Source organism: Patagioenas fasciata, chromosome 1 (assembly GCF_037038585.1).
Source record: "Patagioenas fasciata isolate bPatFas1 chromosome 1, bPatFas1.hap1, whole genome shotgun sequence".
In the NCBI taxonomy this organism is placed as follows: domain Eukaryota; kingdom Metazoa; phylum Chordata; class Aves; order Columbiformes; family Columbidae; genus Patagioenas; species Patagioenas fasciata.
The window spans coordinates 169,181,217-169,324,728 of NC_092520.1; the positions used below are offsets into that span (position 1 = coordinate 169,181,217).

The 143,512-nt window shown below is 42.7% G+C and overlaps 3 protein-coding genes and 1 long non-coding RNA gene across 7 annotated transcripts; 2 read left to right on the forward strand and 2 right to left on the reverse strand.

Moving 5' to 3' along the window:
- Positions 1–926: 926 nt before the first annotated feature.
- Positions 927–8,864, forward strand: MRPL42 (mitochondrial ribosomal protein L42). Its single transcript, XM_065837212.2, has 6 exons — positions 927–1,007; positions 2,896–3,065; positions 5,000–5,063; positions 6,051–6,135; positions 7,331–7,494; positions 8,748–8,864. Exons 2-6 carry the CDS (start codon positions 2,984–2,986, stop codon positions 8,791–8,793), a joined length of 441 nt encoding a protein of 146 aa, XP_065693284.1. The 5' UTR covers positions 927–1,007; positions 2,896–2,983; the 3' UTR covers positions 8,794–8,864.
- Positions 8,865–17,984: 9,120 nt separating this feature from the next.
- On the reverse strand, positions 17,985–26,749 carry LOC139825794 (uncharacterized). Its single transcript, XM_071800040.1, has 2 exons — positions 25,423–26,749; positions 17,985–21,798 (listed from the first exon to the last, which is right to left on the reverse strand). Exon 1 carries the CDS (start codon positions 26,372–26,374, stop codon positions 25,583–25,585), a length of 792 nt encoding a protein of 263 aa, XP_071656141.1. The 5' UTR covers positions 26,375–26,749; the 3' UTR covers positions 17,985–21,798; positions 25,423–25,582.
- On the forward strand, positions 25,823–118,342 carry SOCS2 (suppressor of cytokine signaling 2). 4 transcript variants are annotated; one of them, XM_065837224.2, is made up of 3 exons: positions 25,823–25,930; positions 27,414–27,687; positions 28,664–30,229. In XM_065837224.2, exons 2-3 carry the CDS (start codon positions 27,543–27,545, stop codon positions 29,110–29,112), a joined length of 594 nt encoding a protein of 197 aa, XP_065693296.1. In that variant the 5' UTR covers positions 25,823–25,930; positions 27,414–27,542; the 3' UTR covers positions 29,113–30,229. The 4 variants fall into 4 exon arrangements, with proteins under 4 accessions (XP_065693296.1, XP_065693328.1, XP_065693318.1 ...); XM_065837256.2 differs by lacking the exons at positions 25,823–25,930; positions 28,664–30,229 and adding exons at positions 44,591–44,896; positions 117,815–118,342 and having other exon boundaries at positions 27,401–27,687; XM_065837246.2 differs by lacking the exons at positions 25,823–25,930; positions 27,414–27,687; positions 28,664–30,229 and adding exons at positions 40,985–41,156; positions 44,591–44,896; positions 117,815–118,342.
- A 5,217-nt stretch (positions 118,343–123,559) lies between these two features.
- LOC139825800 (uncharacterized) lies at positions 123,560–125,435 on the reverse strand. The gene is made up of 3 exons (XR_011736000.1): positions 125,246–125,435; positions 124,631–125,056; positions 123,560–124,196 (listed from the first exon to the last, which is right to left on the reverse strand). It is a non-coding gene; the product is annotated as an uncharacterized lncRNA (long non-coding RNA).
- Positions 125,436–143,512: the final 18,077 nt, after the last annotated feature.

Consider the following 143,512-nt stretch of genomic DNA (forward strand, 5'->3'; position numbering starts at 1 on the left):
CTTCAAGGCTAATTTCTGTTCCCATGCCCTCCTTCAGGGAATCCAGGGACCCCCCGTAGTCCCCCACACAGAACTCTCCAAAAGAGCAATTCTGTGAAAGCAGCAGAGACACAGCTGGCTGATGTGACGCAGAGATGCTTCATGGGTGTGTGAAAACTCACAGTTTGGAGCCATTGCAGATGCTAGAACAGCAGGTGAGACAACTGATTTTTGTCTCTACTTATATTTTATCAATGTTGTGTAAATATAACGTTGTCTTTGAAACACTTTGTGACTTGGTCTCCAAAAGAAGGAAAGCAGGTAGCCCCAGAGCAGCAGCACACCTGGGGAATTCAGGTGAGTTTCTGTGTGCCTTAAATATTTGAGATCACAGAATCACAGAATGTTAGGGATTGGAAGGGACCTCAGAAGATCATCCAGTCCAATCCCCCTGCCAGAGCAGGAACACCTAGGTGAGGTTACACAGGAAGGCATCCAGGCGGGTTTTGAATGTCTCCAGAAAAGGAGATTCCACAACCTTCCTGGGCAGCTTGTTCCAGTGCTCTGTCACCTTCACTGAGAAAAAGCTTCTTCTCAAATTTAAATGGAACCTCCTGTGTTCCAGTTTATACCCGCTGCCCCTTGTCCTGTCATTGGTTGTCACCGAGAAGAGCCTGGCTCCATCCTCGTGATGTGCTGTTTCATGTACGTAAAACTCAGGCCTTGCTCATGAGAAGGTGTTACAGGTACTACAGAGGTTTCGCAGGCTGAACAGAGGGAGCTGATGTGTAATTTAACCTGGAAGGCAAGCAGGCGGTGCTCACCAGTTTATGAAATAACCGGTAACGTTAGAGATTTCCCTTCCAATTGTTGGCCCGCGACACGCCCCTCCCGCCGGCCCGCACAACTGCAACTCCCGGCGTGCCGCGGGGCGAGCCGCCCCGGAACCGGAAGGACACTTGGTGTCGTTTTTGGTGCTGTGACCGTTGGCGGGCTGCTGAGAGGACGCGACAGCGGCTGTCGCACAGGTACCTGCTGAGCCGCCGCGGCCGAAGGGAGGGAGGCCGGCGGGCGGTGGCGATTCTCCTCGGCTGCGGTTGCCGCGTTCGGCTGTTGCGCTTTGCTCCGGGAAGGTGGTCGTGTCGGCGGGCCGGCCCGCGGGGGCAGCGCTGCTTCGCCTGAGGGTCGCGCTGTGCAGCGTTTCTCCCCCTCATTTCCATAGTCACAGATCGGTTTGGGTTGGGAGGGACCTTCAAAGGTCATCTAATCCAACCCCTGCAATGAGCAGGGACATCTTCAACTGGATCAGGTTGCTCAGAGCCCCGTCCAGCCTGGCCTGGAATGTCTCCAGGGATGGGGCATCTACCACCTCTCTGGGCAACCTGGGCCAGTGTTTCACCACCCTCAGTGTAAAAAATTTTCTTCTTATATCTGTCCTGAATCTCCCCTTCTTTGGTTTAAAACCGTCACCCCTTGTCCTGTTGCAACAGGCCCTGCTAAAAAGTCTGTCCCCAGTTTTCTTATAGGCCCCTTTTAAATACCGAAAAGCCTCAATAAGGTCTCCTCAGAGCCTTCTCATTTTTGTAGTTAATGACAACGCATGTCCGGCTGATGCAGGGGAGCAGCAAGCTGAGCGTCCAAAGTGGGCCAATTCGTGTAGTTTCAGAGAGGTTAAATTGCTGCATTTAGTACGCATTTTGTTTTTTCTTTGTTTATTTGGGGTTTTTTTTGTGTTTTTGGTTTGTTGTTTGTTTTTTTTTTTAGGAGCCTGCAGATCCATTTTTATTAACAGTAGAAGTTGTCAGGTTTTGTATTGCTGCTTGTTGCTGTCAGACCTTTAAGGGTTTTCTGTGTGCAGCCTCAGGGATGGGAATGTCCCCAGCTAAACTGTAGTGGTCCTGGAGGCGAGGCCAAGAATGGGACAGTGCTTGGACCCTGTACTTTGGCAAGGCAGTCCGGATCTGCTGTGTTCCTCATGCCTTTTTTGTCAATGAGCTTTCAAAGGCAAATTATATATAAAAGCAGCTATTTTATAAATAGAATATAAATAAATATACATATAAAATATGTATGTTTTTTATATATATATAATAGCAAGTCTTTTACATGTATATAAAAGCAGCTCTGTACGAGCCATGTTAGTGTTCTCTGACTTCAGCAGCACTTGTCACAAGGAAATAAAATTATGAATAATTATGTGTTGAAATTGGAAAATGCACATCTCTGGTGATGTTCTGAAGTGCTAGATATGAAGTAGTTTTAAATAAGGTTTTTTTTTTTTATTTACAAGTATGATTTTAAACTGTCTCCAGTTATGATTTTTTTAAGCATCATTATAAGTTTCTCATCAAAACTTTTTTTTTTTTTTCTGTAAACAGTGAAAAATTAAGATCTTTATATGTATCTTTCTGGTTCTGTGAAATTTGGAGTTATATTTAAGATATAAATGGTGTTTTGTAGCTTTTAGGTGTATTGCTTTTGACATGGATGAAACCAACTGCATCTAGACAGTTTGTCAACTACAGCAAGTGTTATTTATAAGTACATCTATTATTGTACTGGGTGGTGATAGTTATATTGTGAACAAGAAAAACATTTTTCAGGAATAATTCTGTGGGGTGTGCAGAAGGAAGGATCCAAAACTTATGTGGGTGAGTACCAGCAGAAAAACTGTGAGAAGACCCAAGCTTAGAAACTTTTTTTAAAGTTAGTGATGTACCTCTCAGTAAATAAAGTCTTGTACCCCATTTGACTGTTTAGGGGGTAGGTGCCAGTATCTTAAATAATGAGGACTTCTAAACAACTGACAAATAATGAAGAATGCACTGCACAATCTTTATTTATCCTTAAGATATTCAAGAAGTGAAACTGTCAGTCTTTTGTACCCTGAGCAGTTATGAAACTGGTTTCTTTCAGAGGGTGTTCTGCAGAAAAAAAAAAAAAAGGATACAGTGTCTGTTCGAGTTCCATCCTGTCCAGGACTGGTTTCCACTCTGCGCTCACCATGGCAACATCACTGAGAACTGCGTGGTCCACCTTATTTTGGATGCGTTCAGCAGTAACCTGTAAGCAGGCCCCGCTGCAGAGTGAGTAGTGATGAAATTCTAAAAGTCCTATATTGAAATTTGTTCTCGAGAGCTTCTTTCCTCTTAATTGAACAGAATCAAGTCTGATATTCCATGTTCTCTGCTAATAATTAAAGGATATCTTGATTTGTTGTGGTTTTTTTTCTCTTTTAAAACTTCCGTGGTCCACATATGATGCTTAGCTTGTAAACACCACCCCTCTTACCGCTGTTTATATTTGAAGATTTGAATTTCTTTTTTCAGACTTACAAACAGTGGTGAGAAAAGGCTACAGTAAAATCTCATTACTTAACATAAACCAAGAACAAGTGAAAACAGGCAATATTATTTCTTAGAGTTTGTTGTGTTTTAGATGTTAATAGGAAGATGTAGAGGAGGTGGTAGAAAAGACAGAAACTGAGAAAATATAATGGACACGTGACATTTTAGAAGTTAGTGGGCAAGGAGGGGAAAAAAAATCTTAGGAAGAAATATGGACTATTTACATTAATATTTTACCAGAACTCAACTTCTTAATAACTAAGAATGGTTTAATTGGAACAACTGAAGCATGGAAGTGCCAACAGAAATTCTGTATTTAAGAATTCTATATCTAAAACATATATTTAAAAATTATAGTTGTATCTATATTTAAAGAATTTTACATCTAAAAATATTTCTGAGAGGAAAATAGTTGCATATATGTTTCCTCTTGGTTCTTTCAGCTTTTCCAATTTTGATACACTGAATGCACTCTCCGTCCATTATGAACAGCCAAGAAGAATCACATTTGTATTAAAACTAAAAATGGTCTAAATAAACTAACGTCAGAAAAAAGTTGAAACATTTATATGACTTATTTGAAAACAGAAGGCTCAGAACATGCTAAAACTTAGTTCTTGTGATTGTAATTCAGATCTTAAAGTGTAGTGGTAAAAGAAGCTTCACTGGACTCAGAAACTTATACGTGTATTTGTGTTAGGTTCTGCCAGTAAAGGAAGGGATTTGCCAGTAAAAAGAACTACAGGCACCTCCCAGGCCTGTTTTAGGCATGTGTACCTATGTGATTGTGGAAGGCAAGATGCCTATGGTATGATTCCTATATAAGGGACTGTTACTGTTTAACACCTTACGTTAGGCTTATGGTTGGGCTTGATTATCTTGAAGGTCTTTTCAACCTAAGTGATTCTATGAAATAATGAGAGTAGAATCAGGGGAAAGCTCAGTTGGAAGGGATTTTGGGTGGTCTGTGGTCCAAGCTCCTGCTCAAAGCAGGCTCAGCTCTGCAGTCACACCAGTTCGCTCAGGGCTTTGTCCAGCTGTGCCTTTGAAACCTCTGAGGACAGAGACTGCAAACCTGCCTGGGCCCCAGTCCCACTGGTTGGCTGCCCTCACGAGGAACATGTGTCTCTATGTATCTACTCAGAGCCTCTGGTTTCAAATTATGAACGTCTTTACTACTGCTTGCAATTCTTGTGGTTACTTTCCTTGGAGCAACAGGAATATGGGGAGAGGGGTAAAGTTCTCTAGTGTTACAGCAACCAAGATATTACAGTTTCGTGTTTTCTGTAGCTCATACAGCAAGGTACAAATTTGGTTTTCACTATGAAATTGTTACCTTCCCTATAAGTCATATGGTAAATGTTCTTTGCATGTATAAAAATTGTGATCTAATGTTGAAATCTCTAGGTAGTTTGTTCATACTGTGATTTTTCTTGGGATAACAATACAATTGGAAAGGTAAATGTAGGCCATAACTACCTAGATACTGTATTTTTGGTTGCACTAGTAATCTGTGTAGTCAAGTGAACTTCTATTCAGATATTATTTGGGCTTTGTTAATCTAAAACTGAGTATGATTATAATCCTTGATTAAGACTTAGAACAGAATGAAAATGTAGACATTCTTTAATGTTTGTTTTTACATTAGTGTTCTTTACTTTTTTTCTTTTCAGCTGGAGCTGTGTATCATGCTTGCCATAAATCCACATACTCAGTTCTCCCTGAAGATTACAATTGGTACTTAAATGTGCTTTGATGTGTAGTATTTTCATGTGATGTTTATTCCAGGGCTACTTTCTCTGTTGTGAAGTTGCCATATAATGATATCAAACACATCTTCTGTCAGTTTTGGATACAGGTAGTAATTTTTACTCAAGTACTGTTTCCAGTCACAACGATTGTGAAGTTAGTATTTCAAAAAATAAGTGTAATGAAAAATCATGCAGGACTCACTCTAAACATGGTGATGACCCCAGTACTCCTGCAGTTTTGTTTGTGGAAGAGCAAAAGCAGCTAAGAACAGTCATTTTCATTGATGCTTGTTGTTAAGACAAAGTCCAGGTGTTTTTGTGCTGCTGCATGGGAAACTTGCATAGAAACCAGAAAAAATGACACAGATATAGTGCGAAACACACTATCTGTGTCATACAAGGTTTTAGTAAGCTAACATGTCGTGGGAAGGGGTAGGAAGATGAGAAAAGTCATATTCCCTCAAGGAACCTCTCAGTAGGACTTCTTGTTCATCATGCTCATCTTTTACCAAATATAAAAGTTGGAACCTCACACAGAGCTTTGTTTCCTATTCTTTCTTTTGTAGATGCCACACTTCTTATGAAGGCATGTTATCCTACCTATCACTGATGATCATTATCCCTATGTGGTCTTACTGTTTTATGTGTAATTATTCAAAGTGTTAAATGTTTTTTCCCAACCTATATTTCCAGCTGTCTTTAATACTTTATTTTAGCCTTTTTTCTTTTCTCTTAAAAAACCCCAAACAAACAAACAAACAAAAACAAAACACAAAACCACCAACAACAAAAACTGGAGATGGCTGAGAGGAAAAAAAAGGCATTTTTGATTTGTGGCCTGTATTTTATAGAAGATTCTTAAGAATTCATAAATGCAGGGTCAGAACTGTTTTTCTGTGGGACTTGGGCTGTTCAGTTGCTCAGCATTTCTGAAAATGTTAAGCTATGTATTTATAAGTTTTTATTTTTATAGCAAAGTGGAACTTGCAGTCACATCGGATTTGAAGACAATTGTCTGCTACCATCCTTCACTTGAGATTCCATATGAGCACACAAAAGTATGTGCAAGTGTATACATTTCTATTTCTTATTCATGTAAAAGGATAAGTAATTAATAATTTTGGGTCTTTAGGGCATCTTTTTAAAATTTAAAATACTGAGGTACTTTTTATTACATGATGAGCATGTCCATGAAGTGAGTGAAGGATGACTGTAGATGCTGCCATGAAGATGACCGTATTCTTAGTTGAATTGAGGGAATGTTGCAGAGTAAAAAACGCTCAGATATCACAGAATATGGTAGCTCCAAAAGAATTATATGAGGCACTCAAATACTCGTGCACTACAGGGTGCTCCCCAGAGGATGTTTGGAATGCAGGTTATAGCTGACACATCCTGCTGTGTACAGATGTTGCAGCATGGGCAAGAGGAGTGCTGCTACTGAATGTTTTCAACTCAAGCTTTAAATTTCATTCAGCACTCTGAGTTCATAAACACCACAAACAACTTCAAATATTAAATTTTTATCTATCAGTAGTACTTTCAATGTGTTCTTAACACTGATGAAACCTAAGTCTAGATAAACTTGTCTAGTGTACACTTATTTCAATTTCCAGTACTCATGTGCTAGTAAAATACAGCAGATGGTAGTTATGTTGCTGAAGTACCCGATGTGAAAATCCTCCATTGAAAACTTAAAACATTTTAGCACTCCTTGCCTGCAAGTTACAGATCAGTACTTTTGAATTTATCAGTTCCATGTCTCAGGAAAAATGGGTGTAAGACTAAAACAAGGAAAAATATTTGTAATGGTGCTAGTAGTTAGGTTTCAGGTCTTACAAATGCACAATGAGGAAGTGACATTTTTCTCCAAGGTAAAAATCATCTAAAAGCTTTTCTAGCAATGATGATTGTAACTGAATAAATATCTAAATAAAAACAAATGCTTTTGTATTAGAACTGAAGCTTATGATTCAGCTAGTGAATTGTAAGGATGAGATCAACAATAATGATGACAGCAGTGCTGATTTTAGGGGTAGGTTGATCAGCTGTAGCACTTGGGGTAATTAGATGTTTCTAGACATCTGCTCTGGGGCAGGCAGTAAGCAGCCTTTGCAATTACAAGTATTCTGTATTTCTTCGGTTTCAGGTGTTAAGAGTAAATTGTAATGCTATCTATGTAGCTTGGCTTTATTTTTCTAAAAAAAAAAAAAAAGGCAGAAAAAAAAAATATATACACTACTGTTTTTACAGCCCATACCACGGCCAGATCCAGTGAATAATACAGAAGAAACCCTTGATCAAGTTTTGAAATCGAGATTGAATGAAAAAGAACTAAAGAACAGTAGAGGTCCTACAATTGAAGAGCTCAGCAAAATGTTTTACACAACAAAACATCGCTGGTATCCTGTGGGACAGTAAGTATTTTCTGTTCAATATTTGCTCCTTTTGGAGGTAAAGGGAAGTACAGGAATAATTTTATGACTAGATTGAACCTAGGATAAGTCATGTGAGACAAGATACTGTTAGCACATGGACTACTACTTCAAATCTTCAATGCAGTGTTGTGTAAATGGAATACTGTTTCATAAGGTTTTTTAAATGCTGCTCCTTTGGTAGCCTTTGCAACTTTTTCAGATATGTCACAGAGTAGAAGTTTCTCATACCATCTATGTTAGCTGCTGGTTAAAGTGATTTATTAAAGTTGCATAAGAGAATCTAGTATATAAAATAGCCTCAATGGACATAACCAAATACAGCTTGGAAACATGCATTGTCATTTCCTTAACAACTTTTCAGGAAAAACTTCATGGGATGATTCTCAGACTGAAGAACAGTAGAGGTTTTTCATTTGAAATGGTGAAAAGTGCACTGTGGTGTGCCTTGTACTCAGCGAGGAGGAGGAGGGGTGCAAAAATACGTGACTGAGCTTAAAGAAGAATTATATATGTTCAGATACGCTAAGAGAAAAAATGGTATTCTAGTTTGTGTTACTCCTTTCCAGTCTGTGTTACTACACCTTTTGGTAGCTGCTAATTTTATAGCTATGGAGACTTGATACAGGTAGATTTTTTTTTTTTTTTTTTTGGCCACAGAAAACTTTTTAATTGTGTTTTGGGAGTAGACAAATGAAATGGTAGAACTTTCTGTGGGTGGCCAAAGGGTAGCTGTCACTTTCACGAGCATCAAACAGGATCTTCCGTGGTTTAGGGTGGGTAATTAAGAGGAAAGTAGGGATCATTTTTGTTGTGAATAATTTGGGGTTTAGTTTGTCTGCAGAATATTACACTATTTAATGTACAGTCTGGCATAATTCCTTTGAACATAATGTCTCTTTGTTCTGTAGCAATATTCGAGCCATAGGAAAAGCCATCCATGTAATAAAATTAACGTCGCACAAAGGATTAAGAACAGTAGCCTCTGTACCTATTCAGCTGTAGAGCTGATTGGATTATTGTGTGCTTGTAGTAGATGCAGCAGTAGAAATGAGTAGTGTTATGTAACTACATGAACAACAGAGACAACATCTAATGAGTGGTGATGGGTTGTGCTCGTGTATCTTGTGTTTTGCTGACTTGTATAACCTCAGATAAGTCACGGGGCAGAAATATCCAGAAAATCAGAGACTGTCCAAAGCTTGCGTTCACTGCGACCTTCTTTTTTCTTCTAGGTATCATAGAAGACGCAAGAATCCTAATCCTCCTAAAGACCGATAATTAAGATAACTTCTTCTTCAGCAGCACTTTGCTATTAATCTTTATTGGAAATAAAAATTACAGAAAGTTGACATGTTTGGCAATTTTGTGTGAGTGCTATAATGAAAACATGCTTGACTATTCTACTTCAACTAGTTGACAGAAAAAACAACAAAACTGCAGTAATGCAACAAGGTTCAGTGAAGGGCATTGTACATGAACGGTCAGCAAATGTGCTAGTCTTAGAACTGGATGGAACAGGTGATAAAGTGCTCAGAGGCTTATCATTGGTAAAGAAAATGCATAGAAGTATTGTGTTAAAATGGGAAGTCTGGAACCGGACACATTGGAGTTTGGTGTTATTTTGAGGGACTGGAATGCAGGTGAGCTTGAATACAGAGATAGTAATGAAATACTATTGATGAAAAGTATATGAGGTCTCAAAATGGTGAAATAGTTTTGGTTCTTCTAATACATTTGGAAGATACCTGATTCCATGTTTAATTCTACATCAGCCAAGTGATTGTATTTAAGGCTATTGTCATGTACTGAAAACTGGCCAACTTGGTTAAATTTCATCTTCCAAGGCATCATAACTTGCTCTTCTAAATCACCCAGGATTCCTGAATATCTGAGATAACTTCTGTGTGTATTCGTGGTTCATAGGTTTGTTTTTTTTTTTTTAACCCTACCCCAGCTCCCATTCCGTGAGGATACCACGTTTGTGCATAGATCAGAATAGCCATAGCTCAGGAGAGGAGGAGTTCTCTGCTTCAGCAAGGTAACTGGTGAAGACTCCCAGCTCTTTTTAGCTTACCTACGGGGAAGGACTGGCCCTTTATCATATAAAATGCTTCAAATTAAGGAAATTTCAGTTGATTTTTACTTCATAGCTTTAGCATTTTGTAGTGCTTAAATGTTTCTGCTATTACATATTCTATGTCATCTAGCATTTTCTTTCTTGGGAAAATAAGATTCTTTACTCCAGTCAACAGTTTTAGGCATCAGCCTTCTGATAGAATGGTCTAGCTTGGGTGCCTCTGCAGAGATCCCAGTGACTTCGTTAACTCTTTGTAGCAGATCCTTATAAATAATCAGAAATTAATTATCCCATATATATGGGATAAATTGTACTTCCTTTCCAAACCAGCTTGGATGAGATAGGAAGGTTCTTCTTTCTTCTGTTAGTCTAGTGTAATTTTGCCAGCATGTGTTATCTACACATTTTGGTAGCAGTTGAGTACCATATAAAGTCTCTAATCCTGGTCATTTTTAGTATAAAGAACACTTTTCTAAAGTTAATACTAAAGAACTTTTTTTTTCCTTGAAATTTCTTTAATAATGAAAAAGGCAATGTTGGATGCCTCTGGAAAAATTTACATAAAGCTAGTCTAAGTATCTTGGTATTATTTTAAAAAGTTTTAAAATCTGAATACCAGTTAGCTGATAATGGTTTATCATGGCAGAGCATGAAAATCATTTTGTGTATTCTCCCTGTTACGCTTGCAAGGTATCTGAGTCCGTGTTTAAGCCCACTTCAGCCAAGTGATTTTTGGCTCCACATTCTATGATGTGTTGCTTGTGTGATAACAAACATGCTGTTACCATGAAGGAATGTCTGTTGTGCCTGTGAAAAGGGTCGCTGCGTATTCTGCAAGTTCAATTACATGAAAAGAATTTTTTTTTCTGCCTAGAGTGTAACTTTTTAAAATAGATTTTAGTAATTTGTAGTACAATAAATTTTAGTATTTTAATCAATTCATCGTGCCTGGTACTGACACACGTCCGTAAGTGAGAAGTTTACATCTCATGTTTAGTGTTTTGTTATGCTCCACTGCATAAAGCTGAGCTCCCTCTATATTTGGAAAGCTGAGACCTAATTTTTCACTTTTCCAGTGTAAGAAATTATATTATTGGATTAATTTAAACTTTCAATTATTTTCCTCCCTTCTCCTCCCCAATACTTTTGCTTATTGCTGCCTAATACTATTAAGACATTTTGCTTTACAGAAGCCATCTCACATTTGTCTGTTCCTGTCATTCCCCATTTATGACCAAGCATCCACAATCACTGAAGAAATGTTGGATTTTTCAATGTTGCCCAAACATTTTTGGATGCATTTCAGGCATTTTGAGGGCTAAAAAGCTATGGTGTGCTGGACTGCTGTCTTTAAAGTACTTCTGCTTCTGACCAGTTACTGGAAACTGAGTCTAAAACATGTTCACTACACATACTCTCTGCCATTTTATTATTGTGTTAATGCATAAAATCAGTATTCTAAAATCTCTCCCTGTGTTACAGTGCCACTCTCAATCTTTCTGTGTTCTCTTATACTAAATCTTTCTCCCAAGTCATCTAATTAGAATCTTATTCTCACCGTAATTTCAAGCTGTCCTGATTTCCTAAGTCTTGAACAACTACATAAAGCTCTTTATCTGTTTCTCTTTACTCAAAAACTCTGAAGTCCATCCATTTGATTCTTCTCCCACTTCTATGCAAAAGAATAATTCATCTGAAAGTTAGTTTGGGGTTTCTGTTTTCTGTTGCTCTTGTTCCTTGTAATCAAAAATTTTAGTTGCATAGAATTCACTGAATGTTAGGTCTGCTCTCGTGTTCTTGTATCCAATTCTAGGCATTTTGCCATTTGCTTTGTATCTAGTAGATTCTAGGTGTTTCAGACCTTATTAGGCTCATTGCTGTGGATAAGACACAGTTGGGTACCTCTTAGAGATGTCTTTTCTTTTCTAATGTCTCACTAAACGTCTTCTCAGGCTTTGTCTGCTAGCACACCATTAGAAAACTCTGTTTCAGTCAGATGTCAAGAAGTTTGTCCTCAATTCAGACCAGTTAAATTGCAGTTCAGTTTATCATGATGTCCTAGTGAAATGAAAGTTCTTTCACTTCTTCTAGGAAGCATGCTTTTACAACAGGTTTTTTGCCTTTTCTCCATGTAAAATATGTTGTTCTGAAGATTCTTGGTACTACCACCAGGAGGCAATCTTGCACAATAACACAACTGGATTTGCCTGAAACCAGAGCATTTAACTGTATCATCAAATTTAACACTATGAAAGAAATGCATTAGCTGCTATTTAATTAAATTTGTGAGAATTTAAGAAAAAGGAACTTCCTAGCAGGTGTACAAGTGACTGGATTCAAAGAGCCAGAGGTTTTTGCAGGACTTACCTGTTTGCTTTGAATGATTTGACTTTTGTAACGTGTAGTCAAGATCTACGTTCACACTTAAACAAAAAAAAGCCCTAGCTTCTCAGTTCTGGAAAAACCAGAGCCAACAGTGGAGCAATAAGGGGACTCAGCTGCCAAATACACCCACATCACAAGTGTCACGTCTTTGTGCTTCAGTTCCTCATGAAGATAATGGCGGGAGCAGTTATCCATCCACCCCTTCCCGCCCCTCTGGTTATTCAGTCCTATAGGAAACCTCCCTTCTTGTCCCTTTACTGTTGCAATAGGTCTGTATTTCAGCTACCATGTCTGAATTCTGCTGTACCAGAATAAATCACTGCTGCAGCTCTAAGTCATAGTAGTAATTGATGTTTAAAGCCAATGCTACACTTCTCAGTTATTCCAGTCTTTGTGAAATTTAGCATCTGCTCTGCTATAATTTCTCACATGCTCATTCCATCCTCAAAACCAGTACAAGGATAGATAATGAAGAGACCAAACATGTAGACTGCATTCCTCTTCTGCCATACAGGATGTGTATTTTGTTTTAATACTACAATAGGATAACATTTACTTAAAAACCACCAGTCACTAGAATAAATGTCAGACAAATTGTGTACCTACAATACGTAACAGTTGGATTCATCTCTAAGATTGACAGAGCTACTAATTAGACATCTAAGCCTGAGTTAATTTTTGTAGGCTCCATTTACAGTCAATTGATGCAAAAAAAGTACCTACACAAGGCAGTTATTGTTCTCTGGAGGTGCTTTCTCCTTCTCATCTAAGAAGGGAGGATGAAGGCTAGCTGAGATTCACATGCCTGTATCAGAGCAAATGAAAGCAGTCTCTTCTTTTTTTTTTTTTTTTCCCAGATCATGAGAGCATATATATAAAACACTAAAAATTAAGATAAAAACATTTTTGCTGTTTCTGCTACCCTTCAATAGCATGTGGTCCATATATAGATACTCTGTTTTCTGTATAGAGTAATTCACACACATTTAATTCATAATATCGGATAAATTGTGTATAGGATTTTAATCTCCTTATATTTAATCAACCCTCCAGTGCTAAATGACAATACTTAAGCTGTTATTTTATTGTTTCAGTCAGTGTGTAATCACAGGAGAAATAAAATAGTAACTAATTTTATGTATCTATATAACACTTCTAACGAGCTTATGATCCCCACTGTTACCTCTAGGTACTTCTAGAAAAATGAACACAATAAATGATAATTTACTGGGTAACTTGCACAGTTATCTGAAAATACAATTTACACAGAATGTTAGTTCTACTGTTTATAACTACAGCTGTTCAGACGCTGCACACCAGAAGGCAGGAGTTACGTGGAAGCTGCGTGAACCAAGCAGCACGTTTGGTCAGCAATTTTGCATTGTGTGTCTTCTGGAGAAGTAAAAGCTTTATGGCCTGGAGTACCACTTTATTAAGTGTCATGGTGTAGGTGAAAAATTATAATCGAAGTATCATGAAGTTTTTCGTCACCTAGAGGCACCACAAGAGGTTGGAATGGCAAACAGAAGCAAGAAACTTTGCCAACTAGTCTTTCTGAAAAAAAAAAAGTAATAAATGCAGAAAACAGTTGTGCTTATATTCAGCTTTACTGCTTGTCAAGATAAAAACCAGTCTTGGGTTAGACGCAGTTTACTGTTTTCAACAAGGTCAGTTTTGACTGCTACTGAAGTTTACAATTCCTCGGCAAAAGAACCTCCCTACCAGCAAAATATAGGATACCATAGGAAAAAAAAAAATCTGGAAGAGCTATTTTTTAGCATCTCTTCTGCCAAAACTAATAGAAGTTTAGCCATGCAAGTTCCACAGGAAATTCATGTGACCAGCGAAAAGTGACTGTTAAATTAGGCTACTGCATTAAGCCATTATTATTTAGAATTAAAATTAACTTAAATAAAAGATGAAACTATTAAAGCATGACCCTACTGTAGAAACATGTATTCCCTACTCACTAATGCTAATAAAACGGAGCTTTATAGTTTCACGTAAAGATTGGTATTTTGTTAAATAGCACTAGTCTTTCTCATTATTCAAATTTATGTTATATTGGTTTAAATAAATCATAAGCTAAGTAGCATTTTTCTGAAGTCACCATCTACCTGTAGGAGTTACAATTGATCAGAGCTGTGCTGCAGCAGTGATCTTCACCTTCTACTTTTACGACACACAGCGGACTTCAATTAAATAATAAAGTCAGGCCAGGAAAAAATGGTCCTTGATGCCTAATTATTTAACAATTAGTCAGTATACCGTGGCATAAAGGCTCACATCCCTTGTCATACTTTTTATTATTTTGTAGTTTTTAATCTTGACTGGTTTAAATACGTGTGTCGTGGTTTAACCCAAGCTAGCAATATAACGATAGCTGCTTGTCCACTCCCCTGTGTCCCCCGAATAGGGGAGAGACTTGAAAGGGAACAGAGAAACTTACAGATTGAGATAAACACAGTTTAATAAAGTAACAAAATAACACTAATATACTACTAATAATAATAATAAAGTGGAAATAGAATATAAAATAAAAAGATAATGCTATTCCTCACAAACTCTGTCTGCACCAAGCAGCCAGTCCCACAAAGCAGCACCTGGTCCTGAAAAGCCAGTCCCAGAGACAGAAGAGAGAAAAAGGCAGAAAGGCCCAAAGGCCTTTGCAAAGGGTGGGATGGCAAAAGGCTGAAATACAGGAAAGTCCCGAACAGAACTTCCCTGAACAGGTCTCTGTCCTGGCTCCAACACAGAACCAAGAGCCACACGGAAGACCCAGACTCTCCTTAAATATGAAGCATGATGCTAATGGGATGGAATACTCTTATTGATCAATCCAGATGTCAGTCAAGCTCTGCCCCATCCATGCCCACCTTCCTCACTGCCTCGCATCTGTGGGCAGAGCTTGTTATCTTCTTGTTCTTAAACTAAATTCAAACAACCACCATGCTAGCTATGAAAAAGAAAGGTTTCTAACTGCATGAAGAAAATGAACTCATTTTCAATCAAACCAGCACAATGGGTTTGCCTGTTTTTTTTTTCCAATAATACCTCATATCTTTATAAAACTCCATTTCCCCAACACTGTTTTTTCATACAGTTGAAATCCTGGCATTAATTATGGGGAAGCTTATTTTTTTGTTTAGCATTAGATTAAGAAAAAGGATTTCCTATCCGGATTAAAGGCACAGTGCAAACAAAATTCATGGTAAGTTCACCATAAGCAGATACAAGAAAAATGGCAGAGAATTCCCTTTCTAGAGCATATATTTGTATGTTCAAATCTATTAAAACAAGCATGATATACGTTGGCTGCATATGTTGCAGTTCATTGACTTTATGCAGCCATATTTGGTGAAAAGATTTGAAATGAGCCCAAAGATGCCACAGGTAAGACTGAAAGGTGACAAAGTGGCCTGTGAAGAGGAGTGGCAGTCCTGATGGAGAGCTGCTGTGGTTAGTACCTACACAGGGCTTAGCCAGTCCAAGGGCAAAACCTTGAGTCACTGGAACCAGGTGAGTGTTTTGCTTCAGTACGACCAAGATTTTCACTCATGACTTTGTGGCAGTGATACATAAGAAGCCTTATATTTCTTTTAAGAGTGAAGCATTTATCCTGCAGTCAAAATACCTTTGTCTACACTCTACCTCAGGCAGGTGGTCCCCCCAGCAGACTGATACTTGGGGTCCCTCTGAGCATGTCGTTACTGCTGCAGGCTGGGGAGCAAGCTCAAGCTCTGGCTGCTGATCCCCACACCTCTTCCGTTACTTCCCCCTGTTCCACCTTGCCCTCTGTGAAGCAACGGCTGCACACCCCTGCAGCGGGAGTTCACACCAAGCGCTGCTCCTAAGGTCACATCTTGTTTGACTTTATGTGCGCTGCTGAACTGCTTGAACTGGCTGTGCACCCCCAAACATTACCACATCACCTCACCTTCATGCTGGGAAAGCACCATTCTCACAGGCTGCAGTACAGTTCCACATAATTTCATATGCTTCAGACCGAAAGATACACAAAAAAATCAGAATTACTTGCTGGGTCCACAGGGGTGCCAGAAAGAGTCCAAGGAGTACTGCGGGATGTGAATATAGGAGTCTGCTCTCCAGGGAACTAGCCCCAGCTAGTGTGACTAAAAGCAAATCCTCTTGGTATCAGGGACTTTTTTTATTTAGAAATACAAGCATATCCTCTGAAATCAGGTAGTTGGGACTCACATCGTTTTTAGAGAACCAGAGCTCAGATTGTCTTTGTTCTGACTGCTAAGTCTGAATGGGTCTGGTACAGGCTTATCGAGACATGCAAAACCAGCAACTCACATGGATAATTACTGTTCTCTCTAAACAACTTGAGTCATAAAGATTGTCCAGCCCACTTCAGAGATGCCCCAGTTGAGACTCCTGTAAAAATAAAAGGATTTTTTTCTTCTGGATAAACAAAATGAAGTATGCAGACAAGAAAGTGTATTTCTGTAACTTCAAACAAAATCTGGATTTAGGAGGAAGCATCTTCTTCAATGGTCCACATTGGAGTAAATGTACCGTACCAAAGGTCACTAAATGTCAATGTTCTGTAATTCTCAGCCTTCAGGGGATCAAAGAAATCTAAAGAAACGGTTCAAGTTGAGGCATTTGGCAAAACAACAAGGTGAAAGGCTTTCAGAGTTTTCTGGAGAAAAAAATGGTAATTGGACATAATTCTTAAAATCTTCTATTAGGCATTACTAAATAAAAATGCTGTGTTTCCGTTTCAGGGCTAGTGAAATGTCAACAAAGGGAAATAGTGGTATAAAAACAAAAAGCTGTTTTTCAGTTATTCTCAGGACATAAGGGGTTTATTTATTTAAAAATCTGTGACACTGGTAAATAAGCTTTTCACTTTAAATAGCTTGCCAGGAGTTGTTTGGGGTTGTTGTTTTGTTGTTTTTTTTTTCCTTTTCAGCTGCACTCATATGATAAATTAATTTTGCTAGAAATACACTACCAGTTCAGCACAGATTTTAAACAATTAATGTCCTTACCTGGCATAGTCTTACCCCCTTAGAACAGCCAAAGGAACTGATTCTGAAAATGCCCAAGGAGATTAAAAGATCTGCTTCAATTGATTGTTGAAGTATAACTGTCAGAAGCGTAACCAATCAGTCTTGTCTGGGGAATTTCACTGTTGTTGCTGTATCAGCCAGTCCAAAGGGATTTCATTAGCATCTCACTAGTACCCCTGACTAAGTACGAATTTTTACTAGATTGTGAAAGCTTCTACAAATAATCTATTTTTAAGTGTTAAGTGTATAAATGCAAATTGAGTGGAAACAGCTGTTATTTATGTTCTCTGGACACAGGATTCCACTCCCTGACTGATAGAAAAAAACAAAATGTCACTGAAAGAACATGAAGAAATCAGAAAATATGGATCTAGTGAAAATATATGCAATGGACCACACTGTCGGGTGGCATAAATTGGTACAACTTCACAGGTTTGCCACCATAACAATATATAGACCACCTGCCCGGAGGACCTGAAGAGCTTCATGTATTTCTTGGAGAAAGGGGGTGGTTATGAAGGAATGAACATGCTGAAAACACAAGCATATGAACAAATTCATATTTCAGCCTTTTATGCAACAGCAAACAAAGAGACAGGGATTCTCAGAAATACTCTCACAGAACAAAGCCCCCATTCACAACAAGATTTTGCTATGGACTCCTGTTTGAAATTATGTTCTGCAAAAATTACAAAAGCTCCTGAAAAAATGCAAGTAGCATATTCTAGACCAACGTCGCCTGAAAGTGAAGGACCATGCTGGAGGGAAAAGAAAGCAGTGTGAAAGCTTACTCCTTCAATGAACCCAAGTTCTGCATTTTTATTAGCCTGGCAGAGGCCCTCCTGCATGTCCTCTGTACATGTCGCCCTTCACTTACTTGGAGGAGATCCCCACTGACACGTGTTCCACTGGAAAGCTCCTGCTCCCTGCTGCCATACCTGCTTCGATCTGCAACATCACCAGCAACCACCTAGAGTAAAATGAACAGTAATAGACTGGCCTCAGAGAAGATTAAGCATGTTTAAAAACGTACACAAAAAGTGGCTGCTAATTTCATTTCGACCAAACCCACTCAGTCAAACCAGTGGCAGGAACCTGGGCTGGGGATTGTTTTGCTGTGTTTTCCTTATAGAAGGGACAAAGAGTTGATACAAAGCAGCACAGCTAAAGCTCAAGCACCACTGAAATACTCAGTTCTTAGAGCCTGTAGAGTGATTCTCTCCAAGATTAGTTCTGTTTGACTTGAGATTGCTTTGTGCCTGCCAGCACAAAAAACCTGTCAGAACACAGACAAACGTGAGACAGAAGTTTCATTCTTATTCCATTTTAGATATAGACTCTCGCCTGCTGTTTTGTCTTATGCAAACAATGCATCCAATAGCTAAAAGCATCTTTCAGTTCCTTCCCAGAACAGACTGATCCACCGCAGCAGGTTTTGCAGCTTCCTTCCATCTAGCACGATGTGGCCTGAAATGCCGTGGAAAAATCTGCTGTGCTTCAGGCATCTTTCTGGATCAAATTTATTCCCAGAGGGATAATTTATCAGAGAAGTGAGCTCTGAAGAGAATGCTAAAAATAGTGTTAAAATTTTGAAATACAGGGCAATGGCACTGAAAGTCAGAAAAGATGTCTAGCCCAAACTCACACTTTATAAAGGCTTTGCATATTTTGTAATAATTATGGTTATTATTTCCCCTCCCCCATTCATTTAGAAAGAGAGAGAGATAATAATAAACTTCAGCAAATCTGAATTTAGTTACACAGGGCCATCTGTTAATTCTGGTATATGGCAGTAGAGGGCATCTAAGGACTTCAAGTCACATATGGTAAAGGATTAAAATCAGATGGCTGAAGGACTACTCTCATCCCCAACCATTCACCCCACCCCATGACAGAATTTGCCACCTCATGACCAAACAGCCCATGAAGCTGCTCCTGAATGACCACAGTTTTGAGCCACGCTGAAACTGGGGTTGATCTTAACACACCACACTGAAAGCTGAAGTTGTTCAGGAGATGTGTGAGCTCATTTCTCATCCCTGGTGCAGGCAGCACTCTGTCAGAGCCATGGGAAGAATGCGTCAGGTACAGTGTAAGGGGCGAGAGTAACTGCCTCAAGCAGTCTATCCAATTTTATCTACTACTGTTTGAGCTTATATTTCCACATACCTGGCAAAACTGCTTACAGGAGGGGCAAGCAATCCCGGGAATGGACAGGCAGCGCCAAAAGGCGAGCTGTGGACTAATGCCCTTTCCTTAACCAGGAAGAGTCGCCTTGTGTCTGTTTCCTCTGTTGAGCCTCAAAAAATGCCAGTCTGCCCATCTGGCCTGTATTTCAGGTTACGTCCTCCCAACATGCCAATCAGTTACAGGATGATGCCTTGAGCCTTCCTGACAAAACACAAGCACTAACCATGATAAATAAAGAGAGAGAAGGTAGTTGGCAGCTAGCACTGTTTTCTTGTCATCTGTTCAGGTTCGTCTGATGTTCCATGCTCAGCCTCTCTTTACACTGAAGCAGGGAAAGCGGCCATGCCTGTCTTGAGCCAAAAGAAGCTAACACGCCAGGGGCAGTTTAAGTTCATTACCTGACACTAACACTTAACGCACAAATCTGAAAAATGTATTTGATCTGAGCAGCATATACACATACCATAGCAGCATTTTTTCAATTAACTGTAAGAAGTTTAAAATTATGTAAACACATTAGCACATGATGATTTTCCTGTTATTCAAACTCCTAAATACGGCAACACATCAGGCCTTATGCTGAAGTCTATTATGGCCTTAGTCTGAAATTTAAAAGTGGATCATGCCCAGGAAAGGGTTCTACAACTCATTTAATGATTCACAGTACTCCTGAAATGATATTCATCCGTCTGCTCTCCATGGCAGCACTTTCAATCATAAACACTTAATTGTAGGAATCCATCCTCAAGGCCAAATAGCTCTGAGTGAATTAAGCCATCTTTAACATAAAAACTAGAGCAGTACTTTAAAATTAAACTTCTTCTGATAGGAGACTACTTATTCAGAGACATATAACCCAGTTTCTTCACCTTCATTTTACGTTGCACTCAAAACTTTCTCCTTTGGAAGTAGCTGCTGCATCACCTGTTTTAATTTTCTTTATTTGTTTCAGAACTGATTCTTTGCCAACAAAGGAACTTTAATTTACTTATGGATTGGCAGAGCACAGGAGAGCTGCCTGTATGCTGTCTGTCAGGAAAACTTTTTTCACAGACATTACTTGCTCTCTGAGAAGTAGGACTCGCAACTGGCAAGAAAACATCTCAAGCCTCAAGCATAAAAGGCTTGTTTTTTCTGGCAACTTCTGGATGAGAACGCAAGATTTCACAGTGCTTTCAGCTGTACTATCTCTAGGATTTTTCTAAAACAAAACGTGTACATTTCTCCAAAAATCCAGAACTTCAAAGACCATGGTTGTGAACATGTGTACATATAGATGTATGTGTATATATACACCTATACACTCTTTCTCAGACATATACACACTTTCTCAGCCAAAAAAAAAAAAAAAAAAGCTAAATAAATATTACAGTCACAGCATCTTATACTACGTATAATCTGAATATTGAAATCCACAGCAGATATTCTCCTACTAGTTGTTTAAAATGATTGCTATCAAAACAATTCTTGCCAGTAGTCTTTTTCTCTATTGTGTTCATTAAAAAAAAGTGATAGGGAAAAAAGACACTGTCAAAGCATGTATATTTACAAACTATCCTAAAGTAACTTTCAGCAATATTTAACTAGTTCTAGTCAGAGTGAAACTGAATAATTCACAAAAAAATAAAGTGACAGCCAGAATTCTGTTGTTTATAAAAAAGCCTAACACAGTACAAGGTAAAAACTGCTGAGTAAATTATCCTTTTTTTGTACTTAGTACCCTATATTACCACATTCCACTTTTCCTTAACAAGCCCAGCCAAATTATTTTTGTGTTATTTTGTTTTTACGTTAAATTGTGAATACTACATTAGAGAAAGTATAAAAGCACTACATTTAATGTTTTTAATTAGAGATCCTAAGTGTCTAGATAACCTCTTACTCAATGCAGTTGAGGCCTTTAGATGCTACTGTGAGTGATAAATAATATAAAGCACATGATGAGAAGAGAGGATTTCAATGCCAGTGCCACCTTTTTATGGTTGCCAATGATTATCCGTCTACCTGCCCACTGAACTGAAGGAAATGATCCTTCTTTTTCTTGACCATCTCTGAAAGAAAATAATCTGGATGTTATTTCAAAGTACTGCTCTCTTAGTGCTATTTCTCGATGGTTTGCTTTTAAATTACAAGTGCTGGTTTTCTTTCAGAACACCACTGATTCATAGAAATTATTAACTGTTTTTTTTTTTTATTATTCTCCTTTATCAAACGTATATTCTCAAGAAAGATAAAGCATTCACATCTGATGGCAGGAAATAAGGTGGCAGCTGGTTAAGAGTAAAATTGTTTGGTATACATCATAATTTATTTCATCAAAACATTCTGTTCCTCAGGCAGCTGGAAAGAGCAGAGAGATCCCATTTACAAAAATACTTGTTTTCCCTCTGCTGTATTTATTATGTTTTAGGAACTCTTTGTGAAATAATCAAACCTTCCTTCTGACTGCTGAGTGAGAAATCCTTCAAGGGCTCACATCACTGACCTTGTTCGCGGTGTGGAGCTACAATTAACTTGCTCTAATTTGCTTGAGGTAGAGGCTCAATATCCGTATTTCTCTGCTTGAGAACCAGACATGCTGTCTGACCACTGTAATCACAGGACAGGGGGGAACCATGGCAGTTATACACTCTTATTTAGATCAGTTCAGGTAAACAGTTGTCAAAATATGATCAATAAATAGACATATTTGATAAGCAGAGGCTAGCCTTTTAACTAAAGCAGATTTTATCTGATCAAATGGTACATCATGGATAATGGATATTCTGTGCTGCATCTTTGGGAAGTAAGGATGCAGAGACCTAGGAAAGCCCCCCACCTTGTATTCTTTCAGGTAGCTAGATAAATCTAGCTAAATAAATCAGTAAACCTTTTCAACAAATCAAAGCAAATTTAGCAGAATCAGCTGGACCAAAAATGTTATTACCCCCTCCTCCACTCACGCCATATTGTATAAATAAATCAGCATGCTAGCTCTCCAGTAATTTTGGCATACTTTTCAGGAACAAAGTGAAAATAATTTCTAGCAATACACACTTCACACTATTGAGAAAATGTTGTTGCCTCCTTCCTTGGTCATGAAAGGGATTTTTGCCTAAAGCAAAAATAAAAACTAAATCAAATAGCCCCGCCCCTTTCTCTTTTTGAGCACATATGCTTGAAAACAAGTCAGAAACATATGTATTGTGCTTATGATTTTCAAGAACTCTTAATGTTTTCACTATTAATATAAATCTCGATTAAAAATATCTACTATATGAATAATACACTGCCCAAACCAAAATGTTCATGCACAGTAGAAAGTACCTGGAATATAAATGAGATTCCTTAAGTTTGTGCCTTTCATCTCCAGTCAGATGATGCACCTCTAAAACTGGCTTAGAAGTGTTCATAACTATATATTAATACATACAGGCAATGGTTGTCCAAAAATTGTTACCCCAAAATATACACACCAAAAATAAAGCACTTTGTTTGAATTGTACTTGCAAATTTTAAATCCTCATTTGTATAAACTATTTTTCTCTTCACATTAGTGATTCTGTTTAGAAGAATTACTGTTTGTAACATAGGAAATGAAAAAAACTTATTTTGTTTACATGATGGAAAGCTAAGTTTTCAGAGTTTGATGTTTCTTGTCTCTTTCTCCATTTCACATCTTTGTCCTACTCCATTCTAATTTTTTTACATAAAGTACTTAAGGCAGACCAAGCATGTATTAAACATCATAACGCCAAAGAACCTAAAAAGTACCTTGAAGTAGTTTCATGCACCATACGTGGCCCATAATCCCAAAAGTAATTTAATTTAATCACCTTTTCTCACCCTTAATTTTTTTTCCCCCCTGTGATTGTGTGAAAGACCCACGCAGACAGAGGAGAAAACCAGCTAACTAATATTGTTGAAAGAAACAGTGAAATACTAACTTATTCCACCGAGCCTACAGTGCTTACGGAAGTCTCATACCAGAGAATAAAAGTAACTGTGAACCGAAATACTCTTATGAGGTGCCAAAAGTGCCATTTAAAGATCAATTTGCAGTTTTAAAGTTTGAATTTCATTACTCTTGTAAATTTATCAGATCTTTAATAATATTTTTAAAAGACATTAACTTCTCATGGAAAAAAAAAATCAACAGAACTCTGTTTAGGAAAGATCCTGCTGATATACTGCCTATTTAATTTTTATGCTACCTTTTTCATAACAATATCTGAAGTTTTAAGTAACAAATATTTATTACATTCTTCTGTTCTTGTTTCTTATTCACCACATAAATCATGGTCTTCCTCTCTCTGCCTTTACAGCAGCCAGCTGTGGTTTTAGAAACAAATTATTATGACTTCAAATGACGAATAAACAGCAGAAGCAAAGGAAGTCCTGAGATACTATCCACATAAAAATGCCATTAATAAATAACATAGGGAAAGAGAACTGCAGCAAAGCTGTAATAGAGCAGCTTTGCATCTAGACAAGATTCATTACATTTCTCTACGATAAATTAGTGAAGTTTAAAGGAACAGTCCTAATGTGAACACTCATATCAAAATAACAAATTTTCAAGCAAAAGTTCTGTGCCTATGTATGTGGAATTCTTTTAGTAATTAAAAAAAATCTCTATTCCTTTTTTGTTGTTGTTGTTCTTCTGAACATAGTGAAGACAGTGGAATTCTGGAAAAGTAAATTAGATTTTATGCAGGATCTCACATCACCGGTAGCAAAACTGGCAACTAAAATTCAAAGGACACACATATATTCTCCCCGCTCTTCTTATCTGTCCAATGAAAAGTTAGTGGGGATTCTGCAAGGGTCACTGGAAGCTGGATCTGAGGCTATCTGAACTGCACAGACGAAAACAGGAACACAAATGACCTTCAAGACCTAAATTGTTTTAGACCATTTCTGAGAATGCCTAAGTAAGAAAGCCCATGTTTGCTCCTCAGACCTCATTTTAAATCGGTGGTGCTGTCAGTGATTAAAACCATCTTCTTCAATAAACTGAATAAATTAAATTCAAAAGCACCCAGGCATTACAGATGAAACCACACTGACCAGTTCAGTTAACAAAGTAATTTTTTTTTCTTCAGATGAATCTGCTTAATCACTTAATATAGCACTAACTTTTAAAGAGAATTATTAATTCTAACGCTCTTCACTCATCCCCTGATGTTTAAAATTTATAAGTAACGCCTGTTACAAAAGACTTCATGAAGTGTCCTCCACAATCCCTTATCTTTCTTTTTTTTTTTTTAAAAAAAAAAAAAAGAAGAAACGTTTAATTTCAGGAGTTACTGGGGAGTCGGACCGCAGGCAGCCGTGTCCCTGTGGGAGTTTTCTGTGCGCAGCGCAGCTGGCGTACCGGTGCTGCCCCGCTCCCTCAGCCACACCGTCCAGCCTAATACATATTCATTTATCTCTTTGATAACAAAGGCTCCCTCCCCTCCGATTTTTAAATGTATTATTTTGTATTATTCTATATTATTTTTTTTTCCCGAGGACTTTAAAAAGACACCCTTTAAAGACACCCTTTAATCCTTCTCCCGAAAAATGCTCCCTCCCGAACACCCCTACACAATTCGCAGGGAGCCCTGGCTTGCGGGCAGGGGTGAGAGTAATACGGCTACTTTTGCTTTGTTTCCCCTCATTCCTTTCTTATTTCTTTCGCCTTTCAAAAGTCGGCTCGAGGCCGCCCGGGCACCGGCGGAAGATGGCCGGTTACCGAGGAGCACCCTCGGCACAATCAATCATCTTTGCGCCGAAAACCATCTTCGGGTTTATTTAAAAAAAAAAAAAAAAAATCGCAGAGGGGGAAAAAAGCAGCGGCGCGCGCATCGCGGGTAATGGCTGTTTGTAGCAACGAGGTATTTAGCGCCGGAGGGTGAAGGGGGGTGGAAACCAGGGTGGGGTGTCCCAGGAGCTTCGGCCGCCGCAAGTTCCTGGCACGGAGTTCCTGGCACCAGCCCCTGACGCGCTCCCGGCCCTGAGGGCGGGCCCCGCGGCCGCGCTCAGGTGCCCGCGGCTATCGGCGCCGGGCAGGCCGGGCGCCCCTCGCCCTCACCCCAACGCTCCCGCTCCGCCGTGGAGGGGCACAGGGGCGACCGCGCGACCGCGCTCGCCCGGTTACCTCAGGAGGTGCCGCGCGGCCCGCGCGCGGGCGGCCGTTGGAGCTCCAACGGCCGCCCTCGCGCCGGTACCTCAGCGGCCCCGGCCACTGACCTGCTCGCCGAGCGTCTCCCGCGGCTCCGCGGGCGGAGGCGGGGGGGGGGGGGGACGGGGGAGGGCTGGGAGACCGCTGCCCCGTCATGACAGGGGCGGCGGCTCGGTGCGTCGGACCCGGCTGGCTGCGATCGCGGTGGAGGCGCCGGAGCGGGTCCTGTCACATGATGCGGTTCCTGGAAAGTTCCTGGAAAGCAGCCTTTGTATGTAGCCATCCCGGGAAGGGGGAGCGGCGGGGGGAGGATGCCCTCGCCTCGCAATCAAAGGCGGACAGACCGCCCGCGCCGGGGAAAGGGGGGGAGCGGAGGGTGTTGTTTCCCCAGGAGCACCATCCTCCTTCGGCAGCGGCAGCCTGTCTGTCTGCCCGAGCGCAGCCCCGACGCTTCTCCCCGGCGGCGGGTGCTGTGCTTCCCCGCTCCCCCAAACGCCGCCGGGAGCGAGAACAACCTGACCGCCCCACCTCCAGGCGGCGGCAGCGGCCGCCCCAGCGCCGTCCCGCCGAGCCCGGGTGAGTCCCGTCGTCGTCCGCTCCCTGCGCCCGGTGCCCTGCCGCTTCTCCAGAGCGGGGACCCTGCCGGGACGAACTCCCGACAGGCGGGATGAAGGCTCCCCGAAGCCGGAGGCAGGCTGCTCCGGCGCTCTGCGTCCCTGCTGGGGTTCGCGCCGCTGCAGCTAGCTCGCAAACCCTCCATCCTCGCCAAGCTCCCGCGGGCGGCGGCACTTCGCAGCCAGGCGCTCCAGGCGCTTCCCCTTCGCAAGGGGTCGCGCCCGGGCACTGTCGGCAAGGCTGCTCCCACCTGCGCTCGGGGCTTTGCGGCCGGCGGCTCCGCAGCCGCTCCGGTGACAGGCGCACCTGTGCCCGGTTCCCGAGCCGGCGGCGGCAGGTCCTCCGCAGGGAAGATGCGGACGGGGATGGGCTTTGCCCCGGGGGTTGCCGTGTGTGTGCCTGCATATGTCGCGATAGAAACCCGGCAGAGTAACCTATCAGCTGCCACTAAAGTTTAATTTGGAAAAGTTTCTGAGCTCTGCCGCAGAAGCTGTGACGGGAGAAGCCTCCTCGGCAGAACCCCTCACCTGACGGCTGCTGCGCACCTGGAGGCAGAGACTGTGCCCCGTTCGCAAGCACCGGCGGGGGTCCCGGTCTTCCCCGTGACTCCCCCCCGCCCACGGCCAAGACGGCTAAGCTTCCCTCGCTTACGCTGCCCGGCCTCCTGTCGCTCCCGGAGTGACGGTGGGAGGGCGAGAGGCTCTTTTTGTTCCTGCTGTTCGCTTCAGCGGAGCGGAAAGATAATTTTTTAATAATATCAGCATTTAATGGAACGGGAAAAGCACATTTCCTGCCCCGCGCTAAATATATCGCGTCCTTCACCGTGCTACCACTTCCCGTACCCAAGCGGCAGGCGAGCCCCGGGTCCGACGCTGTCCGCGCAGCCGCCCCGCAACCCCTCGGTCATGCCGCTGCCCGTGAGAGGGTCGCTTCCACCCCGGGGACACGGCCCACGCCGGGTTCCCGTTCCTAGAGATACGACCTCGCGTACGACCTTACTGAGAGGCGTATCGTACCGTTCCTACGCATTGCAGCGTGCAACTCGGGCAGCGCCGGGTCTGGGACCTGTCCCGCTCACACCTTTACGTGCTCAACTCTCTCCCCGCAACCCCCCCCTTTCCCAAACCCCCTCCCAGTGCTGCCAGTCGGGCTCGCCTACCCAGGCCGAGGGAGCGGCGCGTCAACGGATTTGTCCTTGCAGTAAAGCGAGACCACCTTCGCGGGCCGCCGCCGCCTAGTCCCCGGCGGAGGGGATCCGGGGACAGGCTGGGCGACGGGGGGAGGAGATGTCCCTCCCCCGCTCCGCCGGGAGGTGATCTCTTGCCTTGGGTCCCTCCTCTGGATGCTGGGAAGTTCCGAAGCGGGAGAGTCAGAAGCGCACGGGCTGGGTCGGGAGCGCCTCTCGCGGGGCTCGCCGCTAACCACGCTCTCTGTCCGCTCGCAGGCGGGGACCGGGGCCATGCACCCGGCGCGACGCTGAGCACCGCGGCGGCGGCAGAGTGGAGCCCTCTACCGCGGGCAACCCCCAACCTGCGTGCGAGCGGGGCCGCGCCTGCCGCCGCCGCCGCCCCCCATGACCCTGCGTTCCGCCGGGTCCCTGGAGAGCGCGGAGGGCTCCCGGGCGCGCTGGGGACAGCCCGAAGCAGCTGTGCCTACTGCCGAGGAATCCTGTGAGGCGGCGCAGTTGGCCGTGGCTATGGAGGAGCTGCGGCGGGCAGGTAAGCCCGGACGGCGGGTCCCGAAAGTGGGAGCGCCCGGGGCGGCGGCGCTCGCCGGTGTGTCCGGCTTGCCGCCGCCCGCTGAGCCGCGGTGCCCGGGGAGGCGGAGCGCCGCGGCGGGGAGCACCGCGGCGGGGAGCACCGCCGGGCCTAGAGGAGAAGCGGGCGGTGGGGCGACGCTTGCCGCCGTCGCCACCTGGCTCTGCGGGGTCGCGGCCCCGCGGCGGCAAGGGGCGGTGGCGGTGGTGGCCGAAGCGAAAGCACCGCCCGCACCGGCAGCGCCGCGTCCCGGCGGCAGCCCAGGATCGAGGGCCGGGCGCTGCCGCCGGCCAGGGCGGCCGCGGCGTGGGGAGCGGGCGGCGGCGCCGCCGCATCCCCGCGGTCCGTGTACCTGCGTTGCGCTCGGCGGCGTGGCGGCGGCTCGCCCGGCCCCGCAGGACGCCGGGCTTGGCCGAGGGCAGAGGGAAGGGCTTTTGTCTTCATCGCCTTCCCGCTAGGACCGCAGCCGCACCGCCGAAGTTATATTCTTGCTCCTCTCAGCTTCCGACTGACAGACAAAGCTCATGTCAACAGCAGCCTACCTAGAGTTACCAAAAGCGGGATTTTTGCAGGCTGCCAGAGCGTGCCGCGCGGACGCAGCTCTCTCCCCGGAGTGTGCGCAGCGCAGGGCCGCCGGACGGGTCTCTGCTACCTTACGGGCGGCCCAGGCGTTAGCCTCGCAGGGCGCTGTGGAAAAGTTTGTGCATGTGTATGCACTGATAGGAAAATAAACAGTAACCTGGAAGGCTCTGTCAAAACGAGACGCATTGTAAAGCAAATAAATTTAAATAGCAAATAAAAATTTACAATGCCTGCGGGACTTTAGCTTTCAAGCAACAAAGGAAGTGGGTTATTACAAATATATCAGCCAAAAAGCAGCTTTTAAAACAAACAAACAGGAATAAACAAAACCCTTCTTTCTGTTTTCTTTTAACAGGGTGGTACTGGGGCAACATGACTGTTGCTGAAGCCAAAGAGAGATTACAGGATGCCTCCGAAGGGACCTTTTTGGTTAGGGATAGTTCCCATTCAGAGTATCTACTGACTATTTCAGTAAAAACATCAGCAGGACCGACCAATCTACGTATAGAATATCAAGATGGCAAGTTTAGACTGGACTCCATAACTTGTGTCAGATCTAGACTTAAACAGTTCAACAGTGTTGTACATTTGATTGAGTACTATGTTCTTATGTGCAAGGACAGAACTGAAACGCCTTCAAATGGAACTGTTCATCTTTACCTGAACAAACCTCTCTATACATCTGCACCATCTCTGCAACACCACTGCAGAATAACTATAAATAAGTGTACAAATCAGATCTGGGAGCTGCCATTACCAACAAGACTAAAAGAGTACTTGAAAGAGTACCAATACCAGGTATAAATGTATTTTCTGGATGCTTCTAATGTAGAATAACTTTTAAATGCAATTCTTAAAATCAGCCAAAGAACTGAGTAACCAGTTGTACAACTCAGCATGGAATTCACTATCAAAACAGTGGCAGTTCTGGGGGAAAGGTTTTTATTTCAGATACCACAAAGGGAGACTTTATGTAGACTAATCCTAGCTTGCATCCTTGGGGGTTCAGCAAGGTGGCATGCTATTCTCGTGAGGAGAGAGAAGCCAGGAATCTGTCCAGATTGTGTTGCTTTGTCAATGGCATAAAATACTGCACTGTCAAACACTAATTGAAGCAGTTGGGCTGGGAAAGACTGCAGAAGTGGTCAGAGGCGGATGAGAGTGCATAAGCATCTCAGTTGTCTGGTTCCAAGATTAATTTGGTGCTGGGGTTCGTATAATCCTGAAAGCTTAACTGGATCACACTGTGATAATCTTGGCAAAGTTATGCAACTAATCAAATCCAGTCATAAAAGTGATCATCTATTCAGTTTTTATTGAACTATCATTCTTGTGCTTTTCTGCAAGCAAAAGAGTACTGTAAGTAATCAGTTTAAAACATTGTTTTTCAAAATTCTCTAAAAGCTGACCTTAAGGAAAAATGCCACATCTTTCATTGGAACCCAGTATGTTGCTGATTATACCAGATTGGTATCCCAGAATCTTTGTTAACATGTTAACATCTTCCCAGTGGTGATATATCCATGTTATTACTATTAAGCCTCTTTTGGTTGAGGCTTTAGGACTGTATGCTGCAGACTTGCAGTAGCTGAGGTCCAATGTCAAAACATGGATATCAGCAGTTAGAGCTGTCTTCTACAGTGTAGAATGTTTTCTTCAGAGTGTTTCCCAAAATGTGGGGAAATGTGGATTTGGTCTTTTTTTTTTGAAGGGGTTGGGTTGTTTTTTTTTTTTTTCTTCCTTTTAATTCGCCATTGTAGGTATGAGACCATTACTTAATAAAGTAAATCAAATTGCACAACAATCTCCCAGTCTTTGTATGTATGAATTTGCTGCTGTTCAGGAAACAGTGATATTGTGAACCTGTATCATTTCCCAGCTAATCCTCAAATAAATGCACATGTATTCGTGAGGATGAATACCCCTGCTCTGCCTTTGTGGTGCTGCTCAAAAGTATAGCTGGATTACATCCAGATTAGTGGTTTAGAGGCTGCCTGCTGAATTCCCATAGTTAGGTATTAGCACAGAATGTTGCTTTTTGTGTTACAGCAGTCTTCCAGATGAGAAGGGACTAAGATCCTCAGTACCTATTCATCAGTCTATGTATTAAGTATTTAATAGAAGAAATATCCCAGATGAGAGTAATAGGAGAGCATTAAGCAGAGAAACAAGGACATAGATTTATTCTCAGTCTAGTCGCATAGTTTTAACTCTTTCTCTAGCTTACTTTTTAATTAAAGCAAATAGGCCTGTGTTTGAACAAGGAGGGTTGTCAAGACTTGCTGTAATCCAGCCCTGCCCAGGCTGAAATAGAAACAATATAAAATAATAATCTAGTTTTCCTTGTGTGTAAGTGCTCTGTGGTACTGTCAAGATGTTGCATCCCTTCTCATAAACTCTAGGGCACTGACCAGCTTATTTTGCTGCATCTGAACTCTCAGCATTACACACTCAGTTTTGTCATTAACATGCTGGCAGAAATGAGTAGCGTGGCTGTTGTGCCAAGGAAGACACCAAGAACCTGAGGCAGAGGAGATGGTCCTTTGGTATGGCAAATACTTGATATGTTGCTGTTCCCTCTGTGGAAAAAGTGGCTTTTCTCCCTTCTTATCCACAGCTTCAATTCTCTCTCCTCATTTTTTACGCACGCTTTAGTATAGAAATAGGGGGAGTTTTCTCCTGAAAACAAAACAAAAGCTTTTGTTATGTAATTTTTTTTCCGCCATGCCCTGCCAACATGTAGCAGATTGTTGGAAGTTTTTCACATAACATAGCAACCACCCTCCAGTTCACATCCCAGCAGAGCTCTTGTATCCCAGGTATGTGTTGTAATCACACGGTTCTTCTGTGCTTGTCATCTGCCTTGCTAGGATCTGCCACCCTCAAACTGAGGAGCTTTTCTTGTGGGTGGTGCCCGTTGAAAGAACTGTATTCCTGGGAACACTTTTAATTCTAATGAATTGTTTTTCTTACAGTTCTTGTCTAGCTCTACCTTGAGATGAGATAGTTGCTGTTTGGAGTAACATCTGTTACAGTTAGGAAACAATAATGTGCTGCTACATTGACCTCCTATTGCTGGGCTTTTTTAGCCACAGCTAAGTAGCTGTGATACACACAGGGGCCCAGTGGGAAACATTGTATTAAGGTCGTTTAAAATAAGTTCCCTCCAGGCTAGCCCCTGGCCTGGGGATTTAAAATAATAGATACCAAAGCTGGAACAATCAGACAGAGAAGAGTTTTGAGGTGCAAAGAGACAGCCGCATTGTACAAATAAGAAGTTATTTACGGCTCGTTGCTGGCAGCCTACTGTACGCAGTCACAGGCCAGGTATAACCCCTGGCAGAGCCAAGTTCTGAGGAATGACATGGGGCAGACGCAGGGCAGCTCGCTGGGCTTTTTGTTAGCGGTTCTCCAAAGCATCAGGGCAAATGGCAGGCTGAAGACAAGGAGTGCTAGCAAAGTGGAAAGGTGGTGATTTTTGGAAATAATTAGGACTAGTACTGTGATGTGGAATCTAGTCACCAAAACTGGAGCAAACTAATATTTCATATCATTTGTATTAGTTATTGTGAGGAAAAGTAGAGTCTGTAGCTATGGTGTGCTGGAAGCAGTGAACAATATTTTGAACAGACTGGAGGGGGAACTAGTCCTCTTTGTATGAAAGCATAGTTCTTGTCCTCATTAGGATGCCAGCCCCGGGGCTGATGCATTGCACTAGTAAAACTAAACCACACTGTAGCTTGCTGAAAGTTTGGCTTCTATTCTAAGGCAGCACAGAGGAATGACTTGTTCTGGTACAAAAAAAATCAAGGATAGCACATGATTAGATTATAGCAGTGCAAAAATCTTGCATGTAGACCCTGGGAATTTTCAAGCATGGCCATGTTGCCCAAACATTTTATTTTTTAAGTTCAGTGCCTTTTTCTTCTTCTTTTTTTTTTTTTTTTTTGTACTTTATGAATGTTGTTGTGGCTTGTTCACAGCACTGGCTTTTAAATTGCCGGCCATTCAGATTCCCAAAATTACCTCTAACTGATATATGTCATCTTGAATTGCTAGTACAGAGCGTTCAGTGAAGCCAGTTTCACAGGTTCAACACCCATGAGTCAACCAAAAATCATTATAAGGACTTTAATCCTATGCTTTTTTTTTTTCACCCCATGCATTGGTTTGGGTTTGGGTTTTCATTTTTTGAGTCTTGAGGTTTCAGATTATTCGGCAATGTTAGTTGCTGAAAACCTCTTCATTTTAATTAAAGGAAAACTGATACTCCCACAATCCTAAAAGGTGATGCTTGTAAAAAATAATGAAATATAACTGCAAGATGAATGATGAAAATGGAATTGGTGACTATATTTAGTTTAGCACTAAACCTAGCAGAAGTGTGACCTAGATCTCCCTTTAGTTGTATGGGTATTTCCCTGCTGCTAGTATCATCATCAGAGACAGAAAATGGTGCAAGTACAAGATGGGTGGGTAGAGCGGGAATGTAACCAAGCAGCTGCGCCCAGTGCATTAGAAATCATTTTATTTTAATCTGGTCTCATCAGTATTGTCCTAATTATGTTTTATGTAACCACATTCTAGATAAACAATATATATTTTATTAGTGAGAAGGAAAAAATGTTCACTAGAATATGGGGGCAGAGAGGTTTATTTTTATATCTTAAAACAATCCGGAACTTACTCCTCACTAAAAACTGTGGAGCTTCAGAGTCTGCGACTCTTATTAAGTCTCATCACCTTAAGAAAACAGAATCTACATACAATAGGAAGGACAGGGTTCTGTAGTTGCATGAATTCCTGTATCTTAGCCACCTCTTGTGTCTTAGCCAAGTGTTGCTGTAGGTAAATGACCTTGTTAAAGATAGTAGAAAATCTTTATTTACCTACAAGTTCTATTCAATAGCTTTTTATTGTACTCCTGATAAAATTCCTATGGATTTTTCCTTTGGCTCTAAGCTTAGGATCTAGTGGAAAGTAAGCCGAGTGGTGTCAGGGCTTTGTTCTTAAGCCAAAACACATGATGGAAATGGGAAGGGATATCTTCAGACAAGGGTGTCGTGTCTAACAGTCATTTAAAATAAAGGAAAATAAAACTTCCACTGACTTTTCCGTCATTAAAAAAAAAAAAAAATCTAAGTGTCATATTGACTGCTGGAGGAAATAGTGTCTTGAAGGATTCTAGAACTTGCAGTACTGATTCTCAATAATTAGAAGAAACTTTTCTGTTAAAAGAAGAAATTTTATTTAAAAAAAAATACAGAAAGAAATAAAACTTCAAGTACATAAACCATCAAATTTCCAAATAGAATAACTAGAAATTACTTGAAAGGTCTGAGCTGGTTAGTGTTGTGTATGCAAAGGAAGTGGAGATGACAAGCTACTTTGGTATCTCAGCCTAGCTCCTGAAAACCACTTCTTTATTAGTGTTAACTTCAGCAGGTCTCAGTATTTTGCTAAGACCTTAGCATGGCTGAAAACGCCTGGAAACAACATTCCACCAACACAGAACTTCAGATCACCAAGGTCTGAGCTCGCTTTACAACAACATTGCAGCTCGCCACAGTATTGCTGAAATTCGGTAATTTCTCCAACAGGCTGAAGATCAAAGAATTCTGGAGGCAGAGTTGGTGCTGCCAGGGGCTGTGAAGGGCATCGGTGCCAACCATCGCTGGTCCTTATCTGCTGGCTTAGACAGGGGACACACTGGAAGTGAAGTAAAAATACAGCTGCCCAGATGAGAAACTATTGTGGTTGCTGAGGATGGAATGATCTGTCTGGCTTTTGGTGTTTGAGAAGGGACTGAAGGGAAAGAACACAGAAAAACCAGCAGCTCCTAGGAGAGGTGCCACTTCTCACAAGGTGGATCAAATAACCGTTAGGACTAGCATGATGCTGAAAGGTGTTTTATTATGGTAAAGCTTTAAGGTCCTGGGAGTAACTAGTATCAGCACAGTCTGAAACCACATATAAACAAAGTCTGGCTAGAAAACTAAACTTCAGAAAAAAACCAAACTTACAGCAAATTCAGTCAGACTCCATGCCAGGGTTGCCATGAGGGGGGTAGGGATTAATTGTGTTTATCTAGAGGGCTTTGAAGTAGCCAGTGTCTCTGAGAAAGTCTAGGTAATAAAATATATCATCGCAATGATGGTGTTTAATCTCCCAGATAAACTGTGGATTTCATTCTACTTCAATCTCATTTAAAAAAAAAAAAAAAAAAAAGAAAAAAAAGGAGGCTTGCACCTGTGTTTTGTTTTGTTTTCTTCCAGAGTTGGAGCAATTAACTCTCCAGTAACTGAAATACCAAAATAATGAAATAATGTCATTACTTTATATGATATTAAGGAGTAAAAAAAAATGCAAGAGCAAAAGCCATTCACATTAACGTAAGAAACAAGCTGACATTTAATAGGAAAAAGTTCAAACTGATAATACCCAGGAGAAGTTCAGTGCTGAGTGCTGCGAAGAACGAAATACTTTTAAAAAAATCCCCAAATTCAATGTGCCTGCCTTAATTTTTTTTCTTTTATTGGCAAGCAGGGTTTATATAAGTTAATCCTTTTGTTTCCAGTCAAATTCTTCCATATAACTGATGTTTCATAGGTGAGGACTGCAATTTGGTGCAGTCAGTTAACAAATTGTAAATGCAGAAGTACATTAAAAGTGGGAAAAGATTCAAAGCCCAGTCCAAACTCTTTTGACTTCACTGAAGTTTTTTGGATCAGGCTTGATAATAAGAATTCTAGCAGAAACTGTTGTAAGACTGATACCTGAAGGCTGTAAAATGCCTTTTCAAAATGTTTGGTTACAATTTAGTTGTCTCTCTTCAGGTTGCAGCCCTGAAATGGGATCTGTTCAGCTGAATCTTTGTACCCATCCTCAATTTGTCTCAGGGGGAATCTCCAAATGTGAGGGGTTGCTCTGAACACCTATCTTACACATCATACATCTGCTTTTTTTCTTGCCTAGCATGCTGCTACTTGACACAGTCTGGAGGGCAGAGTAAGTTGTGGATTAACTGTTACTGTTTATGGGCATTTTAGCTGGTTCATTTTCTTTTAGGAAGAGCAATATCAAACAGGACTGAGCCTATACTGGCTGTGATTTACCCAGCCATAAAGTGGACAGTGGACTTAACATTTTGTAATTTATCAGTATGGGGTGAAAAGTCACTTATATTTCAATTAATATTGATAGGAACTTCAGAGGCCAGGATGGTAATACCTTTGGCTACATTGCTATAAAGAAGAAAATAAGTTAGGAAAGTGAGATTCTGGTCTAACTAGATTACAGTGGAAGTGGCATCACAGCTCCTTTGTGAGCTGAAGCACTTTGGAATAACTGCAATAACTGTTTTCTGGAAATTCACGTTTCTTTTAACTCCCTGGATGGAAGATGCAGTGCCCACTGTAACCAGGCATGGGACAGGCTTCATTTTGAAAGGGAGAAAAACAGAGCAAGGGGATTTTCAACAGAAGGGTATTTTTTGTTTGAAAACAAGACGTATGGAAAAAGTATAAGCAGTGGCAAATCTCTTGCTAGGCTACCTGTAAAAACTTTCCATGAATCATTACTAGCTCCTGAAAAGCTTAGCCTGAAAGTAAGAACCTTTAAAAACATAGGTATTGTATATGAGTTTGTCCAGTTCAAAGCCTGGGAAAGAAAGATCACAAAAAGCAGTAGTTATTCTCCTCCTAAATAAAACAAACCTTCCAGTCTTCTTTCGAAAATTCTAGACAACCATTTCTCAGGCTGCAATTTGCAAGCAAAAGAAGTTGGTTTTGTAAAAGGGTTTCAGACTTGAATCTGAAATTCCTTTTACTCGTTTGTCAATGTTTGATTTTCAGGCTAATTTGTGAATTTTCTTTGTTCTCACATTATTAAAATGGTTGCTTTACATTTAAAAAATAGTTCTGTAAGTCTGGAATAAATATTTAGAAGCTTGCACTATTTCAGCTGTCTCCTCAAAGCATCTTTACATTAAACTTCAAAAACAAACAGAGAACTACATTAATTCACATATTTAAAGAAAATTGACTATAAATTCTGAGAAATACCGAGTCACATTTTGCAAATATTAACTGCAGGTTTTTCATTACAATTCATTACTGAGATTTTTTTGTTGTTCTAGAATAAATACAGAAGTTTTGCATTTGATGCCTGCTTCTTTTGTTATAACTATTCTGCATTCAACTTTTGGCTAGAGATATTGTATCAAAGTAAACAGCAGTAAGAATTCTTTCATTGCACTACTGCTAATAAACACATTTTTATTATTGAAACAAAGGTAAATGTATAGACACTACAGGGTCACTTCAAACCCCATGGTTAAAGATGTTTTGAAACTTTCTGTGCTATATTTTACATACATGCTGGACATGCCTTTTAATAAAAAAATACTTTAAAGAAAGTTCATGATGTGTCACATTTGATATCTATTGCTCTCTTCAAACTGCATTTAATTTAAAGCCTTTATTATTTAGGTGAATGGGAAGTTATGAAGTATCAGAATAAACCAGGCTGCAGCCCAGGGGCTGATCCCCTTCAGCGATGCACTTCAGTCCTGCCCGTCATCTTTTCTCAGGAGCGACACAGAATCACTTTCAGAGTAGCAAATGCCACCCGAAGAGTGACACCCCCTTCTGATCTCCAGTCCTGTGTCCCCAAACCCTGCCAGCACCCAGCACAGCACAGGCTGAGCCTGCTCTACAAGCTGGGCAGCCTTTCCCTACCAAAACCTTGACCTTCCTTGGCATCAGCCATGTTTTGGGTCGCTGGCGCAGGAGACCTGGAGGTTGGCATCAGGGAGGGCCACGCTTGCCAAGGGGAGTGCAACAAGGGCCAGGGTGAGGAGGAAGAGGAGACGGAGAAAGGGATTATTTCCTGGGACAACAGTGGATGGCAATGGCTTGCAAGACTCTCATCTGGTCTTCAGGCCACCGAGTCTGGGCCATCTTGACATATTTTAACAGTGTGTTTGAGATGCATCGCATTCAGAAATGCTTTCTGTGCTCTTCTTTCTAAAAATGCCACGCAATCATATAATATATATTTCTTTTTTATTTTTTTTTCCCATCTTCATTTCAGAGGTTTTGTGAGAGATTTAACCAATTAGATGTTTTTAATAAACAAATCTAGAGGCTCATATTTCTTTTCTTTTGTCCTTGAAGTTGGAATGCTGTCCTACAGACAATTGAAAACAGCATAGTCCTAATAGATTAAATCTGCTTGCACTAGTTTTAAAAACACATTTTGGCTCTTGTTATCAGCAGAAACAAATTAGTCTGTAGAAAACAAAGAAAACACATACATGCAAGGATACAGCTTGACTCCAATTAGCGTAAAGGATCCTCTCAAAAACTTTTTTTTTTTTTTAAATCTCATTATACTTTGTACAGAGTTTCTAAAAAGATTTGTGACTTTTAAGTGAACTTTAAAAAAGTGTATGATAAATTCAAAAATCCGGTATTCTGACCTGGAATAAGCCACATGTAAGGAGAACAGCATTGTCAGAAGAGATGCTGCTCAGCTTGGTTTCCATGGATTTGGACTTGCTACCCTGAATTCAGCACTCCTCAAAAGCACAGCCTGATGACCACCAGTGATTCCTCAATCCACAGAACCAGAGAGAACAAGGTTACAAGTCTAAAAGTCCGATGATAAAGAGGTGTGGGATTGACTGTGGTACGCTGATGTACAAAGTCTAGGAAATACTTTTATAATCTACTTGGCCAGTTTTGAACAAAGTTAGTGGGGAGCTGAGCTGAACACAAACTGGCTCATTTATTTATTTATCTATCTATTTATTTATTTATTTTAAATGTCCCCTAAAACTGGAACAGAACCGATCCATCCTTGTGAAGTTTTGTTGAACTTGGACCAGAACTGGAAGAAATTTGGTCAGGGCTGAACCCAAACAGAAGTTAAAAGTTTAAGGGCTCCTCTCCTTGGACTTAAAGTATGACCTGTGTGCATCCTTATTCTGTAACTGCTGAGTATAATCAACACCTGGGACACACTGCTAAAGATGAACCCAAAACACCAGCAGTGCATTTACAGTTTCCACTAGTGAATCTGTGGCCCTAGTTATGAACTAGTGGAAGGAAAAGCAAACACCAGATTTTTCCTCTAATCAGACTTGGACCTCTGCTGTCATCCTCTTCCCTCCTTGGTTTATCTCTTTCCTTTCATTGCTTTCCTTCTTCGCATTTCTGTTTAGACTGCACGCAAAGACATGACTAAATGCTGGCTCTGCAACTGCTACCATTTACTGGAGCAGGATGCTGAGTTGCTCCGTGCACATCCATATGTTTTGCTAACTTCCTAAAATGACCTTGGACAGTATAAAATAAATAATCCTGATTGCCTCATCTGGCAAAAAGATACAGTAAATGCAAGTGATGTAACTGCTTGTCCTCATTTTCTATTTTAAAATATAGGCACATTATCCGCAATTAAATGCAGCTGTCAGGATTACAATGATGGGATATTTTAAGTCGCCAAGTTTGGTCACTCCAATTCCAGATACAATACAGTTCCTTAGATCATGACTGAAAAAAAGCTGGCAATCAGAAACAGGCTAAGAAAGGAAACTTTCAGTAGCTGTACAGTGCTGTGCTGAGGAATGATCGTATAGATGGTTTGCGGTGTTCTCTGCTCGCTGGTGCTGGTTTGTGTTGCTTACAAATGTATCTTCTCACAACCGGTATTACAAACTATGCATGACATGAAAATTTAAAACCACCTCAGCTGCACTTTGGCTACAACAGCAGCATGCTCCTTGTCTTAGAGTTACTGATGTCTTACTTGTGCGGTTTCCAGTGTTGTCAAGGTCATAGTAAATATGTTAATGCATCATTCTGAAACAACCCATAGGAGTATTTAAATTAAGTCTGTGTTCCTAGAAGACTAACATGTGTGCCTGAGACCAAAAAAAAAACCCCAAACATTTACCTTGGTTTAACAGATGTACTGGAATATTATCTATCAGTTACTTAAAAGCAATTCAAAATAAATTAAAATAAAGTTATTGTCTGGAAATAATCCTAGATAAAAGCATTACATAAATTAAAGCAAAATATTTATTTAAAATTGCCAAATAAGTAGCACCTCTGCAGAAGCTGGCCACATAATAAATGTATATAATTTTTTTAACATTTCTTAAATCCAGCAAAGAAACTTTGCGTTTAAGGCTGTGATTTACATCCCACGTCCACATAAATTCTCAACTTTGCTTTCAGCCACAGGAAAGTACAAGGATTTAAGATTTCTGAGCACGTCTAAGTGTGTAACTTTATGCAAAAGCTTGTAGATAAATATCATGTTAAGCATATGCACAGCATGTGAGCTCTACCAATAATACTTTCAGTTCCATTTTTCCATGGCAAATATTTCCTGGGTACGCTATCTAGGAAAGGCACGTAAAAATTTCCATAGCCATCTCCCACATGCCCGCAAACCTTCCGAATACCCTTAAACCTGTACGATTAGTCAAAACTGACGTACAAATGGGATTCACGCGGTGGCAACATTTCTAGCAGCAGCTGCACTGACCACCTTTCCCGCTTTTCCAGAGGGAAAGGCGAGCAGACCACAGCCAGCTCACTGTGGTTGCCTGCAGCTTCAAGGCAGTGCGTCCCAGCTCTGCAGGGTCCTTTTTTAGTATCGTTATTTTTTTCTTTCTTTCTTTCATGGCTATTGCGGTTCAAACACGAAGGAAAAGGGCTGACACTGCTCAAGCTCGTGTGACACCTGACACCTATGCGAAGATGGAAAAAAAGTTCTTCGATGAGATGCGATAGGAAATGACAGCGCCTCATTTTTATAGCTCTACGAACCACAGTTTTCCTTCTTCCATGGTACTTTCATTTCAAATATTGATATAAAATTATGCAAAAGAAATGTTTTCATATTCAGTAATTGATGAATAAAACTATGAGAACGTGCACAGCGCTTGAAATGTGGTAGATACAGGCTGGATCTTACTAAATGGTTTTCATCTATGAAAGTTTCTTCGTTTTTAGGCTGTTCAGATGAATGTAATGAAGCTAAAAATATACAGTATTCAATATAAACTTGCTGTTTGTTCGATATGATGATGCCAGCATCTGGATCAAGTTTGGCTTAGCACATACTTGCAAATAGGAACGAGTATCCTTAGAGATCAGCTGTTTCTAATGTCACGAAAACGCCATTTTTGTCATTTCTAATTTAATTTTAGATACAAATCCCCCACTTTCTAAAAATCACCCCACCGCTCCGAGACCGGGCGCGCAGCAGCTCCTCCGAGCTCCGCGGAAGGAACCTTCCCGCACGGTACCGGCAGCGACCCCGGGGCGCGGAGGGGACCCCGCCGTGGGGGGGGGCTGCGGCTCCGCGGCCGCTTCTCTCCCTCCGCCGTTCCCCAGCTCCGCGCCTGCCGGCAGCCCCGCCCGGGGCTGTTTCCCCTCGCTGGGCAAAGCTCGCCACAGCCGGGCGCTCCAGCCCGCCCCGCCGCCGACGGGGGCCGGCTCCCCACTTCCCCAAACCACAGCCCCACAGCAGATGTGCCCCCCGCCACCCCACGCGTCCCCCGCCCCGAGGCCCACCTTCCCGGCCGGGAGGCGGGCGGGACGCAGCCGTGCGTCCCGGGGCTCCCCTACCCCGCTGCCCACAGCTGACATGGCGGCCGCGGCACCCCCACTCCCGCCCTCAGCAGGGCCGGCAGCGGCGGCCCTTCCTCGGCCGGCCCGCGGCAGGGCGGCGGCTTCCGGCGAAGCTCTCTTGCCTTCAACAAAGATGGTGCTCCCCGCGCAGGCTCCGCGGGCGCCGAGGCGCCCTGTGTAGTTTCCCACTTCCCTGCTGTAAGTACGGGGCGAGGGCGGAGGGGGCTGCCCCCTCATAGCGCTCGCCGCCCCGCCCGCTCTCCCGCCCTCTCCGCGGTGCGGTGCCGGCGGCCCCGCTCGGCCCGGCCCGGCTCCCCACTCCGGGCGCGGCCGAGGGGAAGGCGGGAGCAAAGGCGGCGGCGCTGCCGAAGGCCCGTTCGGCGCCGGCCGCCCCCCGGCGCTGCGGGGCCAGGGCGGGGGACGGGCTTCCGCGGGGCGGGCCAGGAGCCGTGACCGGAGGGAGGGCGGAGGGGAGGGAGGGAGGCTGGGGTGCTGCTGCCTGCCGGGCTGGAGCCGCGGCGAGAGGCTCGGGGTTAGGGTGCTGCAGGCCCGCCCCTGACTGCGGCTGGAGCAACAGCTCCCAGACCTCGCATACAGGGAGCAAAACTTCACTTTTTTTTTTTTTTTTTTTTCCTTTGGGGTGGGGTGCGGGGGGGAGATTTTTAACCTTTAGGTATGCTGTGAATAGCCAAAATCACGCATGGAATAGGCAGGGTAGACCTGGTTCTTAGCTAAGCAGGCACATGGGAACGTACTCAGAGTCATAAGCAGCCCGCTGCAGTTGGTGTTTGGTAAAATGCGAAAGTGTTTCTAGCCAAGAACTAAGCAAATGTTCCTTTTAGGATCAGAAGGGGTCTTTTTGGGGTCAAGGCTTTCAAAAATTTTATCCCCATTCTTGGACAGATTCTGTGTCAGATACAGAAAAATGCAAACCTGCCTGCGTTGATGTGGTGATGAGTCAAGGACTGTTCTCATTCAGCAGGACATGGCGTGTATTTCTTAAAATTTGAGTCTCCAGTGGAAAAGGTGCATTTTTAGAAGTATCTGGGGAAGCTTTGACCCACGTCATCTTTTGGGTAAAGAGACGTCTCATCTTCTTCCTTTCCCTTTAGCACCAATGTAACTAGAGAAAATTGATTTTAGAGCTTACTATGGATCTCTAGATATAGTCTGTGATTAAAATTAATTTAGAGTAATTTTATGTTGCACTAAGCTGACCGCACACTGTTACGCACGACAATCCTGATACCATTTCCATATCAGACTGCCTAGTTCCTGACTCAGATGTTTCCTTCTCACAGTAAACACACACAAAGAAGTACTTAATCTTTAAAAAGACCTTAAAAATCAATGTGCCCCTTCCTGGAAGTTTACTGGGCCAGTGACCTTGGTGTTAAGGGCGCTATAGCCTCAATCGTGCTCACTCTGCAGTCAGGAAGCCAAAGGCCTTTTTCAGCAGAAATTCCTCCTTCAGATTCATGCCTCGATAAGCATTTTTCAGTGCGCAAAGGTGCAAACCGAGCTGGTTTGAAAAGGCCTTATTTTTCAAAAGTGTTGACCAATTTGGTCGTGAAGAAGTGGAACTCATCAAGTGCTCTTCAGTGACTGGAGAAGTCCACGTTCCTCATCTGGCATGTGGACAAGGGCGCTCCTGGACAGGGACTCGCAGTGGCCTGTGCAGAATGTGAAGCACAAGAGCTTTGTAGTATCTGAAACAGTTTTCTGCGTGGGTTGAGCTAACACCCTCAGAGCTGCTGCTAAGTGCTTGCCATGAACTTTGCAAGCGCTACATGAGCTCAGGCGCTGTCAGGGAATTCGGGAAGGGAGAAATGTCGGGGATCTGCTGCCTGAATTTTATCTGGTTTTGCTTTAGTCCCGTGATCGCTCCCAGTAGTGTAAAGGTAGTGCCTGTCAGCTTCACCTGTCCAAAATTAGTGTCCTTAACATCAGCTGGGGAAATCCGATTCTCTTTCTTGCCTGCTCCTTTTCCATCTCCTTGCTTGCACTATCATCTCACTCCATGATGGAGTTTGATGATTGAGCTATGCTTAGCAAGCTAGCATTTTTTAAGGATATGTACCAGGATAGCTGTTGTTTGATTCCCAGGTGACCCCCAGACAGAAGGTAGGCACCTCAAAATTCACCTCAGTATATGAGAAACTTACTGGGTAACCCAGGAAAGATGGAGTCCTCCTGGGAAGGTACCATCCAGCAATGCTTTCAGCACTCGGGGGAAGCATTTTCAGAAAGTGGCTTTATCAGAGAGTATCACAGACAGGATTTTTCAGTCTCTCTCACGGTCCTAAGCTCTTGCACTCTGTCCAAGATGCCATTTTATATGTCTATATGTTCTGTTGATTGCCTGCCCTAGATTTTAACAACCAGGCCAACCAACCAGCCTTTACTGGGGCCTCGGAAGTCAGCAGGCACGTCTGATGATATAAAGACTTTAGCAGGTTCCTTACAACAGCTTTGAAAATCTTTCCCTCTGCTTATATCCTCAAACTGAATAACGCACAATTTCCGCAAGGTCCAGCTGTTAGAACAGGAGCTTCTAGTTTAATTATCAGAAAATTGCTTGGTAATCACACTCAACACCTGCTGCAGGTTTGTTGTATTTTTTTTTTTTACTTCATTATTTAGTCTATTTGGTCATGAGAAAATATTTAATTGTCACTGTCATTTTCCTTTTCAAGTGACATTAATGGGCATAGAGATATGTTTGTCATTAAGGACTAGACATCTTGATTTGTTTCATAGATCTGGCATGGACTCCCAGTATGATCTTGGACGAGCTGTTTGGTTTCTCTGGACTTTGATTTTTCTTCTGTAGTGTGGCTATAAAATGCATCTTTTCCAGCTTTTGTCTAGTCAGAGTGCTAGTCAAGTGAAATGGAAGCTAGCAAAGGGAATCGGATAGCTTCCTGTGAACACGTTAGAAGGGTAAATACCAGGGAAGGAGAACAGCTACTGAGCTAAAGAACAGTTTTGGCAGAACAAATGCCTGTAAATAGAAGGTGGAAAAAAATGATATGGAAATTGGGTGGAAGTTTCTCATCATCACATCAGCTGAGTTCCATAGCAGCCTTCCAGGATGAGTCAGAGGCATGCGTAAGGTGCATTTCTACCCCTCCTAAAATTAACGTGGATCATGTAGGCCAGAGCTACCTGCTGAATCTGTCCCTGCTGCCTGGTGCATCTGCACTACTACAACAGCAACAGTAGCAGTGGCATTTGTAACAGGTGTCAGGTGGGACATCTCTCCAAGTTTTTGGGGGTAGAGTCTCTTAAGGACTGGCAAATGCTCTAGCTGCCTTTAGCATGGACCTTGACCAGTTAGTGAGCAGGTTTATTTGGCGTGGTTTTTATTCCAGCAAAGGACTCGTCTTCACAATGCCAAAGGTTCTCTTCCTGTCTAATATTTCCCAGAAATGGCTGCATTTTAGCTCATGAGACAGTGAAATCTGTGCCGAAAGATGTTGGGGATCATTAATAGTTTTCCCAGGTTGGTGATTCTAAAGATTGCCAGGTATCAAACATCACTTCTGGATGTTCAGAAATAATTTCTGGATGTTAAAGGTTGAAGTGTTATAATATTCATGCATTTCCCTACTCCTTTTCTCATGCTCTAGGTTGCCAGATGGATGCCAGAGACAAGCAGCTTTTACGCTCCCTGCGCCTGGAGCTCTGCACAGAGGTGCTGGTGGATGGAATTGTTATTCAGTATCTCTACCAAGAAGGGATCCTCACAGACAGTCATGTTCAAGAAATAAAAGCCCAAACCACCAGTCAGAGGAAAACCATGATGCTCCTTGATATTCTCCCCACCAGAGGACCCAGGGCTTTTGATGTGTTCTTGGATTCCTTACAGGAGTTCCCATGGGTTAAAGACAAGCTGATGGTGAAGCGTAAGGAAATGACAGTACAAGATCCTGCAGGTAAGGCCAGGATTGTTGTTGCTGATATTTTGAAGCTTGTTCTCAAGCTGTAATTTTGAAAGTATTGGATGTACAAGTAATTTCAGGTTATGCGTCATGTAGATATGGAACATGATACCAGCAAAAGGGGACAGCCTGAATTTCCTGGAAGCCAGCAAATGCCAGGAAGTATTGCGAAGTTTGGGGAGTGAGCAGGGGTGAGTTTCAGAAGACCGGGAGACAGCAGGAGAGACCAGGATGTAGGAGGACCTAGACTCCATTACCTCAAAGGGAACGGACTACAAAAATTAGTTTTGACTAACTGGAGAACAGTCTCTTCACCATCCATACCTGATTGTTGTTTTGTTTATGTGTGTTTTACAGTGGTTTGTTTCTGGACTGTTCACAATGACAGAATTTTTATTTACTTACTTTTATTATGATTTTAATGTCATTTTGATTTAGTACTGTGTGCTGATTTAGATTTATTTAGTTTATAATGTTTACTGGAGTGCAAATGTCTGGGATCATTACTTCCAAAATTACTAGCCATTGATTAGTTTTAAAACAAATTTAGGAGCTAACCTATTTAATGGAAGTTATATAATCTTATTTAGTCAAATCTCTGTCTTTCTGACATTTAAGTGTACTTCTAAAAACTAGTTTTCTGAACTTGATGTTTGTTCAGAAGTGATTTCTTTACCAATCCATGCATGCAATTGTTGAGCCGTTTTGAAGTCAAGACCACTGCTTAAAATGCACATTTTTTGCCCTAGATTCTGTCAGCATGCGCTGGCTGCTAATGTCATGTTACCAGTGAGACAGTGAAGTAGTCCTCACTTGGGAGTATCATAGAATCATAGAATAGTTTGCGTTGGAAGGGACCTTCAAAGGTCATCTAATCCAACCCCCTGCAATGAGCAGGGACATCTTCAACTGGATCAGGTTGCTCAGAGCCCCAGTCCAGCCTGGCCCTGAATGTCTCCAGGGATGGGGCATCTACCACCTCTCTGGGCAACCTGGGCCAGTGTTTCACACCCTCACTGTAAAAAATTTTCTTCTTATGTCTGTCCTGAATCTCCCCTCCTTTAGTTTAAAACCATTACCCCTTGTCCTATTGCAAGAGGCCTTACTAAAAAGTCTGTCCCCATTTTTGTTATAGGCCCCTTTTAAGTACTGAAAGGCTGCAATAAGGTCTCCCTGGAGCCTTCCTTTCTCCAGGTTGAACAACCCCAACTCTCAACACCATTTCCAAGCAGTCAGATTAAATTAACCTTTCTCCAAGCCCCTCATCCCACCCCCTTACCTCGTTTGAGTTTGGTCATATGTATTTTGGTGCATGTGATGTGTGATTTTTCCAGTGTCAGTGTGCTTTGTGTGAGACTGAAAGCCTGTGAAGATGGGTGACTAAGACCCGTTGACAGTCATGTGCACCTGCATCCCAGTCAGCTGCACATTTAAGAACGTTTTGTCAAGATCTGCTGGACAAATCTGACATTATCTTACCTTAGGACATTTTAAATGGAATATTGCGACAGTTTGTTTTTCTATTGGGTCTCTGTGGAGGTTGCTTTATGCTTGCTCGGAAATGGGTAAATAATTTTCAGAATTTGGGAAATAAATATCCTGTGCTGCCCATAGGGGAAAACACCGTAAGTTCTCAGCACAGTGCAAACTTGCGGCACTGGGTATGTTGGAAAAAACCTTGCTCACTGTTATGACAGATCCTGTCATGCTAATGCTCTTTATTTGCCTTACAAATCAGCCAGGGTTTTTTGCTAATTGCTGGTTAAGCAGTTGAATAATCCTTCCAGTTCCAGAAACACCCATGCAGCCATCAAGTACGGTCAGGATCACATAGTTTGTTACTAGAAAAATTGTTTCCGATTTTTTTTTTCTTTTGATTGTTTTGTGTATTGCTTGTTCCTGTTCCTGATCACTTGTGACTAATGCTGCGTTTATGCATATCAGGTTCTCTGGTTTCGAGTGGGCTGACTGTACTTGATAAGACTATTGCCAAATTTTGTGTGCAAGTTAGAAAAGGCTTCCAGATTAGATCAAAGGTTACTGATATTTTTACTGTGGCAATATAGACTATAAGAACAGGATGAGAGGCAGGTAGCCAAGCTTGTTTTAATATTTCAACGTGTTCTTTAGAAGCCAAAGAAAGAGAGCCCCATCTGTGCCCTAATAAATGCCAAGTGCACCCTGGAATGAATTGGAAACTATAGCAGCATCATCAGTGCTGGTTATATGCAAGAAAATGTGGTTTGGGATGAAAAGGCTTGTTTTGCATTCTCAACAACAAACTTGTAAGCTTTTGTCTCGGCAGAGTACTTGAGCATATGCTTGGCCTTAAGCATGAAAAAAAGCCATTGGCTTTAATAAAACTATAAGGATACTTAAAATTAAATGTGTTCTTTAGTACCATGCTAGATAACTTCTGCAATTGTGGCAATTTCTTTTAAATAATCCATTTGTAGTGAAAAACGCTTGCCGCAAATATACTACCTTCCTTTAGGCCCTGAAACTTTTAAAATTGATGTTATGACCCCAGATTTTAAAATCTTTTTGTCCTTTGAGTCATGCATACTTACGGAAATTGCATGCCTGCTGTTCACTTGCTTATACTCAGTTAATATTCTGTTTAATCAAGCAAAATATCCTCAGTTTTTGCAGATCTTTTGCAGGACTAAGGGCTGTGGGCAAGTTGTTCCTTGAAGAAAAGTTTTATTTTATAGTCTTCCACTTTTCACTGAATACATGTAGGATTTTAAAAGTCAGTAGAAGTAGACTATTAGGTTTTCCCTATCTGAATGTAAAAATGTGGCATATGCACAGTGATTTTGCTTTGTAGGCCTTTGGATTCTGCATTTTGTTCAAAGTGATCAGCCTTTCTATCTTTGCTTTGGCTAAGAAATATAGTTTGTTGTTTCCCTTTTAAAATAAATCACACCTGTAATTGTTAAGAAGCTTTTAATTTATTTTCTTTCCTAGTAAACAAAACAAAACAAACAAACAAAACCCAGAAAACCTAAAACCAGCTGAACCAAGTAAACAGGAATTTCAGAAGGACAGAAATAAAAACATCTTTGGTGATGTACTGTAAATATGAGCTGGTGGACCAAGCGGCTACAATAAGGAAGCCAAAGTCTGAGACCTAAACAAGACACTGACAGTGACTCATCAGGAGCCTTTGGGGAAATTCTTCCAAGGCAATGCATTTATTGCTTCCCAAGTTGTGTAACTTGGTGTCATGTTCATGGGGCGGCATAGAGTAAATTGGCTCAGGATTCAGTATGCTGTTTGGCTGCTTGCAAATAAATGAACTTTAAAACCTGTGATATCCTGAGTTTTATTGCTGAAAATCAGTTTGACTTAAAAATAATAGTTCTGTATACTCTTATCTACTGTAGTTCCAAGGAACATAGAAGACTCTAATCCCGCAGAGCATGAGGAATAGTTTTTCCATGGGAATCAGGAGAGTGACATACAGCAGGTAGGGCCACTTGCATCTGTGTAATTGCAGCAAAGAGACCCAAGATTCCTTCCCCTATCTTGTTTACTTTATGCACAGGACAGACAGCCTTTTGCCCAGGGGCACTTCTCTCCTCTCTTGTATGGATCTGTCAGATGGGCACAGCTTTGGGGAAACCTTTTATTAAGGTGGGGAAAGCATTGTCGTAAAACCCCAGACTGTCAAGAAGAAAATTTAGTCATGTGCTTTTGGAGGTAAATACAAATGACTTTAATTGATTTCAAGATGATAGGGTGTGTTTCCTGCTTGTGTAAGAACCTGTAATAAAACAGTTCACCCTGTGCGGAGTGGCGCTGCAAGACTTAGTCATTATAAACATCAACCGCAGCATGAGTTTCTGGTTTTGAAGATCAAAACTTCTGCCGTAGTAAGAGTTAACGAAAATAATGTGAGTTTGTTTCATCGGGAAAAGGTTATTCTTGTTTTTTTGCCCTAGTTTGGATAACTTTGTGCCTTTGTCGGGGACATAAATCTTCTAATACAGTATTATAATTCGTACAAAAAGCTACAGCTGTTGGCAACAGAATTCCATTCTTTCTAGGAACAGCAGTTACCTAATATTTTTTGCACTAAGTAAAAAAAGTATAAGCTTTGACAGCATACGTTTATCAAAACGTTTTTCTAATCCCTCTCTGCTCGGGAATTTCTCTGCCCAAGTATTTTATTTCCCTCTATGCTATATGTTTTTATAAAGTTATTTACTTCTGAAAGTGTTAGTACTGCACTTCTTTGTAGTACAGATGATTTCTCTGCTTCACAGGAAATCGCAGCGTATTGAGAAAGAGAAAAGTCTGAAGTCCAGTGTTTGCCAAAGGAATCCTGCAGCAGCCGTTGCTATCTGGCAAACGTTAGTGGATTTAGGGCATGGAATTACACAGAGTCGTCCTGGGAAAGCTGCTCTCTCGCAGCTAAGCAAGAAGTATTTTCTAATGCATGATTTTGTTGTGGTTGTGGTGGTAACTCGTCAGCAGCACACATTCAGGTCCTGTTAGGCTTGGGTGAGGTTTTTTGATTGGAACAGATTTTGGTGTGGTTGGGGTTTTTCCCTGGATGTGTGGGGAGCGTGTGTTCTCGTGTCGCTATATAAAGCTTCATGTTGTGTAACACTTTGGATGAAGCATGCAAATACAAAACATGGCAAAAACACGTACTTCTGCTGAGAAAGCTGTCCTTCCCTCCCACCCCAGCTTTCCCAAAGTCCTTTTTCCACAGCTGGGTTGTAGGTTTCTACGAATTCAGATTCAAATGCAACAGCATTAGGACATGGGGAAGTTCAGCATCTCTTCTTACCTTTTGCTGGCTGCTTCCTGCCTTCTTCCTATCCTGCTTCCTCTCATGTCTAATGCAGGGAAGAAACAGCCTGGTCTGTGCCTTTTCCATTTGGATGTCGGATAGGAGAGCAGCTGATGAATTCCTTTTCTCTCTCTAAAATGGTGGACAGAAGAGGGTGGTGTATTTTGGGTTTTTTTCCCTTCTCTTTCCCTCCCCTCTCTTGTATAGTCCAGTGACAGAAGGAGGAGTTTCCTCCCATGTATGTCTGAAGCAAAGGGATAGGCTTAGCAGTCTTGGCTACACTGGGTTGACCTGGAGATGAAGAAATGCCCTCGTGCCACATCCCAATGCCTGGAGGCTGTAGAAAATGTTCCCTGGAGAGATTCAAATGCATACTCATAGGAGAATTTCCTAAACTCTCTTCCACATTCCCATCTCTCCTGAAAATCGGGTGTTACATTTTATGGCTTTGGCTTTGTTCCTGACCGCAGCAAGATCTGTGAAGTCTGGCATTAAAGGTCTGTGCACACACTCAATATTAACAGCATGCATCATGATATGGACAAGTAATCAGCTTCCCTGGTTCTGCAGAGCATTCTGTATATGTATTTTGGTTTTAATGTGCATATGAACATAAGTTTTTTTTTTTTTTAACAGTTTAAGCAATATTTGCTTTGTTGCTTTTTTGCCATGTGAATAAGCAGCTGTGTGCATGCTGCTTACATCTATTTTTTTCACTTTGAGAAGGCATCACTACTCAGAACTATAGTGTTTCCTGTCCAGTCTCAGTTTCTTTCAGTGAAGTTAATGGAAAGATATTACCATACTTGGTGTTGTCCTCCGTAACACAAATATGTGAGGGTAATAATACAGGTTTAATAAAACATGTAGTCCCTGGAAATGGGAGAGGTGGAGTGAGTTCTGGCAAGAGAGGTGTTTGGGCCAGCTGTGCCTGATCAACTACTCATAAGGAGTGCCACTGAGAGGAAGCGATGGGTAACGGGGACTGAAGACTCCCTGATGCAGGGAATGGAGACATCCATCTGCTGACCAGACCTGATGATTTCCAAGGTTTTCTGCTTCCCTGGGGCCTAGATCCAGGACATCACAGAGGCTGGTAAGGCCTGGCCAGTCATCAGCCTTTGCTTCTCTTTCATGTGGACACTAGTAATACTTCAGCAGATTAAGGATGACTACAGGGCTCAGTGATCCCATGTGAAGGGATGGAGCTCAAGCAGAGTTCTCGATCCTGCCATTCAAGGGGGAAAATCTGGGCAGGGGTGGCTGCATCCCACGCACCTGTCCGTGCACCTTGTATGATGGCAGCACTTTGGACTCTGTGACCACAGGGCCCTTTTCAAGAAATGGGGGCTGCTAGGGACAGATGGGATCAATGTCACAGTGTGGGGCAAAAGTGTCTTTACCAGCAGGTGTGCTGGGAGGATGTGGAAGTCCGCACAGCTGCAGGACTGTGGTGTCACTGGGTTTGCAGAGAGGTGGTGGGATGGCAGAAGGAAGGGCAAAGTCCTGCACCTGGGATACAAAATTTCCACAAAATAACACAAAATGGGCACTGAGCAGCTGAATGCAGCTCTGCAGAAAAGAAGCTGGATGTCTTACTAGACAGCAAGTATGATGATGAAGACTAACCACGCACAGGACTGCACCAGCAAAAGCAAAGCCAGTGGGCCGAGGGAAGAGATTATTACCCTCTGCTTTGTAGTAAGAGGCTGTACTTAAAATACTGTGTCTAGCTTCATGCCACCAGTACCAGAGAGGTATTAACAAACTGGGGAGTCCTGGGAAGCCCCACTAAGGTGGTTCATTTAGCATGACACAAGTCCAGGGAAAGACTAAGACAAGTGAGTTTGTACTCAGAAAAGGCTAAGTTAGACTCAGAAAATGTGGAGTCAGGCTCTTCCTACAGGTACTCAGCCAAAGGAAAAGAAGTGGCTGCCACAAGTTGTAGCAAGTGAAATTCTGATTGAGAGAAAGAAAAAAAATTCACAAGACATGTTAAGCAGTGGCTGCTGGGGCTTGCAGCCAAAGCAGGGCTGCCCAAAGAGTCTGTGGAACTGGAATCTCCAACGTTGGAGACAGTCAACACTCAACAGTAGAAAACACTGAGCAACCTGATCAGACTTTGAAGCTGGCTTTGCTTTGAGCAGGGGGTTAGACTAGATGACCTCTAAAGGTCCCTTCCAACCTATTTTTTTCTGTGCTTCTGTAAGCTTGGCATCGCACTCTGTGTACTCAATATGTGGGATTTTAATCTGACATAGGACACTTTGCATATATATATGCATGACTTCTAGGTCAGACTAGGAATGCATTTTTAAAGTGAATTGGAGTGTTTTCATTAGATTTCTTTCAGGTGAATCTAAACAGGAAAATGTGCTCTGGGTGCTCACAGAGTCCATAGGACCAGACTAGAGCCAGTTAGAAGTGAAACTTTCCAGCTGTGGATGGTCTGAACACTGTATCAGTCTATAGGTTCTTTCCTATTGCTCTGCACTGTTTGCTAATATAGACACAGCCTTTTCATGTGAGTGGATGAGGTGGTTTTGTCTGTAAACACCTACAGTCTTGGAATCCTTTCTCCACAAAATTCTGTGCTCATAGATACATACAGATGTAGAAGTGTATTATATCAGGGATGCTGCTGCATGCAAATAAATGCCCTTTTTAACTTTCTTTGATTTTATAAGTGTCTCTATTTCCCAGAGTTTATAGTGCTATTTCTCATCTTGGGGTATGTCCCTTCTAAATGACTTACAGAGTTACAGAGTTCACTACCTGTAATTTTCAATTAGAAAAAATTTCTTAATTTTCTGTCTGTTTTCTTCCCCGACTTGCATCATAGTATGACAAAACCATGCCAGTGTCTTGTATTTCTACTAATATGCATAGCTGCAGTCCTCTATGACCCTTGAGATCTTTTGTTAATTGCTGCCAGTTTCCCATGGTTGGTTTTGTTTCAGGATGTGGCAAGGGAACCATTGGAAAAGCTTCGCACAGACAATAATAGTTGTTTTCTAGAACAGACTAGAAACTTCCTTGTAAGGACCTGATCCTGTAGCTTGATAAAGCCACTTGTAAACATGAAAAAGCAAGATACAGTTGTTATTTTTGCATTATGTCATCAGTATGGGCATTGTGTTGATACTATTTAAAGGCCCGCGTGACACATAGATACACACTGATAGATACTCCAGAGTAACTAAAAGAACATCCTACTTAAGACTGTAGACTTCTTTTCGTGATTTTTTTCTTCATATTTTCCTTGAGAGCTGGCCAGCTCTTCTTTTAGCACCTTCAGAATTGCCTTGGAGGTCCATCTGAAAACATTTGTTTGATTTTTGTGTTCCCATTGCATGGGGAAAACATATTGTCTTTTATAAATCAAGTCCATGAATGATATTTAAAAAACAAAACCCAAACAGACAAACGAACAAAAAAACCCAAACCAATGAAGCAGCAAACACACTCATCTTAGCTTGCATGTGTTATGGAGGTTGCACAGCCATCCAGAGTCAGTAAAAACGTCAACTAGTGTCTCACAGTGAAAGTCTGACGCCAGTGAAGTCAGCAGCCAAACTTGTGTTGACCAGAGCAGGACAAAGGTCTTGCCACTGATGACTGAAATGTTTTTTCTGGTGAAGACATGGGTGCTACGCTGTCTTATCTACACTGACACAGCAGCACAACTTGACCTTCGAAGAAAAATCATTTCTGCAGCTGAAAAGCTATTACTGGTTCAGCCTGTGCATTCCTTTTGCCTGTCGACTGAGGATATCAGCAGTGATGTGACTTCTCACTGGGAAATGTCACTTGTATGGCAAAGATCAGAAAGTTCCTGTAGGATACGGTTCATGATGCATGATTATTGTATCTCGAAGCCCTCCCCGCATTGCTATACACAACTAAGCTTTTCTTCCAGATTTGTTTATGGTTATATATATATGTTAATATGAATGAGAACTAGAGCACCCAGATATCATTCATTATTACCTGAGAGTGATGCGGCTGCAGTTTATCTTGTTAGAAGATTTATGGTTTTATATACAAGACTTTTAGAGCCAGTTTTTATCTATTTGGCAATTGTCTGTGCAAACAGAAAACCAATCTTGTTGCTTCTTTTAGCCACTGGACCATTGTTCCAGTATGCTGACAGATTATCTTTGTAAGTTTTCTTCCTGCTCTTGCTTTGTCTGTGAATAGATTTGCGTTCCCTCATGTATTGATGTATTGGCAAGGAGTTACACACGTTTTGACAAATACCTCTGCTCCGAACTGAAGTGAAGCTTCAGTGTTTCTTCCAATCTACGTTTAGAGAAGGAGACGATTTGATTTATACTTTGCAGCTTGTTGTGGCCAGGAAATAAGCATTAATGCATCAGGTCGAGGGGAATAAATCGCCATTAGTGCACCACTTCTTCTGGCAGCCTTCTTAATCTTAGTGTTTCACCACCTTGCCTGGATTTGGGTTAGCTCATAGTTAACTCACCAGCCCTCCTCCCATCAAAGTCAAGGGTAAGTTCCCCTTGCCTTTAAAGAAGGCAATTTTAGTCCTGTGCTGATGCTTTTGAAAGTCTTACCTTTCATTTGTAGTTAGTAATATGTTGAGCTCTTTAACGGACGGCCTGTTTCAGTCTTTGGATCTTTTTAATAAAACACAAGCTACAGTTGAGCAAAAGGACTTTAGGCAGGTAAAGGGTTGACTGAGCCCCTTGCCAGCCCTGGGGGTTTCTGCCTGGCTCTGATGGGAGATGAGTGTCCTCCACGGGCAGGTGGGGCATTTGAATCCTCAGCAAAATAACTGTTGAGAAAGGAAAGCTGGAAAATCAGTACTTTCTAGTATTTGTATGTGAAGAAAATTTTTCTTTAAGTATGTTTGTATTTACTGTAGGCGATGGCTGTGTTTGCTCAGCTTTTCAAAGTGACAAGGCACGTTCTTTATTCTTACTCCTGTTAATATAAAAGTCATATAATTCTCTGTGATCCAGTTCTGCCAGATGAGATTAGTTTCATCCTCATACAGTGATTTCTGCAGTTAGGGTTGCAAAACGCTCTCATCACCCCCTCAGTTCATGTGCTCATGGTGGATCTGATGAGTTCAGCTGCAAAATGCTCTTTTTATTAATAAAAGCAACTTTGAGTTATAGCCAGGCATGCTAGCTGGCTGTTGGCAGTAGAAATTAACTGGGGATTCTTGGGGCATTCCTTTTGCAGGCACCTGGATCCAAAATGGGAAGCCTTAAATCTTTCCCTACTGAGCTGCTGGCTGCATCCACAGCCGGGTCCCCGAGCACCGCAGCTTTTGCTGTCGGAGCTCCCTAATGTTTGATGCCTGCTTGGGGGAGGTCCCGGCCTGGCCGCCTCTCAACAGGGCCGAGCAGCGCAGCGCCTTGCTTGTCCTGGCATCAGGACAGGTGACCAGGTGTTCCTTCAGCAGTATCACCTGTGGGGCCAAACCCTGTGAGTGTTCGCAGCACACACTGAGCAGCCAGGGACAGCTCTTGGCATGGGGCAGTTTAATATTAGTGTGACCCCTCAGTGTAACAGGTTGGATACCACCTTGTCACTTGCTGTCTTAGGTACTTTCCTTACAAAGCATATTTATGGTTTATAGGAGCAGTGCCTCCTTAGCTGTGTTTCATACATCTTTGCTGAAGGCATTGTTCCACAAGAAAGCTCAAATCTTGAATTTTAACTAGAATAAAGTCTTTCCTGGTAGCTAAAAGAAACGTATCTAAGTTCCAGAAAGCGATAAGATAGGGCTTGAGTTCTTCTCAGTGTTTCATCTGGGCTAATTGAAGCAGGTTCTCAGTTTGCACACCAGGCTTTGTGAATCCCCTTTTTAATGCACCTAATGTTCCCCAGAAAGTGTGCACAGATTTTACTAAAGTAGTTCAGACCTCTTCTGAGGGAAAGGGGTTGATGATAAACCTGTGTTTATGCCTTACAGCTGAATGGAGGAGAATTGACCCTGTGACTGAAAGTCTTGTTTTCTTTTATCACTATTTGCTTATATATTTCATTAATCCTAGTCCTCATCTATAGTAATGTTATTGTATCTTTAAACTGTTCAAGTAAATGTATGAACTTCCTTTTCCTATGCAAAGGATAGATGTGTACACTTCACTTGTCTCTCCAAAGCTGTTACCTATATTGGGGATTTTTCAGCTTCCAGTATGACCAATGGGTAAAATAAAGGTAAGAAAGAAATGTGTAATACCCATTTAGCACAGACGTGTACCATTTGATTAAGGGGCTGTTACCATACTTCTGTTTAGATAAAGTTAAGTTGGCCAGCCACTGGTGTGGCACTGCATTGTTGTGCTATCTTGCACAAGACAGAGGCCTGAAAGGACCTCCTCAGTCTTCAGAAGGTGGTGGTCATCTTACGTGGTGTCCATATGCCAGTTAGTGGAAACATGTTCATTTCTAAAGTTTGTTTACTTGGAACAGGTAATTAAGAGTCCTGACCTAATATATTTTTGTTGTGAAACTCAACCTGAAAACATTTGTTTGTGTGACTGTATGAATGCTAACATGCTCATTGGCCTCAGTTGGATTACTTGCATCTCAATTTGCTTTATCCACTGGTTTGGGCCATCATGTATAAACAGAGTCTGTAGGAGTGAAGACAAATGTGTTTCCATTGAAGGATGCACAGGGAGTCCAGGGGAATATTACAGGGTTGTGCGTGTCTCATTTGGCTTCTGTTAACATTTTTCTTTTGCTTTCCAATTTGCCACCTGCAGTAGTGTAAAGAATAAACACCAAGTCATTTTGAGAAAAAGTGAATCTCAGTAATGTGGTGCCTTTCTGTTCATACTAATAGCAGGAAGAACCGGAGTGTGAACTCTCACTTGAGTTTCATGCTCTAGCCTGTTGCATGACAAGGTGTTTGTTTTCCTGGCTAATGCTGATCAGAGACATTCCTACTGTGATTGTATGTCAACTGCAGTCTTCATCTTGCCTTTGCTACTTGCACCCTCCTACAAAATTCTTGGCATAGTAGGCTCTGGTTTAGAAGATTTCTCCCCATTTGTTTTATGAAACCAGATAAGAAGGGAATTGTGACTTAAATCCATGAATTTATGATTTTACAGCTTTCGCTTCCACTGTTCAGTAGCCCATGCACTTGGTAAAACTCCTTCTGTATTGCTGAGTGTTTTTGTTGACATGGATCATATTCTGATTAAGAAAACAATGTGCTGGATTTTCCTTCTCTTGTTCTGTTTGCATGATGTATTACTTCCCATTCAAAACCTCTTTCGTAAGGGCTGAAATCACTTTGGGACTTTTTTTATCTTTAAGAACATCAGTCTTGATAATGATAGCAACAGTAATTCCATGAGATTCTCTGCAAATCTTCTGTAATCATCTGTAAATGTTATAAAAGGCAGAACTAGCTTTTTGCTTTTGTGCATAATCTTTCACATTGGTCTTAAGCATTAGATTGTACTTGCCAGTGTTTATCCCACCTGATAGTGTCCCTAGAGATGGAGTTCACCATGAGATGAAGTTCTTCTTCAGCCTTGTTCTTCAACTTCAGGACTCTTTTGTCAAATACTATCAGATTTTGGGTAACTTTTGTCCATAAAGCTTCAGAGATCTAAAGTAAGGAAATATACTGGATGACCAGGTCTTGATACTGCTTTCATGCCAACTGATTCCCCCTGGTGTGAACTGAGGAAGGGTTATGAATTACTTGTGCAGGATACAGTATTACTAGTGCTTCTTGTAAAAATCGCAAACCCTCCAGTTTATGCACAGACAGACACTATTTTTCGGACGTGCTGTCCTTATCTCACAGGTTCATTCTGGGAAACTGTCGTCATGTCAACACTACTGAGATATACATATCCAGACAAGTCTGGAGCTCCTCAGACTTCATCACTGTCTTGCATTACTGCCTGTGGGGTAATTATGAACTGTTTCCACACAGGCTGGGGAATGCCATAAGTCCTGGAGTTGGGGATCTAATAACTGTTAATCCTGGAGCATCAGAGCAGGCACACAGTCCCAAATTCCTGGTGAGGAGAGGGAGGAGCTAAGAGATTCTGAACTGCCAGGCATTAATTAGCCTTCTGATTTGGCAGCAGCTAACATTTGTACACCTCTAGGTTTTACACTGATAAATAAAGTTCTTTTCTCCTGTTCTATGCTGTAAGTGCAACTTCCTGCTTTTTTTATTGCTCGGTTCCTACTGACTGTACAAGTTGTTTCCGTGGCCCTATTTCTTCCCATAGAGCTACCACCATTTAGTTGGTCAGACTGCTAAATTAATCTTGTGCATCAAGAAAAAGAATTTATATTGTCATATTATTAATGAAGAGTTACTCTCTGAACAGATTAAGGCCTTTGGTTTATTGAGTAAGCTGATTTAGGGGCAAGTTTTAAAATCCCCTGGAAAGCCACTTGTGGTCCTATACCTCTTCCATGCACATCTAATTCTAAATGTCTCCTTTTCTCCTTATTTGGTTCCAATCATGTCTGAGCCACAACTTTTGAGCCTTTTCCCCACTCTGGATTGGTTTTTCCTTCTCAGTTTACTATTTCCACATGCATAATCCTTTCACAGATTATAACATAGTTGATTTAACTCTGAGATGCAAAGCACATTGGTCACACATACCAGAGAAGAGTTCAATAGCATTTCTGTGAACAAACTGAACATCACAGTATTGCGTCTTCTTTAAAGATCTAAAAGCAAAGTTATAACTTGGTCTTTTCTCTTGGATTGCACGTTCTGCCTTTGTCAGGATGTTGAAGTGGGTATGTTATTATTTCATGTCCTTTCTTATCAGCTTCAGAGTCTAATGCTATCATACGGTTAAAAAAAAGTAATTGGCACATAAAATATATAAAGAATTGACTGCTTTGCCTCACCATAGGGAACTGCTGTGAGTTATCTACATGCTTATTTTCTGCGTGACACTGAAATTGGATATTACGTTTGGGTTTTTGGATATAATTTCTTCCTTGTGTTAAAAATTGTCAGCACCAAAATGACCCTGAAGTATCCTCCTTCTACAAAAGCTGTTCATCTTTCTTTTGCAGTGATAACATTCATGCTTGCCATCATGGTCTTTTATCTTTCCCAGGTTGTAATATATCTGATATAAATTCTAATGCACAGTTGTTGATTACTGCTTTGTCTCTAAATCATTGCAGCTGTGTAGCAGACACCCATTGATTCCTGACCACAACTGATGAGCTTACTGCTCATACCATGTTTTACAGATTTCCTCACCTTGCTTTTGTAAAAGGGGCTTTCTCAAGACTTAATCATAATGCTATCCTATCCTTGCATAGCGTATATTACAAACTTACCTGTGTTCTTTGCCTTGCCTTTGAGCTGTAGGGGGCATATAGGCTTTGATTTTTTTTTTTTCCATCTATGGAATGCAATATGTTATTAATAATATTCCTTCTGCTATAATAGTCTTGGAGTTGCTCAGAAAACCCATGAAGTCTGAGCTGTCAAAGGAGAGATGCCTGAGGTTTTGTTCAACATTGCCATAACATAGCCACTGGGATGAGAGATGATGAAAGGACAGTCATGCTGGGTCTGTCTTGCTCAATCTACTCACCGCCTCAAGGAACTCACCATTAACCTTTGCCAGGCTCTGTCAAGCTGGATACCTGCAGCACCATGAGAAGGAAGCTTGACTGTGGGAATCCCAAGATGGGATAGGACCTCTTTCCACTCCCTCTTGCTGTCCTGTCTGCAGAGAGTGAGAGAGGCACCAGGTGGCATCTGCTGGTTTCTTATGTGTCTGTGGGAAATGTTCCCTTGTTTAAGGCTCCCCTTTGGCCCCTTCACAGAATCTTAGGGATTGGAGGGGACCTCAAAAGATCATCTAGTCCAATCCCCCTGCTGGAGTAGGAACACCTAGATGAGGTTACACAGGAAGGTGTCCAGGCGGGTTTTGAATGTCTCCAGAGCAGGAGACTCCACAACCCCCCTGGGCAGCCTGTTCCAGTATTCTGTCACCCTCACTGTGAAGAAGTTTCTTCTCAAATTTAAGTGGAACCTCCTGTGTTCCAGTTTATACCCATTGCCCCTTGTCCTGTCATTGGTTGTCACCGAGAAGAGCCTGGCTCCATCCTCGTGACACTCAGCCTTTACATATTTACAAACAGTAGCCCTTCTTCCATCTTAACCATCTTCTTACATCGTTTGAACCCTTGACCCTCAAGCCTCTCTTTTTCCTTGATTGCTAGGTGGAGTCATTTTCTTGGTTTCCCAGCTAAGAAAGCCAGTCAGGACAGTGATCTAGGAAAGAATAAACTGAGAGTGAGCATTTTATCCCAGGGTTTTCAGTGACTACCTTTTTAGGCATAGATTTTAGTAGTCAGTTTGATTTTTTGTTTGTTTGTTTGTTTGTTTGTTTGACTGGAGGTAATCAAAGTTTTCTCTTTTATCATATATTATTTTCATGCAAAGTGATAATACAACACATGCCTGAAGAAAGTGCATATGCCATGTCTGGAACACTGAAATGAATTATCTCAGACATAGAGGTAGAAGGCAATCACTCAAAACAAAGTATGATTTAGGATCAAGATACGGGAAATGGACTATTAGATAATCTTTCCCCACCATTCCAGGTTTATAAAATAAGTACTGGCGTCTTCACATAAAGGTGGTTGGTGCTTTAGGAATGCCAAGCAGGATGTAGCTATTTGACAGAACTACAACCAATTCTACACTTGTTTTTTTGCCTTGAGGTTATGAGAAAGTGTTGAGAGCTGTTCTCAGCTTTGAGTGGGTCAGCCTGTTTTGGTAGCTTGCATTCAGATTATACACACATACCTAAGTAGTTTATTTCCTATGGGAAACTAATGTGCTTAAGTAGCTGAAAAGAGATTGTTCAAGAGAATTGGTACTTCTGGCAGACCGTGATTCTCTTATCTTGTGGTGCTGGCTGATGAACCTTTGGCCTTGGGAGGAAAAACAGCTGAATCTCTTATTGCTCTTGGTGTTTTCTTATGGGGAAATCTGTGTGATTGAATTATATTTAGTACAGAAGAAAGCTAAGTGGCTTGTCTTTGGAACTGTTTTATATCACTTTTTTCTCTCCATACAAGTTGGGTGTGTTGTGCTCTAGGGGGACAGAGAGGGACAAAACTTATAGGCTTCATAAGGGCTAGCGGTGATATATATATATATATGTATGTATGTATGTATGTATGTGTTTTAAATTAAAAAGCACATAAATAAATTAAAACCAAACCAAACCGAACTTGAAAGCCTTGATCTTGCATAGGCACCTCAGTCTTAGGCCCTGAAGCTTTTACAGTAGTTTACGTTTAAAATTCATAAAAGAAGATGCAGCTGACTGGTATAATAACAAAGATCCTTAGGGCCCAGGGGGCCCATAGCATGATGCTTCAGAGGATGCGCTTTCCAAAGATTTGAACTTTTCTTGCAAGGCACCTCTCGCTGCTGGAGGGGAGTTTAACACAGGGGTGAAGCCTGGGTGTGCCAGGTATTTGTAACTTTCCATGGGAGACATCTTGGTTGACTACAGCACCGTTTTTTTAGGGTTTCAGCAGATTGTGATCTGCACCTTGTATTGCATTTGGAATAGAAGAGGAAACTATTCTAAAGCATATGTTGTCACTTGACTGAGCTCATGCTTTCAGTGGCTGTGCAAACCTCAATTTTCCTTTATTCAGCCTGTTTTGGTGTGACTATATGATATTATGCATAACCCAGTGTTTTTGTCTTGACCTGCTCCCAGGTTTGCTGGTGGAAATGTCTGGTGTGTTGATAGTAATGTTCTGCCTCGACATGACTGCTTTTAAAAATGGCACTGCATAATTGACTTTTCAGGAATAGTCACTCTTTTAAAGTTCAGTTTGTTCCATCAGCAGGCGCCATTGCTGCTTTATGCTATTTTTTCAGAATTTCTGGTCCAAGTGATTTATGGCACTTGAACTTCCCAAACTATTCTGAAATTTACTCTGTGTGGATCTTAATCTTTGCCCAGGACAAACTGACTACCCATAAAAATTGTTTGGAAAAGGAATTTCTCCTTTCAATCGCAAAAACATGATATGAAAAAGTTAATGTAACTGCCTGCTCCCCTCCCATGGGTGGCTGAGATGGGCTGCAGTCACACATGCCATCTTATTGTTCTCCTCCTAAAAAATCTTACCAAATAAAATGGGTTTCTATGATTGTTTACATGACAGTTGTGTCTGCAGAAGAGATATTTAAGTGGAGGGCTCTGGTCTGGATCTGGACCATCACTAAACTTCTATGCCAAACCAAGGTCCCAAAAATCTGCTGTCTCCTGACCTCCTCCATCATGAAGAATGTAGATATTTTTTCTTCATGAAAACCAAGAGCAGTGAGTTTGGCAAAATGATGCCAAGAGCTGGGCATTTAGGCAAAACAGCAGTGTGTTTTTTCTGTGGAGAAAGAGCTGTCAGTGATGTAGTGAAGTAGTGGAGGTGAGGGTGGAACATGGACACCACGGCCTGGAGACCAGCCTGTTAGCTCCTGCTTCCACCACAGCCTCGCTGCTCAGATGGCCTGTTCAGTTCACGTCTTCCTTGACATGCTGATCTCCTTTAATTTGTGGTGGCAAGCAGGGTTCTTATTCTTTAAAGGAGACTTTGGTAGCTCTCATGTATTCGTAATTCTTGGCTCACTCACCCAGGCTTAACTGTGCCTTGTTACGGCCTGTCTGGCAGGTCACAAACCATCTCCTGAGGTGCCGTTGTCAAGTCATCTCCGAACCCCCCTCTTGGTCGCATCTATGTGGGTTTTTTTTACATTTGGGCCTGATTCAGTGCACTTACCCAAACATCTTGCACTTCTAAAGACTGCTCCTGCCGTAGTTTGAGGGCAGTAAGCTCTCTCCCCCGTTGAAGATTGCTGATTTTACTCCCTGTCTTTATAATCAGTGGATATAGTATCTCCAAAGACTTCCTCCTCGAGCATCAAAAAACTACCCTAAGACCCTTTTGCTTGTATTTTCTATAGATGGCTTCTTCAAACCACTCCTAGCTGTGCCATCCATCCAAATAATATCCATCTGGTTAATTTTAGAGCTTCTTGAGAAACACGAAAGAATGCCCGTGTTACTGAGTTGTTAATAAAACTTCTCACATGAAAAATTCTTTCCCTGCCTTCTTAGGGTTAACTGTGGCATTTAAATTGTGGAGCACAAGAAAGCTTGGTTTTGGTATTTGAAATAAAAAAGAAAACGGGAAGAGAAATTGCTGTGTGTGTTGGTGCCCCCTTGGTTTCAGTTTGATGCTGTGTCGGTGCAGGACACAGCCCAGCAGAGTGTTAACTGGGCAGGAGGTTGTTTTCTTTAATCCTTTATATTTGCTGCCTTTTCACTTTCACTGTGTATTCTCTTTTTAATGGATTTTAAAGATCATTCTAAGCAGCATGCGGGGGTGTTGAAACAGCTCCCCCGGCCTATCCCACCCATGTATTTCTAACCTATATTTGCTGTCAAATTCGCAGCTCTGATTTTCTGTGTCCTACCGATGCCTGACTGGGGTGTGCATCTGAACCTTGCTGTCTCTGCTCGTTTCTGTCATCACGCCAAGTGCTGTGCAGCTCCTTTTCACTTCTAACTTTACCAAATCAGCATAGAGAGCTGTCTTTTGTGTCTACGTGGATGTATATGCGTATATCTCCAAATATATACACAGTATATATACTGTAAGTAGTGGGGTGGTTACTGTTGGCCACAGCATGTAGAAATCCTGCTTTTTCCCTGAACTGGTGTGCTGATTGTGCCCAGGCCTCCTAAAATTACCCACTTTGAGTCTTATCAGTGCTCCCATTTCAGGTGGGTGCTCTGATTGAGCCCGAATGCACGTTGTTCGGCTGCTATTAGCCTTGTCACAATTCTCATGTCTTGAAATAATTTTTCTCTTTACACCAAACTGTTAATTTTGTCTGTGTGCTTGTTTGCTTTTTTTGTGCTGCAATCTACCGAGTGGCGCCTGAACCAGGGAAGCAGAATGATTTGGGAATTGTTATTCCCAGTTCTAGCGCTGATTTAAAGCGTGGCCTTGGGCAAGTGACTGCTGGTCTGCTTTCCCTTACGTTCACTGGAGGCAATGATATTCATTTATGCATCTCCTGGAGCCGCTCAGCTGTGGTATGAATGCACAGGGTGGATGGACCCACAGGACCTGCGGTAACTAGCTGCAGTGGGTATTGTGGAGTGCTTCTTAATCACTTTCTGTATATTTTTATTGTCCCCCTCCCAGGCCAGATGGATTTGAAATTTATAGTTCTGAGAAACTGGATTCCTTTGTTCATACTGTATGGCTTTTTTTTCTTTTTTTCTTTTTTCTTGGCCTTTTTTTTTTTTTTTTCTTCAGTGTGGGGGTATCTAATTTAATAAAGAAATCAATCAGCTGGAATGTGCACATTGGAAAGTGACAGACAGACGAGGTTTCCATGGGAGGCCGGGGGCATGAGCCGGCTCTAGGAGAGAGAAAGAATGAGGCAACTGTAAAATAAAAGATGTCAAATGCAGTTAACATGCAAATACCACACCAAAAAAATCAATCGTGTGCTCTCTTTCTTCATCGTGCTAAAATATGATGGTGTTTCAGACCTCATTACTTCTTTACTTCAACTGAGGTTTAATACTTTATGACAGGTGACAGGTTTGATAGCATCTGCTTTTCTCAGATTAAAAAAAGAATAAATGTATCCACCTGCTTCTCCTTTCATTTGGGGCCTGCAAAGGGTTAAGGACTGCTGAAGGCAGACATATATGGTGCTGTATTGATATTATGTACTTTGTAATAGAAAACAGAACTATCCAGGTCAAATATCAATAACATTCTATAAGCTTTTCTAGGAAAATATAATTAAAACCATTCAAAGCTGTTTCCCATAACTGAATTTATTGTGCCTTATTGACTTCAGTCCCACATCTACAATGTGATATTATTATTGACTTTTAGAGCTCTGCCTATTTTAAAAATAAAGAAAACACAAAATCAGGTGATGGTATTCATTTTATTAGAAATCTTGCCCTCCTTTTCTCCCTGAAGCAGGGATCATATTGAATTGTTTGAACAACAAAATGGTGGGGTAGCCCTTCAGCTGATTTAAATTGTTGTAGTCCCACTGAAAGCAGCTAAACCAGGGGACCATCAGCTGAGAACCTGTCCCACATTCTGCATTTAAGCAACTTATTCCTTTGCACCCAAGGCTACCAATTACAGTGCTACCTCTGGTTTTATTATCAAGCTATGTTGCCTTGTTTTCATATTGAATATCGTGAGTAGGTTTTACAGTAGGAAGTTCACTAAATTGCTTAAATATTTCAGAGAGAATGAGTTTGCTTTTCTAATTCTGTCCTTCCCTCTCCTCAAAGCAAATATTTTGTCGTATCGTCCACATTTAGATCAAGAGTATATAATTTTCATGATAAATATATTTTGTATATTTGGTGAGTTCTTAAAACCTATTCTCTAGCACAGCCTCTTGAAAAAAAAAGTGTACCAGTCTCAAAATTTGAATTTTTACCTAAAATAACCGATACTATACCATATTCATTAATTATATTTATTCTGAAGACTTGTACCAAATACTAAATATGTCTGTATTTTTCACACAAATCTGCTAGTGGAATAATTTTTAGTTATAAATATTAGTAATATGGAACTGTTTCTGCAAATATTACAAGAGCCTAAGAAAAAATCTTTTCTGAGAATAGTTTTATTATTATTATTGGCTTGGGGTAGCTTAGCACTTCATGGTTATCACACAATATGTGATCAATATTTAAGATATTTGAACAAGTCAGATGTATGCAGATGTCTAAAATAGATGTGTATACACACCCACCCACCCACCCACACACACATATATATAAAGAATAAATGGGTGTAGAACCTCACAAGGAGATTAAATGTTTTATTTCCATACAATTTGATGTGCTCATGTAACATTCTTCTCATTTTCCTGAAATCTGAATTTTCTTGAAAGTTGGTAGAGATTACATTGTAGAGGAGAGGGAAGAGTTCGGACTGTTTCCTTTCTACTTCAGTTGCACTATATTGGGTATGTTTGTGGCTCAAATAGAGTGCATAGATTTAGCATTAACTTCCTGTAAAAATATTCAGTCATGGATATTTGTTGGTAGTAATAGCCTAGAATATTTTTTGGTCTACTCATGTTTTACATGCCTTTTTTTTTTTCTTTATGTATTCGGGGCTTAATTGTTAAAATAAGGAGCGTCCCTCATGTCCCGAGTCAGACAGTGGCAGCACTTAGAAAAATGTGATGGTCAGTGGTAAATGTACTCTGAAGGAGATGAGGTAAAAGAAAATAATTCTGAAAGCACTGAGAGCTGAACAGGAATATTGTGCATGGAGCAACGAAAATGAAAATAATTTTTTACTTCAGCAAGTACCTTTTAACCTTATTATAACTTAATAGATACATAGGCAGGAAGGCTTCTGTATGAACTATGATTATATTCCTTGTGCTGTCAAAATTGCTCTAATTCTGTGACTGAGTTTTAAAAATTACATCCTAAAGATGATACGAACTACTGTCCTTGTTGGTATTTGACCTGAATACTCACTCAACCAGGAATTCATTTGGGTGAACAGCATATGAATTATTTTTCAAGTAATTTTAAGTCACCTGCAAATTTTAGGCAGGTCTGAGCCATATTTTTTGGGGTTTAACTTTCTGAAAAATATACCAGTATTTCAGTTTGAAATGCAGAATATTTTGCACTCTAAGTACTTGTTTCATATTGTAATAACTGTGTGTTTTGATGTCTGTATTTTCCGCTCGTGGTATTAGAAACTACATTAGTATGTAAATGGAACAAGAATAAATAATTTAAAAATCTGTGGGGCTCTCATGTCTTTTTCATTAGTTAGTTCATGTCATTTATATTTTCTTCATGTCTAGCTTAAAATGGCTCTACAGTGTGGTTTCAGATTGATGTGTGTCTTCTCTAAATATAAAGGTGGTGGTGGTCAAATATTTGCCAAGAGGAATGTATAGGGGATTTTGATGGACTTGTTCTCTTACCGTTAAACAAAACTGCTTACAAACAAGCACACAGACTGAGCAGGGGCTCTAGATTTTCACTCACACAATTCCCTCTTTTTCAAATCTGATAGTGCTGTGCTAAGCCATTTCAAGAAGGAATATCGATTACAAACATTATAGTATCATTACATGTTCTTCATTAAAACTCACTGTTTTAGCATACAGGTGGCAGTAGGAAGATTAAACCAAGCAGATGAACATTACTGAAATACGACAGGAAAAACAATCTAATCCTGACCTGCATCGCTTGTTTTCACTGCCAACTTCTCCCCGACCCCCCATTATGCATATAGCCCATGAATACTTGGAGAAAAAACATTGTTAAGTCAAATTTTTACACACATCTATAAATTTGGCAGAGTCAATTACTTGCCTGGGCCTGCCACTTCTATATTTTTAACTCTGTTCTTACTTGCTATGTGAGAAGCATCACTGCAGCATGCAGAGAAATTGTAATTGCGGTAACATATGCAGTAGCATATTTTTTCCAGCTGCAGATTAATTATTCCATTTATCTTTGGATTATTGTGGAACACTATGATTTTATGATTATTATCAGGCCTCTTGAGGTAGTTAGAATATTGTGTAATACTTTTATGAGTTCAGAGATCGCACTTTACTGTACAAGAGTGGTTAACGCATATGGATACACCCCCAAAGTTTCCAGTAACAATTACATTCCAAGAAAGGTGCTAAATATATTGCTACCAAGAATCTTCTGATTTTTTCCTCCCTCAATCTTTGATGTCATTGGGAGTGCCAAGAATTTTCACTTCACCTACTTAAAACATTTAAACGTGAATATAAAAATTTGCTTTACATTTTTATCCTACCCAGGGAGCTTGATCCTGTGGCTATCACCCGGCAAAAATTCCCACTGTGTTAAATGCGAGTCCTCCTTGTGTCAGGACTGCAGGAGCAGGGCTGGAGTTACAGTCAGCCCGTCGTGGTGAAATTATTCTGAGCCCACGCGAGGCTGCTGGTGTTGTTATTCTAGCTGAAAACTTCACTGCAAAGGCACAAGCCCTTGAAAATAAAGTTTGCAAGATCACTTGTTTACATTTTATAATTCAGAGACGTAAACTGGTCGGTAGTGTTATGGTCAGTGTTTGTTTTAATTTAGAGATGTGTTATCCTTTCGAGGTTTTTTTTGGGGGGAGGGGGGGAAACAAGTTCTTAATGCTTTTTTTTTTTTTTTTTAATATGCCCGAAGCAAAAGCTGTAAATGGATTTGAAATGATGACATATTCTTTAGGTCAGCATTGTACTCACAGTTTCTACCCACGATTACTTTGCAAAGTGAGAGCAGATGATAATTGGGGTAGTTTGCAGGCAGTAACAACCTGCATTTTCTCACAGGAACCCTAGTAACAGTGTGACATAATGAAGGTAAAAGCAAATTGAATTAGAAAAACAGCAAACATTGTGTTTTATAACCCAAAATAAAATTCTTCAGCAGCAACTAGTCCTGTAATGTAATCCAATCTGTTTTAATACTGAGATTTTTCCAAGAAAGCAGGAAACAGTAAAGGGTAAGGCTTTCAAACCTCTGCTGTTTCGTTTACAGATCCCTTGTGTTAATTTAATGCTTCTAGGGAACTGGGGCTCTTTCTTTTTTCTCAGAATCCCTTCTCTAGGAAATACTGAGTGGTGTGGCGCTGAGAAGCAGTCATGGTTTACAACAGATAAGCCAAAGGACCTGGCTTCAAATTCCACACTTCTCTGAGAAAACAAAACACGCCAATGCGTGCTTCTCGCTAAAGCGGATGATTTCTTGCTAACAGGCTACAGAAAATTTACCTTAGAAGGAGCTCAGCGGGCAACCTTCAGGGCCTGGACTCTCCTCCCCTCTCCTGTCCCTCTAGTGCATGCACCAGCTTCCAGCGGTTCTGTGCAGGCAGGTTTTTTAAGCATAAAAGATAAATATTTACAGCTATTACTTTTGGAGCATTACCCTGAAAGTTCTACTGGCACAAAATTCACACTTCTGCTGCAGCCCCGGCAGATGCAGCACCTGCCCCTTCCCAAACCCTGCCAGTGTGTTTTCCCCATGCTTGAAACACCTCCTCCTCCCCCCTCCCCACCAGAGACACCCACCTGGACAACTGGATTTTGTGGCTAAAATTGATTTTGTCTGGTAAAAAAAAAAAAAAAAAAAAGAAATACAAGGAGTTGCTTGTAAAAGCCCAGCCTGGCTGCTGTCAGCTGCGTGCTTGTTAGCAGCCCTGCTGCTGCAGCTTCAGGAGATGCCTGGGCAATGCATGTTCTGGCCTCTCGCTGCTTCTTTTCCTTGCTTTGCTCGGTCAAAAAAGAGGGTTCACAGTGTGATTTCTGATGTTACAACAGCCCTGGCTTCTGGGGTTTTGTTGGCAATGAGAGTTTGGGACGTGAGTTGCGGGACTTGGGCAGAGGGGGCCGTGGGGTGTCCTGTGGGAGGGTGTCAGTGAGCAGTCCCTGCCGCCTGGCCCACATCTGCTGGGGGAAGAGCAGGGAGGGGGACATCTGGAAGGGGAGCATCGCTGAGGACCCGCTCCTGGTCCTCGGAGGGGCAGGGGAGAACAAGATGCATGGAGGAGAGGGAATAAGAGAGGCACAGCAGGAAGGAACAGCTGCCTGTGCTGCCTGCCCTCCTGCAGACCAATCATGGCACATGAGGAAAGTTTGGGCTAGGAATCGGGGGGAAGTTCATGTCTTCCTGTCTTTTTTTTTTCTTTCCCCCCCACTCGACATCTGAATCGGTAATTAGAACCTTGTGATAATTGGCAATAGGGTGACTGAAGTAAAATTCCTGGAGTTGAGGCTGGTTTGCCCGCAAGAAGAAGGGAAAACCAAAAATTAACAGCCTGCATTATAACCAGCAGGATCTTCTTTGACTGTAGTTCGCCTGGCATGGGAGGAGATTTTCAGGAACTTTGTTCTTGTTGTGGTACACAATATCCTGATAGACTGATACTTTTCCTCTGGTCATTGATCTTTTCATTACTTTATAAAGGCAGGGAGAATATCAAAGCCTGAGCTATATCCTCTCCCAGTCCCTGCGTAGGCCAAAAGGATCTCAGACTCACACATCAGGAGCAGAGATTTTTCAGAAGGGAAGATCTCTGCCCCATATCACACAGCCTTGGTCTCAGCTGCACCCCTGGTGCTGTACAGCTTGGGAAAGAAAATTTAGCAAACAGTTGTAGGTGCGCCATCAAAAATCCTGCTGCCAAGCCAGGGCAGGTGTAGCTCCCCTGGAGTCACGCTCAGGGTCTAGGTTTATGGCTGTGAAATTGGTAGTTTGTGGAATCAGCGCTGGAGTGGGATCTTGTGGTGCTCTAGAGATTTCCCAGGATCAAGTAAATATCTTGAGAATCTTCTTCAGGGGCAGCTGTTACTCCCATACAAGCAGAGGAGACAAATCTTGTGCTGCAGTAGATAAAACACCACCCTGACTTTCTTCCTAAACCTTCTTTCCTGGGAGATCTCTGCATCCATTTAATCAGCAAGTTCAGTTTACACTTGCAATGTGCGTTAGATGAGCTAATACTGAGAAGTGCTGGGAGAAAAAAGAACAAGGAAGGTCTGATTTTAGAGGGTATTAACATGCTGAGTACTGTGCTGATTGGATTTCTAGCAATTTTAGAGCTTCTTGTTTCATTTTCCTTTTGCAATGGTACTTGAGTCCTGTAAAGAATTCTTGATAATGTCAAAATGTTGCCCCGACCAATTATGGAAACAAAATTTGAATAACAAATTGGCTACTCTGTCAAAAATTTGCAAAATAAACTTCCTCTCCCATCTCTGCCATTTCCAGATATTTCTTTTGTTTTGTCATCCTGGTGTATAAGCTGTTCAGCTGGGCAGTCTTGTACAAAGTATCACTGATTTCTTCTAATCCCTGTGTTAGCTCTTCCAAACAGCATATTGCATGTGTCTTGTTTTTTTACGTGAATGGACTTAGAGAAAACACGAGCACAGAAATAATTTAAGGATGGCCATATGAAGCCAGACCAAGGTCCATCTGCCTCGGCGGCTGTTTCTGATTAATATCGGTAGCCCACAGGGGCCGAGGGAAAGCTGCAAGAACAGGACCTACCCATGGCAGCAGGTACCTGCAGGCTGGGACCTGGAGGCTTCACAAGCTGCAGTTTGTATCTTGGTGCTGTATAGCCCTTCATGGATTTTTTTCTCCCTTAAGTTGAGAATGTGTTTGTTGAAATCTGGCATCTGGAGATTCTGACAGATTTAACTTTTGACCTACTTTTCCATTTGGTTGCATTTGATGCACTTCTGATCCCCAAACACGTTTGGCTTGAAGGAGAGCGAACAGTGTAGTCTCACTAAGGATGCAGCCTGTGATGAGCACATAATAAAAATATCCACCTTCAAGCACAAAGGCAAGTATGTGTTCTACAAAGAGATGCACACAAGAAGGCCCTTTCTCTTTGACCTTCCTTTCCTCTTCATTCACTAGGGCTCTTCTGAGGCTCGGGAGACCAAAGAGCCTATTGTTTTGCTTTTAGGATCAGCTCTGTAAAGTCAGGTGCCTAGATTGTTTTAGTCTGACAAATGCTTCCGATAAAGAATAATGGCACCCAACTGCCTGAGGGTGTCAGTTTGGTGTTATTTACATAAAACATTGCACAAAGACGTGAAGCGTTTCCTTCTGTCGGTGTGCAATGCACGACAAACCAGCTTCACGTGTGGAAGGGCAACGTCTGTCTGTATTTCTCCCGTGTATAAAATAGTCCCCAGCAATGTTCCTATGAGTGGCTGCCTTCTGCCTGGCGCAACTTTCAGTGTTGATTATTTCTTTTCTGTGTAGGATTAATCTGCAGCATTTGTGTAGCCGTTCAGCAGTAATGCGGAATAGTATGTGCTGTGATGTGGAAGTTGCTTAACACAGGCGACCTTCCAGATCTGTCGAAAAGAGCTGCTCCATCTACCCTGCCGCTTCATCTCTGCTGGATTTCTTGGCAGTCAGAAGGAAGATAATAAAGTTGTGCTCTCTGCATACCAGACAGATAGAATTTGTCCTGCGTCATATTAAGTACTGTTTATTAATTTGTAGCTGCTGGGGTTTTTTTAAATGAAGATGAAAGTTCCTAGGTGTTTAATTCACAGAAGGTAGGATGGGTTTCTGTGTTGCCCTGTAAGTTGTAAGAAGAACAACAATAATCTGCAAGAAAATGATGAAAGGCCTCCCATTACAAAACATGGATTAAAACAAGTCAACTTTTATGCAAATGTGGTAATCCGTGCTTTCACAAAAGCTTCTTCAGACATGCAGCGGGGTTTTCTGCTCACACTGAGATCCTTGTTTTTGATCTTGTTTCCTTTTGTTATGTTGGGAGATACTGAAGTTGAATAAAAGTAGCGTTTTCATAGAGATGCCTTAAAATGTAGTGTATATTCCATGAAGAGAAAAGTTATTAAAGATCAAGGTAAAATGTACGTTTTATTGTTACTTAAATATTAACAGTATGACTGAGTTTGACTTTTGAACTTGAAGACTAGGGGTTACTAATATGAGGGTTTGTGACTGGCCATGTGAAGTGTGGTTATAATTGCATCGCCTTTCATTTACATATAGTTAATTTACAAGCCGGATCTTTGATCTTTCGAGTTGATGTAGACCTGATAAGGTTGATGTGCCAACTTCTGTTGTGGTTGGGTCCCAGGTCATTGCGCAATTTCATTCATAAAAGCACAGCCTGCGCAGTCGCTGGAAGCCGGCACAGTGGGGATGAACTGACGGAGCCAAAGTCTTCCTGAATGGTCATGATCAACTCTCCGCTTGCAGTAATGTGAGAAATGTAAAATGAGAACTGGCCCTGTTGTTCTGAGCAGTCACCGTCTCCAGGTGTGGAGGCCTCAATATGTACGGCAAGGGAGGAAAAAAGATGATTATTTTACAACTAACAAATTAAGCAGCAGAATGAATGGTTTCCCTAAAGTTTATGGCAGATTCAGGAACTGAATTATTAAGTCCCAGTCCACTGTCCTAACCACAGATGGTTTTTCCTATCATCAATTAAAGGAAGTAATTTGAAGCGTTCAAGGCTGTTTTTCAGGGATACCTGAGAGCTGATGGCGCCGGTCCATCTTAACCTGTCTGTTTTAATGTCTGGTATCTGTTTTACCTAAAAATTTGTGGCAATTTAACTTCTGAGATTAAAGTCTCCCATTAGCTCACTTTCGAATTCTTCCCTAGTCCCAAAAGAAGAGAGAAATCGCTGTTTCCCCTGTAGAGATTTACTTGAGGTAGTATTTCAAAACCATCAGTTTGTATGTTTTCTTGAGAACCTGCTAAAATAATTCTTTAAATTCCTGAAAGATTGCAACCACATATTAGCTCTAAATATCTTTTTTCCTGTCGTTCTTGCTCCCTCCCTTGTAAATCTGGGGGTTTACTTCTGCTCTGGAGATTAGGTGGCACAGAGATGAATGTGTTAAAAGAAGAGAAATTCTTCTGCAGTGCAGTTGTACATGTCTGAACATTAGATTCCAGTAGGCATGAAGAATAGGTATCAGATTATTTGCACTGAATTTTCACTTGGAATCTGGAATTGGATTTGGGGAATTTTACCAAAATACATAACTTCAGAATGCATGAACTTTAAGCTGTTTCAATATTTCCTCGTTTTTATAGTTATCACTGTTCCTGATGAATTTGCTGCAACTTATTTTAATGTCTTTCACTGTGCTGGCTGGGACTCCAGAATACTTATTGTTTGTACATCATAAAAACACCATGCTGTCTTTCACCAGAAAGGTTTTCCTTTTAACAATCCTTTTAAATACATTTCATGAAGTAAGAAAGGCAGCCATTAAAAGACAGCGCTGAGTAACTTCTGCCAGGTTTCAGTGAACAATTTTTTTTATTTAAATTAGGAATGGAAAAGATTTCCTGAACCTAGCACTCGTTCTTCTGACTGTTCCAGGCAACCTCCTCCTGCTGTGCCATTTGCGAAGTGATCAAAATCCCATTAAGTTCTTTGTCTTCACTACTGTCATTAAAAATGTGTTCCAAAACCTCAGTGCGGTCAGCCTAGAAGCCCTTCTAACTTCAGCCTGAACTTCATTGTGGCCTTTTTATATCCACTTGTTCTTGAGCTAACAGTGCTATTTTGATTAAATAGCTCTGTTACATCCTCTGCAATGCATTTACAGAAACAAATCTTGTAGCTCTCTCAGCCTATGTGTTCCGAGGCTCACCACGCCGAGCTCCTCAGGTCCTCTTCTCACCTAGGAGAAGCTTGTCTGTTCTCTTGACCACCCCAAGAACCCTGCTCTGCACCAGTTTGAGACCAGTTTCCTTCAATAAGGGTGATGAAAAACCTTTGCTCAGTGGTCCAAGTGAGCTCTTGCTTCCTAAAGCAAGAGTATTGCAGTGATCTTATCTAGCAGCAGTATTACTGATACGCTTTAGCAGTGTCTTTGTCTTTTGTGATTATATCAGGGTGACTTTCCGTGTGATTTTATGGGTTTGTCTTCTTTGACATTTCCAGCTGATTAGTTTACAGTTTATAGCAGAAATTCTACTTTCAGTCCTTTGCTTCATGATCTTGCTTTTTCAGTTGCATTTCTACAGCAATGCTTCAGATAGTTCTTCCTATTTGACATCTTCTCAGGCCAGGTGATTAATTTAATAAATTGCTTTCTTTTAATTTATCAAGCTTCTCCCTTTGAAGTCCGGAGCTTTTATCAGGGGCCTTTTGCTTAGTTGTTTAGTTTAAACAAAAACAAATAATGGTCCACAACTCATTATTGTTTTCTTAATCCAATTTTATTAGAGAGATCTTTGCTATTTCCAAAACCAGCCCTAAGAACACCCGGAAGCCTTCTTGTTTAACCAGTGTTTGGTAAAGAAATACATAGGAGCTCAGTTTCTAGAGCCATTTGTTCTGCTATCTGTATCGCGTAATTTAAAATCTTGTTTTCTACTAGGAATTGTTTCTTTTGAGTGTCAGGTAAAAAATTCTTCGGGGAAAAATGGAAGAAATCTGCTGCAAAGGAACTGAGGGTCTACTGCAGGGAGGCTTTTTCCTGAACGAGTTTTGTATTATTGATGCTATTCCTTCTTATCACATTGCCATTGATATTATTCATGCTCAGTTCTTGTCCATCATTTTTATTTCTGTTTTTACCTTTCTTGAACACAGTCGTGTTGTAGTCCTGATGTCATTTTCTGTTATTCCTGCAACATGTTGCTTCGCATTTTGCATAAGCAATAAAAATTCTGCTTTTTCTTTTCTAGTCCACGGCCTAAGTACTAGTACACAAACATTTTACTTGTTTCTCGCTAACCGCATCCATTTCCCTTACTGGATTAGGCATAATCCCGTGTTTCCTCTCAATTACTGCACTCTGCAGGATTGAATCTGTTTTCTTTCTCATTTTTTACTCGCTCCCATTCCTTTGCCCCTTGCCACGTCTTTAAAGCGCAAGAGTTTTTGGGATCGTTTTTAAACCCAGTTCCGTATCCCATACCCATTTGATAGGCCATTCTTATTTGTAGATCCAGCCAGATGACAGGTTTTCAGCTCTCGTTAAGGACAGTCTCCCATCCTGTGTGTCTCCTTCCCTCTGCCTGGTGTCGGTACAAATCCGACTCCTTTCTTTTCCATTCTTTCTGCTGTAGATGGGATATCGCGCTTGCTGTGTTAGCTGGAGCCTCCAACACGCTCTCAGGATCCAGTCCCTCAATGTTTCTGTTGTTTTTTTACTTCTTGTAATGCTATTTTCCTCATGTTCCCTTTCCCCCCACTGCTTGTAGGTCTCATTCTCTTGCTTTCACCATCACCCTTCTCTAGGGGATCTTTGTTTTGTTTTATTTCGGCAAATCTGTGCCAAGTCCCTGCTATGGTATTGAGCCGTGCTGGGAGTCTCCCTGCGTAAAGAGGCGCCTGTCAAATACCCAGTCGAGGATACGGAACGCCTCACTTTCTCCATCCAGTCATCACCTCTGTTGTCTTTGTGATCATCTGGGTCTGCCCCACTGCTGCCGTAGTCACCGCCGTCATTTTCTCATCCTCGCCCTTGAACTTGTGACAACAAAACCGAGGAGAAAGTCCTTCCCCGTCCAAGCTCCTGAGCAGCCTGCACTCTTTCCTGCTCTCCGCTGCTGGCTCCAGGGCTGCTGGATCCCATCCACGCTCACTGGCTTCGTTCTCCAGAAAATACATATACTAATCTGTCCGTGAATTGCTTAATAGAAAGACTTACTTTGAGGAGTTGAGCACACAGCATAGCAAAAGCTGGTGAATTTAATGTTCCTCGTTATTGTACTAGAGGAACATCTGACTACAATGCGTCCTGAGAAAGAAAACCAGAGTGCAGCAGCATTGCAGGAAAGCAGTTTAGTATCTGACTGTACGTATTAACAAAGACACTTCAAAGTTGCCGTTTCAAAGAACGTTTTCCTGAAAAATGAAGATGCTTCAAGAAATTAACTTTTTTCTGGTTGAAACTGTCAAAAAGCCTGAGTAATAGATGAAAGCAGAATATTTATATAATATGACTGATTCTAATAAGATAAATTCTCATTATACGTTTGAACCTTAAATAGGAGCAGGCAACATTTGGAATAATTTATCATTAATGCAAAACTTTTACAGTAATTGGGAAATTATTAAAGCTTCTTTGTTGGTGGAGTCACAGTCAGAGCTTTACATTTTTATTCTTTCTCAAGACTGAGGATTTTTTTCTTACTATAGAACAGCATAGTTTAAAGCTTTTGAAAAATTAATGGATGATCCTCCCTCTCCAGAAAAACCTATGTTAAAAGAATATTAGAGTATAGAATATTGATTAATTATTTCAGTCTGATAGTTGAATAAGAAACTAGCATTTCTGTTACAATTGCAGGTGTTTCCTGCAGCTGAGTATGAAATTAAGTAAATTTTAATTAAGTTACAGTTGCTATTTGTTGAGCTTTCGCTGTTCTTAGTTTTTTTCTCAGTCACTCTAACTGTTTTCCAGGAATTCTGGAACTAAGAAATGTTCTACTTAGAATTTGAAAACATAAAGCCTTCAATTCAGTGAGTTTGCTTTTAAGTTTGGAAAGCAGTGAAATAGAGATTTCTAATTTGTTACTCTATGTGCTGTCTTGTAAACTTGTTTAATATAATTTAATTGCACTTCGTGAAGCAAAAAAATTACAAACAGTAATTGCCGATATATTCTTGCTACATTAAACAAACAAACATTGCCCTCTGAAAGAGAGTAATTTTAATAACAAAACAAAAAAAAAAAAGGAAGGAAGGGGTAAGTAACTAAATAATAGAAATTGAATTTTTTTAAATACAGAAATTGTGTAATAGCTTCTTGCCATTCTCCTCTGTCCTTGAATTAAGCATACCTGCTTTTTATTCTCACTGGCTTCTGTGAAAGTAGGAAGTTCTTTCTTTCCTATAATTTTCCTATTAATTTATTTTTTCACATTAAACATGACGAAACTCGACCTTTCTTTAATTTCATTTTTTTCCTTTCCCAGCTGTTTCCTCGGAAGTATTCTATTTTTAGTCCTTTTCTGCATTTTTCATATTTTTCTCCACCCTCATCCTGCTTTTCTCAGGGCCAAAGTCCAATGATGCTCAGTACTCAGAGGAAAGTATTTTCCTTAGGCTTGCAGGTCCCATCCTATTCTTGGTGAGGAAGAGCAGAACACATCCCTCCCTCAGTCACTAGCACTGGAGGCTGCAGACAGAAGACTTATTAATGCCTACTATTTTTTTACATTATTTTAAATGCAAAAAAAGAGAGGAGAGGGAAGGAAGCACTCGGCTAGTAAATGTGAAGCACAAGCAGGTGGTGCATCAGCAGAATTCAGGCTTCGTTTTGGGAACTGAGATTCACTTGCCATGTTCTCTCGGAATGTGCCTTTCAGCCACCAGACCGGTCTTGTTGGGTTTGAATACCCAGGGTAGCTCTCCTCCTCCTTCACTTTTCAGGATCACAATAATCACTCCTGGGAAAAGATGAAATAAGTAGCCTATGAAGTTAAACGCAGCTTAAGGTAAATAGGCTGGTTCCCACATGCTGTAAAACGATATAGCTCCACTAATCCTGCTTGGGATTACAACAGTTTCTGCCATCCGACAGAAGTGAATAATGTCTTTGGTGAAAGGCTCTGAGCTCAGCGTAACTAAGTTGTCAATCAATGGTACAAGTGCTCTCCCAGAAGTCAGTCAGTACGTGGTGACAAATACTTCATTCATCACAGCCCAGGTTTGGTTTACGAGTAAGAATTACTGATGTGTGCAAAGAGGATCTTTTCTGACAGTCTGTAAGGAGAAAGCAGGTCCAAAACAGACAGCAACTGGTAGCAAGATCAGCTTTGCCACAGTTCCACAGAGGACTTGACCGCTTCATTTCCCAAAAGACATGGGTCTCGGCAGCTTCTCCTCCAGCAGGCACAGGCTGCTCATTTGAGTCCCTATCTCACCTCTATAAAATGCCCCTCAAAAAACTAAGACTTGCCACCTCCCTATACAATACCTTCCTGTTCCTTGTCCAATACCTTCCTGTTCCTTGTCCTGGCCTGCATCCTGGGATATGTTCCACACTTCTATTTGAGGAGCAATACTGTAGCATAGCATACTTTGTGTCAAACGAATTGTAAGGAAGCTGTATATAGTACCTGCGTTTCTTTGAGGTTCTGCAGCATACCTTCAGAACCAGATACATGATTACTCATTTCATGATTTAATGCTGTTCTTTTAGAGTGATGGGCCAGATCTTACTGCCATCTTGAATATTTTCTCGCTCTCCTTCACTTGCATTTTCCTGGGTAAAAGCTTTTCCTTTTCTCCAGCTGAGTTTCTTTAGTAGATTCTAATGATACAGGCAATCTCCTTTCTGATAGGTGGTGTTTACTTTATGTCAACCGTAGTAAATTAAATTATAGTTTTCTCAATACTGAGAAAACTACATTCCTGTTGATATGCATGCTTTTACTTGGCATGTTGGCACTTGTAGTTGTGTGTAGACTGGCTTGAGTCCACACTGTTACAAGTGACAGGAGTAACATCCATTTTCTCACTTCATTGTAACAGGTAACTTGAGTGAAGGTCTATATTTGCAACACATTTCTTCTTCCTAACATGCAATTTTCTCCCTGCTGAGGAGCAGCAGAATTGGCCTTTTACTGCAGACTTGCTTATGATGCTGCAGTTCGGTTTTTTGCTTTTGCCATCAGGTTCCCTTTGAGTACTGAACTTCTAGTATTTAAGATTGATCATTTAAACCTGAAGAGTTTTCTCACATATCATGATTCCGTTGGTTAGACGTCTCTGTGTAGCTGAAATGGGTAAAAATAACAAGAAAAAAAAGATCTTCTCTCTGTGCTTGTGCAGCTGGGAGTAGGTGTTGAAATTGGGTGTGGTAAGTGCCTGTGCTGTTTTGAAGAGTAATTTTTTGTTGGAAAGACTTATTAGTAAATAACTGAAAATAAGAAAGGAGAGTATATGTCCTGCTGATGAAATGTAGTTTAAGTGTGATATAACCTGCACAACACCTTTCGAGGGAGGCATGTACTGGATCCTTGAAGCTGTACCGCTCCCAAGCACCTCGCACAGGACTTGGTGCTGGTTGCCATCATAGAATCATTTTTGTTGAAAGAGACCCTCGGGATCATCGAGTCCAACCATTAACCTAACTCAAGCACTGAACCGTGCCCCTAAGAACCTCATCTTCGCGTCTTTTAAACACCTCCAAGGGCGGTGACTCCACCACTTCCCTGGGCAGCCTGTTCTAATGCCTGACAAGCCCTCCTGTGAGGAATTTTTTCCTGATATCCAATCTAAACCTCCCGTGGTGCAACTTGAGGCCATTTCCTCTCATCCTATCACTTGCTACTTGGGAGAAGAGACCAACACCCTCCATGCTACAACCTCCTTTCAGGTAGCTGCTGAACTCACACGTCCTTCAGGGAAAGGCGGTGAATCCCAACCCTTGGGACATCCCTGTGTGGACAGTGCCTCTGCTGGCACCTACTAGGTTTTCCTCTAGCTTGTCACTCCCTTGTCCCGCTGGAAGCTTCTTTTTCTTGGAATACACCACAACTTTTTGTCCCATTCAGCAATGTTGACCACAGAGGTGGATAAGATAAACCATCCAAAATCTTGTAACCCAGAAATGCCCAGCGATTTTTCATGCTGCTTGTCCTTCGAATGGCTGCCACCCCTCTGAGACTGTGCCAGCAAGTTCATCTGCTGCTGGTCCCTTCCATTAGTGGGCCTATTGGGAAGAGGGACCTTTTTCATGCAGGAGAGAAGCTGATTAAAGGCTGTGTAGTGTGGCTCATGTCACACCCCAAAACAGCATTAAGAAACCACCATCCTTCTCCTTTGTCGTTGCCTTGTACATAATGTAAATTGCTTGATTTAGCAGAATGATAAATCTGGCTTCAGGGCTATAGTGGAATCTACTGGACAGTGAGACCTGTTCTGGGTCCTCTTGGTGATACAGTGTACCCTCAACCACACCTGGTTACCTCACCATGAGGCACAGAGAAGAGATGTTAATTCCCTTGGGGGAGAAGGCAGTGATGTAATGGGTATAAATATGTTTCAGTGTTTTCTTTAGAGAGCTCTCTTCGTTTTTCCCAAGTCATGACTCTCTTTGTGATTTCCCTCTTAGTAACCTCAAGTTGCTCATGCTTCAACTCCCTGGTTTCCAAACCCTCATTCTCTTCTATTAGACCTTTTCTGGGCCTTGAGTGTGGCCAAGGCCTCTGACCTTACCCACCCCCTTTCTGGCTGCTCCCAAAAGCACCTATTTCACTTTCCAGCATGCACAGATGCTGTCACAGTCTTGTGGATCTGTATGCTCTTCCATCCCATTGCTTTCTGGAATGAGTTAATTATTCTGCTCATGCATAGTTTGTACATGCTTAGGGCTCTTCCCAGGCTTCAGGAAGAAACCAGCACCTGGGTTGCCTCAGTTCTTGAAGCAATCTGTGGAAGAAAAATCTGTTTCTTGTCCCCTGAATGAGGAATAGCCACTCTTCTCACAAGAAGCTTTCCAGAGCTTCCCTGTGCATAATAAAAAATGAACTCTCCTTTTTTTCTGCTTAGCTGGAAGGCAGGCCTGGATGGTTGAGGAAAGATGTGGTCACAGTCCGACATAATCCTTTCCAGCTCCTTTGAAGGAAGATCTTTGTCTTTACTTTTTCTCTCTCCCTGCTGCTCCTGTGCCTACCACTCAGTGTCTCATCTGGACTTTGCTTCGCTCTGCAGCTTTTCCCTCTGAATGTTCCTGCTCTCACATACCAGCTGCCTACCCTCCCATCCAAGCAGCTTTTCACACTGTATAATGTTTTGCTGTTCTCCTTTCCCAGCGATGCAGCACCGTGGCTTGCCAAGCCGGGACACACCTCAGTCTGACGGGGAATGTGGAATATACTGGGGGGGCCGGGGCGGGTTGCGCCGTAATGCGCTTCAGGGAGCAGAGCAAAGGGAGAACCTGGGAAGGAGCAGCTGGTACAGGGGTGGGGGAGTCTCCAGTTGCTTGGGGAAGATGAAGGAGGAGGCAGACAACGCAGTGAGCAGAAGCAGGACCGTGTGGTAACTAGTGGCCAGTGCAGCATCAGTCTTCTCTAATGCAGGCTGCCAACATACCCTCCTCTAGCTGCCGTCAGTTCTGGGTGCCCACCTCCTGCCATCCCTGCCCTGGTTTTCCTAGAAGAAACAGCCTCTTCCTCACAGGGAGCAGGCTACAGTTCCCCATCTCTCCCCTCCTCCTTTCTCCCAGGGTCAGCAGTTCTCCAGCTGGCTGGGGAAGGCAGGAGGGGGCATAAGGAATGTATCCCAGGAGAGCAGAGAGGAAAAGATGTTGAAGAACTGCTGCTGTGGCTCGCTTCTTCTCATTAATGAGGGTGGTGTGATGGTGAGCTGCTTGTGACTTGGTGGCGTGTGTACCTGGGACCTCTGCCAGAACATCCATTTGGTGTGAGCTTTGCTTGGTGGGGTGATACAAATAGCAGAGGGGCTCGCAGAAACCAGGGTCTCTCAGCCGTAGCTGCTGCTTTGCTTTTTGTTTTTATTATGTTGTAAAGCTTTTAAAGTGACTTGAAGTACTTTTTGTCTGTGGCGAACCAGAGCGTTCTAAAGCCAGTGTTAGTAAAGAAATCCTTGAAAACTAGGTGCAGTCATTGAGATTAGGGACGCTAGAGCAGGTGGCTTGAGTGTTCAGAGCATCCTCCCCATTCCTGTTATTCTTTTATCCCTGAGGTTTGTTTGCTTGTTTTAATGGAGTCTGTGTATCAAGGCCAAAATACTGAATATCTCTCTTTTTCGTCTCTGAACTGGGGTTTGCATTTACCAGAGTATAAGGGGAACTGGAGGTTCCTTGGGGCCTCTGATGACTGTGGAAGGTGAGGAAGGCTGATCTGTCCTTCCTTGAGAAAATTTACTGGCGTTTGATAAGGTACTTGAGCTACAGTTTTTAATTTGTGTGTTAAATGGTAAAATTAACCTTGGGGCTTTTTTTTTTTTTATGTGAAGGAAAGAAAACAAGCAATGGAGAAACTGATTCCTCCCATATTTCTTTTATTCGACATAATAATAAAAAAGAGCTCTTTAAGAGTGGTTCAATATAATAATAAAAAAGAGCTCTGACTGCAGTTAGGGTGTATTTGTTCACCAGCCCTGTAGGAAGTGGTATTTTCTTGGCAGCGTAAAATCACACAGCTCTCAGGTACTTCTCCCAAAGTTACAAGCAAAGTAACATGCACACCCAAAACAACCCAACAAACCTAAACCAACCAACTCTCCAAACCAATCTACAGCTAGAGTGGGGCTCCCTATCAGCACAACTACCTATTCTGAAGTTTTCTATCCCTAAATTATATTTTCCCTCCAGAAAATCTCAATTAAAATGAGGACATGTTGCCAAGCTGATTTATTAGTGAGCAATAGTGAAACTCTCAAGAACTGCCCCGGCCTTCTTCCCTCAGTCCTTTTGACTTTAAGGACTATTGTATGTTATAGCACAATTGAGATAAGAATATTTCACGTTTGTGACCGCTGGTGCCCTGTTCCTGCTAAAATGTCCTTATAATGAATAAAATTTTGTGTTGCACTTCTACTATGGCATGTTGTACATGTTGAACATGTATGGCCTGTTCTGTCATATGACTATAGTGCACATCAGTGGATATCTCAGGATGATTTGTATTGTAAGGCATGTATGTGTGTGTTTTGAGAACAAACTTCGTTTTTCAGTAGCAAAGCCATTTTGCCATTTCAGCTCTATGTGGACATATCCAGGAACCTTAGTGTCCTTTTCTAATGACTTGTGTTTAGGAGTTTGAAATGGAAATAATTTCTTACCAGCTTTATGAACATACACCAAACTGATTGTGAATCTGTGGCATAGAAACTGCATAAATAAATTGGACGTAACTTCACTGGCTAATGGGTATATCCTCATTCCTAGGGTCAATTAACGAAAAGCCCGCAAGGGATACAGCTGCACTTGAGTCAGTCTGGCTTGCTTGGCTGATTTTATTGCTCTAAACTTTGTCCATATGCTGAGCAGAATTCAAGGGGCTTCCTTGTTTGATACTCTGGCCTTTATTCAATGGATTTCTTAATCACAGCCCTAACTTCAAGCATATGGATAGTCCCACTTATCATTGGTGTTGACAAAGCTATCTCCAAGAGTCCATTTGCTGACTTCTCTAAATACAGGCTGTTGTATTTTCTGCTAGCATGAGAAGTTATATTTGACCATTCATCCTGGATTGTCCACTTCTTCCTGCTTTTTCACCCCCAAAACACATCAGGTTCTCTCAGACTGAAAGGATTTTATTCATCTTAACAGGATGGATGAGATGTGGAAAAATAAGTGTTTATCAAAAAGGCCAAGAGAACAAAATTCTACAGAGCATGGCAATTTCAAAACACATTAATTCTCAGTGAGGGGCAAGTGACTTCTCAGAGTGGCAAAATGATATCCCTGGTGAAAAGAATTACTTCTTTCACATGCACAGTCACAGCATCACAGAATGACTGAGGCTGCCAGGGACCCTTGGACATCATCTAGTCCAGCCTTTCTGCTGATAGCAGGTTCAGCCAGAGCAGGCTGCTCAGGACTGTGACCATCATACTTTGAGCATCTCTAAGAATGGAGACTGCACAACTGTTCTGGACAACCTGATCCAGTGTGTCATCACTCAGTCAAAAATTTTCTTGTGTGTAAGTTTTCTGTATTTTAATTTGTGCTCATTGTCTGTCATCCTGTCGCTGGGCACCACTCAGAAAAGCCTGGCTCTGTCTTTTTTTACTTCCCCCATCACGTATTTACACATAAGGATAAGATCCCCTGAGCTTCTTTTCTCCAGGCTGAACACTCCCGGCTCCTTCAGCCTCTTGTATGTCAGATGCTTTAAGTCCTTTTGTCATGTTCCTGACCCTTTGGTGGCTGCTCTAGGGTCTCTTTTTCTGAGGAGCTCTGCACTGGATCCAGCCCCACAACTGTGTCTGACCAGGGCTGAGCAGAGGGCAGGGATCACCTCTGCCTCACGGAGCCCTGGAGGCTGTTGGCCTGCTTGGCCATCAGGGCACCTTTCTGGCTCATGGTCAGCTTGTTCATCAAGACCTTCTCTGGGGAGCTGCTTCCCAGTCTGCACTGGTGCCTGGGGTTATTCCCACTGGGGTGCAGGAGCTGGCGTTTCCCTTTGTTGAGCTTCACGAGGTTTCTGTTGGCCAATTTCTCCAGCCTGTCCAGGTCTCTCTGGATGGCAGGACAACCCTCTGGTGTTTCAAACACTGCTCCCAGTTTCATGTCATCTGCAGGCTTGCAGAGGGTGCCCTCTGCCTCATCACCCAGATCATTGATGAAGAGGTTAAATAATCTTGGCCCCAGTACCTTCCCCTGGGGTACACCACTAGTGACTTGCCACTAGCTGGACTGGGTGCTGCTTAACACAACCCTTGAAGCCCAACAGCTTGTTCCATTTTCAGCCTACCTCACCATCCATTTAACAAGACCGAACCACATCGCTTGTCTACTAGGATTTCGTGGGAGACAGTGTAAAAGGTGTTACTGAAGTCAAGATAAACAACATCTGCTGCTCTCCCCTTGTCACCAAGCAGTCGTCTCATCGTAGAAGACTATCAGGTTAGGCTATCGGGTTGCCATGAAAGAACTAAGGATAAAAGCAGCAGCTAATACACTGTTGCACTACTTTCTCAGCCAGTGAATTTGCTAGCTAGCTGCTCAAATCTCAATAGATGGTGAAACTCATGAAATTTTAAGCCTGGAGCTGCCTACTTTTAAGATAGAAAAATGTATTTTAATTAAATTTAACAAATAATTAGTAGAATTTTTCAAACTGGATTTTTTTTATCTCTAGTTACATAAAAAGGACATAAAATCAGTGCAAAAAATTATTCTTGAACTTTGGATCAAGCAGGTGAGCAATAATAATTTATGAGCTCTTTAGGCATTAGAGTGAAAAGGAACATGTAACGCTGCAATATGATGGCTTTTCAAATATGACTAAATTTTTTCATACTGTGAGCTAAATCAGAGTGAAATCTTGAGTTTGTGATTTTGTGTACTGTTTTGCTGTTAGGTTAAGGTCTTTTTTTTTTTTCTTTTGTCATAGTTTAACTTTCTAACTTCTGTGCTCATTAATAATTTATAAGTGTTCAATACTATACTAGATTTACAGGGAGTAACTTTGGCTCACTGCCTGCATATGTAATGCTTTTTTTCTTTTTTTTCTAAGTTTTAGTATGTTGCAACTCTGTGGCCACTGTTGAGTCACTCTGTCTAACTAGGCCAAGCAGGGATGTCTTGCCTATTTCTGTCTTTCTAAGGATATTTCTAACATTTGGCTCTAATTAAGAGAATGAAGAAATGAGGGAAAACAAGATATTTTTTTACATGACCTCCAATTACTTAAGGAGAGAGTTAAATTTAACAGTTTGAGTTCTTTTGTTAAAATGAAACTAGAGCATTCGTCATTTGTAATGTGTAAGTACTTTCATGGGGAGAAAATACTTGATGCTAAAATGGGGGGTTACTAAAAGGTCACTTTAACAGGAGCAGAAGGCCTAACAGGAATCAGTGGCTGGAAGCTGAGGCCAGAAAATTTCAAATTAGACGCAGGGTTCACATTTTTAATAAGAGAAGTGGCTAACCTTTGGAGGAAACTGCTAGTTGACAAATACTTCATTTTAGTAAAGATTAAAAGATTTTCTGGAAGATGCGCTGTAGCCAAACATAGATTTGTCCTGTGTTCAGACACAACTGAATCTAGTGCAAGAGCAACAATCTGAAAGCAGATGGCTTGTTATAATGCACAAGGTTAGATGAGACAGGGGGGATTCAGCATCTATCTCTAGTTCAGATGTGTCTCTCATTGCACCCAGCACTTGCTGTGGCACTCATCCGTCATGAGGTGGGGTGAAAATCAGCATGCCTCTGGGACATGGTGGCTAATAGCTACTTCTGCTAAGACACACAGTTGTCCACCCTGTAGACCACTTCATGTCTCCTCCTGATGTTTTGCCAGAGAGACCATTCTGATGGTGGTGACCTGTCTGAGGACAGTCAAGGGCGTGCGGGATCCTAACTATACCACTGCAAAATCACTCCAGCTCTGGCCCTGGAGGTCCAACTGGTGCCACACTTGTATAATGTCTGCTTGAAGTCTGGGATTAGATATGCAGGAAATGTTGAAGAGGGCAGATGTGGCTACAATCGTTTAGAAAGGCAAGGTGACCTACCCACAGTCGAAACTGGAAGACTGGAAAATCTGGGAGAAACTCATAGCAACTGCCCCAAGAAAGTTCTCATCACCAGCATAGCGTAACCACAGAGGAATGGAGCTGAGGAACCTCGTGATACCACTTAATAAATAGAAAACGATCCTGCGATTAAGATCTAGGAAGGAAACACAGAAGATAAGGATCCTGTTAATGCAATTTTAAGGCCGAGGTCGGCATATTCTGCACAGTAATTCTTCTGTGAAACTCCTAACTTTTGTTCAACTCAGTCAGACTTTTCTGGAACAACAGATGCAAGGCAAGGATGGGCAAGGAGCGAAAGTACCGTAGCTCAACGCGTCCATTTATAAAGTGGAGAAAACATTTGGCTAATTCACAGAGGCATAGCTGTATGGGTAGGGTACCCTCTGATCCTCAGGTGGAAGGTACAACAAACACACCGTGTTGTTTTTTTTCTTGTGAACCTGGGTGTGTGTAAGGCCTTGAGGATGAGTCAGCTATGAATTAATAATGTGTGGAGCAATTAAGAAACCCATATAATTTAGTGAAATTATCTTCTTATGACAACAGAAAGTACAGTCAGACTCCTGTAGCTAGGTCATAGTTCTGCCACCGCTTGTGGCAATGATCCTCCCATTGAAATTTCTGCGGCAGTGACAGTGTTCGAGATTGTGCTTAATTGTGTCCATAATCCCATGAATCAGAAATAACAGACTGTTGTGAACCAAGTCCAAGACTTCCATAAGCATAAACCTGCTGCTATCTGGCCCACCTATTGAAACTCCAACTATGAGAAAAGTTGTTTATGCAAATAACTGACCTAAAAATAAAAACAACATTTGGAATGCATTTCAGAAATTGGTCAATCGTAATTCCTCGGAATTTGTGTTCAGAACACAGGTACAGCTCTGATCCTTCTGCATAAGGCTAGAAATATGATAGGAGGTAATAAGTTGTTGGGAAATGGGTATTTGTTGTGAGATGTGTTTTGTGACTGGAAAATATTGCTTTAAGTGGTGTTTTTCTGTTGTTATTTTTATTATATGTGGTTTATTATGGGCTTAGGAACTAACGAGGGGCCATTCTGGAAATGCAAAGTGTCGTCTTCATTTTGCAGATGGTTCCTGCTCTAAGTTGTACTTGACATAAACTGTCATAGCACAGAATAAATCATTTGATACTTAAAGGGAAGTTATTAGTTTATATAAGCCAAAGCATTCTTTGTAACTAAAATCAAAGAGATACTCTTAATATGCATGACTCCACCAGAGCTTTGAGATTACTTTCATATTTATATTTTGGTGTTCTTGTTCAGTTGAGATAAAGAAGTAGAGTCAACATTTTGGAGGAAGTTCCACATACATGGCCTTTTATAAACCATTAAAATCAAACCATCAGATTTGTTTTTTATTATATAAAGCCTGCTTTTATTACATTTTCTCTGCTTTTGAATTTTGAATGTAATCAGCATCATAATGACCTTACAAATATCTTATCCAAACTTTTTATCTCATAATATCATACCCAAATATTCTCATCATCCTCTATCACATCATCTTCCCCACCTTCTCAATGCATTCCAAGCTACCCAATTAGCACATCATGCATTTCATTGCCTCTTACTTAATTAGCAGGAAACGATTCCTTCTTCTGAGTTATGGAAAAAGACATTATTTTTCTTTTAGGCCAGCCAACAGAGATCCTAATCTGCTGCGTTTCTCAGAAATCCCAACCTTTATTTACACCAGTGCAATTACTTTGCGAACAAACAGACCGAGCACTGTGATCCACAGTGCCTGATAAAGTGATATTTGTCAGCAAGATGGTGAGCACTGAACTGAGAACCTCCATCCCCCGAGTATTGCTGAAGCTTTGTAGGCAGCATAACAAAGGAGAATTTTGGAGGAAGAGTTGGAAGAGGATTATCTGAAGCAAATGACAAATTTTCTCTCCAGGTTAGCTAGCTCCTTGAGGAATGGATACTGTCTATTAAAAGATGATGACTTAATCTGTTAATAGGTATACCCATTACTGGAAGTTCTGCAAGTGTTCTTATAATTACTCCAGGTATTCAGATGATCCAGACTTGGATCTCTGGATTAATTTGTTTCTTGCATCACAGTGCTGAATATTGCATGATAGCTTGGTAGGGATATTTAGCACCAGCCTGGAGTACTATGGCAGCTGAGACAAAATCTTTCAATCTTTCTGCTAGGGCTTAAGATGAAACTCTGAGGGAGTTTATGATGGGAAGTATGGTTTTGGTGTTGTGGGTTTTGTTTGTTTGTGGTGGTTTTTTTGTTGTTGTTGTTTTTGTTTTGTTTTGTTTGGTTTTTTTGGGGGGGAGATGTTTAGTTTTGGTGTGCTTTGTTGTTGTGTTGTTTTGTTTTAATGGAAGGCCCTATTTTTAAGCATTTCTCTTTGTTAGGCCTCATGAAAGCTGTGGACTGGCTTGGAAAAAGAACCTACCTAGGGCAGTGTTGCTTCTCTGCAAGTGGCTGATGGGAGATACTGATGGAGATGTGTGTGTCCTCAGTGTGTCCAAAGGCTGCATTTGGATCACTGTGTTTTGGAGTTACTGGAGACTGTTTATTCTCTGAATCTGTCTGATCTGTTTTGAACCCAATTTTATTTCAGCCTCTAGAACATCCTGTGTCTATGACTCTGGCAAATTGTAGAGTGAAGAAAAAAGCTAATTTTTTCCATGCTGTTTTTTACTTATAAGCAACCTGTTAAGGTATGTATGGTAAGCACCTGTGCACAAGGGTGGCCTGCATCTGTCTTTCGGTTCCTTTGTTTTCAGTGAGTGTTGCTGACATGGTGAGAGGTACTAAATATAAAAATTGTTACCAAATGGGAAGTGTGAGGACAAATAATCTTTTCAAGAAGATTATATATTCTCTGCACAGATGGTAGCTTTTTACTGTTCACAGACTCCTTTTGCAATAGGATAAGAACATTTTTTTTTTAATGATCTTTTGAAACTTACTGTAGCCCACAAAGCAGTTTGGGATATTGCTATTGTGAAAACACTCTTTTCTGCGTAAGTGATGCAATCCCTTGTTGTTCTGTAGTGGCATGTTGTTGGAGTGCACTCTTTTAGTGGTTAATGGGTCATACTCAACCTCAAGGCTTGTCGCAAGTGGAATAGCACAGGGTCTGTGCTGGGACATGCCCTGTTTAACATCAGTGACCTGCGGGAGGGGACCCAGTGCACATTCATCAGGTTCACAGATGACATCAAACTGAGGTGCAAGGTTGCCATTCAGGAGGGCCTGGGCGGACTGCAGAAATGGGCCAACAGGAACCTTTGGGAATTTGGTAGGGACAAATGTGAAGTCCTGCAGCAGGGAAAGAAGCAAATACAGGCTGGGGGCTGACTGTGGGGAGCAGCTGTGCTGAAAAGGAACGCAGGGATCTGGTAGGCAGCAAACAGCGCTGTGCCCTGGCAGCAAAAAGGACCAACAGCAACCTGGGCTCCTCTTAGAAGAGCAGAGCCAGTAGATTGACGGAAATTAATATCTCCCTCAGGACTCATGGGGGAACATCTAGATACTGTGGCTAGTTTTGGTCCCCCGAACATGGGAAAGACATCGATACTGGAATGAGTTCAGCAAAGGCCCACCAAGATGGTGGGGGCAGGAGCACCTGCTGTGTAAGGTGAGGCTGAGGGACTGGGGCTGGTCCAGCCTGCAGAAAAGATGGCTTCAGAGTGACCTGGTAGCTGCCCCTCACTGCTTATGTGGGAGTAATCAAGGAGAGGGAACCAGGCTGCGATGCACAGTGGTGGGGTCATTAATGTTTATAAATATATAAAGGGTGAGTGTCACAAGGATGGAGCCAGGCTCTTCTCAGTGACAGCCAATGTTAAGACAAGGGTAATGGGTTCATACTGGAGCACAAGAGGTTCCACTTAAATTTGAGAAGAAACTTCTACTCAGTGAGGGTAGCAGAACACTGGAACGGGCTGCCCAGGGGGGGTGTGGAATCTCCTTCTCTGGAGACATTCAAAACCCACCTGGACACCTTCCTGTGTAGCCTCATCCAGGTGTTCCTTCTCCGGCAGGGGGATTGGACTGGATGATCTTTTGAGGTCCTTTCCAATCCCTAACTTTCTGCGATTCTGTGTGAAAGGTTCAACTGGCGTAAGTTGAAACAAGAGGAGTTCAGACTGGGTGTAGGGAGAACATTTTCTCCACCAGGATGGTCAAGCAGTGGTTGCTCAGAGGGTCTGTGTAGTCCCCATCCTCAGAGGTTTTCAAGACTCACCTGCATAAAGCCTTGACCTGATCTCACAGCTGATCCTGCTTTGAGCAGGAGGTTGGACTGGGGATTTTCTGAGTTCCCTTCCAATCGAAATCATTCTGTGATCACGGAACCCTTCAGTTACGCCAAGATCTCACCCAGGCTGTGTCTGCACATGCCAGTCAGTGGCAAGCTTGCTGTGTGTTAAGGGCAGTCAGCATCAGTACTTTGTGGATTGCATGAAGATAGGTTCAGCGTGTAATAGGTGCTCCTTCAGAAGGCAAAGACCAAATTGTGTTTTTCTTTAAGTATGTGTCAGTGTCCCATCCTGCAGTAGGTGTGTGTGTCAACTTGGGAAAGCTTTTTTTAATGGCATTCTTTGTGAGCATCACATACGTTCTGTGTGTCTGCTTGTCTTTCAAGTGAGGGTATAAAAGAATAAAACAAATGTTGTCTTACCACAGCTCCCCTTTTCTTTCTGTAGTAGTGATATAGACCTTGAAATTTGTCCAGCGAGTTATTTCTGTCAGACTTCAAATTTGTCCTTTCTAGATTTGTTTGGTTAATAAAGATTATCCTCCTTTCTCCTTTCATCTGCTTATTTTTGGATGTTGCAAATAAATAAATGAAAGTACTCATCAACTTCTCTGCGGTACACTTTTGTGTATGATTTCTTAACATGAATTCAAATGTAATACAATTAATTTCCTACTGTTTTGCAGTGTAGTACTTGGAAATTCTACCCAAGAGAAAGAAAAGAAACTGCAAATAGGCTAGAATATGTTCTTGTCTAGTTTTTTGTGCTGTGTCCAAAAAAATAAAATGCATCTGGAAGTCACTAAGACATAAACAGTGCAGAATTTTAGTGTCATTTTGATAAGCCACTTTTCAGAATAAATGTCACTTTCAAACCTCAGAATTTTAATAGGTAAATATGTTTGTTAAAAGCCAGCAAGTGCAGATAGTCATATATTTGGAATGGAATGGAATGGAATGGAATGGAATGGAATGGAATGGAATGGAATGGAATGGAATGGAATGGAACGGAATGGAAAGAAACAAACTAGTACTGTTTTTTCAGAGAAAGTAATGGAATATATACCCCTCTGCTCTGTGCTGAAGGAGAGCTCCTGAGAATATTTGGGTCACTAAGAGAATGCTTAAGAAAACACTGAAAGCAAAATTGTCTTCTCTATTTAACTCCTCATGACTGCACATTGCAACACTCTTGAATTACACAGTCATATGTATGCATTTTCAGCAGTAGCATTGCATCATTATAGTGAAACGAATATTGGAATAGGTGAGCGGACTTCACTTAGGTTTTATTTAAGACTTCAACCAAAGGCAGGCAGTTCTTAAGTGATTGTTTCCTTGCAGGAAGTGCATTCACCTTTGTTGTGTAGGCACAGTGCTGTACAATGGCTTTTCAATGGGCTGAGGTTTTTTTTCTTGTTTTATTCTCTGGCTAGTCTTCACACTGAGCTGAGGAAGGATAGCATGTAATTTAATATAATGAAGGTTATTGCAGAGGTAATTGTTGCATGGGTGATATTAAAGTAGCACTTTGCAGCTGATGAGCACTTCACTTCCCATTTCAAAGCTAAAAAAACCTCAACAACAACAAAAAATAAAAAGAAAGAGAAACTGCAGCATTTAGATCTCTTTACAAGAAATCATTAGAGCATTCTCTAGTATGAGGAATATTTATCATCTGTCCTCATATGCTATTTGCTGGTATAAGCAACAGAGAAAAATAATACAAAGCCACCCAATGCTGTGATTGCAAATCCTCTATTGCTGACATTGTAACCACTTTTTAAAGTTTCAGAATAAATGAATAGATATTTTTAGACATTGTTGCCCAATGGAGACGCTTGTGTACCATAATTAAAATTTGCCTTTGTGTCATTAGTGTTCATAACCCTACTTGCTGGCTGGCCTGTGGGAGTATCCTCCCTTTGAGGGAGTTTGGTCTGATCTGGGATTAATAACCACAGTTTGGCTGTGCCCTGCTCTCCAGTCTGGACTCGGGCGTGTTGTGTTCATATGCGTGTCGCTTGACTTGTAAAGCAGCTGGCTGGCTGTGATGGAGCATTGGGGGGAAGACATGGATTGCACAGAACAGCTTCTAGATTTCTTGGCAAAGCCTTCTAGTTTTTCAGCAAACCTGTAAGGAGAACTTGATTAAAACACAAAGCATAGAAGGTGATGTCAAAGGACGTAGCCCTTCAGCAGCAGGGTCGATGATGGCAGAACTGCTGTGATATTCGTATATGCTTTAATGACTTTAATAAGTGGAACGTACTGCCGCCTGCTTGCACAGCCAGATTATGAACTCCATGTCTTGTAAATCTCTACTGAGCTCATGGGGCTGAGTAAAAACCCACAGTATTTTCCATAAGAAAAGACGCCTAAATGCAAAACCATAGCCAAATATCAAATTATTTAGATTTTAGAACTTCAGTGGGATTTTAGGTTATCAGAATATAAAAGACTTCAATATTTCTTTCGCCTTTTAGCTATATACTTTTCTTTGTAAGAACTGCCAGCTTTCAGCTGCCAAGTTATAATTCAGATGAGGCTGATTTCAGTAACAGACAAAATTATTCTTAAACACAGCTTGTTTGTTGACCTGTTTGGGACACATCAGGGATTTGTGAAAAGGTTTTCTGGGAAGGTAGACTATTCAGGTCAGGTACAGAATATTCTCCTCGTGTCTTAAATTTAGGAACTTTCCTACTCTTCGGCACTGTCTCACTCAGTCTATCAGGTTTGGAAATGCAACCGATAGCCAACTGGCTTTTCTTTTAAGAAGACTCAGAATGCTTGAACAAATTAACAAATTGTGAAGACTTCCAAAGGGAAATTGCCCAGACTGGAGCTTGTCTGAGAAGAGTTTGTCATCAAGGGGAATTCTCTGCCATCTAAGAAATCTTTCACCAGCAGTAGCCATCCCTTACGTAGAGAACACTGCCAAGCACTTACGGAAATATTTGAACTGGAAATGACTGGCTAATTGATTGACTGGGCTTTTTCTACCATGGACTTTTTTTTTTTTTCTTCCTAATTTTCTTCTTTTCTTCCTTTTTTTAATCAAGCAGTTTAGAAACCGAGGACATTCCTGGCCAGAACTGCTTCCTCAATTGACTCAATTTTCCCTGTTCCTCCTTGGCTTCTGCTGGCTGCCCTGGGACAGGCAGTTCTGCTGGGCCCTGCTTGAGATTCCTTTGCAGCTCAGGCCCAGGGTTTCACTGGTAATTTGCAGACCCTGGAGCAACTACTGGGTGTGAATGGAGGCAGGAAAGCCCTGTGTGCTTTTGATGGCTGAGGGCAGCCAGAAGAACAACTTCACTAGGAGGAACGAAGAGGTTGAAGCAGTCTTCTGGGAACTGAGAGATGTGGATTCAAACCTCCTTAGAAATGAATTGTGAGTGCCTAGGGATATTTGGCAAGGTGGGTCAGTGGCAGCACTCATCCTCAGATCTCATTGAAAGGACTGTAACATTACTTGCTTTTGAAATGAAGGATTTATCCAGCTCTGGAAGAGGATTCTAGGCAGAGAACCATGAATGGAGACACACCTCCTTGTGGCCCTGTGTTAGGCTCTCACGTTATGGAGGGGAGTGTGGCTCAGCATTTCTTATGTCTTTGGTTCTTAGTCTGCCAGCTACGGTGGATCCTGCTCCCAGAAGCTTCACTTGCCCCATGCACAGCACAGAGGGCGCCTCAGCCTCCAGGAAGGCGACTGAAGCTCCCATGAAAATCCAGTCTTTGAAATCTTGCAAGTTTGCACTTCCCACTTTTCATTTGTTCAGAGCTCTGTGGAGCCCTCGGGTGTTTGGAGGACTTTTTCTTTTTAAGCACACAGCACAATACCTTTCATCACCGTCTTTTCCCTGGAGCATTGTTTACATTTGCCTGTTCCTCTTAAGAAATGCAGAGCTTGCTTGCCTCTGAAGTCTGAAGTGCTCAGCTTGCAGCGTGGTAGCAGGTCTCGCTCTCTGGGTCAATTTCAAAATACAGAACTTGTCTTTTCTCATTTTTTCTCCTTTGCTACTTTATGGGGCTGTGGCTTTTCCCAGAAGATGACATGTCAGAGTAGATAGGTGCCACCTCCTCTGCCTTTTCAGGGGGTTTCCCTTCAGCCTCAGGAGACTTTCGCTTTTTGAAGCTCTTGTCAGCATCCTCTGAGAATGTGTTGAAGTTTTCTCCCAAAGCTTGTATTTCCTGGTTCAGTGCTGCAAGCTGCTGGTCATTTCATCCTCGAGTAAGAACACTTCTTTCTCAATGATGCTTGACAAGAAGTTTGGAATTGCCTTTGCTTTGAATAAGACATTTAGCTTGCTTGGGCCTCAAGTGCTCTGTCTTTCAGGCAATTCAATGCTTAACCTTCTGGTTCTCTGTTTAATGGTGCACATCTCTTTCTCAAAGAGTAGCTGGAGAAGAGAGAAAAATTGCCTTAAAGGCATTTTGCAATCTTGCCAGTTTGAGAGACATCGAGGGAGACTGTGGGGCTTGTCTGGGAGAATGTGCTAGGGACAACGTGACAGCTTTCTGTTGCCGTAATGCTCATCACCATCCTTCTCTCTTTCTTCAGCATCTTCAACCCTGAGGCCCAGGGAAATGCTATAAAGGAGAAATGAACCTACATGAGCATCAGGATGCAAAGTCTGAGCATTATCAATCATTGAAAAGGTTACTTTCCTTCAGTTGAAAGTGACATCTAAAATAAAGTGAGTATTGCAATGTGTGAAAGAGGCTGGCAAGACTAATATTACAGCTATGAAATATTACCAAGGCAGATGCCCCAAGCACTTTTTCTTATCTTGGTGGCAGTCGGTCTCGTGGGAGAGCTTTGCTGAGCTTCTCCTGCAGGGAGGCAGCTTGGAAAGGCTGCAACAGAGAGCTGAGGACAGTGTATAGTATTTTAAGCTGTCAGTTCCAAACCGAAATATTTTAATGTAAACTTACTTATAAGCAGTAATACCAGCTTGGATTGCAGAATCTGGAAAAATTTTAGAAGCTGGACCTATATTATTCTGTTGGACTTACCATGTCTAGGTTGCAATATTTACTGACACTCAGTGATGGTACCAGGGCCCAAATTTGTTTTTCATCACAGAAATTTCATTTTGTGGTCATGAAAGGTGGAACTAGAGTGGCCACTTTCACTTTCCTTTTTAAGGGCTATTTTAAAAGTGTTTCATTTTCTGGCTCCCCTCCATTTGACCTGTGGTGTAATGTTTGGACTAGAGATGCTTCTGGGGAAACATTAAATCCAAACAAACTGCCTTCTCCTCTGTTTTTCATGAAATCTTTCTTGGATGGTCACTAATGCTCTATTTTTTTTTTCCATTACATTCTCTGTTGAACACAGACACGCACCAGAGCTCTCATGATTAGTAATGTCCCCAGACTAAAGCAATTTTAAATGCTTTTTTGTTTGTTATATTTTGGAAGGCAATTAGAAACACTATGGTACTTACTTGTTTGGTTTATTTTATCTTTCTTCCTTTTGGGGATTTTGGGGGAATTTTTTTTTGTTGTGTTGTTTCTTTTTTCCTGAGGATGGGCTGGGAGAAGTGAGGAACTGGAAACCCTGGAAATCCTTGGCACTAAAATCAAGCTAAATTTTTTCCCTTGGTAGTATGTCTGGAAATGAGGAGCGATGAGCTGTTAGAGGTCTGGTCTGTTACACTCTGATTTCTGGAAACGTTTGGTAGTGACAATGCCTTCAGTCGTACCTAGGGACATCCGAGTTCCTTGTCTCGCAGGATGCTGACGCGTTGTCTTCCTGAAGCCGCGCAGACGACGCAGATGCGACGCAGGCGAGATCCGGGAGCATTTTGAAGAGACATCTTTCCTTTTCGCAGGGAACGTGGCAGAAGCAGAATGAAATATTCAAAGCTCACTATTAGGAGTTTAATAAATGGGTCCTCCTTGGCTGATTCGCTACTAGATATGTCCTGGTAAAGAAAGAAATGAAGGTCAGAAATGGAAGGGAAGAGGGGATCAAATGATTGGGGTAAAATTGATGTGAAGATTTGCTGCGGCTGTGGTTTGTCTGAACCTTTGCCTATTCGGCTTCCCAAGAAGTTGCAGCATTTCTCTATCTTGCTTTATCCGTGCTTTATGATTTTATTTCAAGTATCGTAAAATCATCAGCTCACAATGCAATAAAATCTCTGCTTGCTTTGTTTATGTCTAACATATATATCTATTTTCCCCTGCACGCTCCACACCTGGCATAACATGACAAGGTGTCTCCTTCGCATGTCTTCACAAGCTGCCTTTGTTTCAGGGTTTTTAAATCAAATCATTTACTTTGTATCCTGTTGTTGGATAAAATATGTATTTCATATGCTGCTTCAGTAGCCCAAGTATCTTATGAAACTTACATTCTTCCTGCTGGAGTGTTTTTTTCAAAAATATCTGGTTTGAGTTGATGAATCTGAGAACTATAATCTGTATTTTTATTATGAGCTTCTTGGCACTGATATGTAATAAATTCACTTCGTTACCCCATCCAAGAGAAATACTGCTAAGTTGAGGGTCATGAATGTTTCATATCAATATCCTGTCTTTAATAAATCCTGGTCACTTGTGCAAAAAATCTGTCTGCTTTATGTTTTGGGATATTCAGGAAGAAAAATATGGAAAAATGGAATATTTTAGTCTGGGACTTCCTTCCTTTTCACTGCCTTTGTCTCCTTGGTCTTCCTGGTAGATACCTCCAGGATGTGCTAACTCATCCAGGCTGCAGCTGAGCCCAGGAGCCAGAATAGAGTTGGTCCATCCATGCTTCTTGTGGCTCACCATCCAAAATGTTCTAACCTTTAGCATCTTAAAGCTTCTACCCTCTGAATCCTAAATCCTAAAATCAGTTTGCCCTCCACCCCGGCAAATATTTTCTCTCTGTGGCAGTGACAAGCAAAAAGCAACTTGTGGAATAATGGAATAAACCAAGATGACCTACATGACAGGAACCCTGTGCTGTGCCTGGCACATGGCACATGGCTAGGGCTCATGGGTAGTGCTGGTTTTAGTAAAAAAGAAGACTTTCTCAGGATAGCATTGCCTGGTCCTTGTACTCTGCCAGTGCCCCTGTCTCCCCAACAGGTCGGCATCTCTGCTGGAAGCTTGTTCTGGTTTTCTTGGATTACTTTGTCTATCAGGGATGGACAGACAGCCTTAGGTGTGAGCTGATGACTTTGTGAGGGACGTATCTAAAGTGGAAGAAAGCAGATGAAGTAAGCATAAATTAATACAGTATGTTTTTATTCTAGCTAGAGTTTCAGAAGATGATCTGTGGGACCCTTGCCAGTACAAGAACCTGGTATGGGAGAAGATTAGGCCATGTCATTAGGTGTAAGACCACCTGTTATCTACAAGAAAAGCTCAAGCTATGTTCTCATAACCAATGAAAGCTATGGTGCAGTAGTTTCCCAAATGAGCTGCGATACCAAGATTTCAGTTTACTTTGGAAGATGCTACCAGGATGTAATTTCATAGGTGGGTTTTCTGGGCTGTTTTAACTTGTCAAAACACACTTCAATTAGTCCAGTTACTGGAATTCCCTGGAGGAAAGCAGCCTTCAGAGGAATGAAAACCACAGCATACCAGCACAAATAGTTTTCCCGTCTGTTGCATAATAAGGTGACTTGCTTGGTTATTCCATGGTTGTTGGTCTTTTCCATGCCGAAAGAGATATTTGGAAGCAAAAGTCCAGACTGCGTTCGATGGCCTGATCTGTTTTTGAAGTCAGGCCCTGAAATAAGGGAAGAAACCAAAGCAAGGGAAGCACAGGGAATTTCATAATCATCTCACCCTCTCCAGAATGAAAGAATCAGAAAGGTCTGCTGTATATGTGGAAGCATGATTTTGTGATTAAGGCATATGACTGAGACTCCAGCAATCCTGAGTTTTTACCTCTGCCACAGATCTGCTTACCATTCCCCCCTCTCCTTGCCACAGGTGATACTAAAATCAGACTGGGAGGACCCCAGAGCCTTGCAAGAAAAGACCAATATTGTCTTTTCTGCTTGGTGCTGTTGCAGAGTATCAGGACCTATTGGCTCTGCAATACACCTAAATTTCCACCCACAAACAACAGCAAGGTCCATCTAGATTCAGCCCATCGCGTGGGTGGGGGTGCAGGACACTTCATGTACAGTGCAAATAAAGAGAGAAGGTGTTAGTGTTGCTCCAGACAGAAACTGTCTAGAGTGTGCATAAACTATGCTTTGTTTTGGGAGACAGGACTGGCACCAGATATTAAAACCTTTGGCCTGAAGCTCCAGACTTCGTCACTCATTATTTGGTTTGCTTTTCAGCTCACAAAGCAATACTTTTCCACTCTAAATGCAGCTTATCACATCAAAAATGTGCACTGCTATAGCAGTTGTCGTGGCAGACGCTGCTCTTAATGACACGTTCCATGTGGAAAGCAGCAAATCCAGGCAGGGCAGCAACTCAGGGCTCATTGAAGCGAGGGAGAACAGCTGGCTTGGCCGATGCATGCTCCATGATACTGAATTTGGGCTCACACCATAAAATCTGACCCATCGGTGCTTTATTGCTGGTGTAGGGTTTCTGTGTTCCAGCTGCAGTTGCTGGATCGACAGTTGCTGGTGGTCTGCTGAGAAGCTGCACGTGTGTGTGGTTGGGGTGTTTCTTCCACTCCTGTTTCCAGGTGCAAGCAGGCTCAAGAGTCGTAGAAGAAAGAGGATGATGGTTGTTTGTCCCCAGAACTCGTCATGTTTCCAAGAGCTGTTATTTGTGTTGGTTCGTCTGGAACCTCCTTGTGCCAATGATGGCTGCTGGACTTTCACTTATTTCATGTTTTGTAGATAGCTGTTGAGTTTTAGGAGGCCAACGCCCTGCTGCCGGGTCAGGGCGGCATTGGGTTACATCTTGCTGTGCTGGGGAGCCCTGCCGTGCCATCGGAAGGAGGGATACCCCAAGGAAGCCGTGGTGCTCTGTAGTCGCAGCACACCCTTGGAGACTTGGCTGGAAAGGGCCTGTTTGGGTAACAGCCAAGCCCTATAGGAGATTCCTGGCCAAAAATAAATTAAGAAAAAAAAAAGCTGCCAAAAGAATAAACTAATTTATTATGCGTTTCTGTCACTGTCCCTTCTGGTACAGCCCTGCCTTATGCACTTGCTATTGCAATTGGTGTTTGGAATTTTTCCTGTGTCACAAGCATTTTTTTTAATTTTCATAGAAGACATGGTATAGCCAGAGAGACAAGTCGCCTTCTGCACCTGGTGGTCCAGGCTCTGCTCTGAACAGTGTGAATTTCTAGCTGAGAATTCAGATTTTTCTAGTAGTGTCAAAAAAACCCCAAAACCTCCACCACCACCACCCGTTAAAGCAAAAGGTTGTTGTAGGTACTTGATTAAAAATCGTGTAATGGTAATTTTATTGTCTCTCCGGATATGTGTTCCTGTAATACATAAAACAACAGTTTGAAGGAGAGAATTAGAGAGACAGCTATTTCTGCATTGGTAAAGAGAGCAGCAGTCTTTATTTTTGAAAACAGCCGGGGGCTGGTTTGGCAGCAAAACCTTAACCCGACAGCCATCACGCTTTGCCATCTGCTCAGACAAAGCACGCCTTAAACACGGTTGACTCCTGAGAAGAAACAGAGACAGCATGTGATGTACACATGCACTCACCCGCGACAGTGGGGTCCCAAACCTCCTCAGACCTCTGCCCATCAACACCACTGGAAAATCAATACTCTCGGTGCCTTTTTCTTCTCCTTTCTGGTCACACTGGTCTCTGCAGCTCTTTCCATGCATGGGAGGGCTGACCCAGCTTTTGGCCACTCTGGTCCTTTCCTGGCTCACCGGTGCTTTCCTCGCTCCTTCGCAAAGATGTGGAAGCAGTGGAGATAAGCACTGGGGGCACACAAAGCCAACTGGCAGAAGGAAAGCATCACAAGCTGTGCATCCACGCTGGGCTAGGGGGGTCTGATTTGTGCAGCTGAAACCATGACAAGTGGTTTCGCAAAGGTACAATTCAAGAGAGAAATTCAAGCTGACCTCTTGCCACACTTAAGGCTGGGATCTGTGCTAAACGAAACAGACGTATGAGCTCCCTGCTGCCTTCCACACGGAATACCGGTATTAACTGGACACTTATTTAGGAAATTTTAAATTAAAAAAAATATGCCTTCTAAACCTCACTGAAAAAAAGAAAAAAAAAAGGGAAAAAATCTGTCTTGGTGGAAAATTTTTGTGTTTTTTTTCCAACAGAGGCTGAGGAAATCATCATTCTTCCTGTCACTCTCCTTCCTGCTTGAAAAAGTAGGCGGGGAAGGAAAGAAAAAGCTGGAGAAGAAAGAAAAAAACAAACCAAACCAAAACACAAAACCAAACCAAATTCATTATTTAAAAGTATGAAGGGTTTTTTGTTACGGAAAAACTTGCAACATACCTTTGACACAGCTGAGTCCACCCATCCGGTGGAAGGGCTGCGTGCCTGGCCGGCGTGGGTTAGGACACAGACCAGTTGCCTTTCTGCGATGGGCATGGTGGTAGAACCCTGCCCCAGCTCCAGGGTCCTCCAGCAGCCGCAAAACAAGGCAGGGAGGAGAGGAGAGATGGAGGAGATGGCAGGAGGTGGGAATAGACTAAGTCTGTGCTAAGAGTGGGAGACCAGAAGGAATCCACACTGTTGGACTGTCTGGAAAAATCTCTTTGTGTGAAGTACAGACAAGGACAAGCTTTTTAGCAGGGCCTGCTGTAATAGCACAAGGGGTAATGGTTTTAAACTGAAGGAGGGGAGATTCAGGGCAGACATGAGGAAGAAATTTTTTACAATGAGGGTGGTGAAACACTGGCACAGGTTGCCCAGGAGGTGGTAGATGCCCCATCCCTGGAGACATTCAGGGCCAGGCTGAACAGGGCTCTGAGCAACCTCATCTAGTTGAAGATGTCCCTGCTCATTTCAGGGGGATTGGACAAGATGAGCTTTGAAGGTCCCTTCCAACCTGAACTGTTCTATGAATCTATGAAATCCAGACATCAGAATTTGACTCAAAGGTGTTTTTTTCAAAATGAAACCAAATGCCTTAGATTCCTTGTGAAGCAACTGGCAGCATAGAGGTGAGGTGCAGATGTTGGAGGATGCTTTGGTAAACAGCAACAGTGGATCAGCTATTGTCTTGGTGTAGCTTTTCATGAATTTTCAAGGAATTGTCATGATGGTACCCGCGCGTATAAAGAGCACCATTAGGAGAAGTTTTCAGATATTTTAATGAGTTACTTGTGATCACTGGATGACTGAAAACAGAACAGATTGAAACCTCACTTTCTCCATCTTAAATGTGTTGGAGCTCCTCTGTGCGGAGCCTTCTTAGCTCCGTGGGTCAAATGTTTCAGGAAGATCCACAGCACACAGAGCTGCGAGGCTGGAGCCCCATCCTCGGCCTAACCACGTGTGCACATATTTGTCTCCATAACATTTCACCCTTTCTAGCTCAAACAGCTACTGACCCCTTTGGTTATCTGCTCCCTTTAGTTATCAGTACCTCAGTGGATTTCCAAACTCTAGTATGCTCAGGTCCACACTTGAGATTATTTGGGACAATTTATTGTTTACATTTCTGCGACCTGGTAAATCAGGTTTTCTGATTAAAACTTCAGAGGCGTAGCAGAGCTCCATTGGCATCTGAAGATGGGCACTTTTCCAAACAGAAATCCAGCGTGAATGAGCTGCTGGGCTGTTGGCTCCTCTGGTGCTTTTCCTTTTTCACCTGTGTAGGCCCAGCTCTTTGGAGTTATTTACACACAATCATGGCAATCTCTGTGTACATAAGCTAACATATGCAAAGCTTTTTTCACAACCCAGGCCTGAGATTGCAAATTCTCCAGTGCAATGTCTCTTCTCCCTACACATTTGTATTTAACACAAGGCCAGTCTCATGGGGAGTTTCCAGACAGTACAGGGTGGAAGCCATAAGATACAGTAGTTCAGATATTAAGAAAGGCTAGAAGGCTGTTGGTTCAGAGTTCCTGGAAAGCCTGGGATGGTGTACAAATGAGGTAATATCTAAAACATCTTCAAATACGTTTCTAAAGCAAATGTTGCACAATTAAATGAAGGCTTCAGAGGAATAAAAAAGTAGAGGCAGATTTGTTTTTCTGTTGAACAGGACAAGTGTGTCATGTTTAATGATTCCCATAGAAAAACGTGGCCTTCAAAATTAAAGCCACAGCCATGTTGTCAGTCTAACAAAGTATATAGGATTGCGACCTACAGAGCTGTAGACCACTGCATAAAACCTGAGTAGTTCTCACCATCTCTTTCTAGTTGAGTTTTGTCTTTTCCTAGGCTTTCTCTTTTGGTCTAATATGTGTACTCATGCAGTAATTATATTTTTTCTCAGGGTCAGAGACCGATGAGCACCAGAGCTGTGCTGCAGATTGCTTCAGCTGCCTCCCGCTGTCCCCGCATATAGCTCTGATCTTATTTGATAGATATTCTCAAGCTGTGTTTCTTAATGAAACTGTCTTTAAAATAGCAATCCACGGGTTCACAGGGCTACAAATTTTTTGCAGTTGTGTATCCGAGACAATTTTATATGCTGCTTTAAATTATTCCATTAAGCTTATGTTCAGCTGTTCCAAATACACTCCTGTTCCCTGTAAAAGGTGTGTCCTGCCGCACTTAAAAACACAGGCGGCCTTGGTTGACTGAGTTTCTCTCCTTGCATGTGGAAATAATTGCATGGCACAAAGGACAGCATTAAAAATCGCTTCTACTTTCCTCGCTTCATTTACGGAAGGGGCCTGTTGAATCTCTTTGTTGAATTCTTTGGACATGAGTTGTTTAAAAAGGACTAGTGGCTTCTTCTGATGATCCAGGGATTCTTGTCCTGACTCACAATCCACCTGCACAGGACTTTTTGAAAACATTGAGGCTCTTCATGGTTTTCAGCTTGACTATCCTCATTCACTTGGCAATTTTGGAAGTGAAACTCTTTATAAATCTCTAAATCCTGAGGTGCCTCGAGCAAGGAGCTTTCCTGGAGTGTCTGAAGTTCTCAAACATTTCAAATACAGTATAAATATCACTAAATAATGTCTAGTCGATATCCCGAAAGACCTGAGTCATAGTGGTACCTTCGTGTTCTTGTCAACCTCTTTTGAGTAGACAAGAAGCCTCATTTTCAATCTAAAACATTCAGTAAAGGTATTTAAATAGTTCAGTCTTGTGGCTTTAGGATGCAACTCCTAGGCTGTATAACAGACTTAGAAAGCTAGAATCTCCAAAACAAGGGAAAACCAAAGCATTGCAGCCAAATTTTAATCTGTCTTCTGCACCTGAACTTGTAAACTTGTGTGTGAACCCTCAGTGCTTGTCAGTAGGATATTTACACACACCAAAGTGCAAGTGGAAGGCCAGGCTGGGTAGCTGGGCACTGTGTGGTTTGTACACGGCAAAGATGGGTTTGCATACGTTGATGTGGTATGGTGTATTTCTGCAAATGGAAATCTGAGGCCACTTTTGCAGAAAAGTGTTAACCTCACATTGCCAGATTGCTCGGGTCTTCTCTGGGGGGCGCACACACAAAATTGGGTAACACTTAGAATCTGAAGCTCAAAATATTTAGTCCTGTCTAACACTGAAATCAGTTAGAAGATTCATTGTGGGGTGTGTTTGATTTCTTTAATAAAGTCAACCAACACATAGCAGTTACACCTGAAGAAGGAAGGGAGAGGAAGATGTTGATGTTTACAGTTCTGGCACTAAGATTTTCAGCATTATAAAAAAAAAACCAAACCAACCAACCAACCAAACAAAAAACAAACAAAAAAACCACAACAAATGCTTATCTCTTTATTTACAAGTTTGTCGAGATAAAGATTTTTACTTTAAAAAATATCCTTTTTTAGGATTGGGTTTCCATTGTTACCTCTAGGAGGTAGCTGTGATGACAGGAACAGTTGTCGAAGAAATAACAGCCCTTCTCTCTTGTTTGTAGCAGGATTTTAGATTTGGCTCCCCCAGGGACATAAGCATCGTTTGTATTTCTGTATCTCTGGGATGGAATAGATTTGTCCAGTTTTTTTATTTGCTTTTTGGTTTTGTTTCAATTTTACTTAGGTTAGGCATAGCTGTGTAAAACATCCCAAACCAAGTAAAACAAATCTTTTATGGTCTGTCTGATCTTCCAGCCTTTTCATTTCTGATGTTAAAACACTTTTATTTCTGTTTCGCTGTGTACGAAAGCCAAAGTGACTGAAATTTAACTTCTGGATCTAAATCTGGCAACTAAGAGACTACAAAACTCTGAGGGAAAACATTATTCTGTATGCATGAGACATGAAAGTTAATTGTTTAAGCAAAAGATTTTTTCAGATGTTTAGGTTTTGCGTGTGAATTGTCCCACTAATACTGGCATAAATCTTCTACAAATACTGTAAGTAATACAAATATTTGCTAATAGCTTGTTTGATTTTGAACTTGCTTCACTTGCTTTGGCAAAATGCTGCTCCTGAGTGAGTAAAAGAGTAATTGGGTCCGCAGCCTTCAAACGCGGTGGCTGCAGCTGTGAGTCACCTCATTACTTTCAGTGCTGTCTTGGGATCTCTAATGACGGCAGCTGGTCTGAGTGCCGTGTCCCCTGTGTCCCCCGTGTCCCCCAGTACCAGCCATGTCACAGGGCAGCCGCGAGCCCCGGCGGTGAGGACATCGCGTGGGCTGGGAGGTCAGTGCTGACTCAGAGGGGAAGGAGCGCTCGTCCAACCCGGGGTGGTGTGAAGTGCTCTGTGAATTGGGACCTCTGCTTATGACATGACTTCACCCACGCTCACATTTTCATCCTTTTTCTCACAGGGAGGGGGTGTGACAGTTCCCCAACCCGAATTTGTGGAAATGAAATCAAAATGGGGATGAATATGACTTACAGACATCTAAGACTTTGAACTTTTTTTATTAAGAGTTTGAAAATGTTTATTTATTCATTTATTTATTTATACGCTACAAATATAATCTCACACTTGCTTTACAGATAATTAAAAGTCCTATGACTGTGACCTTCTAAAATTACTGCCCCACCAGTCAGCTAAAGTTGCTTTTGGATAGTACTGATCTGTCAAACCACCCATGAGATTCCAGATCGGTTTCTTTCAGATCTTCAAGTGACTTGGCACTTGAGAGGGCTGGGTGCGATGCGAAGCCTCCCACCAGTCTGGAAATGGAGAGAAGCACAGATGATGCCACCTGAAGCTCTCCTTCCCGACACCTATGGAAAGCTGTCCCTTCAGGCTTGGCAAGCCAGGCATAGCGACCAGCTGTAGCTGAGCAGGGTATTTTAGTACCTGTTTTTTCTTGTGGATTTTCAAATGTCAAAATATCTGAAGTTCATAAGCCTTTAAAGCACTGACACAAGGAAAAAAAAGGAAAAAAAGAAACCAGGAGAGGTCTAAATCCATGTTGCTTATGGCATTTTGGGGAAGTCTTTTACACCTGTGCAAAATGTCTATAAAGAGACACTAAACTAACCCGCTGCATTTTGTTTACTTGCTTTGTGTGGGTGTAAATGATTAAATAAAATGCCAAGCAGTGGTGGATTCAGCATAATGATAGTACTGTTTTAGCTCGCTCTGCGTGGCTTGTTCTATTAATATATGTTTGTGGTCAGGAAGGAACGCTGTCTCACTTCGCTAAAATACGAGACTCAGTAAAGTGTAATATGTGCAGTATTAATTTTGGTTTGACACCTGCCAGGCAAAGATCTTCACCAGCCAAAGGCATTCTTCTCAGCCGAGCTCCATCTGTTGTGCAGATCTTCGGTTCTGATATTTCTAACTGCTCAAGCCAAAGCAAAAAGCAGAGCCAACTTGAAGAAAAAAATCTCTGGGAGGAATGAGCAGTTTTATCAACGCTAAATATAATGGTTTGTTGTCATACGTGGTTGAAGTCCTGTAAAGGAAACATGTGCAATTAGTTGTGTTGTATAAGAAAATAGTCCTTCAAACTGGCAGTATGATTTTTGCTGTTGCATGAAAGGAACATCCATAGCTGAAGTCCAGGCACATGGTTTTACTGTTGAAATGCTGCAGCCTTTAGAAAGATTTCTTGGTAGGAAAATTGCTAGGAAAAATTTTTATCAGTTATTGTACTCGGCAGATAAACATCCCATGGAGTCTGCTGTGATTTCTGCACACAAAGAGCAGTAAGATTAACACCTGCTTCAGCTCTTTGAAAGACAGATCAGTCTATTTGAAATAAGCATTCAAGTAGTGTCTGTCAAAAGAAGTTAACTTTCAATCCCCTGACAAAAGTTGCATGATAAGTTTGTCACCTAGCTGACAAAATAATCATTAATTGCTCCAGGTGTCTTTGTTTTGCACTTAGAGTGGGTGAATTACTCTGTCAGAGCTGCCCGGCCCACCCGGGTAAACATTTGCCTCCTATCAAACCACGAGAAGCCTAATGCAAATATATATGTGCTTTATGTTTGTCATGGCTTCATACAACCATCTGCTGATTGTTAATTATTATTTGTGATAGCGTGGAGGAGAAATTTGGCTGAGGGAACTGATGGCTCTGTGTGCCTCAGACCAGTAATTAATGGCTGAAAGTGTTGTGAGTATTATCATAGAATCATAGAATTCACTAACAACCGCAGAGCATTCAAAAGTATATAGAAGTCTGCTGGCATACTTCAGAATTCGATGTTTTAATTTCTAGAGTTGACTCTTGGAGTGACCAAGGGCATATAAACCAGAAACTCTCATCTCTTCTCTCAGGCAATCAGGTAGCTTTGTGCTGTCTCACAACTAGTTGCATCTGGCTTCCAAAACATGGTCATACATCTTCTTTCCGTATAACTTTTCAAGTCATATTTGGAAAAAAGTCTTTGGCCGAGGTCTGAATGCACAGCATATGTATTTAAGCAGTTCTTCCAAATAATTCCTAAAATCTTAGGTGTTCCTCAGAACTTCCCAGCTGAGTAGATATTTCTTTTTTCCTTAGTGTAACACAGCATCCTGAACCTGCTCGTGCATTTATACCAAAGGTGTCGCTGCAAGGATGCCATCGTTAGCTGTGGCTTCAGTGCTGATGCATATGGCTTACTTACGTGTAACAATATACAAATTCATACCGAATACCAAGCACATTTTACTTCCCCTTCAGTGTCTACAGCAGCATCAAATGCTGCTAAAAATAGAAAAGTATAAAACCACACAATGATTAAGTCCAGTCCTGTCTGTAATGCTTAGGTAATCCTGCTTGAAAAGAGAGCAGATATATGTTGTGGTTTTGTTTTCTTTGCACAAATATTCGTTTCCCCACATGGATCTGTAGTTGCCATTTTATTTATGAAATCAATTATTTGATTTCTTGGTATGCAACAGCAGAGAAATAGTAGATAGACTTGTAATGATTTTTATGCATGGGAAACAGAATGATATCCACACTATTAGCAGCTGAAACTTTGTCCCTGCTCTTGCCAATAAAAAGCAAATGAGCAAGTGAAAACCCAATAGCTTTCAACTCCTTGAAGCCAGGGATTGCTCCCTATGGCTTGAAAAGGATGCAAACTTGAGACAGCATGAATTTATTTAGGGACTTTTCTGTCAGTCAGTTTGACATGGATTAATCCTGAAGGCCATCAGTATAGCAGAGATCTGTGGAGGTACAAAACTTGTAAGACAGATTAAAAAAAAAGTTTGAGAAAACTGCATAGCTGCTGGAACTGAATAGTGGGAATACAACTGAAAACTTCCGTCATGAAAACTTTCGTTTATGTTTCAGGTTTTAGCAGTCTGCTGCCACATCCACAGCTACTAGGTGATCATTAGCAAGTGATAGAGAATATATGAATTAGCTGCTGGTATTGAGCCAAAATAGAAACGTCTGAGTTCTTGAATTGCCTGTGGACTTACACAATTTTATATTGTCTTTCTTTCCTGCCCTGTTACTTCAAATGTATTTAATGTCACAAAGCAAGATGCTTTAGAGCTCACGCAGGAGAAGAAATTGCTGTTGAATGAAGATAGATGTACTTTTTAATTACACCAGCAAGCTTTTGGCAGGAAGGAGGTGAATTTGGTACCATGGGTAGATTCAGCTTCACTTGTGGGGGACCATTTAAAGTTGTCATAGATTTGATTATCTCAGGATCGTGCCCACAATTCATTCTGCAAGTTAGCTGTCATAGTACTAGATTCTAATTTATTTAAAATAAGACAGAAAACTTCCAGTCTTTTAGTACAGCTCTGAAAAAAACAACATAATGTGGAAGAATGCAGCCAGTCTTAAAAATTTATTTCATATTTACGTTCATTTTGATTAGTGCCTTTCATGATTTAATTACAACACATGGAAGTATAAATTACCATGATAAAAGTACATTTACGAGTAAGTGTTTAATGATCACTAATTGACAGAGGTTGGTCTTATTCATATGCAGTCTGTATATTAATGACTGTTTGCATTCATCAGATCAGAAATTGTCAAGATATAGAAACTTTACAATCCTGCATTTATGAAGCAAAACTGCAGACCTTCTCAGACAATCATAAAATTCTCTGTCAAATTTGTTTTACTGTAATGTAGTCAGTCAAAAAAAAAAGTGCCACTTTCTAAACCCTTTTTTTAGGTGTTTTTCGTTTAACGTGCTTATGGCACAGATTCCATTCTGTAGTTTAGCATTACTATTTAACTGACCAAGATTTAATTTTGATTACCTTAGAGAAGATAGTGTATATTCTCGATTTATACAGGCGTTCTTGAGAAGGTAGCTGGGCCTGTTGTTCCTACCAATGTGCAGGTTTTCCATCACTGGGATTTCCCTGTGTTGAGTCAGCTCTATGGGAGGAAGAGGAGGGGGCTCCCGAACAGAAACAGAGATCAGCTTGTGCTTGGCAATCATCCTTAGATGGTGTCCTCCAATAGCCTCGGTTCAGATGAAGGAGATAGGCATCTCTTTGATAGTAAGCAACAGCCTCCAGAGGAGACAACCAGCACAGAGAGGTAGAACAGCTACCACAGGTTTCCACCTCGCAGCCACCCATGCAGCTCATCACTCGCGCTGGGCAGGAGAGACAGAGACACAGCTGCACGCATCCTAAAGGCAGGAGAAGGGTATACATCTTCTTCAAGTTATTTTAATCTGCTTCTTTACATTATTTTAATCTGAGCATATTAACTTTATATATGGAAAGATGGAGTCAAGCTGTCTTGCTTCAAACAGTACAGGATTTGGTTCAATTTTTTCTCACCACTCGGTCAAACGCTTTTTGAAACTCACTGACACCAAGAGGCAAACCATAGTAGTTTTGAATAGACTTTTGATGGGCTGTGTGATCCGTGCTGTTTGCAGATGTATAAAAAAGATACGTCTATGGTGACATATAGAAGAGAAGTATTTTTCCATGTTCCCTGGAGCATGATTATTTGGAGCTGTTGCAAAACACTAATGTTCCCTTCCCAGTCTTTGAATCAGACTGTTGTTTAATTAGCAACAAAGACAACAAGAAAAAGAACAACACCCAAATTGTATAGTAGGGGTTGGTTTCTGGATAGTCTGTTCCACTTTTTTCACTGATGAGCTATTTGAGCTTTTGTGTTTAAACAGGTCCTGAATCAGACCCTTCTAAAGTTCACAGCAACTAAATAACCTTATAATGCTTTATGATAATTTTTTAACTTGCACAGGAGCCTGCCAAGTGTCGTGTATCTGGAGTGATACTTTTTCATCTGGCACACCAGTTGTTCGTTGCCACAGGTTGGCTTAAAGCTGATGAATTTGGATGTGCTGTAGGAAGAGGGCAGGCATTTGCCTGCCGTTTGGCCTGTTAGGGTAAGGCTGGGAGAGAACAGCTGAAGAAGAAAGCAGAAGAGCGCTGTACAAATGGAGACCCACTGTCACCTCCCATCCCATTTTCTAATAAACTGAAGCAAGCCATCCCATGCAGTTATCCAGCACCTTCTGTTTATTCCATCCTTCTCTCCAGGACCTCCACCACGATCTGCCTTTTGACTTCAGTGACCTACAGCACCCACTGGGATTCTTTCAAAACAATTAATCTCTGCTTTCCCTGTCATTGACCATTTCTGGTGGCTCAAGGGAAAAGATTCTTCCCCCAGAGGGTGGTGGAGCACTGGAACAGGCTCCCCAGGGAGGTGTCACGGCCCCAAGCCTGACAGTGTTCAAGAAGAGACTGGACAACACCCTCAGGCACATGGTGTGAACTGTGGGGTTGTCACATGCAGGGACAAGGGTTGAACTCGATCATCCTTGTGGGTCCCTTCCAACTCAGGACATTCTATGTTTCTGTAAGGGGGCTGCAGCTCTCAGAGGTCTCTGATCCCTCTGTTACTGGGAGTGTTACACACCTTCCAATTCAGGTTTTGCAACCCCACCTCGGTGCTCTTAAAAGCCTGTCCCAACCTGATCCACCAAGTGTTGTTCTCCTTCCTGACCCACTTCTACCATTGTGCTCAGGCCAAGGGAGTTCCACTTTAAAGAAAATATACCTGATTAAGTGCAAGTTGTTTGCTATTGTGACATCCAGTCATTAAATAATTTCTGGAACATAACACAGCTGCCAAAACACACAGGAGGCAGTCTGGCAACCATGACCATGCCCGTTCAGTCCCCACTGCTGGGTCTGTGGTTCAGACTAGTTGAACAAGTACTCTGTGCGCAGGGGGGGCTGGAGGGAAACAGAGCCTGGCACTAGGTTCTTTATTATATATGTTTCCCTTTACCTGAAGTGCCTCAAATGTCACTGCTAGCACATTAGCCGCAACAGTTCTGTGAAGCTTCAAAGTCCATTTTAGCACAATTTCCTATAGTAACCAAGGCTGTGTGCTCCTCCGCTGTGGGCTGTCGTGTGTTTGTGTCTGCCCCTAGTAGCTTCTAAACCTGTTGGCCAAATTCAAGAGGGCTGCCTAGCTGCTGGTGCAGAGAGGAGCAATTTCATGAGTATCTTGAGAATTGGTAAGCAGCTGGAGAAGTCCTGAAGCATGAGTCAACTGTAGAACTCACACCGGGGGGAAACAAGACTTTTTTGGTTTGCTGCTTGTGGAACTGCTTGATCTAAGTTTAGCGCTTCTCAGGGAAGAACTGTACTCCAGATGCCAGGAAAGACAATTAAAGAGGGCTCTGAAATGCTTGCTTTGAACTCTCCAGAAATTATGAGCAGGATCTGGTGGTAAGAGGGTCAAGTGAACAACAGTTAGTGATTTGAGTCCAGATCACTGAAGGACTCTGTACACCTGTCAGCAGGAGATGCTGGGGCCAGACACATACCTATGCGATTACTCCTTTTTACAGTCCTGTTGCAGCTAGGCAGGGTGTGAAGCCCAGAATCACCTACCTGTTTCTGATGTGTTTATATAAAAATTAGAGCATTTGTCCAGCATTATATCTGCAAAGGGCTCTAGCATTCAGTGTTACTCTGTTTCAGTGTAGCCCTTGATTCTCAGGAGAGTTTTCTCTCTACCAGGCTCCATTCTAAAGACTGGGAAGCATTCTTCACCCTTTCCAGGGAAATCTTTACATGTTTTGCTGGAATTGTTTATCTGGAGAAAGGGAATGAAGAGGAGCCTCAGCATTAGGATGTGCAGCTCAGAGAGACCAGGGTTCCCATCTCCTCTTTCGGGGCTGCTTCTGTCTTCTTATCCAATGAGTGTATATTATACACGGTAATTTAAGTGGATAAAATACAGAGGCAGCACTGCAAGCAAACACCAGTCCCCAGAACATCCTTTCCCAAAGGACAGATTTATTAGATAGTTATTAGATAAGAGGTGGGCCATTGTATCCCTGGCTCTCAAACTGTCTCCTGAACTGCCAGTGGAGTTGCCCTTGCAGAATTAGGCAGCAGCTGATGGATACTTTTTCAGCACTTTGGATTCAAGTACATCATCTCCATCAAAGTCGCTTTCACAGCAAAGAGCAAAAGACTAAAAGTTGGGTTTGTGTTGCATCATGTAAAAATATATTGATTGCATAAGGGAGAAGAATCCCTGAAACTCCAAGCAGATGCTTTTGGTGATGCACAGAGAGGTCACACTTACATAGAAAAGGGTGCTTTAGACAAAACCATAAGGCGCTTCGGGCTGTCAGCAGTTCTGAAGAATCAGGTGGGTACTTTGCAGATCACCAAAAAATGCCTCAGCACTTTTTGCTGCTGTATCCTGTGTTGGAGCAAAGCTCGCTTGCTCCCCACTGCATTCCAGCAGCATGGAGGGCGGGAGGTCAGTCCCTCAATACTGATAAAGATTTTCCCATGACGCAAGACAGCCTAAGAGATGATCTCAGCTTTTTCATCACCTAGAGAGGGTGATGAGAAAGAAAAAAAAAAATCTTTAAGTGATTCAAAGCCCATTTTCACTGGACTTTATCTTGCATCCTCCCACTTGTGCCAAGCAGGACAAAGCTGGGGTGAGTTTGTTTTCCGTCCCCCTGATTGTTACAACATCTTCTTGGAGTCTCCTACTTAAAGCTGGAGAGGTCCTGAAGAAAAAGAAATGCAAAAGTGGTGACTGGCTGCCTTTGCCCCATATGTAGGTTTGGTGTCCGGGTTACTCTGTTGTGTCTGGTACATATCTGTGATACTATTTATATCCAGCTCTGTTTCCTGTCCACACTCACCAGCACCGCTGTATCTCCCATTCTGTGCAGTGGTCTTGGAAGCACACATGCACACGCAGGCCAGAAGTTGTCAACATCGCCTGTTTTTTTAACTGGGACAGCTGGGATAAAGGCTTAGGGTGGATGAGCTTCCTTGACCAGCGAGAGCTGGAGATGGGGAGAAGCACGTTGCCTCATGCTGCAGCTTGGATATAAGGAGCTGTGAGTCTTCCTCTGGGTCGCTTTCAGCTCCAACACCAGGGTGGAGAGAGTCCTTCCCACCTCCAGCCCACAGAAAGGGGATTGTCACGTCTGAGCGCTGGCCAGCAGTCCCAGGAGAGCGGCTCTGCACCAGGCTGGCTCACTCCCCAGCACAAAGTTGTCTGTTCCCCGTTCCTCAGGGACTTTGTGGCTTCAGTGCAAGCAGCGAGACTTTAGCCCCTAAATCTGCACAGCACGTGGCTCTGGCACTTCACATCGTAGTCCGTGTCCACAGCTGGACATGGTGTTTCACTCCGTGTCCTTTCCAGAGGCGACCGCACCACAAATCAGCTTCTCTGGGGAAGCCCTTTAGATGCTCCAATGGTGCCCTGAACCCTGCTTCTTACCATTTCTAACCACACAGTCCTCATTTTGCTAAGCTGAAGAATATATCTAACATAAGCACATACACTTCCACATCAGATCCACCTAAAGCAAGAAGAGCTTTACATTTTTTTTTTGCAAAATTGAGGTCAAAGCATCCTAAACATACCCTTCAAATGCAACTGCAGGATCTGCATAACTGACACTTTTGCTCTGATCTTGTTACCTCCCTCAGGCAGTTCCTGACAAATGGAGATTCTAAGTGAGGACCTGTAGTAAACATAACTAAAAAAAGGCATCTGTAATGTTTTTGCAATGTTTTCAAAGCAGCTTGGGTGCTGAGCACAGAAAACTAATTTCCCTTTTACTTGAAATGCCATTATGTTTATTAAATTAAAAGTGGCATTAATCCTAGAACATATCCAAATCTTTTTGTGATTTTACATTTGTGATAACTAAAAGATCTGACTAAATATTTCTCTGTACCTCTAACTAATATTGCCCATCATGTAATACTTGTCTCAGGTTTTCCTCAGTGACTTTGTGTCAGAGCTGAAAAAGACCTATCACAGAAAATAAAATGGGACTAAAATAACAGTCCTTTGTATTAAATTTAACATTTGGCTTCTGTCCCAGAATTTTCCTGCATCCATATTAGAATCAGATGCTAGCCTAAGATGAAAAGATTTCCTGGATGGGTTTTATTCTTATTCTTATTAAAGGGCTGATAACAGGCTGAAGGCAAGATACTTGTTGTAGTAAAAAAATCTGCCTGATATCAAAGGCTGGATGGGCAAGCTGACATGTATTATTGTTAGGCCTCCCTGCTTGGTCACATTTCAGTATCGTAAAATCATTCCGCTAGTGAACATGAAGTATAAAAATTCCAGTGTGAGAGCAAAAAGCCCAGGCTGGCAGGTAATGCTCCTTTGGGCACGCTGCTTTGTGCTTAGAAGCTGACCATACGCCAATGCAAGGGTTTAACATCAAAAAGTGGTGTTGGTGACAGCATCGGGTAGCTATATTTATTTTAAATTTTATTTATTCTCAAATATTTGTATTCATGAAAGGCACTCCCTTGTCCTGACTTATCTGTGGGGCTGGTGTCACCTCTGATGTGACCGCATAGGGCAGCGCCCCCAGTATCACCTCAGCTTTCTTCATCCTTTGCCACATCCCCAAACCAGCCACTTGTCCCAGGTTCCTTTGGCAATCTGGAGACAGAAAGATCAAAGGGACCTAACTACTCTTCAGAAGGCAATTTTCCCTTTACTCAAAGCAGCCTTGTATAATACTTACGTATGATTGGGCTTAAATTGTACAAACATTTGCACACTCTGGGTATTCTCTGCAAAAAAACCAATTACTTTTGATAAAATGAAGGAGTGGTGGTTTCTAGTGTTGCTGTTCTGCAGTAGTGGAGACTGTGAGCGTGATATTGGAGCTATAAATTAGATTTTGCAAAGCAGTTCTTCTGTAAAGAGTCTGCTGCTTCAGACCGACAGGCTATAATTAGCATTTTCTTGGGGATATTTTTGCTCTGTTTTGATGCAGTGTCTTCAGCAACAAAAGTAGAGCAGCAATTGCAGGCTGTGTTGACCCTTCATTTCAGCTCGTGATCACAAAGGGTATCAAAGAGTATCTTTATCGAAGGGTATCTTTATAGGTATCTTATGCTGCTTTTCTAAATGCACCTTTTTAAAGCAACTGGTATGTGGTTTGAATTTACAGGCAGAGAGTTGTTTCATCAGTGCTGGGTGTTCACAGCATCAACATCTGAGCTTATACCCAGTGCTCCTTTTACAGTCAATGGAGAGAAATGTGGAAATGTGCATGTTTAGAGGAGTGATTAATCTATTTCAGACATCTTCTTTCCAGTAAGATGGATTGAATTCTAAAAGAGCCTATTTCTCACCTTAGTGATAATTAATCCTATTATAATTAGTACAGGAGGGGCCAATGTAGTTAGGTGAGGTGGATCCCATACAGCATGTTTCTGAATAGCACTGTATTGTCACTCTGCTATTAACACTGCCTATTTTTTTTCTTTTAATGTTCAGATGACCGTATGGAATACACAAAGAGGTCACTTGTGTTTATAAGAAATACTTGATTCAGTGCCTAAGAGTTTTTTACTGCTGATAATTACAGCTACCTTAATGCTTCCCATGAAAGCTGCTTTGGTAGTTGTATTGATCCTGTCCTCCATGACTTGGGTACCAGTTCGATGCTCAACATCTTCTCAGATAAAGGGTGCATTCTGGGGCATATTGGGTACTTGGGCAGTACTAAGGGACAGTGAGCAGAAGTCTTTGAGGGACCATGGGACTTCCTTGCACTCTCGTGACAACAGCTTCAGGGAGGCCAGATGAATGGGGCTGTGGCACGTTGTGCTGGTTTGACTAAAAATGAGTTGATTTTCTTCATGCAGTTAGAAACCTTTCCTTTTCATAGCTAGCACAGTCATTGTTTAAATTTAATTTGGGAACAAGAGAGAACACCCCGTGACAGAGTTAATGTTTTTAATTGCTCTGGTCTGAGAGCCAAGGACATTCTGAGTGCTCTGCCCACAGGTGCGAGGCAGCAAGGAAGGGGGGCATGGATGGGGCAGAGCTTGACTGACATCTGGATTGATCAGTAAGAGTATTCCATCCCATTAGCATCATGGTTCATATTTAAGGAGAGCTGTGATCTTCTGGTCTCTGTCTCTCTTGCTCTCTCTTTTTGTCAGAGCCAGGACAGAGACCTGTTCGGGGAAGTTCTGTTTGGGGCATTTATTTCAGCCTTTTGCCATCCCACCCTTTGCAAAGGCCTCTGGGCCTTTCTGCCTTTTTCTCTCTTCTCTCTCTGGGACCGGCTTTTCAGGATCAGGTGCTGCTTCCTGGGACCAGCTGCTTGGTGCAGACAGAGTTTGTGAGGAATTGCATTGAGTAGCTTTTATTTTATATTCTATTTCTATTTTATATGTGTATTTACTAGTAGTGTATTAATATTTTGTTGTTTTATTAAACTGTGTTTATCTCAATCCGAGTTTCTCCCTTCCCTTTTGACTCTCTCCCCTATTTGGAGATGGGGAAGGGGTGGGGAGTGAGTGAACAGCTATCGTGGCTGTATTGCTAGCTCAGGTTAAAACACAACACACATATATGCCCGTTTTTGAGAATGTTACTATAACTGGGATGGGGGATAACGAAACATAATTTGTACTGGGGAACAGTGCTGATGCCCTGTTTGTTTGGGTTCACCTGAGCTGTGCTTGTGGGTTTATTCGAACAGAACAAAAGCCCCCAAAGCTGGTCTCCTCAAGACGAGTTTGCCAGGTGCGACAGGGCACAAAGGGTAAGTAGCATCTTAGGAGACAGAAGAATCTCCTGTGAACAGCCCTCAGCAAAAAAATAGAGTAATACCTAGTAACTAAGGAATCAACGTTATTTCAGAAGTTTACAAAGAGAATCAGAGAACAGCAGTAATAAGGTGTTATTGGTCCCATAATTGCCACTATATCATGCTGGTGCAAGCAGATTGACTTTCAGAGGGTGTTGGCTGCTGGAAACATGTTCCTCAAAAACCTTTCTTGTTCACTACCTCAAAATCTATAATTACCTTTGGAAGTCTTGTCTCTGGAGTAGAATTCTGATATACGGATTACTGACACTCAAAATCTCAAGGCTCCCTAGTACGGTCCACTGAACATTAGTTTTCCTCTAATTCATCTTCTGGTTGATTATGTCATTATTTTTTCTAGGTGAGTATGTATTCTGTTTCTTTAAGTAATTCTTTCACCTCAGCTTTGCTTATTCCCTCCTTTGACAAGATTTTACATTAGTATTTGCAGCGTTGCCTAGTGACATGTGTGTGCATTTTCTTTTTCTTTTTACAGATATAACTGAAATTGCACCATATATTTCGAAGACTTCACCAACAGATCAGCAGCTGAACAAACTGGCGAGGAGACTGGGACCTGAATGGGAGCATATCGTTCTGTGCTTGGGTCTGTCCCATACTGACATCTATCGATGTAAAGTCAATCACCCGCACAACCTGCAGTCACAGATCGTAGCTGCATTTGTCCTCTGGAGACAGCGTTTGGGGAAAAAAGCAACAATTCAAAGTCTGCAGGCTGGTCTGATGGCAGAAGAAGTGGATCCTTCTGTGATACAGTACATGCTTGAGTGAAGCCGTGCTACTGATGGGGACTTTTCAAGCACTTTGTTTAATTAAATAAAGAGGATTCACTGAAATGTGTGTGGAAGATCTGATGCCTCAAACTGGAAAAAAATAGGGTTGTGAACTGTGGGTTTATTAATCTTAAACATTCCAGTTTTCTGTGGCATCTCGTGACTTGTAATTCTTTTCATGCCAGATTGATTTTTAGCAGGCATTAAAAAAAGGATCACTCTTTCCTGTTCACTGTTGTACTATTCCAGTGGGGATATAGGGTGACACTTAAAGTCCTCGCACGCAGGCGGCCCTGCAGTGAGCTCAGCAAGGTTTCTGATTTCATTGCGGGAGCAACACTTGGTTTAACCTATTTTCTGGACTATATGGGAGCCTTTTTTACTGCTGTTCCGTGCTAGTTCCCTGATATACCAGCAAAAAATGAGAATAATCCCTGTTACTAATTTAACAATTTTACAACAGTTATTGCAGGTGGCTAATTTCACATTTGTAAAAGTTTTAGCACGTACGGTTTCTCGGTAGGATAGATGGCTGCCACCTTGGTCTGCCTTTGAAACTGGCCCTAAGTGGAAGTAACAGGAACCTAGTGTGCCTGTGGGGGTTTCTCCTGTTATTGTTTAATGGGTGTAGGTTTCTGCAAGGAGACAGGCACCACGCACGTATGTCATTTCTTAGCACAGCATGAATGGGGAATTCTCAGAGAAAACACACTATGGAAAAGTGATCAGAGCATAGGCAGGAACCAGCAAACAGAGCAAGGAGGTGCCTAAAAACTGAGATAACTTCTAAGTTGTCCATGTTTGTCTCACCTAAGGAACTGGGAGACACCTGGTGCCTGCTGAGTCTTCGCACTGTGCTCTGGATCTTGTTTCACAGAAGTTTTATTTCAAAGTGTCATAGGCACCTTTCTCTGACCACCACGTGTCCAGCACTGTACTGATGCTTGCAAGTCTTTTCTGTTCAAGATGAACACCCCCCTGCCCTCCTTCCAGATTGTGCCATCCACCAGGCTCATTTGCTTTCTACCAGATTTTCTGCTCCTACTGGGGGCAGCTTCCACACCCCTGTCCCCAGGTCTTTGCCAGCTGCAATTGCACCACCAGTGATGGTTAGTTCTTATCCAGAAGAGCGATAAAGCTTGGGCTTTTCCCCTCCTTCCCTCCTGTCAAGTAGATTCTCTTGCTGCTGGAGGAAACCACCAAGGTTTTTACTGACCAGGTAAGTGGGCATCAATCCCCAGGTGTGTGTCCAAAGGCAATGGAAGGGATCAGCTGCTCTCTGAGGCCTGCTGATACAAGGCAGAATACATTTTAATTCTCCCTGAGCAGTTTGCTGTACAGTAAATGAGGAACAAAGTTTGGATGCAGGGCTTCCAGGTCTATTTATGAACAAGTTATAGTAGCTGCTTCATCTACAGAATCATTGCCAAGTAACTTCCCATCGTACAAGATCTGCCCCATACAATTTAACAGCTTAACAACCTCATCAGAGGTCTCGACTGAGGCAAGAATGAACTTTACTGCCTTTTTTTTTTGCTTTTCGATTCTTCCTATACCCAGATTTTGGAAGACATCTGGGAAATTAGGAAAGACAAATTTTAAGGAAATCCTGTCTCCTGTCTGCCTTGTTTTTCAGAAGCGTGGAAACAGAAAACATATCCTGGTAGGATCAGCTCCTGCATGTCCTGAAGCAATCTGGTGGTATTTTGGTTTTAATCTTCTGTATACAGTTCTGACCTCAGTCAGTCATGATCCTGTTATACCTCACTCGGATCTTAACTGATCATATCCTATTATGGCCACTTACAGAGTTTAAGTCTATTGACAAATCCCAAATAAGCAATGTAAATTTATTTAGGCCTTGGGAGTATCTATTTATTTTTCTGTTTCATCATGCTTTAATGCCAGTGTATTCTTTTTTTGGTTGAAAAACATCCTAGAGAGGCGTTCAGGCATTTGACAAATTCAAATGGGCACAGCCCAGTGTAGGGAAAAACAGTCCAGGTGGTAAAACAGTGTAATGGGCACAGCCACAGGTCCCCGGTACCTTCTTCTTTGGGTGAACTTCGCATATTGCGTTCTTTGTTTGTAAGACAAATGTCAAGTTACCCTAATATATAACTAATATATTTAGAGTCTTTTTAATGGTTAAGAAAACATCCTGGAGTAGGTATGAAGCGTCATACCAAGAAGTCTTCCTTACAAATCCAGTATCCTTCTGTGTATGTGCTATGGGTCACTGGAAACCTGGTGGGTGAGTATCATATCAGATAATTTGTCCACTTGAATTGGTCTTTAGGTGGGCTAAATTCTGCATCCCAGCAGTGGTACTGAAATAAAAGGAGCCACGGCTAGACAAGGAATTTAAAACCTGGCCTCTCCTACTGAAGAACAAAGCACTTAATTCATAATTTATAGTTACTTTCACATTCCCAGGCCCTAAATTAATGCTGTAATACTTGACTTGCAAATATTGAAGGGAGAGGTTTACTTATTTTATGAGATTGTTTCCATTACTGTTATTTTTGAAATTCATGGAAATGTTCCTGTTAGACTCTTCAGTTTTATTAAAGCTTGTTTTTTGCACCACACAAATGCAGGGACACATTTAACTTGACAGTAGTATTCCTTTAACCCAGTGGATTTTTCCATCCACTTAGAAATATTTCTCTTCTGTATGTAATGCTTTATTTTGCACAAGGATGCAATTAAGACAATTTAGTTCTTCAGATGTATAGCAAGGCCTCTTATTCTCTCTTAGGACAGCCAAAAGGTCTTAAAATGTTTATTCTTCTCTGGCTAATTTGGGAGCAAATGTTGTTTATTTAAATCTCACTTGTAGACAGGCTTGTGACTTGAGTATTGTTCAGGAGTGAGGCAACTTGGTGAACAAATTTCCCCATCTCTCCCTTCGCCTCAGCTCCCTTGCGCCACCAGTTTGGGTGACGACGGGGGGGCTTATTCAGGGCCTCCTGTCCTCCCTGCCCACCATGTCCCTGGGACCGGTGCCCAGGGCAGGCTGATGGCCAGGGGCAGCCCCCAGCAAGGACTTGTCCCTCTTCCATTGCTTGTCCCTTGCAGCGAGGCACGTGGCCACTCCAAGCTTTGGGCTAGTGCAGGCGCTCAGGGGCAAAGGTTAGCCAGCAGCAACAGCTCTCTGAGGTGTTTGGGTTTCCTAACGGGTGTTGAAAAAGCCTTTCTAGTGAAAATGGTGTTATTGCTATCTACTTACTTATGGCAGCTTTCAGGGCACCTAAGAGGGGAAAACGTCAAGGTGGCCCTTGCTGGACCTTCCTCTGAAATGGATGGCTTAACTTCTAGTCCTTGGAAAAAGTAGTCATTGATTTTCTTCCTCGGTCTACAAAGGAGACTTTGAGATCTCCTTTAATTCTCCTAAGTGGTAAGTAGGCTTCGTAAAAGCTGTTTTGTAGTCTGCAAGTACAGGTGGACTCTTAGCATAGCAATAGGCAAGGTCTAAGAGCACTACTTCCCACTTGCATAAAGCGACATGGCTGATCACAAAGGAGGGATATCCTCAGGGCAGAACTATGTCAAGGAGGCTTCATGCTGCATTGAACAGTGGCTGGAGTGAACAGTAAAACGAAAACACAGTCATCTTTGAGCTGCTTCTCCCGGATGATGCGGGGGAAATTTCCATCTTGAGTCATATGTTATGACAGTCATTGGCCTATGGAATAAAACATTGTGCAGAGGTCTTGAGAAAATAAACAGTGTCATATTGTATTCAAAGCACATAAAAGGCATGATTATCTGATGCTAAATGTGGTCATGCTGCCAATTTTGTTCCTTTTTGGAAATAAAAACAGACCCTGAGAGCTTATCTGTTTGTAAGCTTCCATATTCTCCATAGCCATAGACTAATGTCAAGGCATAGCAGAAGTAGAGCTGGAAAGGCAGTTCTTAAATTGCTGTGTATTTACAATAATTATTCAAAAGTTTTCTCCAGATTTCACTAAATGAAAAGAATTTTGACTTTCAACGTGTCTTTCTATCACCTGATGATAAACAGGCCTAAAAATATATCCAGTGATTTGGCTTTTCTTGGCCTGAATACAGCGGCTTTTTTAAGCTGATTTCCCAAGAAAAAGGAACATTTGCTGGAAATCGAAATAATCTTTCAACATATCTTTCCAGATTAAAAAAAAAAAGTATGTGTTTTAACAGAAATCACTTCTGAATGTAGCATTTTAGTTGCGGAAAAAAAAAGATGGTTTGGCAATTTCCCTTGAAAGCTGTTGGGGAGAGCTGAGTGATCGGTAAAGCTGGTAATGGTGTAGGAAGAGTCCTGGCACTCCTGCGTTAAAATATCTACACATGTTACAGATGCCATTTCTGACATCGATGTCTGGTCCGAACCCCAGAAGCAAAGAGACAAAATAAAAATCTCTTATTAACTTCAATGCGCTTTGGATTAGGCCTTCTTTAATTGGAACCTGCTGAAGCGTGGTGCCTTTACTGCCTCCCTTTGAAAAGCAGTCTTTATGGACTTGGGACAATAAAAAGGAAAGGATTTTTTGTGGGTGTAGTAAGCATTCTAGGTGATGGGGTCCTCTTTTCACTTCCTCAAGTGCTACTTTGCACTGTTCACTTCCAAGTAAGCATCGTGAGAAAGGAAAAAGAACAGAGGAGTGGACACATTCAGCAGAGAATGCCAGTATGTTTCCACAAGTGAGAACATTTTGAGTTCTGGAATGTGAATAATGCCCTAAGTGGTGGGGTTTGATGGCTCAGGAGGTTGTTAATAGATTCGTGGAGTTTTCCACCTCGAGATCAAGGATCCAAACCCACGTAGACCCAAAAGAAATGCAACCTAATGGCAGTCTGTGCAAAATGTTTTCTTACTTCTATCTTCAGGGCTTTCATTTCTGACCTACGCAGCACCAGCCCTCACTACCAGACTTGGAAAAGGGCACAGAGGATTGAAGGATCCAGATACTTGAACTGCCCTCTGCCCAGAAGAGGGACAAACACATTAGAGGGCAACATGAATTGCCACGGCCAGTGTTAATGTTCACCTGGTATGTGCAGAGAGGCCACCAGCTTCCCGGGATGTTACCCAGACCTCCTCCACAGCAGCAGCAAGCTCATTCACAGAGAGAGGACACACAGATACCTCCTTAACAGCTCCTTGCAGCACACGCTCGTAGCCTTATTTCACTTGCTGGCTTGTTATTACTCTCCTGTGAGCGCTGTCATAGCCCTTCCTGAGGAATGTGTGTCTAGGCATAATATTTAACTGCTCAAAGTGCTGTTTCTGCATGACAGAGTCACCTCTGTGAACAGGCTCAGGGCAGGGGGAGGACACCACCTTGCTGGAATCACTGCTCAAATGCAGATCACATCAGCGATGTTTCTAGTTGAAGATATATTTCCAGGGTTAGAGTTACTTTCTGCTTAACAATACCTTTTTTTTTTTCTTTTTTTTTTCTTTTTTTTTTTTCCCCTCACAAAGCTGATCCAGCACTTGCTTCCTGGTTTGATTTCTGTGCTGGAAGAGTGAATTTTGCCCTGTGATCAGGATGCTTGCACTTGGCCATTTGGCAGCTGTAGGTCAGCCTGCCCCGTGGCCTGCAGCTCAGGCGCAGGCCTCGATATTGGCCTGTCCAGCTTTCAAAATATGCTAACTCTTCTATACACCTGGGACATCTCCATGTTGCTCTTCACTGTGAGTTCAACCATTAGCTATTTTATTGTTGTTGACTCTCATCTTCCATCTTTGCACTGTTAATTTTGGATTATCCTGAAGGGAATCATTCTGTTATCCTCGCAAACTAGAGTGTTCGGAGTTCTTTTGCACACACACTCAACACCATTCCCTAGGAAGCAGACATGCGGAGACTCTTACTCTGATGTTCATTTCAATTTTTTAGTGATAATTTGTCTGCCAGGAGGGTGATGCTTCCCAGCTTCATCCTATGATCTCCAGGAAGGGGCTGGGAGTGTTCCGACTTGACTGAAGCCAGTCGGGATGAGCCGACAACCACATTTGCCTTCGTGGCACTCTTAACAGGATTGGCACTGAGGATGCATGGCACAGCCATTGCCCTTGAAAGCCCAACAGCCCTGTAAAAAAAGGATGTAAAGACATACTAACAGGAAAATATAACTTTCAATTATCTAAGCAGGCACACCTCAGTGATACTGCCTTTTATTTTATTTTTATGGACACATTTGCTAGGCTTTATTTAAATAAGAAAGCAATTGAATAACTGGAGCATGTGGAGATTCCTGATAAGGATCCGGCTTTCAGGTTATTAAACAAAGTGCATAGCAAGTGCTCAATTATTCTTCAAAGTGCTTAAGCAACACCTTTTGTTCAGATTCCCATCTAGAATTACCTCCCAGTAAGTTGCCTCCCAGTAATTTCCAAGAAACAGCCTGCGATCAGCACACACCCCTGTTCTGGATAATGAAGACTTCTGAGAAAAATCTCAGGATTAACAAACAAGTCACGTAGGGACCTGGGAAATTAAGCCTTCTGAAGGAATTTTACTTGCCTCGTGCTGGGCTTGCTGTGCCGTCCAGTCTGATGTCTGCATGTGAAATGAGCCTCAATAATTACATATTCTTCCTCTTCATTGCTGGTCCTGACTTTGCAACATTCGAGAAGCCACTTCAGGCTGTGACTTGCAGGGCAATGCAGGCTTCCGATGAGCAGGGTTCTTCGACTAAGGCATGGCTAGCCTGAGATTATTTACCAAATGCACGCTTGGGGTTTGCTATCCAAGCAAGCGGTACGGTGAGCAGGGAGGAGCGCCGAAACCTCTGCAGAGCAGGGAGAGCGCGGAGGAGCGTGGGCCTGCTTCTCGGCCATGGTGCACAGTGTGTCAACACAGGCATTGAAGAGGAGAGGGGAGGTTTTCCTCCTTGTGATAGACACAGTTTTTCTCACCCAGCACCAAGCATTTGTGTCCCACAGAACTCTGGAAAAACAAAACAAAACAAAACACAACCCCCAAACAAACAAATAAAAACAAACACACAAACAGAAAACCCAAACACCTAAAAAAACCCCAACAACCTGAAACTTGCTATCTAAAGCAAGAGTCACATTATAGAAGCAGGCAAGAGTAACAGTAAAGATCTGAAAAAAAAATAAAATAATAACAAACCAGACTAGAAACGGAGCCGACCAGCCTGTTGTGAATTTGAGGGCTCTGATTTTTCTGTTTCAGCTGCAGCCTGGGCTCTGTGTCATGTGTTGTCAGCTTCTCCACTTCCATGTCAGCTCGGGGCTCTGGTGAGTCAGCCCCAAGGCACCTGGTAAAGACAGGGAATAGCAAAGAGGTCAGAGAGCGACACGTGTGCATGAGACGACAAGAATAAAGGGGTCAGGAGAGAGGGAATGAGCTCTGGAGCTCCAGGAGGGCTTGCCCCCAGCTCTGCCCCATCCTCAGCAGTGCCCTAGGTCCCTGCCCACCAGGTCCCTGTTCCTGCCATGAGACCATGCACTGGGAGACCTGTCCTCTGATGCAAGCAGATGTCACAGCATGTAGGATTTTTCTTGCATTTTTTTATCTTTTTTTTTTCTTTTCCCAGGCAGACACAACCAACACTTCAGATTTCACCCTGAAATCCAGCTGACGGGCTGGCTTCAGGTTTAACGTGCTTTCCTAGAAGGGACATTGCTCACAGGGCACGCAGCTGTGAATTCCAAAAGCTAATCCCACGAGGCGTGCATCTTGGCGAGGTGACAAGCCATGAGCGACTGAAGCAAAGTCGTCACCCGAAAGAAGCGCCAGCAGGCGCCTGGCCAAGCATGGCCGACAGCAAACACTTCTGGCCACGGCTGCCACCACCACCTCCTTGCGTGGGGGATGTGGGAGCTTGGCCAACATCAGGACATGCACTGTGCAGGGCTGGATGATGAGGCTTGGCCACCCCATCCAAGGCCTCCTGCTGGCTTTTGGGCCCCCGTCTTGGGATGTGTTTAACCATCCAAGCTATTGGGTGCAGGTTTGGTGGGGCTGGAGAGCATCATGGGAAGGTCAGGCTCCATTGGCTGGAGAAATTTGCCTACTGCTCTGAGACTGCGAGGGGCTTGCCCAGCTCCTGTACAGGGCTGTGAATTGATACACAGCCTTGCTTCAAGAAACTGGCAGCCAAAATAGCTGGTTCCTTGGGAACTGCAATAAGTCAACAAAAGCATCGGCTGCTTCAAAACCTCTCATGAGCGTCTCATCTTAGAAATGCAGGTTGTTCTCTTAAGTGTTATATAAAAAGCACCCAGAGCTTGGAATTGTAGAATCATTGAATCATCAAACAGTTTGGATTGGAAGGGACCTTCAAAAATCATGTAATCCAGCCCCCTGCAATGAGCATCTTCAACTAGATCAAGTTGCTCAGAGCCCCATCCAGCCTGTCCTTGAATGTGTCCAGGGATAGGGCATCTACCACCTCTCTGGGCAACTTGTTCCCAACTTGGAGAAGAGCAGTGGGGCCCAATATGGAGGTCCATGCTCCTGCTTGCTCCTCAGGGTGCCCCTTTGCTATATGCCTGAGGTGGGCCCAAGTCACACTCACAACCAGTCCTGCTCTGCCTCCCCCACCATGGACATCCTCAGTGTGGGCTTGTGTGGACTCTCAGGGTGGACCATGGTGGCTCATGATTCTGATAAACCCAGCAGAAATCCAGCAATGAGGAGTGTGGCCCATTGAGATTGAATGGTGAATGCCACTTCCCCTGGCAAATAGCAGTGTTTTTCATGAAAAAGCCAGCATTTCTCAAATAGTGCTATTGTGTTCCCCTGTACTTGAGCATGTTGGCAAATGCTTATGTCTTTTAAGGGCCATTACAGCAGTAAAGTAGGAGTGCTGCACAAAAGTAAGCCAGAAGTGCAGCTGATCAGAAGCAGTGTTGAAGGGCTGCCACGTTCACTGCTGTGAACTCTCCTGGGAACATAAGCTTGGTAAGAGAAAGAGGAAAAGATGAACGGCACCATTTGTCCATGGCTATAACTAACGTGGTAGGAAATATCCAGACCTAGTGTATAAGAGATGATCATATGGCATAACAGAATTGCTCATCTGTTAAGCATTAGTAAATGCTTACTATACTAAGCATTGCCGATATCCAGGAAATGTACCTAGGTGAAGCTGAAGATTTTTAAATCTAAAACTGATGGCATAAATCAAACCCTTCTTAGGCTCCTGCAATAAGAGGAGAAAAGGAAATTGCTTTTCAGCCCAGAAAGCATGCTGCTGGTAGCTGATAAACTGGCTGTGACTCCCCACAGAAGGCACAATAAATAGCGAGAGAGCAAATATCGGAACTATAACGAGCCTCCAAGGGACACAGGGAGTGAGTGACAGCAGCTACTGCCAGAGGAATTTGGGGTTGCAGGAGATTGCCTTGGCAGGGAGGCGAGTGGGAGGGGAAGCTGCACTGTACAGGTAAGGTCCTGTAGGATGCCCTGGGGTGAAGATGCTTAGGCTTTTCTGCATCCCTTTAACTGCTTAACCCTAGAGCAAGAAAAGATACCCAAAGAAAAGTGAAAGCACCAATGTATTTGCTTTATGCCAGCCAAAAGATGAGCTGAGGCCTTACTGAGGCTGTAGGTGAGGGTGTGATCCTAAAGCAAAGTAACTCTTTGAGATGGAGACCTGACTTCAACCCTTACAGCTTTCACCAGCTAAAGATCAGCCATGTAGCCTATGCTTTTCCCAAAGACAGTAGAATGAAGATGGACGCCACTGGCTGGCAGCTCAGCCCACCAGTCAGGTAGATGCGTGACATCTTCTAGACCGATCTGTTTTCCGCTGGCTGTTGGGGAACGTAGATTACTTGCTCTGGCCAACCAGTTAGTGTTAGAAAGCCAGAGAAGGATCCATCTAATTTTAGACACCTACCATAGAGACACCTAAATCAGAGCTGATCCCTGTCACATCCTTTTACAGCCAAGGGAGAGAAGCAGGCACCTTTTGGGTGCAATTCATCTACCTTTCCTCATGTTTTTGCTAGGATGAGATGGATTCACACCCCTGTGATTGTAACTGATGTCTATCTACCTCAGCTGTAGGTATGTACATTAATTAAGATGAATCCCATCCCTTGTGACATATTAAATCAATCCCGCCACAGTGTCCTGATTTTTGAGACAAGGTGCTTTCAGCTTCTGATGGTGCTGTCTGCCAACGCTGACAGCCCCGTGGTAATGCTGCCACCTCCCCAGCTGTGGAGGTCCTGACAAGGTGAGTTTCAGGGAGGCCTTTACGGGGGTAATAAATGGCTCGTGTATCCAATAAAAGGAAATTGCAACTTGGTTAGACAAGCTTCCCTGGAAAAAGACCTACTCGGTTTGTATAAACAGTTCGCACACAGCAAGAGGGATTCTGGAACAAAACACAGCCTTGTAATCCAGTTCTAGTCCTGGCTGTGTATAAACACAGAGTGGATCTCTGCTACAAAAATAGATACATTGGAGGAAGCCAATAAAGACAAGAGTGCCTAACAAAGGTGATAAACTACCAAGCAGTAGATCGTATATGTTACCTTGGCTGAACTACTTCACTGTCTGCTCCATGAAGCACCCAAGCAAAAATGTTCCATTTTGCGCTTCGTGAGAGGTTTGGTGGTTTGGCTTTTCTTTGCACCCTCTTTGTTGCTAGAATTTTAAAAGCTTGAATTTGGAATAGTTTTGCATTTCCTCATGTCTGTGTGTCTCACCTCAGTGCCATTAAAAGTCATGACACGTAATAGAGAAACAGCTGTGCAGGAAGCTTCAGGCATCTGTTTAATATTAATTGCATGTATTCCTAAAAAGTCATAGCATGTTTTTAAAATTTCACTGCACATCTGGTGCGTCACTGCTTTAGGGTTTTTCTTTTAATAGGTTTTATCTGTGAGTCACTGAGAATTATCAGCCACAAGCTGGCCAGACAGCGGGGAGATACACAGGCAAGTAAAATGGAAGAGACGTTTCTAAATAGCTGCTAAAAAACCACAGCTCTGAGCAAAAATGACAAAGCAACACTGACTTAACCGCCCGTCAGCAGCTATAGGGAGCTATAGGGAATCTCGGTTTAGGAAAGGAGAGCACATTCTATTAATAAACACTGTATGACTTAAAAAGATATATATGTGAATCCTGTCCCAAACTGTAAGCTAGGATTTCTTTCTCAGCCAGGGGAGGATGACTTCACCTGCAGCTACTCAAAAAAACCAGAACTTGTCCCTTTCTGCTACACCCCTTCCCCACTCTTACCCCCAGCTACTTGCATTTAGTCGTCACCTGCTTCTGCTGCAGACTTGGCAAGTCTGACGTTAAAGAAAGTGGTCTCTTGAAGGTCGGGTGAAAGGTGTGCTCTTCAGCCTGGCACGGCCCTGTGAAGCCTCCAGCTCCAGGTGGTCCTCCCACCGCTCTGCCTTGCACTAGTCTGGGGGACCACGAAGCTGCAACCTCCTCTGCTGGGGTGGGGGGTCCCAGGCCCCAGGGAAGGCAGAACAGCTGGTCCCACCAGCATCCATGAGCTTCTGAAAATTATGTGAAGTCTCTGAGAAGCGTTTTCTGAATGAATAAATGAATGAATGAATGCTGGATAAAAGATTTGTGCACATTTTTTTGTAAGTCCACCCACCAGGAGGCAAAGACCCTAAAAAGCGTCACTATGAATGACTGCCTTTTTATATTAGAGATCTTTCTTCAAGAGCTTGTCTTGTATACTGTGCGTAACAGGGTGTTTCCCACTGTCAGCTGTTTGAAATATTTGCTGAGTGGTGACAACCGGTAATTAAGTCAGTAACAAATGATGATTTGAGATGTTTATTAATGCATTAAAAAAAGGACTAGAAGGCATAGATTTGGAAAAACACAGCTTTGTCAATGTCACAGAGCAGGTGCATCCCACGGCAAGCCCAGTTTAGAGGAATACGGCAGTAGGTCTTGGGTGCATGAGTGCGTGCCAGGGATTATCTCCAGCAGCTGAGGGGACCCGTGGGCTGGGGCGAGGGAAGGAGGGTGGGAAGCCACGGGCATGGCTCTCATCCCGGCGTGCTGCAGCAGGCACCCGCACCCACGCGTGAGAGGGTGTCTATGGGAGATGCGTTCCTCGGTCCCACACTTCAGAGGTAGAGAATAAAGCATACAGAGTCAGGACGTGTTCCTGTTCTCTGCTCAGAAAGGTTACAGCTTTCTCTTTTTGACAGAGTTTCTCTGGAATGAACCTTTCACTTCATACCCTCCCCCAGCTCTGGGGAAAGGCCTCATTTTGGGCTAAACATCATGGTTGGTTCCTATGTTCATAATGGGGTGAACAGCCACGAGTGCCATGGTCCTCCCTATGGGGGCTTCTAGTTTGTACTTGGTAGCCTGGCTGCCATAGAGGCTGTGGTCTCCGTGTGCCCTTGTGTTGCCACTGGCAAACAGGGGCAGTGGTTTTACTTTCTCCTTGAAAAAATGCTTTGAATTTTTCAATAGGGGAAGACTTGCAGCATCCAAGAGTGAGTCGGAAGATGTGAAGTGGGTGTGCTCCAGACGTACAGGCACCGAGTGTCCATTGTGTGTTTGCCCCTGTTTGCATTGTTAGCAGAAGGAATACCTTCCAGTCCCTATTTTTCCTGTCTTAAAATACCCCTGAATTTGTGTGCTAAACTAGTTTTAGGAACCCATAGCCTAGAGAAGATGAGCTCAGGGCCAGTGGGAATCAAGAAGGGGGCAATAAAGGGGGAATCAAGCAGCAGTGCAATGTATCTGCAATGTGAGAGGGGGAAAGGGAAAGCTGCTCTGAGCCTCTGCCTGGGGACCCAGAGGCTCTGGTGCCAGCTCTGGCAACTGTTTGAGCCGAGTGTGTTTTGTCTTGATGTTTGTACAGATATGGATGAAATTTAATTCCTGGCAGAGAGAAAGTACGTTATTTGTGGATAGAGTTGAAGGGGCATAACAAAGAACCTGCAGAGCACTATCTAAAAATAATTTTAATAAACAGTTGCATTCACAGGCTGCAGAAGAGAAAGAAAAAGCTCATGGTACTCATGGCAGAAACAGCATTAAACCTGAAGAATTGCCACAGCCTGAACACAGAGGCAAATGTGGCTCTTTGCAGCACACGCCTTCTAAGCACCCTTGTTGTCCCTCCTGTCCTTTATCCATGTCACGCTGCTGAGGAGGGACATGAAGACAAACCCTGCTCGTGCTCCTCTTGGGACAGGGAGCTGGTGGTATTGGCATAAACCTGATGAGCTGTGCTGATACAGAAGCAAAGATCCTTTAGCATGGTAATGAACTCTCTAGGCTAAAATTAAACCCCATGCTAAATCTCTCTGAACATGGGGAGAAAATACCTATCATGGGCAGAAGGGCAAGCCTGGCCCTAGACCTAAGGCACAGGGGGGGACCCGAGCTCTCCCCTGCCGCCAGGCTGGGATGGGACAGTGCCAAGCTGGGCTATCCCACTTTGCAGGGAGCATACTTGCATGATTTTCTAAAATGGAGCAACTGTCCTCACAGGCTGGTGCCCTGAGGGCACAACCTGCCTCCCCACTCTTCACATACTAAGGCTGGTAAACAGACGCTGGGGAGGTTGGATGAGTGCCTCTGTTTGCAGACTTTCCCTCCTGCTGCCGGAGGGGCTGTCTGGCACATGGCAGCACCTCCTGGCCCTGGTGGGAGTGCCAACAAGACATTCTGATCTGCCCTGGTTCCCACTGGGCCGCCATCACCCCCCAAAGACCTTTTTCTGAGTTAGCAAAAGGTGCCAGGACCTGCCCCAAAATCAGTGAAGGACATAGACCTCACCAGGGCAATTACAACCAGGAACAGGTTAAAGGCAGAAGTGCTGACGAAAGTACCCAACATGGATCTTCATTTTTTTTTCCTTGCTGGCATGCCTCACCTTAGGCAACTTTCTCCTAGCATGACTTCACCCTGCACTTCCTCAGAACAACAACATACTGCAAGAGCTCAAAGCTCATCTCCAGCACACACCTCAGCTCAGAGGGACGGCCAGGGACAAGTGGGGAGACCATGGTTGGACAGCCTGTGTCACCATGCTCCCGGTGACTGTGTGCATGTGTGTGTACATGCACAAGGTTTCCACTGCACCGGTGTGCGTGTGCACAGGGACAGCGCTGTAATTTGTAGTCGGGGGCCGCTCGCTTTCACACAGCAATTGTTCTGGCAGTGCAGGGCAACCACTGTGGTGCTGCCAGGAGCAAAATACAGCTCCCGGCACCCTGATAATTACCCTGGTAATTATCTTGGTGCAAGACCAGGACATTGCTGAAACCAGGGTGGGGGGGAATGCCAAGGTGGGGGTGGGTTTGGGCAAGGTGTGAAGGCGAACACTGCGCCGTCGCAAGAGAGGGAGCGAGCAGGGTGCAGAACAAGATCTGTTCAATTCCATCAGTCAGCACTCTCTTCCAGAAGATGACCTATTGAACATTTCCAGGAATAGCTATGCCAAGCCTGTCAACTGTTTCTTGGAAATACACTCAAGAAAAATGGCTTCCTTCCAGTAGGGATCTGCAGAAAGCCTGGACTGGATCGAGGCTGCAGTCAGATGCTGAGATGGATGATGCTGTTGCAGCGGCTCTTTCAGGATGTGGGGCTGTAGGCAGCCGGGGCAGGGGCTGTGTTTTCTCCGTTTTCTCCTCCTCCTTTTACATCAGATGGGAGCGACGGGGAGGGAAGGGGTGATTTTTTTGTGTGTGGATCGTCTCAGCTTGTTGGTATGCTTATCCTTACTTGCCGTCTCTCGCAGTGAGCAAATTGGAAAACCTGCAGAGCTGCAGGTGATGGGGCTGTCAGCTGGGCACACACCCTACCTGGGCTATTCCTTAGGCAATCAGTAGCATCAGCTGCCAAGAACAGCACAGGCTCCTGTGATCATAACTTATTCCCAGCATGGTATTCTTGGTATTCCCTTATCTCTTAATTGCTAGAATTAACATGATAACCTGAAGTTGTAGCTGTGGTACCAAAGTTCCACTTCCCGCCTCAACAGTTGCGTGGGTGGTAGGGTAGGGAAGGGATTTGAAATGTGCCCTGGGAAGGTCCTGTTGTGGTGGCCCTATGCCAGCTGGAGGGTCCCACCAGCTCCAATAGACAGGCGGGGAGATGGGTTGCAAGTTGCAGGTGGCGGGTGGTACCTGCTGGGGCCTGTCTCCACAACACACGCTGTGACCTGCACCCCTGCCATTGCCCAACCTGCCCCTCTTTTGCCTACTGGAACCAGCGTTATACAAACCAGGGCCATGCACTGACCAGAGCTGAAATTTAAGGTAATTGTCTTGCATTCACATGTCACAATGTGGTACCAGTGCAGCAAGTGCCTTTTGCAAAGTGGCAGTGTGAGTCCCTCTTCACATCTCACTGGTCCCTTTCCACTGTCATCCTTCGACGTACATCTGAATGAAACCCATGGAAATGAACGTTTCTTCACTGCTGGGTGAAACTATGTGAGAGAGATTGTAGAGGTGCCTTTTGGAGTTGCTCTGGATCAATTCCAGATCTGGATTTGCATTGGGTCCTTCCTGACGGCTTCCAAATAAACCAAAGTAATGGGATCTGGCACGGCTTGGCAGACTGTTAATAGGATATAGAGTCTTTCATTGCTGGGTCATTAATTCAAACCAGCTCAGATCAGTAGTGGCCACATTTTCTAACAGTCTAATAGCTGCATAATAACCTCTCTGAACAGAATTAGGGAGTCCATCACCACAATTTATATTAATTATAATAACTTTTGTTGGCTCTCTCAGTAAAGAAACCCAGGACTGATTATGCCCTGAAGTGGGGGCTCCCTGGAGAGGTGGGGGCAGGTGGTAGATCTTTCTGCAGCAGCCAAGTGCAGCCCCTGGGGCCCTTCCTCCATCACTGTTTACAACGCAAAGCTCCCTGGCGTGCAGAGACCACCTGAGCAGTCAGCATCTCAGCAGCTATTAAAAACTGGGCTCCAGATGTACCTCCAGCTTAGAAAGTCCCCACAGCGCCTGCTTGACTCTTGGAAGTGTAGGATCACTCTATATTTGCTTGCTTTCTTATATTCTTTCCAAAGCATCTGTTACTGGCACCTCTCCGAGTCAGGACACTGGCCTGGCTGGGTCTGCGTTTGACCTAACAGGGATCTTTTTTCTTCTCTTTTTTTTTTTTACATTCTTATATTCTGAAACCCTTGAAGAGGAAATGCAGTGCACTTGTCTAGGACCTATGCACATTTTTTACTCCTAAATTCACACATGCACTTTTATGTGCTCACACATATCCAGTATTTGTCTGCATTTTTGTCACGGCCCAGGAATTAAAAAACCCTTTGAATGATTTATAATTCCTTTGTGATGAAGAAGGGCTATACTGCTTGCTTTTTTTTTTTCTCTTTTTGTGTCAAATCCAGTTAGCTGGCCACCATCTCATGTCAGAAATTAACTATAATAAGCTTTCTGTTTTCCTGGGAGGAATGTTTTCATGTTTCTTTCTGGGTGTGGTCAGAATTTTTGGCAACGCTTTGCTGAACTGAAGCGTTTGTCTGACTAATGCAGCAAACAGGCTAGCACACCATGCCATTTGCAGAGATTATTCATTTCATACCATCAGATCACATAGTTTGTAATTTGTTGTAGTGATTCCAAAGAGCCCCAGAGCTTGATGCTAAGTTCATGTTACATGTAGATGTTTCAGCAGAATGCAGAGGGGACTTGGAGGGGAGTGAGGAATGCTACGAAAGGTATAAAATGGGGGTGGTGGAAAAGTGTCTATAAAATAATTTATCTCCCAGGACAACTTTTCATCAATGGGTTGTCTGCAGCAGAGTCATTTGTCACAGCTGACAGTTTTCACTTAATTGCATCACTAGCTATACCACTCATATTCTGGTTTGTTTTATTTTGTAATATTATTATTAAATTTATTGTTCTTGTGAAAAAGGGTCCAAGGTCCTTTCTTTACTAAATGAACAAACAGAACTGTGAGCATCTGCTGTCTGACTGTCCTTCTGGGCAACTCTAATTCACCCACCACAGTGTCTGCTAGCCAGGGTTGCAGTTAGCACTTTTTCTTCTAGTTTTCCTGATAAGAAGGCTTCATTGTGTGTGTCAGTTTGCACCATTACATTTGAGTGGTCTCCAAGTCCCTGTGTTGCACAGTTGCTGGCTATCCATCCATTGTGGGCATAGCCTTGAGCTTTAGCAGCTGCAAGTGAGAATTAGAGAGCTGAAATGTGATGGAAGAGCAGAAGTTAGACACTGAGGACATTCTTCTGAACATGGTGAGATTTTGAGCCCTCTTGTTCCCCATAGGGATCCATTCTCATTGCATTAGCAATGCAATGGTGGTAACCACAGAATCATGGAATCATTTGCTTTGGACAAGACCTTTAAGATCATCAAGTCCAACCATTACCCTAGCACTGCCAAATCCACCACTAAACCATGTCCCTAACCACCTAATCTATTCATCTTTTAAACACCTCCACGGATGGTGACTCAACCACTTTCCTGGGCAGCCTATTGCAATGCTTGATGATGCCTTTGGTGAAAACATTTTTCCTAATACCCAATCTAAACCTTCCCTGGTGCAACTCGAGGCCATTTCTTCTCATCCTATCACTTGTTACTTGGGAGAAGAGACCAACACCCACCTCGCATGGAACTCACCTTGGGACAGCCCCACTCTGTGTTTCTCTGCAGTTCTCCAGGGCAGGTGTGATGAAGGCAGCTGTGTCTGGTCTCAGCGTAGATCCAAACCAGGCAGAACTTCAGCCCTGTACTGAGCAAGTATAAGGGGTCTCTGAGCAGGACAGCACGAGGCAGAAGGTATCTGTGAGAGCTGCACACACAGAAGAGATGTGACTACTCAGATATAGCTGGAGCAAGGCAGAGGCTGGAATGATGAAAATCAGCATTGGTTGCTGCTGGCCGTTGTACTTCCAAATCCTTTCTGCAGCCGTTTCCTAAGGGTACAGGAAGATCCACCCTCCAGGACTCTCCAGGTTTTGATCTGGCTTAGATTTAAACCAATTAGATTGTATTTGGGAAAGGCTTGAGACAACCCTTGGGCCAATTTCTGAAGCAGCCAACAAGAAAGCTAATTGTACTGACCTTGGTAATTTGTACTGACAGTCTTGGTAATTTAACCACGTATTGTCGGAGAACTGCACTGACATCAGCAACTCATGTCCTGTGGGTGATGAAACAGCCATCCTGGGAGACAAACTTTTGATTACCACCAACAAATCCTGGCTTTCCGTCCACAATTCTGCCTTCTGGTGACATGATATTGCCAAATCCTCATGAGTGCCATGGGGTTGCTCTATATGTAATCTGAATGATGTGTAGGCATATCTAGCTGGGTCAAGAAAGGCAACCCACAAAGTGTTACACCCATGTCCCAGGCCTTTCTCTTGACTGTAAAACACATTACCCTTAGCATATTGATCAATTCCCATTTAGGAAAGATGTAATATGGGTGTCTTCCATGTTTCCTGCCAGCTCTCATGCAAAACAGCCATTGTGTATATTTCAAAAGATGGTACATTTTAAATGCCAGTAGGAGTGCTCAATGGGCTCTAAGGCACTTAGAGATCCTTGGCTGATGTATACGACAAAAATCAACTGTATCAATTGTGAAAATTGTTTCCTTGTGTAAGTCTGCTGGGATAGCCACTTTGATTGTTCCTGTCATTTAAAGGAGGAGACTTACTCTTTTATTCTGCCTACACCCCTGACTGGAATTCAAACCTTTATCAGAGTCTTCCCTGCAGAAAACCACAGATGCCAGATCTCAAATTCTTTGCAAATGAAACCAAACTCTTTTTTTTAAATTTCATTTTGTGTCTAGCAGTGAACCCTTTTGCAGACCGTTTTCCTAACAGTATCTGTCAGCCCCTTCTTCATAGATTTGACTGGGTTGACTATATTCCACCATATTTGACAGTGAGGTAGAAATCTTAAAGATCCTGCAAGTCTTGGGATAACAGATAGCTGTGGAGAGAAAGGAGACCCAAACCCATGGCTTTTCTGAGAGGAAAGCTTCTATACAGTAGAGCAATTATTTTGTCTAACATTTATAGCTCTATACAGCACGGTACATGCTGCCTTCTGTCCAGGTTGCAACTGAGGGACATTGGAAGCAGTTGATACAGGTAGGGGATAAGGGTGTGAGGAAAGTGAGGAATCTAGGAGTTGTTGAAGGAATTGAAATTCTTGTAGCAGAGGGTAGTCGTTGGAGCTTGAAGATGGGAACTAGATTTGCTGTGGTGTATGGGGACAAAGATGGGGGAAGGAAGGGACAGAGAACCCAGATCCCCAAGGAAGCAATATGTCTTCCACTCTGCTGCACCTGGAATAACGCATGCCTCTGACACCCCTTATGCTAATCTTCCACTCTCATCTCCTTCCCACCAAGCAGCAACTGCCCATACGTCCTGCTGTTGAGTCAGAGGACTATCTATTCAGATCCTGATAACATCGTTTGCTGTTTTCCAGACACCTCTGCTTAGCTGCTGTTGACAGCAAATCGCCTGTGCACCCTATCCTACAGACCACAGATATAATTTTTTACCCTTCTTCATGCAGACTGTGATGTTCGTGAAGTCCTCTAGGTCCACATACCTGAAAGAAGTCCTCTTTGTGCATGCTAGCAGTTTTTCTTGCTTCTGTTAAAAAGGACACTTCTTTCTGCACTACTGCTCCTTTCTAGGCCATCATGGTTATGTCTACACTGGCTGGTACGAGCTGCTGTAGGACTACTCTCAAGACCAGGCTTGCCTACGCTGCACGTAAGCCAGCAAGAGCAGCAGCAGGTGTGGCCTGGACACCTTCTCCAAACCACTCCTGCCTACACCATCGTGCAGCACTGCAGCGTGAACAGGTTTGCACAGCCCATGGGTTGGCAGAGGGCAAGGGCAGGGGACCTCCAGCTGATGCCCCTTCAGAGACTTGGCTCCTACCCGGGAGCTGATCCACTAAACAGCTCCTGTTCCTGGTGTCCGTCACTGTTCCTCGTAAGCAAGTGCCTTAATTAAAATCCCATAGTTTAGTCTGGTAGGCTACTTTTTAAGTCGTAGTCACTTAACTCAAGCTTCCTAATCAAATAACACTTGGGTCGAAGGCGCTGCTGGAACATACTGGGCTCACGTAAGAGACAAGAACTGCAGCACAAATGGCAACCTCATGCCTGTTCGTGCAACAAGGGCTCATTTTTGTCTTCCTAGTTTCCTTTCTCTTTCTACTTTTTTCTTGCCATTGGCTTGAAGGGTAATTTTGAAAACCCAATTGTCTTCTGGTACAATCACATAAGAATTTTCTGTTTGAAATCTCTTAGAAAGAATTGCAGAGATGTGCTACCAATAAAGTTTTTTTTTTAAAAAAAAACCAAGCTTGGCCTAAACCCAGACAGATTCAAATGCTGTCAATAAGAAAAAGAAGTGCTTCAAATCTGAGACTCATTTCAATGTATGTTATCTCACATGTGTCTAGGTTTGAGTCTGGAATGAGAGCTTGATCTCACAGGAGGCTTCAGGGGTAAAACTCTGGGCAACAGCTTCAAGCTTTCACTGGACTTTACATCCCTCGGTGTTTTGGAGCAGCCTTAAGGGCCCAAGCAGATGCTGTGATGCATTGTCTCACCCTGGCCACCACTCACCCTCTGCACACAGTGGCTGTGGGGAGTGCTGGAGCAAGGTGGGCATCATAGAGAGCACCTGTCCTGCCCAGGGACCCAGTACTGAGTGTGCATTGGGGTGCTGCGAGAAGCCAGAGCCCCTCTGCCTGCCTCTGCCATCTTGTACTTGGCACACAAGATACCATGCCTAGATGGCTGCTGAAGGCAACTCCTGAGCCTTCTGAAGCTGTTGCTGCCTACTTTTTGTAGGAATGCATTATCAGAGTGACTTGCTTGTGAAATATTTTATTGAGAGTGGTGTGCATATGCACATCTCTTATCAAAAATAGGCACAGAAAATCCCAGACACCCTATCTGAAAAATACATGGGTTTCTTTTCCCATTTTCCATCCCTTGAAATTTTCAAGTTTTGTGGCATCTCCCCTTTTTAAACTACTGAGAGCCAGAATACCTGTTCCTTTCCCTCTGTTATGCTCAAGTCCACACCAACAGGTTTCTTGTCTTTCTCTCTTCCATTGTTCACACTGGTTGAGTTGCTGCTTACTTATCATGGAATTAATAAATCTGTACCTTTACTCACTGAAGCAGGTATCTAGCATAGTAAACACAGCACAATGAAGTCTTTATTTGCTTTGTTATGGATAAAGAGAAACCAAAACAAGACAGACTTAGACAAGACACGAGGAAAAGACAGTAACTGCTCCCTTGGCAAACAAGACATGCACATGGAGAAAGTAGGAAGTTTTTGCAAACTCTCTGTTCAGATGGCTCTTTGTGTCTCACTTGCTCTCAGTCCTTCCTCCTGCTGAGCATGGGGTGCACCTTCTCTGCCTGCAGTTTGATGTATGGATAGACCTACAGATCCACACATATCGTGCCAGGGAACATGCTGGGCTCCAGCTGCCTGGTTGCTTACACCTGCCATGGGTGATGGTTTCCCTGGGTACACTGCAGGCAACTTTGCAAAGTCAAAGCTGGCTACACCTGCCCAAGGCTGCAGGCGATGTAGGGAAATCCACAGCAATTCTGTGAAAGTCACCAGGACACAGTGATGAGAGAACAGGGAACCTTAGAAAAACCTTAGAAAAGCAACATTCATCTGCTGGAGTGCCACCCTCTTCCTTGAGCATGTTCTCACAGTCAGAAGCAAACAGATGCAAGTCCTCATCCCAAAGTCCTGCTGCCATCATAGTTTGTCACTGTGCTCCCACCAGCTCAATATTTTGCAGATGGTGCTGCGCTGACACAGGACTGATCCCGAGCTGGCTCACACCCCTGGCACACTGGCAGAGGAGCAGGAGTCTGTCTGCACCTGCTCATCTGACACACTTGGGCTGGAGCAGGCGTGCAACATAATACACACCAGGGCTGCTAGTGCGTAGGCCCGTTCTCTTTTTCCACTGCTGCCTTTTTATTTACTTTCCCTTCTGAGTTGGTTTTCACCATGACTGGGCTGGTTTCGGTCTCAGCATGGTGGTGGCAAAGTGCCACCCTTTGGTTGTGCCTAGGTAGCAAAGGTCAAGAGAGGCTTGAAGGGCCACCTGAGTCTTTGGAAAAAACACCCATGTCAACTGTCTTGTAGTTCACTTGTGGGGTGGTCTCTAGACTTTTCTATACAGTAGTCCTCACCACAACCAAGTAAATAATCCATATTAGTTAAAAATAAACACAGGAAAGGATGAGGATCACAACTGCTGGCTTTGGGGCTTGCTGATCTTTGGTAGAGTCTTGAAACCTGCATTATATTTTGGAGACAGAGGAGTCCCAAGCTGGTGCTGTATGCAGTGAGCCGTGTCTCAGGGAAGGAGTAGGGGTAACTGCTCAGACAAGAATCCCCTATTCATTCCCAAAACCTGCTGGCTGTGTGAAGAACAGAAATGTTTGCTATTACATTAAACAATTATCCTCTCAGATAACACCATTAATTATGCAAAACGGCAGTAAACCATTTTTTCCTTCAGAAAATCAATAAAAACTGATGCTTTCACCAGGCGAGTCCCTCTATTTAAAGCTAGTACTAGTGAGGCAAAGCAGGCTGAAACCTGAAGCATCAGCCTGGCCCTGGCCCCAAAACAGCCCTGCTGCCTCTTCCCCCAGCAAACATGCAGAGCGATTTTCCAACACTGAGCTTTTCTCAAGCCCTGGGTGCCATCCTGCCTTTGTCCTGCCCAGCCCACAGCCAGGCTATTGGCCATGACAGGCAGTGGGAGCATCCCCATCCCTCTCAGGAGGCCTGAGCCCCATCCTGTTTCAGGGCTCCAACAGCTCTAACCCCACCTGCACACATGGGGGTGCCCAGGCATCCACCACCCACTTCTCAATAGCTAAAGCTCCTTCCACTCCTGTACACAACATAATTTATAAGCTCTGCCCATCAGTCAGTGAGGGTGTGCACCTCTTATGGCCGCGCGTGTGGTGTTCCAGCGAGCATGTTGCAGTGCTGACTACCCTCCACAGCAGGTCTGCATGCCAGAAGCAGTAAGAGAAGTGTTTGATGCTATGAATTTGCCATGTGTACTCATTCAGAGATCAACTTTACAGTCTATCCCCATCTTGTACAATATAATGAGAAGTGTTTAACTGCCTCTCAGTCCAGCTGCAGCCCTAAATTGGGGTTGCCATGTCAGGAAGAGCAGGGAGGAGCAGTGAGGTTATATTTCCAGGACCTGACTCCCCCAAAGTGTGGGGTTCTGCTTGCACAGGGCTTGCTTCGAGGAGGACAGGAGCCACTATTAACATACTTTCCAAAAAGCCGCCCTTGGCCTTGCTCTATGGGATGGAGAGGAGGCAACAACCCCTGCCAGGTAGTAGAGGGATACCTACAAATGCTGGTAGGTGCTTGACCCTGTGTGGAGCTGTGCCCCGCACATGGCATGGGCAATCCCTCTGTGCAGAGGGGCCACCCCGAGCATGGCCACGTGGCACCTGGGGTGTCTCTAAGCACCCACCCTGCAGGGTTGACATGCCAATGGCCAGCTGGAGATCCTGGGTATAGGGACATGGATGTGATGGAATGCTTTGTCCCTTTTCCTCCTGGTGGTACCGGGAGTGGCACTGAACGTGTTCCCTGGTGCACTATTTGTGCCAGTAATTTCACAAAAACATGCTCACATCTCTGAATGGTGTTGGAATTTCAACAGTTCCTGAAGATTTCCTTTTCTAAATTCATACTGACTGTGAGCATTGTCATGTTTTTGGCAACCCCTTGAACTGGGTAGCACTAATGACAGTGACCTTAAAAATGTTTTCCTTCCAAGACAGACAGATGCATGCAGGTTTTCACTGTCCAGAAGAGAGCCTACAGCAAAATCCTCAGCACTGCTTCAGTCCCGTTGGATTTAAACGAAAGCAAGAAGTGAAGAGACCAAAAATAATCCTAGAACCAGCTCCTCAAAGGTGTGCAAGCATTTAACAGGCTTTAAAATCTGTAAGTGGTGGGCATTAGAAGTATTTACACTTGTAATTTTCGTTTGTTTCAAAAGAGATTACATGCCTGATGTGCTCAAGAAACGTAGGCTTTCCTGATATAATTGCAGGTCCTGTGGTTTTGATTTTTCTTTCCTCATATATGTTTATGTCAGTAAAAGCTTTTACGGGGCAGAGCTCGATTGGAAAACGTTAGTTTAGCAGGTCATACAGTGGAACAGTCCATTTCTAGAACTTTGCTATCAGTATGACTGCACCCAGTCTTTAGGGTTTTGCTGTAATTAATGACTTAAGGTTGGTCATTGAAAATCTCTGCTTCTGAGATGCAGCTCTGAATCTTGCGCTCAGATGTTCCTCCCATCTTAACAGGTGGGTGCAAAAGTTGAAAACCCATGAAGAGTACACAGACATAAAAATAGTAAGAGCATGAGTAGAGATAAGTTCTCGGGTTCCCAGATGCTCAAGTGATTTTTGAAACTGAAGGGTCTCATGCAACCTGAAAGTCAAAACGCTGTAGCTCACAGAGGTAAAGCTATAAAGCCATAATATCAGTGACCCGAAACTGGCATGGATAAGAAAGGGCAGCTCGCTCTGAGCTATGACAAATCACTAAGACAGGTGTTCTAGTAAAAAATTGCCCTTAAGTCGTAACTTATTTACAGTGCTGTTACTGTAAGGCTGTATCTAATCCTGTTACAAAAGATCATGTGAAATACAATCAGAGAATTTGAACCTGATTGTGTGCGAGGTGAATTAAAAGAAAGGCTCTTAATTTTTTGTTGTAAGAATGGCATGCAATAACGCTTCCTGGCAGGAGCCTGCGAAGGAGGGGACCAGAGGGAGGTGGAGTTGTTACAGTAAGAGGAGCAAGAAGGGTGCTGGGCAGCATGAACATTGCCCATTCCTGCCACTCTGTCACCTGACAGGTGGGACAGGCTCCATATAGCTTCATTGTGGGCTTTTAATACAAACTTAGTAAAAAATAACCCAGGAGGCCCATCACACATTAGCCAAAGTAGTAAAAACCTTGGTAACTTACTACTCCCTTCAGGTTGTCAAGTCAGCCAAGCCTGGAAGAGGGTTGAGCGACACTAATTGCTTTTCATCGTTAAGTCCTCTGACCATCCGAACTGCAGAACCCTTTCCAGAGCTGCAAGGCAGGGAAGGGGTGACCAAAGGGGGTGTTTTGGTCATGCAGGAGCAGCTAACCTGAAGCAGAAAGGTAAACCACTACCTGGAGGACCTCTTGATGCATTAATGAAAGCAAGCGTTAAACACTGCCAGTTCTTAGTCCCACATGCTGACCCTTGGAGCACAGCTGTAGTGCTGAAATGTGTTTCTTCCCTCACCAGATAGGTTTGGGCTGGTCAGGTGCCCCCACTGCCCCCACAACACCTG

What these genes read in the sequence shown, in the direction of transcription:
- MRPL42 (XM_065837212.2), top strand. Translation starts at nt 2,984, where the DNA reads ATGGCAACATCACTGAGAACTGCGTGGTCCACCTTATTTTGGATGCGT. An exon ending in TAAGCAGGCCCCGCTGCAGA is followed by an intron (nt 3,066 to 4,999) that starts GTGAGTAGTGAT and finishes TTTTCTTTTCAG; the next exon opens with CTGGAGCTGTGTATCATGCT. An exon ending in CGCTGGTATCCTGTGGGACA is followed by an intron (nt 7,495 to 8,747) that starts GTAAGTATTTTC and finishes TTTTTCTTCTAG; the next exon opens with GTATCATAGAAGACGCAAGA.
- LOC139825794 (XM_071800040.1), bottom strand. Translation starts at nt 26,374, where the DNA reads ATGCAGGCACACACACGGCAACCCCCGGGGCAAAGCCCATCCCCGTCC.
- SOCS2 (XM_065837256.2), top strand. Translation starts at nt 27,543, where the DNA reads ATGACCCTGCGTTCCGCCGGGTCCCTGGAGAGCGCGGAGGGCTCCCGG. An exon ending in GGAGGAGCTGCGGCGGGCAG is followed by an intron (nt 27,688 to 44,590) that starts GTAAGCCCGGAC and finishes CTCATGCTCTAG; the next exon opens with GTTGCCAGATGGATGCCAGA. An exon ending in GACAGTACAAGATCCTGCAG is followed by an intron (nt 44,897 to 117,814) that starts GTAAGGCCAGGA and finishes TTCTTTTTACAG; the next exon opens with ATATAACTGAAATTGCACCA.